At 41.5% G+C, this 139,943-nt stretch overlaps 1 protein-coding gene and 2 gene segments (V, D, J or C); all 3 read left to right on the top strand.

Moving 5' to 3' along the window:
• LOC132323272 (T cell receptor beta constant 2-like) overlaps positions 1 to 4,561 on the top strand; it is a 5,834-nt gene extending 1,273 nt beyond the window's left edge. The window contains 4 exon segments of the C gene segment in view: positions 618 to 953; positions 1,315 to 1,332; positions 2,459 to 2,565; positions 4,126 to 4,561. Of these exon segments, the coding sequence occupies positions 618 to 953; positions 1,315 to 1,332; positions 2,459 to 2,565; positions 4,126 to 4,152 (488 nt within the window).
• Positions 4,562 to 9,443: 4,882 nt separating this feature from the next.
• LOC132323267 (T cell receptor beta chain MC.7.G5-like) lies at positions 9,444 to 17,406 on the top strand. The segment is given in 5 exon segments: positions 9,444 to 9,504; positions 13,468 to 13,803; positions 14,165 to 14,182; positions 15,309 to 15,415; positions 16,970 to 17,406. Coding segments are annotated over 5 exon segments (525 nt in total).
• Positions 17,407 to 46,513: 29,107 nt separating this feature from the next.
• EPHB6 (EPH receptor B6) lies at positions 46,514 to 113,190 on the top strand. Of its 4 annotated transcripts, none has more exons than XM_059838294.1 (17): positions 46,514 to 46,688; positions 65,160 to 65,378; positions 75,738 to 75,802; positions 78,365 to 79,061; positions 91,504 to 91,659; positions 92,661 to 92,999; positions 101,521 to 101,645; positions 102,669 to 102,831; positions 103,598 to 103,712; positions 106,471 to 106,526; positions 106,642 to 106,761; positions 107,160 to 107,407; positions 108,318 to 108,533; positions 109,568 to 109,717; positions 109,866 to 110,059; positions 111,274 to 111,447; positions 112,469 to 113,190. In XM_059838294.1, exons 2-17 carry the CDS (start codon positions 65,285 to 65,287, stop codon positions 112,575 to 112,577), a joined length of 3,021 nt encoding a protein of 1,006 aa, XP_059694277.1. In that variant the 5' UTR covers positions 46,514 to 46,688; positions 65,160 to 65,284; the 3' UTR covers positions 112,578 to 113,190. The 4 variants fall into 4 exon arrangements, with proteins under 4 accessions (XP_059694277.1, XP_059694279.1, XP_059694275.1 ...); XM_059838292.1 differs by lacking the exon at positions 46,514 to 46,688 and adding an exon at positions 46,835 to 47,171; XM_059838295.1 differs by lacking the exon at positions 46,514 to 46,688 and adding an exon at positions 46,838 to 47,171 and having other exon boundaries at positions 111,292 to 111,447.
• The last annotated feature ends 26,753 nt before the right edge of the window (positions 113,191 to 139,943 follow it).

Genomic DNA, 139,943 nt, shown 5'->3' with positions numbered 1-139,943 from the left:
GCTTGGTTAAGACCCAAGGCAAATCCCATCCCTGGCAGATTCATGTTACCTGCTTTGATTCACTTCAGACATTGAGAAGGATAAGCTCCTTCCTTGTTTCCTTCCTTCCTTCCCGGTCATCTCACACATGGGGGGCAAAGTAGGGCATCCCATGACAGTGTAATTCTGAACACTGCAATGACCACCATGTCTTAACTCCCTCTCCAAGAATGCAACCCAGTTTGCTGAAGATGTTTGTGCCTTAGAAGAGACGCCCTTAAATATTAATACACTATTACAAATACCGCCCTTACATACAGCAAAACTGGGGACTTTCCTGCCCATCTGTTTGATCAGTTTCTTTGCAGCTTTGTCTTCTTCTGACAGAGGCAATAGAAGAAATTCATGTGCTTGTGCATTTCTGTGGCCAGACCCTTTATGTTTCTGTGTGATGAGTGAAAAGAAATCCTTCCCCGTTTCCAGGAGTGTCATATCCAATAGACAGTAATTGCCCAATAGACAGCAGTTAAAAGGGCAGGTATTTCAAGAGTAACATGGCACAAACTCAGGACCATTTCCAGGGGCTTCTGATTGGAACAAGGGAGGCAGGCTCTGGACCATGTTGCTTTGTGTTTCAGGGAAGAATGATGAAATCATCCCTCCAGCTGTGGCCATCTTTTCCCCATCAAAGCAGGAGATCCAGCAGAAGAGCAAGGCCACGCTGGTGTGCCTGGCCTCTGGTTTCTACCCTGACCACCTGACTCTGGTGTGGAGGGTGAATGGTGTGAAAAGGACCGAAGGGGTGGGCACAGACGAGTCCTCCACCCAGAATGGGAGCACCTACTCCCTGACCAGCCGACTGAGGATGCCAGCCTGGGAGTGGTTCAACCCTCTGAATCGCTTCGAGTGTGTTGCCAGTTTTTTTCAGAATGGAACAACAGCATCAATTAACAAATTTATCCATGGTGATGCTGGTGAGTAAGAAACATCTCTTACCATGCTGTAGAAGAGAGAAAGCAGAAATCAAAAGAGCAAGTGCTATGCTATGAACCACATCTATATACACCTTCCATACAAGGGTGTTTCTTCTGGCAGAAATACATACCTCAATATCTAGGTATTAGCATAGGTCTCTTCCCACTGCTGGGCCTTTGTCCCTGCGTTACCATTCTACATCTAGAGTTTCTTCAGGCTTTCCAATGAGAAATCTCTGTAGTAGAGTAAACTGCACAGTATCATAAAACACCACGCTGTTTTATAAAGTGACACTTCTAAAATCTGTATTCTGTTTGCTCTGAAGACAAATGTGACTTTCAGCTCATTTTTGTCTTTCAGGTTGTGCACTCACAGAAGGTACGTGCGGCTTCTCACGTAAAGGGAATTTTGCCTCTTCTCTCAGGCGATTATCAGTGTGCATTTTAATGCCACTTTTACTGACATTAAGTACAACGTGTGGGAGATATCTGCTGTAGGAATAGCTTCTACTTTCTCCTGTAAGTTATTTGTATGTGATCTTAAGCAAACAAAAACAAAAGCAAAAGAAGAAAACTTTTTTGGAGGGCTGTTGATGCATATTGTATGTAGCTCAACTTTGGGGCTTAGCTTTCCCTTATGATTCCATTTTGAAAATAGAAGAAATCATGATACCTTCCTGTAGACTGTAATTTACTCTTTATCATCTCCTCCAGTCCTAGAAACTGACTTCCATTGGGAATGTTCTAGCTCAGGAAGGAAAGAAAGGATCCATGCTTATCCGAGTGGTTCTAACACCAATATTCAGCATATGATATTCAGAATATTTCTCAATATCAAACTCAAATAAATTCCCATGACAAGTCACATTCCGCTCCACACTGCTGTCCTGTGCGGAGGATTTCCATATTGCAAATTACATTTCTTTTTCCTTTTTGTATGTTTGCACAGTCTTGTTTTTCCAGAACTTCTTCAAGGCTTCAGGAATCTGAAGGCTGAACCAAGTCAGATCTTGTATCTCAATTCCAGGGCAACCCCGTAAGAGGGAAAAATATTCAAGAATAAAACTTCTAGAAGCCATGGTATTCTGGGCTTTGTAAAACTTTCCTGATACATCAGCAGCACTCATAAGGCCTCTGATGATAAGGAGACATAATAAAACATTGGTATCTTTTGATTCAGCCTATTTTGCATTCCTGACGGGGAACTGAGATGAACAGCCCAGTTCATCAGTAGGTGTGGAACTCAGTACTTTCCCAGCATAAAGCCAATCTCTGTCTTTCCTCGACTTGCTTTCTCTTTAGGTTCTTTGAGTCCCAGTGTTCTGTCCCTTCCTTGGTTCTCTGGTCTCAACTGAGCCACTCGTTTGGCTCTAGTGCCTTTATGTTACTTAGCTAAAGATTTCAAAGGTTCTCACTTGATGGAAGCTCCATTAGAGCCACCATCTTGTAATGATGATGATGATGAAAACTGAATGCACAAATACAAATGGGTGTTTGACTTGCAGAGTCGTACTTGCGGTATGGAAATTCCCTGAAGCTCACTTACCTCATCCTCTGTGGCAAAGCCTTGGTCTATGCAGTTTTGGTGAGTGGTCTGGTGTGGACAGCCAAGGTAAGTCAGAGTGGCCCTGGAAGGCTGGCCTTTTACTCACTAGTCAAGGATCAGTGGAGGCAGGCTAAACCTCTTCTCAGAGGTGTGGCTGTTCCGCAGGTGCTCTGCCAGGCTTTGTGCAGTTCAGCTTGAAAAATCACAAAGGATGGGTTTCCTCTTTCTGTGTTCCAGAACGTAAATAAAACCAATGCTATCTAGCAGAGAAATTCCTTCTCACAATCCTGGTAAAACACATGAAAACAATGAGAATTAGAGACAAGTTGCCTAGAAAGTAAATAAGGGAAATAGCAGATATATCATGCAGTTGTTTAACAATTGTAAAGGGGCTTACATCTGCAGGGAAAATATTAAGCAGGTTTTTGAGGTGAGGCAGGAGATAAATCTGGTCAAATATTTACAAAGATTTATAATGGAGAGTGGGATCAATCTGAACTAATGGGATAAATTAGACTAACTGCTAGGAAATGCTTTTTATGCTTTTTTTCCTGTGGCGGGAACATCCACGTAATGAGGGCAGCAGAAGTCTCAGCACCTGAGTCTGTAAAAGCAGAACAGGGAGATGTATTTGAAAAGTGACCTGGTAGAGTTGGGGACAAGGATGAGGACAATCTCACCTGTATTTTTGGTCCTTTTGCAAGGATATACTGGAAGGGGTAGATTTGTCCATTTCTGGATCATAGACAAAGAATCACAGAATGGTTTAAGTTAGGAAGAACATTTAGAGATTACCTAGTTTCATCCCACCCTGAAATGGGCAGGGATATCCTTCATTAGACCAGCTCGCTCAAAGCCGCCTGCAGCCAGGCCTCAAACTCTTCCTGGGCTGGGACATGCACGGCTTCTCTGGGAAACCTGTTCCACTGTCCCAGCACCCTCACCAGAACCAGTGTCTTCCTTTAATCTGAAGCTACCCTGTCTCAGTTTAAAACCAGGGCTCTTCATCCTGTCACTGCCGGCCTTGGTAAACATCTCTGTTTTCCATAAACGTCCCCCACTGCTGTACATGGGAAGGCCTCTCCGGAGGCTTCTCTTCTCCCCTCTCCAGAGGGGTTGTTCTCTCAGCCTGTCTGCCCACCCTGAGCCCCTGTGGCTGGTTTGTGTGGGCCTCCTCGGGACCTGCTCCGGCATGGCCATGAGTTTCCTGGGTTTCCTGGGCTTGGGTCTCCGGAGCTGGACACAGAAGTGCAGGTGGGACTGGGGGGTTCACATGGGCCCGCTCTCAGAGTCTCCTGTCCAGCTCCCTGTGGTTGGCATCCCTTCCCTCAAACACACCATGGCCGCACAGCTTCGTGCCATCTGTGGGCTTGCTGAGGGTGCACTTGATCCCAGTGACACAGACACACTGATGAAATTTGAAACAATGCTTTTGGCCCCAGTACAGACCCTTGAGGGAAACTGTTCATGACTGACTGCCACTTGGACATCCAAGCATGGATGGTAACTCTTTGGGCAAGGTCATCCAGCCAATTCCTGCATTTGTTTCTGTTGTTTGGTGGTTGTAGTTGCTATCTATACTCTTTTATTGTTCTTCTAATTTTATCCCATTTTGTTTTCAATTAGACTGGTGTCAAGTTATCTAGAGAATAAATGAAGAGCCCTTGTCATCACATCAGCAGGAACATGACAAGTTCGCTACCGTTCCACAGCAAAAATCTATGCTTCTATGAAATTCTGAAAATAATTTTTTTGTCATTATCTGTTGCCACTCTGATCTGCACTATTTTGTAATCTCTGCTGAGCTTTCCCTGTATTTCCATATCATATTTAATGTATCATATTTCATTGTAAGACATCTTTAAACGTAGCACCTTCTCAATCCACATAGGCTGAGAACTCATCTCCTTGATTTAGGAATAAAGGTTTTGCTTATTTTCCTTTGAAAAGCATGAGTAGTTGTATTTAAATTTGGTCTTCTGTAGTGATAATGTCCTACCACACAACTTTCAATGATGAATAGAGCCATGAGGAACTCTCATTAAAGATCATTCACTGACAATCCCTGTAGTAATAACTTATCTGTTATGGGAACAGCAGCGACTCATCCACTACTTCCACTGTGTACCAAGAAGCGGAGCAGGGCTGCAGGCTGTGGAGGCTTGCCCTTGCTAGGGGCTGATTTTGAGCCAGAACAGCTGCATACTTCCAAGGTGGTAGAGAAGGAAACAGCACTCCAGCCAGATGAGAAGTGACATCCTCTTGGGAGAGGCATGAGAGCTGCCTTTTCTCTCACTCAGTTCTCTTGGGGGATTATCTTGGTGAAGACACCAGATGCACTGTGGCAGTGAAGAAAAATTTGGTGAATAGATGAAGAGTCACCTAACATTTAATCCATTTGTTTCAAAGGGATCTGATGTCATACTTGAGAGGAATCTGTCATACCTCTATTCATGTCATTAAAGAAAAAAGCTGCATCTTAGTGCTAGGGGACAGATGGGTATAATGCTTTTAAATGCAGTCGCTACTCCTGCTCTGTGTTTGTCACTCTTTTAATCTCCTCAGATCACTTCAGAAGAGGAGAAAATATCTTACTGAACCAAGAGATTTTTTTGGTGTTCTGTTTATATGGAGAACAGAAATTACTTTAGTAGTCTCATGGCTGATTCAAACAAAACAGAGAACTGTTTCCTGAAAAATACATTTACAAAAGTGCTTCAAGGGGTCTTTCATTCACAAGATGTGGACTATGTGGTCTAGGAATAGGTGTCCCCTTCCTCTTAGGAGAAGAAAGAAAAGGAACAGTTCTCAGCCAATGGGAATTGTGAGAAGGTTGTACAATGGGGCACATTTCCGGGGGCATAACAAAGATAAACAAACAGACACATCTTTTGATTCTGATGATGGGCTCTTCTCCCAAGGTGCCCCATTATTCGTGCTCTGTGAAGTTAGAATAGACTGGAGCACAGCAGAATGGAGTATTGAAAAATAATTCCAGCTCAGCCTGAAACACATGAAGATGAATATAATTTATTAGGACATTTGGTGAAAATGGCTGCATTTTTCAGGGCTGTCAGAAGAACCCCAGATCAATCTTGTCCTCACACACAGAGACTTTCAGAGTGGTCATGGCCGAACTTGGTCAAAATGAACAGAGGATAAACTTGGGCATAGGAATTTTGGAGCAGACAAGCTGTGATGGTAAGGCGGGACATAATTAAGCAATTCTATTTAAGTAAATAATTTGGCAAATGACAGAGACTTTGCTTTAGACTCTGGAATAAGAAGTATTTTCCCCCACTGAATTCATCTCTCTCAGTCGCTGAAATTGAGACCAAGGTCAGCAATCCAATCCTGTTCTTTTCCAAGCTTGCTAAAAGCCATGTAATTCTCATTTCCACACACTCCTGCTATTTTACAGGGGATTGTGCAAAGAGAGCACTTTAAAAGAGAGACACACACACATCTGGGTTCATAAAATATCTCCTTTGTCTTATTTTACTTTTAAATTGAAGTATGTTTAAAGGAAAGCTTTTGTCCATCAAGAGTCTTTTTTATAGAGGGTGTTTTTGAGGGGCTGATGCTTAGGTCCAAGGAGAGAAGCACAATTCTGCTCTGCACCCATTTGTTGTCACTCCTTCTAGCCACACAGGTGATCACTTTGGACAAAGTGATGTCTTCAGGGTGATATTTATGTAGGTCCACTTCTCTACAATTAGACTGTATCTCTTAGATTTTTGAAGAGAACCAGCTTGTGAGAATAAAGTGGAGGATTTTAGGCAAAAAGAAGGAGAGTATGCCAGGTGCACTTGACAATGCATGAAGTATGATAAACTTGTGTTGAACTTTTACAGAAAGAGCAAAAAGGAAAATTAGGAAGAGGAAGAAGACAAGGAAATAAAGACTAAGAAAAGCAAACCAAGGATGAAAAAAAAAGACACAACTCAGAGATTAGGAAAAAAGAATACAATTGAGAGATAGGGAAGAGAATCTAAGCTGTAGTGGATGAGAAGCAAAGGGAACCAGAGTGTGTTTCTGTAAAACTGTGTTTGTGGTGACCTTTTCTGTGCTCCATAAAGTATAAACCTAAAGGCTTAGTAAATGTGGAGAGTCTCTCTGGGGATCTTTCATCCACTTTGCATCTCATTATTTCCCCATACCTCAAGTAAAACCATTGGTAGTTCAGTGGAAGCACACACAGGACTCAAAGAAGAATGGTGCCATACACTTTATGTATAAATGTTTCCTGCACAGATGTAGGAAAAACACAGTCTAATGTAGAGGAGTGGTAGTGTAAATTTGGATGCAGAAGAACTGGGATACCTGAAAAGAATAGGAAAAAAAAAAGTTATTTTCCTAGCAGAATGACTTTGTTTTGAGGGATTTTGTTCTGTGCTTTGTTGTCTATTTTTCATATAAAGAAAGATTCAAGCAAAGCTCTTAAAGAGCAATATGAAAAACAGGTTTAGGTTCAGTTGCTAACTATGTGTTGAAACTTTGTGAGACAAGTCTGCCCCTCTTACATACAAGGGAGGGAGATAAATGTAGCCTGTTACCTCTCCCCATCAGTTCCTGTCCCTTCAGACAGTCTGCAAAATGAAGGCTTGCTCTTACTCCTAGATGAAGCCTTCTCATAGGCAGAGTCACAAGCCCTGGGAGGATGCTCTCCATCAACACCAAGCTGCAGAGACAAACACCAGCCCATAATAAGAAAATTACTTGCATTGAAATAAAAAATTGCAAACTGTGAGCTTGAAGTTTTTGTCATCCTGGGGCAAGAGAGAGAGTAGAAAGGAAAGCAGCATGAACACTGGTATGACACTACCAAGTGAAAAATTACTGCATTTAAAGCCAACCAATAAAAGAATAAAAAGTGTTACCTTATTGAGTATAAGAACAAAATCTTGAGATTATAAATTGAGCATAATGGGCACACTGGAAGGTAATTGGGCTATCACATAGGAACAGTGTGGTATTGTTCACGAGGGTCCCAGGATGAGGGAAGAGACAAGAAAGTTGACTCCATGTATTAGAAAGCTTGATTTATTATTTTATGATAGATAATATATTAAAACTATACTAAAAGAATAGAAGAAGGGATTTCATCAGAAGGCTAAGCTAAGAATAGAAAAAGAATGAATAACAAAGGCTTGTCTCTGACCGAGACAGTCTGCACAGGTGATCTGTGATTGGCCCATAATTAAAAACAAACAGATGAGACCAATCACAGATTCCCCCGGTTGCATTCCACAGCAGCAGATAAGAATTGGTTACAGTTTGTTCCTGAGGCCTCTCAGCTTCTCAGGAGGGAAAAATCCTAAGAAAAGTCTTTTTCATAAAACATATTGACAGAGCAGCAATGGCAAAGGAAGGATGTGGTTTGGGGTTGTGTCATGGTTTAGCCCCAGCCAGGATCAAGCCCCATGCAGCTGCTTGCTCACTCCCCAGCAGCAGGACTGGGGAGAGAATTGGAAAAGCACAAGTGAAAAACTCATGGCTTGAGATAAAGACAGTTTAAGAGGTGATGCAAAAACTGTGCACATGAGCAAATGACAACAAGGAATTCATTCCCCACTTCCCATGGGCCGGCAGGTGTTCAGCCATTCCCAGGAAGGCTGGGCCCCATCACACTTAACAGTGCTTGGGAAGACAAACACCATCTCTTCCAATATCTCTCTCTTCCTTCTTCTTCCCCCTACTTGCCCCTTTCACATGCTGAACATGATACCATGGGATATGGAATATCCCTTGGATCATTTGGGATCAGCTCTCCCTGCCGTCCCTCCTCCCAAGTTCCCATGCACCATCAGCCTCCTTGCCGGCCTGGTGGTATGAGAAGCAGAAAAGCCCTTGAATGCTGTGTAAGCACTGCTCAGGAATAACAAACACATTTCTCTCATGTTAACAATGTTTGCAGAACAAGCCCAAAGCACATCTCCACTGTACCCTCTTTCAAGAAAAATACTTTCAACCACAGTCCAGCAGTACCACAGTCCAAAGCAGCACAGGTAATCATGACTCTCCTTCCATGACTGCGTGACAAAAAGAGGGGGTGAAGTCATTGGTGGGATTGTTTTTGTACCAGGTTATATCATTGTGGCAAACAGCAGGGGAGCCACGATGATACATTCCCCCAGGAAGCCTTTACAAAAACCCCATGGGTGCATGAGCCCTGTGGCAGAGCATGTGCAGGCAGCTGCATAGAATCCTGCAGCAGAGCAGACGGGTTCTGCCTTGGTTTCTCTTCACAGACCTTCTATGCTGGGACTTACTTTCCTCATCTGAGAACTGAGCCTGCCATCTGTGGCAAGCAAGCTAGGAAATTCTGAGATATCAAAATTAATTTTCACCAAACCAAACTGTGACTGCAGATGCACCTAAAGCCTATCAACCATGCAAAGCTGGAATTACTATTGTTTCCAGATTCACCAATGTTTGCAATAGATTGCAAAATGGTTTCTTCTTAAAATTCTACAAGTGTTAGAGAAAGAATTGTGACATGTAGCAGTTATCTCTCAGAGGCACTACATAAAAGGCACTGGGCTTTTCTCTCCTAAATAATCCTCCAATATCTGCTGACCGCCTCATCCCTCTGAGAACAAAGGTTGCCTGTAATCCCTATTCCCGCTGTCTCACTGCAGTTCTTCCTAATGGCTACAAAGGGTTTGTCTGCGACCAGTCTACAGATTCTTCTGGGCTCTCCTTGTGTGGATCATTTTAACCTGTCAGAAAACTGAACGGGATCCTGAAAGACTATTCCAGACAGCTGGCCTGCCATGGAATGGAAAACCATGGGATTTGTTTTAGTTCCCTGCCAAAGGCAAGCCACCTCAAATAAAGAATGAGTCATGTTTGGGATTCCAAAAAGAGTCATGATTTGTAAAGCTTGTGCTTATAGTAAGGCAGCTGCAGTACATGCCTTCTCTTAGCTTATGATAGCTCACTTTGTCACTGTGAGCAGTGCTGAAATGCATTTTGGCAGTGGCACAAAACTTACAGTAATTGGTAAGAAATTTTTCTTTCCTCTTTTAAATCACTTCAAATGCCATGTCTTCTCTTTAGAGAGCATCATCATTAACCTCCCTATCATTACTAAACTGCTGTATGCTAGTAACCCTGTCTACTTCAGCTGGGTCCTCTAAGTCGGGACACACCTTTCATTTTGGAGAATGCAATGAATGTGTTTTCAATAAAGAAAAAGCTATCCCTAGAAAGAATGAAGATGAGGCATGGGATAAAAAATGTGCGTATGATGTAATAAAAGTTGTCCTAGTGAATCCCCAGATACAAATAATACCCCAAAAGTATAGCGACTCTCTTTAACGCTGGTTCTGCAGGGACTAGAGATGATTAAGGACAAGTCAACTGAAAACTGTCTATCTGTCAGGAAAGAGAACTGACTTGGTGTTACACTTTGAAGGGGCCCAGAAAATAAATTCAAGATTATGCAAGATTAAATTACCTTTGATCTTCCCAGGGTAAATTAAAGAATGTGTTGTGTCTGATGACCGGGAAGAACACATGTGCTAGCATTTTTTAAGTTATAAAAAAGAAGGCACTTATATATACCTAACTACATATTAAGCAATACTATAATCTCTCTGCAGCTTTTTAAGTCCTTGTTGTTACAGAAAGTAGCTCTCCACAGCACAGCCAGTTTCTTTGCACTGAACAGGATCACCAAGATGGTGATAGAACGATCACAAAGGACAATGGTCTTACTATTTCAGAATAGGTGCTAAACAGCCACTGAAAATCACAGGAAAATAATACATGGTTCAATTCAAAGAGAAAGAGATCTTAGGGAATGTCAATATATAAGAAATATTTTCTAATATTCTAATATGACACCTAGATAAATAGATAAATATCATCCAAAGAAATGGTGGAACCTCCAACTGCTGATTGAGCCTGAAGCAAAAGGGCTCTGAACTGGGCATTTCTGATATTGAGCTGTTTAGACACAGATTTGGTGGTTTTCCTTACAGACCTGTTTTCTTGGAGATCTGAGAGAAATGTACTCCGTATTTCTTCTTTTGCTGGTACCACATGAGGGGAGGGTTAGTCCACAGGCTTGGCTCAGAGATCTGGGAGTAGAGGAGAGGTTTTTCTGCAGCTGAAAAATGGTGTGAATAATAATAGACTGCACTATGGCAGTGGGACAAAACTTACGGTCATAGGTAAGTAAGTCTGATCTCTGTGATCCATGTGATACGGGTTTAGGGGAAAAGAACATTCTTAATTAAAAGCTTACTAATGATAATTTTTCATACAGCCATGAGAACAGGATTAATGCTTTTTTGGTTGCTTATTAAAATGAGACGTGCCAATAAAGGCACAAATGCTGAGGCCCTTGTGTCTGCAGCCTTTGTATTTAATTTCTGGGAACTTCATGTAGGGAAAAGGGAATAAATAATTTTTTTTTTCACGTGTCTTTCAAGGAAATGTTATAGAGGTTGGGAATGAAAAATGCTTCTCTGGTCTGCAGGCTTTTGCAGTTTATCTGTGTAATGATCCAAAGCAGCAGCATTTTGGACGTAGAGTCTGGATTCCCTTGTGTGCTGAACCATGGAGGGAAGGAGTAATCTTGCTGGCACTTTCCTTGCCTCTCCACAGATGGTTTGCAGTCTCTCTAAAGTTGCTTTGGGATGCTGGCTTCTCACAACATCTACATCTCAGCAAGGACTGTATTATTTTTCCCTCATCATACTTTTTATCCTCTGTTCTTTTTCTTTTTCTCCATTTTCTTTGCCTGTTTTCTCCCATCCCAGCAAAGGATTTAACATCACCTATATCAGGGCATGTTGGAATCACAGGGCAAAGTAACTTTTTCCATCGGCTCCTTCCCCATCTGATAGCAAACTGTAGAAATCCTCACTGGTGCCTGCTCCTTTAAACAGTACCATTTTAAGGAGCTATGTGGCTGGCAGGAAGAGCATTATGACACTGGGGGTTACAGCCTGACTTTGTACAGCTGTGCAAACCAGCAGCTTCACTTCGGAGTCGGCACTGTGCTCAGAGTCATAGGTAAGGAGCTGTTGTTAACCCAAGTGCTCAGGGTGGAGGACACTGGAAAATTGCCCTTGTGTTCATGAAATGTAGCCTATGGACAGATGATTTTAAAATGAGAGTAGGAGTGAAAGATAACAAGAAATTAGGAAACTGACCTTGCGATGATGGGAATGGAGGAACTAAGATGCTTCTTCTCTCAGGTGGGTGAAGTCTGTGTGACAGGGAATAAGTTTTATGCATGGAAGTGATCGAGCTTTCGCTCACTGTCAACCATGAGCAGAAAGGAAGACCAGAACACAAGGGGCTGCTGATCAGACTTTTTGTTCCAGTTCTTGCTTTTGCCAATCCCTTTATTCCATTTCAGGCATGCTAAATTTCTGATTTTCTTTGTCTTTCCAGTAGTTTCAGTAGTTTTATGATTCTTTCATTCTGTTTCTCTTTTTCACCTACCTTCCGCTTTTTAGTTGTTCCTTTCTTTCGTTAGTCAATTAAATTTCTCCTTTTTATTTTGTTCTCCTATCGGTTTCCATCACTTCACTCATTAGCCGATAAGGCAATGAGCTGAAGAATTTGTCAGAGATACTTCTAGGATAGGAAAAAAATCATAACGCCAAATGCTGTACAGGAGAAGTAGAAGCGAACAACCTCTCTTCATACCTGCTAAAAGGAAAGTAGAGCAGTGCTAAACTCTCCAGGGGGTTAGCTCTGTTAAATATCCAGGTTGTCTAAAGTCTGTACAAGCTCATGCAGGAGCAGCCCAGGGACCTTTGCAGAGCAAACACTGGTGGACACAATTAAGACATCATTTGAGCGCAAACACGAGGGCTTAGGCGACAAGATCTCTGCAAGATATTAATTTCTGCTCATTCTGCTACCTCTCTTCCACTGCAAAGGAGAGAGTGATCAGGAAGAACATCCACAATTCATAGTGCCTTCATACAAAAAACCCAGCCCAGAGTAATAATTTTCTCTTTGGCTCCACAGTTTTCCCTACATTCCTTTTTCCAGCAGCACTCTACAGACCTCATGGGTTTCTCCTACTAGATGAGTCCAAAAGGCATTTTGATATAGTATATGGAAGCCCCCCTGTCTTTTAGGATCTCTGCTTGGCTTCTGAGTAACTTCTTATGTCTGCCTTGTACATCCTTTTGACTGAAGTTTGTTCTCATTAATCTTACAAGTAGGTATCAAACACTTTAGGAAAGTGAACTTTTGATTTGCAAGTGTATGGGATCTTGCATCACTCTGGGAAGGCGTGTAGCCTAGGATCAGAGCTTCTCATACCTACAATAACCTACAAATTACATTACATAAAGTCATGTTTCATGTTCTTAAAAATGGCTTGGTTAAGACCCAAGGCAAAACCCATCCCTGTCAGATTCATGTTACCTGCTTTGATTCACTTCAGACATTGAGAAGGATAAGCTCCTTCCTTGTTTCCTTCCTTCCTTCCCGGTCATCTCACACATAGGGGGCAAAGTAGGGCATCCCATGACAGTGTAATTCTGAACACTGCAATGACCACCATGTCTTAACTCCCTCTCCAAGAATGCAACCCAGTTTGCTGAAGATGTTTGTGCCTTAGAAGAGACACCCTTAACTATTAATACAATATTACAAATACAGCCCATACATACAGCAAAACTGGGGACTTTCCTGCCCATCTGTTTGCTCAGTTTCTTTGCAGCTTTGTCTTCTTCTGACAGAGGCAATAGAAGAAATTCATGTGCTTGTGCATTTCTGTGGCCAGACCCTTTATGTTTCTGTGTGATGAGTGAAAAGAAATCCTTCCCCTTTCCAGGAGTGTCATATCCAATAGACAATAATTGCCCAATAGACAGCAGTTAAAAGCGCAGGTATTTCAGGAGTAACATGGCACAAACTCAGGACCATTTCCAGGGGCTTCTGATTGGAACAAGGGAGGCAGGCTCTGGACCATGTTGCTTTGTGTTTCAGGGAAGAATGATGAAATCATCCCTCCAGCTGTGGCCATCTTTTCCCCATCAAAGCAGGAGATCCAGCAGAAGAGCAAGGCCACGCTGGTGTGCCTGGCCTCTGGTTTCTACCCTGACCACCTGACTCTGGTGTGGAGGGTGAATGGTGTGAAAAGGACCGAAGGGGTGGGCACAGACGAGTCCTCCACCCAGAATGGGAGCACCTACTCCCTGACCAGCCGACTGAGGATGCCAGCCTGGGAGTGGTTCAACCCTCTGAATCGCTTCGAGTGTGTTGCCAGTTTTTTTCAGAATGGAACAACAGCATCAATTAACAAATTTATCCATGGTGATGCTGGTGAGTAAGAAACATCTCTTACCATGCTGTAGAAGAGAGAAAGCAGAAATCAAAAGAGCAAGTGCTATGCTATGAACCACATCTATATACACCTTCCATACAAGGGTGTTTCTTCTGGCAGAAATACATACCTCAATATCTAGGTATTAGCATAGGTCTCTTCCCACTGCTGGGCCTTTGTCCCTGCGTTACCATTCTACATCTAGAGTTTCTTCAGGCTTTCCAATGAGAAATCTCTGTAGTAGAGTAAACTGCACAGTATCATAAAACACCACGCTGTTTTATAAAGTGACACTTCTAAAATCTGTATTCTGTTTGCTCTGAAGACAAATGTGACTTTCAGCTCATTTTTGTCTTTCAGGTTGTGCACTCACAGAAGGTACGTGCGGCTTCTCACGTAAAGGGAATTTTGCCTCTTCTCTCAGGCGATTATCAGTGTGCATTTTAATGCCACTTTTACTGACATTAAGTACAACGTGTGGGAGATATCTGCTGTAGGAATAGCTTCTACTTTCTCCTGTAAGTTATTTGTATGTGCTCTTAAACAAACAAAAACAAAAGCAAAAGAAGAAAACTTTTTTGGAGGGCTGTTGATGCATATTGTATGTAGCTCAACTTTGGGGCTTAGCTTTCCCTTATGATTCCATTTTGAAAATAGAAGAAATCATGATACCTTCCTGTAGACTGTAATTTACTCTTTATCATCTCCTCCAGTCCTAGAAACTGACTTCCATTGGGAATGTTCTAGCTCAGGAAGGAAAGAAAGGATCCATGCTTATCCGAGTGGTTCTAACACCAATATTCAGCATATGATATTCAGAATATTTCTCAATATCAAACTCAAATAAATTCCCATGACAAGTCACATTCCGCTCCACACTGCTGTCCTGTGCGGAGGATTTCCATATTGCAAATTACATTTCTTTTTCCTTTTTGTATGTTTGCACAGTCTTGTTTTTCCAGAACTTCTTCAAGGCTTCAGGAATCTGAAGGCTGAACCAAGTCAGATCTTGTATCTCAATTCCAGGGCAACCCCGTAAGAGGGAAAAATATTCAAGAATAAAACTTCTAGAAGCCATGGTATTCTGGGCTTTGTAAAACTTTCCTGATACATCAGCAGCACTCATAAGGCCTCTGACGATAAGGAGACAAAATAAAACATTGGTATCTTTTGATTCAGCCTATTTTGCATTCCTAACGGGGAACTGAGATGAACAGCCCAGTTCATCAGTAGGTGTGGAACTCAGTACTTTCCCAGCATAAAGCCAATCTCTGTCTTTCCTTGACTTGCTTTCTCTTTTGGTTCTTTGAGTCCCAGTGTTCTCTCCCTTCCTTGGTTCTCTGGTCTCAACTGAGCCACTCGTTTGGCTCTAGTGCCTTTATGTTACTTAGCTAAAGATTTCAAAGGTTCTCATTTGATGGAAGCTCCATTAGAGCCACCATCTTGTAATGATGATGATGATGAAAACTGAATGCACAAATACAAATGGGTGTTTGACTTGCAGAGTCGTACTTGCGGTATGGAAATTCCCTGAAACTCACTTACCTCATCCTCTGTGGCAAAGCCTTGGTCTATGCAGTTTTGGTGAGTGGTCTGGTGTGGACAGCCAAGGTAAGTCAGAGTGGCCCTGGAAGGCTGGCCTTTTACTCACTAGTCAAGGATCAGTGGAGGCAGGCTAAACCTCTTCTCAGAAGTGTGGCAGTTCAGCAGGTGCTCTGCCAGGCTTTGTGCAGTTCAGCTTGAAAAATCACAAAGGATGGGTTTCCTCTTTCGGTGTTCCAGACCTTAAATAAAACCAATGCTATCTAGCAGAGAAATTCCTTCTCACAATCCTGGTAAAACACATGAAAACAATGAGAATTAGGGACAAGTTGCCTAGAAAGTAAATGAGGGAAATAGCAGATATATCATGCAGTTGTTTAACAATTGTAAAGGGGCTTACACCTGCAGGGAAAATATTAAGCAGGTTTCTGAGGTGATGCAGGAGATTAATCTGGTCAAATATTTACAAAGATTTATAATGGAGAGTGGGATCAATCTGAACAAATGGGATAAATTAGACTAACTGCTAGGAAATGCGTTTTATCAGTAGGTTTTTCCTGTGGCGGGAACATCCACGTAATGAGGGCAGCAGAAGTCTCAGCACTTGAGTCTATAAAAGCAGAACAGGGAGATGTATTTGAAAAGTGACCTGGTAGAGTTGGGGACAAGGATGAGGACAATCTCACCTGTATTTTTAGTCCTTTTGCAAGGATATACTGAAGGGGTTAGATTTGTCCATTTCTGGATCATAGTCAAAGAATCACAGAATGGTTTAGCTTAGGAAGAACATTTAGAGATTGTCTATTTCCATCCCACCCTGAAATGGGCAGGGATATCCTTCATTAGACCAGCTCGCTCAAAGCCGCCTGCAGCCAGGTCTCAAACTCTTCCTGGGCTGGGACATGCGCGGCTTCTCCGGGAAACCTGTTCCACTGTCCCAGCACCCTCACCAGAACCAGTGTCTTCCTTTAATCTGAAGCTACCCTGTCTCAGTTTAAAACCAGGGCTCTTCATCCTGTCACTGCAGGCCTTGGTAAACATCTCTGTTTTCCATAAACGTCCCCCACTGCTGTACATGGGAAGGCCTCTCCGGAGGCTTCTCTTCTCCCCTCTCCAGAGGGGTTGTTCTCTCAGCCTGTCTGCCCACCCTGAGCCCCTGTGGCTGGTTTGTGTGGGCCTCCTCGGGACCTGCTCCGGCATGGCCATGAGTTTCCTGGGCTGGGGTCTCCGGAGCTGGACACAGAAGTGCAGGTGGGACTGGGGGGTTCACATGGGCCCGCTCTCAGAGTCTCCTGTCAAGCTCCCTGTGGTTGGCATCCCTTCCCTCAAACACACCATGGCCACACAGCTTTGTGCCATCCGTGGGCTTGCTGAGGGTGCACTTGATCCCAGTGACACAGACACACTGATGAAATTTGAAACAATTCTTTTGGCCCCAGTACAGACCCTTGAGGGAAACTGTTCATGACTGACTGCCACTTGAACATCCAAGCATGGATGGTAACTCTTTGGGCAAGGTCATCCAGCCAATTCCTGCATTTGTTTCTGTTGTTTGGTGGTTGTAGTTGCTGTCTATGCTATTTTATTGTTCTTCTAATTTTATTCCATTTTGTTTTCAATTAGACTGGTGTCAAGTTATCTAGAGAATAAATGAAGAGCCCTTGTCATCACATCAGCAGGAACATGACAAGTTCGCTACATTTCCACTGCAAAAAATCTGTTCTTCCACAAACTTCTGAATATAATTTTTTTGTCATTATCTGTTGCCACTCTGATCTGCACTATTTTGTAATCTCTGCTGAGCTTTCCCTGTATTTCCATATCATATTTAATGTATCATATTTCATTGTAAGACATCTTTAAACGTAGCACCTTCTCAATCCACATAGGCTGAGAACTCATCTCCTTGATTTAGGAATAAAGGTTTTGCTTATTTTCCTTTGAAAAGCATGAGTAGTTGTATTTAAATTTGGTCTTCTGTAGTGATAATGTCCTACCACACAACTTTCAATGATGAATAGAGCCATGAGGAACTCTCATTAAAGATCATTCACTGACAATCCCTGTAGTAATAACTTATCTGTTATGGGAACAGCAGCGACTCATCCACTACTTCCACTGTGTACCAAGAAGCGGAGCAGGGCTGCAGGCTTTGGAGGCTTGCCCTTGCTAGGGGCTGATTTTGAGCCAGAACAGCTGCATACTTCCAAGGTGGTAGAGAAGGAAACAGCACTCCAGCCAGATGAGAAGTGACATCCTCTTGGGAGAGGCATGAGAGCTGCCTTTTCTCTCACTCAGTTCTCTTGGGGGATTATCTTGTTGAAGACACCAGATGCACTGTGGCAGTGAAGAAAAATTTGGTGAATAGATGAAGAGTCACCTAACATTTAATCCATTTGTTTCAAAGGGATCTGATGTCATACTTGAGAGGAATCTGTCATACCTCTATTCATGTCATTAAAGAAAAAAGCTGCATCTTAGTGCTAGGGGACAGATGGGTATAATGCTTTTAAATGCAGTCGCTACTCCTGCTCTGTGTTTGTCACTCTTTTAATCTCCTCAGATCACTTCAGAAGAGGAGAAAATATCTTACTGAACCAAGAGATTTTTGGTGTTCTGTTTATATGGAGAACAGAAATTACTTTAGTAGTCTCATGGCTGATTCAAACAAAACAGAGAACTGTTTCCTGAAAAATACATTTACAAAAGTGCTTCAAGGGGTCTTACATTCACAAGATGTGGACTACGTGGTCTAGGAATAGGTGTTCCCTTCCTCTTAGGAGAAGAAAGAAAAGGAACAGTTCTCAGCCAATGGGAATTGTGAGAAGGTTGTACAATGGGGCACATTTCCGGGGGCATAACAAAGATAAACAAACAGACACATCTTTTAATTCTGATGATGGGCTCTTCTCCCAAGGTGCCCCATTATTCGTGCTCTGTGAATTTAGAATAGACTGGAGCACAGCAGAATGGAGTATTGAAAAATAATTCCAGCTCAGCCTGAAACACATGAAGATGAATATAATTTATTAGGACATTTGGTGAAAATGGCTGCATTTTTCAGGGCTGTCAGGAAAAAACCCCAGAATAATTTTGTCCTCACACACAGAGACTTTCAGAGTGGTCATGGCCGAACTTGGTCAAAATGAACAGAGGATAAACTTGGGCATAGGAATTTTGGAGCAGACAAGCTGTGATGGTAAGGCGGGACATAATTAAGCAATTCTATTTAAGTAAATAATTCAGAAAATGACAGAGACTTTGCTTTAGACTCTGGAATAAGAAGAATGTTCCCCACTGAATTCATCTCTCTCAGTCGCTGAAATTGAGACCAAGGTCAGCAATCCAATCCTGTTCTTTTCCAAGCTTGCTAAAAGCCATGTAATTCTCATTCCCACACACTCCTGCTATTTTACAGGGGATTGTGCAAAGAGAGCACTTTAAAAGAGAGACACACACATATCTGGGTTCATAAAATATCTCCTTTGTATTTTTTTTCTTTTTAATTGAAGTATGTTTAAAGGAAAGCTTTTGTCCTCCAAGAGTCTTTTTTATAGAGGGTGTTTGTGATGGGGCTGATGCTTAGGTCCAAGGAGAGAAGCAGAATTCTGCTCTGCACCCATTTGTTGTCACTCCTTCTAGCCATACAGGAGACCACTTTGGACAAAGTGATGTCTTCAGGGTAACATTTATGTAAGTCCACTTCTTTACAATTGCACTGTGTCTTTTACAATTTTCAAGAGAATCAGCTAGTGAGAATTAAAGGGGTGGTTTTAGGCAAAAAGAAGGAGAGAATGCCAGGTGCAATAGATGTAGCATGATAAACTTGCCATGAACATTTAAAGGAAGGAATAAAAAGGATAATTAGGAATAGTAAGGAAATAAAGAGTTGGAAAAGCGAAGCAAGAATGTAAATAAATAAATACAAAACTCAGAGACAGGGTATAAGTATACAATTGAGAGATAGAGAAGAGAATCTGTGCTGTAGTGGATGAGAAACAAATGGAACCAGAACGTGTTTCTGTAAAACTGTGCTTGTGGTGACCTTTTCTGTGCTCCATAAACTATAAACGTAAGGGCTTAGTAAATGTGGAGAGTCTTTCTGGGGATCTTTCATCCACTTTGCATCTCATTGTTTTCTCACACCACAAGTTAAACCATTGGTAGTTCACAGTGGAAGCTCACGCAGGACTAAAGGAGGAATAGAGTCATACATTTTATGTATAAATGTTTCTTGCATAGGTGTATGAATAATGCAGTCTAAGGCAGAGAAGCACTTGTGAAGCTTTGAAAGCAGAAGACCTGAGAATGTACTAGCCAGGAAGAAGTAGGAGGTTTAGAGCAGAGGTCCTAAAGGGAGTTTCTGTCTAACAGTCAACAATCAATAGAGTCAACAGCAGAGGAAACCATCTCTGAACACCTCATCAGAAAATGGTACCTCAGAATGAGAGCAGGTGATGTGCCAAAATGCGCTGGAAAATCTCTCTTTAAGGGAACAGCAGTTAAATTTTACCAAAACAGGATGCGGTTTGACATTTACTCAGAAAACCATTTTGATAACATATCAGCCTCTCTTACCACAACAACACCCCAGCTCCTCAGGACAATACACAGGATGTGGCTTTCTGTTCACCATTTTACAGCTGGGCCGAAAAAGTGACACATAAACGATCTCATGAATGCGGTTGGGTTTTTTGCCTCAAGTTATCACAAAATCTTCTTGTTACTCAAGTCAGCAGATGGGTCCTGCATGTGCAGCTGCTCTTTCTGTTGAGCAACATACAAAAAAAAAAAAAGATTTGTGGTTTTGGGGAAGTTGCTGACCTGCTTTTACAAATTAAAAAAAAGCTCTAATGCTTTTCCTAGGCATCTCAAATCACCAAATCAAGATAATAAAAATCATACACTTCTAGAAAAATTGATGGGAGGGGACTTCTGGATGTGTCTCAACACAAATTCCTGTTCAAAACAGGGCTAACTCCAATGCTTCAACTCACGTTGCTCAGAGCTTTGTGCAGATGATTTCTGAATATCTTCAAGGACAGAGATTTGACAAAATCTCCAAGAAACATTTTCCATTGTGGAAGCATCACCAAGAGAAAGTACTTTTTAATATATCTAATCAGAGTTTATCTTGCTGCAGCTTGTTCCCTCTTGATTCCACTGTAGCTCTCTAAGACTACAACTCTAGTTAGGCATTTGGAGTCATGCAATTACTAATCTTTTAGTCTTCTCTCCCTGATGAACAAAATCAATTCCCTCAACCTCTCTTATGTTTCTGCCCCAATCCCTTGATCATCTTAGTGACTGACCCTCTGCTGCACTCTACAGTTTTTGATATCTCTGTTGTAGTGGGGCTGGAGCAGGGCAGGAATGTGTGTGGACTAGAGAGGTGGTATTCCAGAGATAGTCTCAAGGGTGTTTCAACATGTTAATTGCACCCTTACTAATGCAACCAAAAATGCAACTAGCCTTCATTGCTGAAAGGGCATGCTGCCTATTCATGTTTAATTACTGTTCTGCAAAGTGGTTCTCCTATCCAGTCAGCTGATATTTAAAGGATTCACATAAAAGTTCTTTTGCCTCTTCTCCAGGAATGTGCCTGTAGTCCAATAATTCCCATCCCAATGAAGAAACACTGCACAATAATCACAAATTGAAAATTTTCTTTGAAGATCAGTATGGTTATCCTGCATGCATGGCAATAGTCCTTTGCCCTACAACATTTACAATATAATCTGACATAGTTCAGACTGGGATAAGAATAATATCACAGTGTGGATGCTATGTCTAATTATGGAATCTTCCCATTCTACATCCTTTATTTAACCTTTTCCAAAACTGGAAACACATTACTACTACTACTATTATTATTATTATTATCATTATCATTATTTATTTATTTATTTATTTCAGAACTAGCAAATTATGCAGGTGACTTTTATACATCACAAGAACCCTGCCTAGTGCTTTTTTTGGTTTCGAATAATTTAAGACAATTTGTTACATTATCACCATGAAAGGCTTACACCAAAGAGCATCTCAGGCTATGACTAATCCCACTGCATCAATTACACTATCTGGGAGAATGGTGGTGATGGAAAGACACTGGTAAGTCTTTTTGTGTGGCACAAAAGAGTCTTCATGTCAAACCAGAAATATCCTGTCAGGGAGAGGTTATGCAGTATATAAATTTACATTTGCATCCTGTGTTTTCATCCCTCTCTTTTTTTTTTTGTCTTCAAAATATGGATGCTCTCTGAAGCAGTGTTCGTATTCATAGCTCACATTCAGAAAGATCTATAAGGCCTTGAGAAACATCACAAAGTTGCCTTGGATAAAAAAATGCCCTCAGAACGCAGCCACAGAGAGAAGGAATCAACCAGATTAATACTGAATATTGCTGCTTATTCAGTTGTGAGAGAGAGATATAAAGAGATAGATGTCACACACACAGCAGTATGGGATTCACTATGCAGCCAGAAGTAAACTCCATAGTCAGAACAATTTCTGAACAAAGGAAAATCTACACGTTATTTTTTCTTGAATGTGAATTCATTCCAAGTTGGAATATTTTGACTACCTGCCTTCCCACTTTATACCCTCCATATACATACAGCTTTTCAGGATTTTTTTTATGTACTTGCAAGCCATAGTAATGACTCCTCTTTTGTAATTTTAATCCAGTCTGTTGCATATTAGTTCTATATAGATTCTATTCCTTCATCATCTTTTGTTCAGACTCCTTTTCATCACCACTGAAAATAGTAATTCTACAGTTTTTGTGTGATTAGGGTAACCTTTCCAAGCACAGTGAAAAACATTGTGGTTCAAGAAGGAATGAGAGTGCACATAGAAGTCACTATCTCTAAAGTATTTCAGATTTGTGTATGTCAGGCAACTGTTCTGTGTCAGGTATGAAAATGTCTTAGTGGACAATAACTTGTGGCTCTATCAATTACAATTTACGTTTCTTTTATTTTACGGCTGCATTTGGTTAACCATCTTTATTGATTGTTCTGATAAGGTAGAGGATAAATAGCTGATCAGGAAAGAGGGGTTCAGCAATTAGCCTGCACTTCAAATACCTATTTTGCCTCAGTCTTATTTCTACCTACTCTTGTTCCACCTTCTCAGTAACATCTGGTTTGTGAGTAGATGATTGCCCTACACCCCCTTTTCCTGTGCTGGGAGTGCCTCCCTTCAGATGGAAGGTGCTGAAAGGGGAGAGGTTTATGTAAAGAGGGCAAGTGACTTTGAAGTGTTGTGTCCAAACTACTGGCACAGAAATAGATGGCTGAGTGGTTCAACTTCACAGACAAAATATCCAAATAGAATTCTGCAAGGTTTGGCCGGTTAGCTTGGAATCCAGCTGAAATTTCACCCTCTTGCTTTAGAGTTAAACTATAGGAATAATAAATCAATTGCATTGCCTTCCCTGGCTGCTGCAGATACCAGTACATAGAATTGTGATTATCATTTTGACTGCATTTCAGGGTAGCATTCTCATCTTCTCTCACCACAAGACTTGGGGTTTGGGTGATTTCAGCTCCTGTAAAACAGAACAAAATGAAAACACAGTAAAACAAGTAAGCCACATTCTCCCAGCAGCAAAGCAGATATTATGGCTCCACTGATTCCTTACTTGTTCCAAAGAAGTACATTGCCACACACAGAGCCGTCCACATCCTCACTTCTGCCTCAGGAGTCAGTGAACCTACCCCATATGACTTATATAGATCCGTTTCACCTGCTTCCCCTAAACCAATAGCAGATATCTCTGTAACAGCTACATCTGTGCTGAAAAACAAGCTCCTTCCTGCAAAATTTCAAGAAAACAATTTATTTGAAATGCATGTGTTGAAAACACACAGAAAATTTCAAACTGACTCATCTGGAAGCTTTTCATACTCTACCAATGACAATTATGGTTTTATTTACCCTTGCATGGTTTTTTACCTTTTGATATTTTGTTTCCAAAATAAACCAGAAAATGTGAAAATGTTTAGCGCAACCAGATAATGTAGTGTCTCTTTGTATTCGTAACTGATGGATCTTTTCTTTCAGGAAAAATACAATATCCAGACCTTAATTTTTTTTCTTTCTCCACCTGTTAGAACAAGCATGCATGATATTATTTTGGGGAGAGCTTTATATGGGAGCCTGTTGCAGCCTTAGCACAAAGCAAAAATGAAGGAAAACTGGGTTATTCCTGAAGAAAAATATATCACATTTTTTCTTGGCCAGCAGTAGCTGTACTAATTATATTTTATATATATATATATATATATATATATATATATATATATATATATATATATATATATATATATATATATATCTTGCAGGATCCAGAGTGATGTGATACCACTGATTCTGACACAAACATTTAACCTGTATTAAGAAGATTGATTGCTGTCCCACCATGGTATTTTGGAAGCACAATGGGAGCCATCACACTGTTCATAATTTGCCATTTATAGCTTTGAAGTGTATATATTACAGCCCCAGAGGCCAGTGTTCACATCAAGCAAGAAAAGATCTGTGCTACTGAAAATATTCTTTCTTATTTGAGAATTTTCTTTTCTTAAGTGAAAGGGTACCATCTGGTGGAGTGAGGGGGTGTTTACAGTGATCCTTAGAGGATTATTTTTCACAGATCTTTATTTTTGCATTTGCAGATATTCATGGAAAAGGGACTGGAACTAATGTACCAGAGATATATATGTCTTTTATTAAACTGGAGACTGTGAAATGCTGCGTTGAAAGCGTTGACTCACAAGTACACCGGTTCTTTAGCTGGACAAGAAAAATATCAGAGGTGATAGTGAGAATGAGATTTCAAAAACATAATGCAGATGAGGAGGGGAACTAGTGTGTGTCACAGCTGATGAAGTTCCTAACTAGATATGCTGTAAAAACTGTCCTAAGATCCAGGTAAACGAGCTGGGAAGAGAAACCTCTTTTCACTCAGATCAGTTTTCCTCTGGGTTTTACATGGCACAGCAGGCAGAGGAGGTCTACAGCAATGTTACAGGTAAAACCTTTCAGAGCAGTATCTAGATTCAAATCCCATGTTGCTGTTTCGAGACAAGATCTGAATCCTGACAAACCAGTTCTCTAGTGCACTGTGCTGTTAAGGTATCACAAAGGGATTAATGACTAAGTTTTTGCTACTGTATAAAAAATACAAATTTATAGCTTAGATTTCAGACTCTGTGTTTCATCATAAATGTTTAAGTATTTATTTAATAAATATTTAAGTATTATTTAAGTATGTATTCACTTAATACAAAGTGAAAGAATTTCAAGAGGAAAATATGACTCACAACATCCTGCTGCACACCAGTGGTTCAGTGTAAGTGGTTAAGTGTGGGCAGTTGGAGAGAGCAACCTCATCACCTAATCCTGCCAGTGAGTTTGTTGAGTTGGTCTTCCCAATGAAGTTGTAGAAATAAAGGCATCAAAATATCTTACTGGGGCCCTCTGAGCACAACATGGCTGATAACCTATTCACCTAATCATCAGCTCAGTGCTGTGACAGGCTTACTTTCTTCTTAATGGGAATAAACACGCGTAACATGGGCTTCACTCTCAACAAATGTCATTATTAACCTTTTAGCCATGGTTTTTTAAATTTTTGTGTGACACTGAAATTACAAGATATGGAAAAAGTTATTAGTAGCAACATTAGTAGAACTGATCCAGTAAATAGTAATACATCTTTCAGGAAAAAAATTACATTGTTCATTAAAATAATAAATAATTTTAGAAGTATTTTAAATACTGCGCTTCTCTTTTTTTTGGTTGGTTTTTTTTTTTTTGGGGGGGGTAGGAAAAAAATAATTTGTTCGAATGCCGTGACTATTATCCTGTCAAGAAAAAAGACAAGATGAAATGTAGAAAACAGCCAATTTTTTTTTTCAATTTGTCAAATTTATTTAAAAATTAGTTAAATTAGTTACATTTGTCACCTTCCTGTCATGAGTATCGGGAACATTTTACATGAGACAATACTCACTCCTGTCCGTAAGCCAGCTGTTTCAGACTTGTGTTGTGACACTATTTTTATTTGAGAAAGATATGATAAAGGTATTCAGAATAATTTGCATGTTCCATAACCTCTTCTGTGGTCAGTTCAATTTCACACAGCACTTTTGGTGAGGATGAGTTACACAGAGAAGGATTTCAGTGTGGGTTTCAGTGTGAATTTCATAACATCCAGAGATGTAAAAATATTTATCTCATAAATCACAGCTCTCTTTGCTCTCTTCATTTTCAGAAATTTAAATGCTACTATTATTCAGGGCTGAATGATAGGTTACCTTTCAGGAGAACCCAAACTTCTCGATAATTTCTCTGTTTCAGAATCCTGTGTGTTGCTCAGTGAGGGCCATGGAAGTTTCAGCACAGCACAAGACTGCTGTCATTCAGTTAAGCCACTGGCAATGTAGGTTTGGTGCTATAGCCCTCCTACTCAAGCCTAGAATTTCAATCCTTTTTTTAGGATGGCTTCTTTGTTTTTTTTTTTAATTTGAACCAGTTCTAAATTCTTATTGTAAATACAATGGAATTAAGGAATGGACTGTTTTTCACAGGAACATCCATTGGTGAGGGTGAGAGAAGGGAAAGAAACTGGACTACTGACAGAAACTTAGTCTCTTCAGCTACTCACAGTCAGAGTAAAGGAGATTATTTTGTTGTTGTTGCAGGATCTGCACGTGCTTGGTCATACTGAAGGCTCCTGCCACTGTAATGCACCCCAGTGTTTTGGGGTCTTCTGTTTTACTGATAAAGTGTTTTTATACTCAGTCTAAACTTCCACTTGTTTTGCTGCCTGCACTAAAACATGCTGTCTCAACTCCTTGAAGTGGTTGTTGGAAGCAGTAAATGCAAGATTGTCTCTGTGCCCCTCCTGGTGGAGAATCAGAGAATCCACCTGAAAAAGAAGGAAAGAGGGAAGGAGTAAAACAAACAAAACAAACTAACAAAACCAGAGAAAGGAGAAAGTCTTCTCATGCACAGCAGCTCCTTTCTGTTCATGTATTTAGTGAATGTCATGATAAAAAGAAGAAGCAATGGCCACCCAGGTATCTTTCTTTCCTTAAACACTGATCTCAGATAATTTTCCTTCAGGCAGGTGAAAGAATACAGACCAGTTGAATCTCATACCATTTCAGACTTTTTATCTTCCACTGCCATTTGTCTTAACCTTAAGCTTATCCCTAATTTGCTCCAGAATTCGCATACAGCACTCTTGCAGATTACTTCCATTCTCCCCTCTTCCCATGTTCTTGCTTTTCTTCTCCTCAATTAAAACTCATCATTTCTAAACAAGTTTTCTATGCCTGTGCCCTTTTGCATCATGGCCTGCCAAACCTCACAGCTGTGATCCGACTGTGCTTTTGTTAGTCTCCAGATAACAAAGCAGCCTTTTAAAATTTCCATTACTAGACCTTCAAATGACTACTTTTGGTCATCTTACAAGAAACTCTCAGGCTTCCCCCACCCACTCATCTGGCCTACACAGCCTCATCGCGCAAATTCTGCCTTCTGTTCTTTCAATCACACAGAGTGAGAGGAATTATATTGAAAGCCTTCCTCTGTTTGGCAATCAACACCAGGATAAAGCACATTCCCACGTTCATCCAGGTTTAGTCTTTCATATCACACTACTCAGAAGCCATGAATATCCTGTCCTGCAGGACTGATGGCTCCTTGGGCAGCTGATCACAACTCATATTATTCTGCCTCCTATTTTAGCTGCTGGTATCAAGCATGTTGCAGCCCTACTGATCTTTTGCTTCTCACTAATAAACCAGCTGATGAGTGCTTTAGAAAGGAGAGCCAGTGGGAAAACAGGCAGCATTAGGAGTTGAATGGTGAAAGAGAAAGTTTGGCATAAAGCTAAGTCCTCTTGTCTCTTGACAATGCAACTACTTTGGTGGGAAGGAAGACAGAACTGGAAATAGCAGACAGGTGACCAACAGGTGTATTCCCTTAGCCAGAAGAGAGATAGGTGGAGGCAGAAATAGAGAGAATATAAAGCCAAGGAAAGGATGTTTAGTCTACTTGCAATGCTCTGGACCGAGATGCAGCAATTACAGCTGCTTGTCCTTCACCTAAGCAATGCCTAACAATCAAGGTATTGATTTTGTGTATATTTGCTGTCAATGCAGTCAATAAAATACTTTGCAGAGGAAGCAAAAGCTATAGACCTCTAAATTCTCATGTAAGTAAAGAAGCATGCTTTACAGCACAGCTGCAAATAAAACCAAAAGGATGCTGGCTGCCACACATTCTTGAGTAGAAGATACTGCTCATTAACTATTCAACAGTTTACTGAAAAACCAAGGAAAGAAGACAAGTCAGCAAAACCTTAAAACCAGCCTGAAATTGTATTTTATCACATGGTGATAAAAGTATTTAATTGCAGAGTTTTCTCTGACACATCTGTACAAAATCTCACATATAACAACCAAATAAAATTAATTTCTTTGCTGCCAACCTTATCCATATGATAAAAAAATAAAACCAAAACATTTGATTTTGCAAACAACATAAAAATAACATATAGCCAGGCAGTGAATAAAAGTGAGAGTCTCATACTGCAGGACCAAGAAACACAGCTTGTGTTTTATGATACTAGCAGGACGGTATAGGAGAAGGAAGAAATCCTTCTGGCTGATGATACTACAACACAGAGGTATAACCCTACAATATTTAATGTAGCTTTAATTAATGGTTTAACTATATGTTTGGTAATAGGATGTGATTGAGAAAGAGTACTACTATTTCTATATCTGTCACAACAATCCATTTCTTCACTGTTCAGATTATTCCAAAAATATTATTACATACTGGATTAAATTACCTAGAAGCTGATTCTGTGAACAGTTAAACATGGAGAGGAAGGGGGGGCTGAATCTTAATGACATTAATTACTTTTTATGTAGTTTGAGGAGCATGATCTATCAGGCCACTTTCACTGTGCAACAGTGTACACAAACCCTGTTATATTTCATAACTCTTATTACATCCTGAGAAAATAACTCATGCAGTTAGTTTTACTTGCTTGAACACACTTCTTCTCAGGGAAAGAAGATGAGAATCATAAATAATAGTTAAGTCCACAAGCACCTTTATTTGTGGTGATATTTGATGTTGTGTTGGTAATCAAAGTACAAAGAAAAAAATCTCACAATGTGCTCTGGTTGGATCTATCCTTATCTCAACCCTTCATGCCCCACTTTGGCAAAAAAGGACTGTCTTGGGAGATAAAACAGCACATGGCCACTCACCCCCCTCCTTTCTCCCCCCACACCTTCCCCGGTGGAATGGGGAGGAGAATCAAAACATGTACGTTGAGATAGAAGTTTAATAATTAAAAATGAAGTCAAATATAATTTTAAAAAGTATTAATAATAATGAAACAAAGAGTGATGCACTCAGTATTGCTATGCAATTGCTCACCACCCTCTCACCAACTCCAGAGTACCTGTGGTTCCATGAACTCCCCACAGTTTAAATACTGGGCATGATGTTCTGTGGTGTGGAATACCACTCTGCTCAGTTTGGGTCCATTGTCCCAGCTATGCTCCCACCCAGCTTCTTTTGTGTACTTCCTCACTGGCAGAGCATGAGGCATGGAAAAAGAAAGAAGTCTTTGACTCAGGATAAAGCAAAAAACCAAAACATTAGTGTATAACCAACATAATTCTCTTTCCAAATCAAAGGACACAACTTGGAGGGGAAGATATCAGGGACATGGCAGGGATACTTAAAAAAAAAAAAAAATCTTGGTTATAGTGAAAGCCACCAAAAGGCATGGCATGTCATCAAGTGCAAGGACATGCACCAAAGCTTGCCCAATTCATCCCCATTGAAGGCCGAAAAAGAAAAGAAGGACTTACCAACACTCTGAAATGGAGATACCACCTAGGGAAATGAAATCGAAGGAAGAAAAAAAATTGGGAAATTTAGTGACTATAAGAAAATGGACGGGGATTACATCAGGTGCAGTGCAAAGGACCAAAAGAGGCCAAAACATACTTCAGAGATATTGCAAAAGCAGGGAAAAAAACAAGGAGGAAGACACCACTTGGAGGGGAAGTTATGAGAGACACGACAAAGAAACATAAAAAAAAACACAACAAAAAACTTGAAAAATCTTGGTCGTAGTGAAAGCCATCAAAAGGCATGGCTTGCTGCCAAGTGCAGGGACATGCACCAAAGCTTGTCCAAATTGATCCCCATTGAAGGCCGAAACAAAAAAGAAGGGCTTACCAACACTCTGGAAAGGAGATACCATCTAGGGAAATGAAATTGAAGGAAGAAAAAAAAAAATTGGGAAATTTAGTGACTATAAGAAAATGGACAGGGATTACACCAGGAGCAGTGCAAAGTACCAAAAAAGGCCAAAACATACTTCACAGATGTTAAAAAAGCAGGGAAAAAAACAAGGAGGAGGAAAAAACTTGGAGGGGAAGATATCAGGGACATGACAAAGAAACTTTAAAAAAAAAAAATATTCTTGGGTATAGTGAAATCCATCAAAAGGCATGGCATGCCACCAAGTGCAGGAACATGTACCAAAGCTTGCCCAAATGATCCTCATTGAAATCGCAAGATTTCGTTTCCCTTCCCCAAAGGATATGAAATTTCCTTTGGGGAAGGGAAATGGGATGCTGCCAAACAGAAGGGAAAGGAGATATGATCAAATGAAATGCAATTGAAAAAAAACGAGAAAAACAGAAAATCTGGAGATTTAGTGGCTACGAGAAAGTGGTCTGGGAGGAGATGAGATGCAGAGCAAAGGACAAAAAGAGGCCAAAACTAACCTCATGGATGTTGCAAAAGAAGGGGAAAAAAACAAGGAGGAAGACACAACTTGGAGGGAAAGATATCAGGGACATGGCATGGATACTCAAAAACAAAAACAAAACAAAAACAAACTTGGTTATGGTGCAAGCCATCAAAAGGCATGGCATGCCATCAAGTGCAGGGACATGCACCAAAGCTTGCCCAATTGATCCTCATTGAAATCACAAGATTTCGTTTCCCTTCCCCGAAAGGAAATTTCGTTTCCTTTGGGGAAGGGAAACGGGATCCTGCCAATGCAGCATTGTAACAGCTAGGAAGGAAATTAACTCTACCCAGCTGAAACTGGGACAATAAAGTACAAATAAACTTTATTATTGCATTTGACATCTTGAGTATCTAGACTTTTTCATAGAAAAAGATAAAGGATTTTCAATAAGCATTGATAAACTTCTATAGCTGTTGTGTTGCATTTTAGTTAAATGGTATGCTCTGTCTCACCCTTCAAAAATATATGAGCTTCTCCATTGCTTTAACACTATTGACTTTACCAAATATACTTGAATCCACTGAAAAACCCTTATTACATTTTCTTTACAAGCTTTTGAAACTGTTTAGTGAAGCTGAAAAAGAGTTTGGGGAGCAATGGGATTATATGAATAAACTTATGTTGATGTACATGCAAAATGCGGTAACACAATTTTCCCTCAAACTGTGATAAACAGTTGGCATCAAATATATGTCAATAAATTAGTATAAGCAGACAAATAAGAATAAAAAAGACTAGAAATCAATTGATCTCTTATTTCTGCAGTTGATGATGATTTAAGAAGAACTAGGTTGAATTTCTAATAGCAGTAGGGCTAAAGGGTATTTTCCTATTCATATTATTCACTATAGTTAAACTTGTATTAAGATACTCTTTAAAAAAAGCAGAAGACAAAGTTTATCTTTGTTAAAAACTGGTATAATTTTCAGGAAAATCCACAAACACCAGCGGTTTCTGCCCAAAAAGGAGACAGAGGAATCCTTCAGCTTTATTTGAATTAAGGGGAAGAGTCCACTGGGGCACACACTGCAGGGTTTTCTCTCTCGAGGTTTCAGAGGATTCAGCCTCCTTTGATCCCAAACTCCCGGCCACACGTTTCCCACTTCCTTTCCCCATTGCTGAGGTACTGGGAAGATACAGCCTACCACATACTGCCCCCTTGAACCTGCTGTTTTACCCCAAAGCTCAGAAGTTCAGGCTTGTGCAGCCCCTTGTCTGTTTCAAGAGCCAAGGTGTCAGGGCTCTGCAGCAAACCTGCTGCCCTAAGTCAGAACAGACATTAAGACCCATTTCAAAGACATTAACACCCATACCTTCACCCATCCAACTCTTTGTAAAGACATCCCTTTTCCTCTCATAAAGCAGCCCAGGGAAGATGTTATTTATAACCTTGTTTTTTCTACTTGAAAATTTTCAACATTTTTCTGTCCCTAAAACAAGTTCTTATGCATCATTTAGCCTTTAGTTTTTCTCAACCTGTGGGAAAATATAAAGCATCTCTAGAAAAGACTGCAGATCGAACAGCATTAGGACATACTCAATGTTGTCAGGTGCTGTCAAATTAAATGTCTGGCCATGGTCCATTGGGATAATTCAAATTTACAGGATAAAATACCTGTGATCTAAATTTTATTTCATAAGGTCATAAAGAAATCCAGCAAGTCTGACAAACAGGGGCTCGACACCCTTTTGCCTAGACTAGTCTATCACAGGAATTCATTTATTCAGCATTCAAATCATATGGTTTCAAATCTTAGAACCCAAAATTGGTAATTCATGCCCTTACAAGGAAAAAAAAAGATTAATTAGTTATTTATCGGATAGTGAGAATGCTTATCCTTCCTCTTCCATCAAGCTTTGGCCATCCCCTGGGAACCACCGGCAAGCACGGAAGTCCCAGCAAACCAGCGGCTGTTATGTCTGCTCCGAAAGCACCCTGAGTAAGCTGATGGCTTTATATCTTCCGTCCTGAAGGTTTGCTCTAAATCATTTCCATAAATTAGCAGATTGTGCAGAAAGTGGCAGACGGAGAGGATGGCTGCAGGTGCCAGCGATCTGCAGGTGACTATGGCTGCATAATGGCCCTTTGCCCCTTTCTGGTCACCTGTCCTGCCTGCTGGCACTCTCTCTTTGACCCAGTGTCTGCCCCCAGCATTCGTCAGGCCTCAGCACGAGCCGTGCCAGCCATCTCCTGAGCAGGATTTTAGGGAACAGGCACAATGCCGAAACGAGATTTAAGAACAACCTGTTCCCTATTCATTAACAAAAATCTCATGCAGGTGAGATTTTGAATGAGTCAAAAGAAATTGTCCCTCCCACACATAATTAAACTGATTGTGAGCTGGCTGATCCTATTTCCCCTTCCCCTAGGGCATAAACACACTTGAGGGCTCACCTTTCCATGGATTTCTCACTGATGAGCATTCCTTAGACTGAGGTGGATGAACCACATTCCATACATCCCGAAAATGCAGATTTTAAGAACAGTCTCAAGGAGAAGGCAGTTTTATATTTTCCAGTGTATCTTATTTTTATATGTAAAATAGCAATGAAAAAACATCCAAAACTTATCAGAGATTTTGGAAAAAATCAGTAAAAAGCCTTTTGATTAACTCGGAATTTTCTTTGAAACTTGGGAGTAATTGTACTTGTGATCTGAAACAAAACCTCTGAAAAGACTTTACTAATGAAAAGTTCCTTTTTCATTCGGCTTCCAGGCTAACAAAAGGTAAACAGCCCGTATTTATCAGGAAGCAGCCCGGGGCACCTCCCTTGAGAGAGAGTGGGAAGTGCCAGCTGAAACCAGCCCAGCTCTGCTCAGCCCATCAAGAGCTCCGTGCAAGAGCAGTGTTTTCATGTGTTTTCAGCATGAGGCTCCAGTCACCAGAAGCACACCTCTGGTGTCACTGCTGATGAAACTCCGTGTGCTCCCTGGCAGCTGCCCGCTCTGCCGAGCAGCCGTGACACGTTCCTGCAGGATGCTCGCACGGTCCCAGCGGCACACAGCGAAAGCTTCAGAGGAGCAGTGCCACTGCGGCTTCCCAAAAAGCTGCACTGATCATCCCTGGAGCTGAAAAACTAAACAGGGAGGCTACCAAAAGGTCTGAGAGCACTCACCTGAAAGAAGGAGATAAAAAAGAGGAGACATACCTCTTGGTCCTGACAGCTCCAGTCAGGAGCTTACAATGTGTCCCTACATTCAGCAGCTGTAAAGAGAAACAATAACAACAACCATGTCCTGCAACTGCACCGATGTCAGCAAGAGATATCAGGCACTTGGAAACTAGATGTTCTATCTGTTGCCTGGATTTTATTTTTCCCTACAAAACCTCCCTTTCCCCAGTTTACATTAATTCATTTGTCTGTATTTTTTATTTGGTTATGCTGTGGGCTTTCCCTTTATTCCCAGTTCTCCCTCTTTAATTATTTTTTCAATTTCCTGAAAAATCTGAAGTTAATACTTTTCCTATGGTGCTTTATTCAACATTCCACTTCCACAGAATCATTTTACCAGAAAATTACTGAAAAACTGGTTATGAAACTGGTCCTATTTTCCTGGAGTATTCCTATTATGAGTTATGTTCCATCTTTGAAAAAAGAGATAAATGCAACTTAAACATGAATTTTTCACATTAATTTCTGTTCTTCTACATTTTTTCACAATAATTTCTGTTCTTTACAATTTTTCACATTAATTTATTTTCTTTGAGTGTAGGATTCCGAACCCTGAACCAACTGCATGAACCTCTTTGCATGTGGCAACTTCCTCTCCTCTTAAACGATTGGCTCAAAACATTTATTGATTTAGTCTTGCTCATGCAGTAGCTCAGTCCAGGAAAATGAAGAATTTCAGCAGTTCATTAAAAAGCACTTCATAATGAAGGGAATGACAGAAAGTCAGTAGGTAGAAATACCCGACTGCCTGATTAGACTCATCACAGACTCATTGTAAGGCAGATTGACACAGGCTGTGTTTTAGGATAAATGTGAATGGAAAAGAAAAAGGGACTTGTAGAAAGCAAAAGACAGGTAATTTGGGATTAAGGTCTGTCCCTAGGACACTGAGAGAGAAGCAAGACGTTAGGCTAGTTTATTTATGGAGAAAAAAGCAAACCCACTTTACTGTGGACAAAACAGCTTTACTTTCTTTACAGGACACAGTTTAAGAACTGACCCTCAAATACAGTCGTGCATTTATCTGAAGTCACAGAATTTTCTTGAAGCTATTTTTTTCTCTGAGCTGGAGGATTCTTAGTCAAGGATTCAAACTTGCAGTTACAGATAGAAATCTTTCAACCACATCCTTGTTCATCTTGTTGAATGTGAAGCCAGAAAGCACCTCACTGCAAGCAGCCTTCATTACCTGCTTTAGGAGAGGTGTCCTCTTCCTCACCTGCATTTTGTGCCCAGACAAGCTACATGCTTTGTCTTCTCTGAGCAGACACATAATCAGCTGTAATGAAACAACTGTACCACACATTTTGCATGCACACTATTTATTTATTTATTTATTCATTTATTCATTTATTCATTTATTATTTATTTGGATGACCTGTCCAATCTTGCTGTGAAGCACAGTAGCAAGTTCCCCATTTTTTCTTTTTTCCCCCCTTGCAACTCTTTATTATTCACTTGGTTATACTTTGTCAAAACTGTTAACTCTTTTTTTTATGCAGCAAGTGAGCTGCAGTACAGGTGAGATCTAACTACATATGGGTCCTCACAAGCCTGACTCTAATTGATAGACCTTGCAGAAGTAGTTCCATGACACTTTTCATAAAACCTACAGATTTCTTTAGGATGACATTTCCCTGCTCTTACCTGTACAGGGACTGATTTATTGTCTCAGTAATGCTAATGGGATCTGAGAAAAATGTCTGTATTTTAGCAATGTAACATAGCCACTTGTGCCAGTGGCAAAAACCGTCAGCTGGCCTTTCCTGAGTGACACTCTGCCTTTAAAATGCTCTGGTCACTAAGTAGGAGAGAAAGCCTTTAAATGAGCAGAAGACTGCCAACATAAGAACAGGCAATTTGTAAATATGGTCCATAAAAGGTCTCTGGAGCTTTCTTCTAACAAAAAGAAATGCACCAGTGGTCTGCAGGTCCTGCCTTGCATGCTAACAAATGCAAGGCAGGACCTGCAGACCAATGGTGCATTTCACCCATCTTACCAACAACACCAGCAGGGGAAGACCTGCTCTCAACACAGCTTAGACAAGGGATGTGTGCTGACATATCAGTTTAAATACCACTTTTGGGGCAAGGGACAGAAACTGCATTGTTGGAGAGTGCAGGTGAGCTTGTCTAGAACAATTAACGCTTATTGGTGCACTCAGGACCCTGACTGTCTTGGCTGAAGGAGTACAGCTTCAACAAGCATCACTGTGGAAATCACAGACTTTGAAAAAAAATATTTACTTAAACCAGATGTAGCATCACACTGTGTCAGTAGGATAATGATGACTTTAAACAGCGAGCACCCATTGCTTCAAGGTACTTTCTGCAGCAGAGAAAGCCCATCAGGATAGTAGTTAATGATTAGTGATCAGTCACAGTCACTTAGAATTCCTGAGTATCCCTGAAATGCTAGAGTTTGGGTAGGTAGTTTCAAATTGCTTTCCGCACCGAGTTCACTACCCTGAACTGTGCAGTGCTAGTGATGACCCAAAATAGGAGAGGCCTAGTACTGTCCCAGGTTTTGTGGTTTTTTATGTCATGGGATTTCTAGCATTTGAATACTCGATGCTTTCACGCGCCCGGTTCTGGGAAGCGCCAGGGACGAGCCGCAGCCCCGCGGGGCGGAGCTGGGTGCAGTACCAGCTCTGGCCGCCGGGCGGCGCTGTTGAGCCGCGGAACCGGCCCCAGCGCGCAGCCCGGGGAGGGCGCCCCGAAATGGCCCCCGCGGGCGTCCGTACGCCCACAGCCGCCGGAGCGCCGTGCGCGCCTGGAAGGGCCTGACGAGTGCCAGGCCCTCCACACAGTATCTTCACCCTGCGTTCAGACTTCAGCGGGAGGAAGAATTTATTACTTGTTCTCCACTCTACTGACTCTAGCTCAAAGTTATCCTCCCTATTCCATGGTTTTCTTCAATTCTTTTTTGTACCTTTTTCACAAATGGTAGTCCGCTCTGTTCACAGCCTGGACTCTAATACATCCTGACTGGGGGATGAGAGGCTGGAAAGCCCTGTGGAAAGGGGGTTTGGGTTGATGGCAAGAGGAGCTTGAGTCAGCAGTGCCCTGGCAGCCAAAAGGGATAACGGGGCCCAGGGGTGTTTCGGGCACGGCATCACAGCCAGGCAAGGGAGGGGATTGTCCTGCTCGGCTCTGCATTGATGTGACCGCACCTCAAGTTCTGTGCGCAGTTTTGGGCACCACAATGTAGCAGGAACATCAGGTTATTAGAGTGTGTCCAGAGAAAGGTGATCAAGATGAAAGATCTCCAGAGACAGAGGTCACTTGGTTTGTTCAGCCTAAAGAAAGCTGAGGTGTGATCTACAGCTTCCTCATGGGGTAAATAGAGTAGGAAGTGCTTGTCGGAATTCAGGAGATCCCTCTGGCTGTCCTGGACTGCCAAGACCCCTGCCAGGGGGCTCAGAGACCCTGGCACAGAGCCCAAGACGCCTTTGTGATTTTGATATGACCCATGGAGCAAATTTCCAGCCTTATATGAAGATCTACAAGGCACGACAGTTCTAAGAAGAATGACAGTGAATTTATTATGGGGTGTAAAATAGATTTTTGGGGTTTTTAGAATAGGGGTTCAGGAGGCAAGATGAGGAATCTGGGTGTGTCCAGCCTTTCTCCTTCTTCTTCTTGGCCTCCATCTTCTGCTGTGATGTTGGCACTTTTAGATTGGTTTAGAGTAGAAGCTCACTGTCTAACATAGGTGATAGGTGTTGGAAAGTAATTGTAAATATTGTACATGTAGTTTTCAGTATAAAAAGATAACACCCCCCGGGGGCGGCCAGAGTGCCTCTGACTGTCTTGCTGAGAGGACCTTGGCTGGACAGGAGAAAGAATTTTATAGATAAGAAACAATAAACAACCTTGAGACCAAGAAATTAAGAGTTCTGACTCCTTCTTCAATGGCCGGGCTGGGAAAAGAGACTTTCCAATGTCTCTTGGGGTCACTCTGACCAGCTAGAGTCCCAAGAGGTGCTGATCTTCTCTCTCTGGTGACCAAAGATAGACACAAGGAAATCTAGAATCACTAAGTTTGAAAAAGACCTTTAAGATCATCAAATCCAACTGCAAACCAAACATGCCAAGTCTAAGACATGTCCCTAATTGCCACATTTGCACATCTTTTAAATGCCTCCAGGGATGGTGACTCACCCACTTTCCTGGACAGCCTGTTCCAGTGTTTGATAAACCTTTTGGTGAACAAGTCTTCCTTATTTTCCGATCTAAACATGCCCTGGCACAACTTGAGATTGTTTCCTCTTGTCCTGTTGCTTGCTACATGGAAAAATAGATTCACCCCCACCTGGCTACACCCTCCTTTCAGGCAGATGTGGGGCGTGTTAAGGTCCCCCTGAGCCTCCTTTTCTCCAGGCCAAACAAGCCCGGCTGCCTCAGCAGCTCCTCACAGGACTTGTGCTCCAGACCCTTCACCAGCACCGTTACCCTTCTCTGGACTCACTCCAGCCCCTCAATGTTTCTCTTGTAGTGAGGGGCCCAGCACTGAACACAGGATTCCAGGTGTGGCCTCACCAGTGCCCAGGAGATAGGGGATGATCAGTGCCCCGGCCCTGCTGGCCACAGTATTGATCATACAGGCCAGGTGCCATTGGCCTTCTTGGCCACCTGGGCACACTGCCCGTTCCTGTTGAGCCACACCCACAGGTCCTTTTACCCTGGGCCACATTCCTTTCACTTTGATCCAAGCCTGTAACTCTGCATTTTGTGACCCAAGTTCAGGACTCTGCACTCAACCTTATTGAACCTCACACAATTGGCCTCAGGCCATGGATCTAGCCTGCCCAGATCCCTCTGCAGAGCCTTCCTGTCCTTCTGCAGGTCAACACTCCCACCCAGCCTATCTCCTGTAAACTGACCAAGGATGCCTTTGATCCCTTTGTTCAGATCATCAGTAAAGATATTAAACAGGACTGGCTGCAGTACTGAGCTCTGGGGAACCCCACTGGTGACCAGCTGCCAATTGGACACAACTCCTTTCACCACCACTTCCTGGCCCAGCCATCCAGCCAGTTTTTAACCCAGTGAAAAGTACACTTGTCCAAGTGATAAGCAGCCAGTTTATGCCACAAAATTGTTGTGGGAAATGGTGTCAAAGGCTTTATTGAAGTCCAGGAAGAAGAAAACATCCACAGCCTTTCCCTCATCCACTAAGCACCCTGTTATGGAAGGAGATCAGGTTGGTCAAGCAGGACCTGCCTTTCCTAAACCCATGCTGGCTGGGCTTGTAGCCCTGGCTGCCCTGCACATGCTGTGTGATGGCACAGAAGATGAGCTGTTCCATGACCTTCCCAGGTACTGAGATCAGCCTGATAGGTCTGTAGCTCCCTGGATCTTCCCTCTGGCCCTTCTTTTGGATGGGCGTCACATTTGTCAACATCCAGTCACCTGAGCCCTCCCTGGTGATCCAGGTCCCTCAGGTGGATTCCATCTGGATACAATGCCCAGTGTGTGTCTGCAGCAGATCACTGAGCATTTCCATTGGATTATGGGGAGTGCATTCTGCTCCCTGTCTTCCATCTCAGAGAGCTGGGTACCTGAAGAACAACTGGTCTTGCTAATAAGGACCGAGGCAAGGAAGGTCTATTATGTACCTTTTCCTCATCCTTTGTCACCACGTTCGCCCCTGCAGCATCCAGTAAAGGATGGAGATTCTCCTTAGCCCTCCATTTGTTGCTGATGTATTTATAAAGACATTTTTGTCTTTTCATTCCACTGAAACTATATGAAGCTGTGTTAGGGGGAAGTTTACATTGGATATTAGGAAGAATTCCTTCACTGGGAGCACTCTAGTTCACTGGAACATGCTCCCCAGGGAAGCGGTCTCGGCCCCAAGCTTATTGGAGTTCAAGGAGCACTTAAGTCATATGGTTTAGATTTAGGCAGTCCTGTGAGGAGCAGGGGGTTGGACTCAGTGATCCTTATGGGTGCCTTCCAACTCAAGATATCCTGTGATTCTATAATTCTTTGATTCTATAATTCTATGATTCAGGGTGATAAGCAAGAGAGCTGTTGTGACAATCACAACAATAGATTACTCCCAACTTCATGAAGTTAAGCAGTTGTTCATTGCTTTTGTTACCTTCAAGGTGCTTACTCATCTTCTGCAGCTGTGCTGCCTAATGCATAGGGGGTTTACTGTTCGCATGTTACCCTGTGGCTAAACCTGTGTGACTTCACACCTGCACACCCTCAGTGTTTTCCAGATTTACTCAACAAGGGCATTTCTACAATTTCTAGAGGCATTTTCATGTTTAGCTTTATTTTCTTGCATAGTTTCTTAGCGATTTTCTTTCTTTCTTTTTTGCAGCTTTATTTTTGGTGGGAAGAGAACACTTTCATACACAGACCGCAACAGCAAGGGGTACTGAAAACACATCCCTGTTATGGGATACTCAGTTTCAAAGGCCTTATACTCTGGGGATTGGCATATGGCCACTTAAAACAAACATCAACTCTCTTGACTGTCCCTCCCCAACCTGCCCACCCTTTGCCTTCCCATCCATCTTCTAGCTGTAGCATTTTATTCAATTCCATAAAGTCTCCTACATGTACACCAAAACTGTGCATTTAATTTTTGATGAATTAGTTTTCTGACAGATCAGGTCCTTGATCCAGATCACTGCACAAATCTTTGCTGAGAGCACTGGGAAGGTGATGAGGAAAGGGCAGAGAAAAAAAGAGTGTAAGCTTATCTGTCTCTGTAGAGGTTAATATTCTTGTGGGGTTGAAATATCTGTGGGACCACAGCCTTAGAAGTAAATTCCCATTTTGCACTACAGTGCTTTTCAGCTGTTTACTAGAAATACATTGCCACCTCTGCGTTCCTGAATACGCCAGTCTGTCCATGGGAGATTGAATGAGAAATTAATTTTTCTGTTGAGATGTTTCCATGTCTTACAAATAATTAAGCATTGCTTGGGGATGAAACTGGCTCAGACTGAGACCCAGGAGCTGCCAGGATACGGACCAGTTCTGTTCATGAAACATTTTTTCTGCCAGGAGATGTATCCAGCCATTCATTCCCTTCTCCGAAAAACTCCTGAAATAATTACATTGAGTGGAGCTTCATGCTAAACAAAATTGTTTTAACACTTCCCACGTTCTTTTTCTCTCTGAAAGAAAATAAATAATTTTATTCCCAACTAAATTTGTAGTTCTCCTTTCCTACTCATTTTTCAGCCAAGAGCTAAATGAGAAAGGCAGTCGTTTATGTAACCCCTTGCTGCAAGTTTGGGCAGGCTCACAGACCTTTAGTGATGGGTCTGGACATAGGGTGGCACCAGTCACTCTCTCTGGCAGCCAAAAAGAAAACTCCTGTGGGTACCTTACGTTCTCTCAGAGAAGCTCAGCTCCATTCCTTTCAGCCTCCTGAGGCTGTGAAGCATTCACCTCTCTGCCTTTCAATGTCAGTAACTTAAAGCCCTTATTTTTCTACTGGGCTTCCAAGAATAAGTTGTATGTTAGGTGATCTTTTTAGCAGGGTGATTTTGCTTAAATCCCAGGGTACTTAGGAAGTGCAACTTCCCTTTCCATTTACGTAACTGTTGGTCCATTTTTTCCACTAGAGCATAAGCATGCAACTGAAAACAGAGCTTTTTGGAATCTTCTGCAGCTTTCTGGAGTCATTCTTCAGATGAGCAACAGTCACCCAAATCTAGCACAGATCTCCTTAAAGTATGGAACATTTCCAAACACTCTTATGGAAGCAACAGAACAATAGGATAATTGCAGTTTACTTGAGCTGCTCTTCCTTCCAAGTCAAACAGACAATACTGAAAAAAATACAGTGATACTTTGTCCTTGCTATTCCAAGAGGAGTTTGTAGTTTCTGGTTTTCACAAGGAGAAATTAGAAAATTCTTGCTTGGTCAAGAACTGTGGTTACAGCACACATCCAAAGAAAGTGAGTGAGGCTTGGATCGACACAGATCAGCAGATAGACAGGGCTGGTCTCAGATGCATTATAGAATACAGAGGAGATTGTAAAACGTACAAGTTCACAACTTCAATCCCTTTGTAAAATATATACCTATACATTCATAATGTCTAGGGAATTCATAGGACTTTAATAGCAATATATACAGAATAAATATACATCTCTCTAACTGCACATTTCTGTTCCTCAGCCATGGCTGCAGAGCTCATGAATTTTACTTTTTTTCCCTTTGGCAGCTTCAGAAACCCTGTAGTGTCTCATGTTCCAGTAAGCAAAAAATTAATTTACAAGGTCTGGGCATTCAGGTAAAACCTAGTAGCAGTATTGAACTTACACAGCTGGATTGCAGGTCTGCACAGAATTGACTAAATAGTGTCCAGTCCCAGCAAGGAACAAGGCTTAGTGTAAAACCAGTCATGGATTCCCAGAGAGCCACTTCTCTTTTTAAAGTTCCCCAAATCCTGGTCCACAGCAAAAAGGACTGTTTTTCCCTCTGGCTGTTGGCATGATGAACGCTGGCACTCGGTCTGTGTGATGATGAGTGTGTTAGAACACTCAGGTTGCATAGGTAGGATGCTGGAAAATGGATAGATAAACTCACATTTAGACTTTAGCTCTGGTGAACTGGCACAAGTCTAGCTGTTTCTTTCCTTTTGAGACTCTCATGAAAATTTGCAACTGGCCCATGCCAACTGAGGAGAGAGGTTAGGATGCAAAGCATAGAATTACAATGGGCAAATGTTAATTCACGTGCATGAGGTGTCCCAGCCAAATTGGGGCAACCTGAATGTGGTTTTACACACAATTCTTATACCCTTCAAATATTCAGGTAATACATGATTTGACTAATCACTTACACCCACACTACTGATTATTAATAACAGTAAATCTCTGCAAAGCACTTGCATTTTTGCAGAATTCTTACTGCTTATCTGTTGATCCAGACATCCCTGGATTCAGTCTTGCTATAATTACTTGCTCTGATGCCAGAAGATGCTGGCAAGATGTGGCCTAAGATGCTGCTCTTATCTTGGTTGTCCAAGTCCATATTTCCAGGACTAGGTTACCCTTTCATTTCTTATACTTAAGCAGGAACAATACTAATTTCAGTAAAACTTCACAACTTTGTGACAATGCAGTGTACAATGTGAAATAATATATGTTAACAAAATGAATACACTGTTACACTATAAAGATTGGTTGATATAATATTATATTGATAAGTCAAGGAAGATAATTTTCATAACAACTGACAGACATACTTAATGAAAATAATAATTAAAAATACAGGTGGGTGAATAGTCAGCTAATGTAGATTGTGGTTTTTCTCCTCTCTGGCATTTATTTCCAGTAAAGCTCATAAGCAAAGCCCTAAGCAGAAATGAGTGATGGCAAAGAAGGAACAAAGCAGAGAATAAGCCTAGTCTGTAAGCAGAAGAACACTGCTTGTTTCAAGGGAGAACTGAGACTCAGAAGCCTTCTTGCTGATAAAAAAATCTCATTATTTGTGATAAAGATTAAAAAAAAATGAAAAAGCATGATTGTATACGGGTGGTTGCCAAGAGCCAGTGTGGAGACTGTAAAAGTGCAGGGTCTGGTCTTTCACATTCCATGTTGAGCTGCCCCTCAGTCCTTTGCACTTCTGTGCTTCCCCAAATTATCTTCAGTTATCTCTAATGAATTTTCTGTAAGCTTCTCCTCTTTCTCTGCCAGGCTTTCTTAGGGGGAAAATACCTTTGTACTTCACCAAACACAGCAACAAACAAAACAACAAGGCTTTGGATATAGGGTATCCAGAAGGATATTATACAGTCTTAGTTTACTGATCTGTATGATTATTTTTCAGAAATCTGTGAAGGAAAATGTGCTATTTCAGACAGTTGCAGTGATAAATTTGCCCTTGAAAAAAATATTCTTGAAGATTTTATCCACTAAATAGTTCTGCTTCAAAACTGCTTGTCAAACATGTTCTCTCATGTATAAATAGTACCCTTCTTATTCTTTGCTCTGCCTGCTATTCTATTTGCTGTTCCCAGCTCCTCCCTTTCTTCTTCACATCCCTTTCTTTCCTTGTCTGTCTTTTATAGTTGCTCTGTGTGTATCTTGCTTTCTCTACCTCTGTCTCCCACCTCTCTTACTCTTACCCTCCTTCTCCTCTCCTTTTTCTTTGAAACTCTATTCCCCTTGTCTTAGCCTCACCCCTCCCTTTTATCCTCCTCAGCTATTCTCTCATGGGTGGTTTTCTTCTCTTTGGTTTGTGTGGTCTGCCCTGCACATTCCAATTCTTTTCTCTTCAAGACCTAACACGTTTCACACAGTGAGGAGAGTATTTGATAAATGAATTATGCTTTGCTGCTCTGACCATTGTTTTAATAACTGCAGCTTTAAATATTATGAGATCTATTTGAAACTCACTATGGTGTGGAATTGTGTCTATAAAATGAATGTCTGTCTGTGTAATTTGGAGTACATGATTGCCTTTATCATTGTCTCCAAACTTTCTTGGTCAGGTATCCCACTTGGTAAAAGGCTTTAGCATACACCTCCATTATACATACGTGTACTTACTTATAAATTATGTACTACTGAAGTTCTATTACTTTCCTCCTGCACACCAGTGGGTTGCCTTGCATACCCCTTTGGGGTGCATGCAGCTCTCTTTGGAGATCACAGCTCTCTATCATGCAAGCCACACTGCTGCATGAGATATGCTGGTTTTGTCACAATTAAGATTCTCCTGCGAATCCGATCCTTGCGTGGTAGTTGGGATTGAGAGCTTTTTCTTTCTTCTCTGTTTCTGTCATGTCTGCTGTGGTTGTTTATATATTGAGAGGGCTGAGGTTTCTCTGGTAGGGTGCATTAATTTGCCTAGCAGAGGGAAGATTTCAGAAACTGGAATTTTTTTTTAAACATACAAATTCTGCAGCATTGCAAAATGCTGCAGCACTGGAGAAAAACCATTTAAATGCTGACGTAAAAATTAATCCCTCATAAAAGACTGACTGTCAGCCATCCTTTCACCAGGTGAAGTTTTAAAGAGGGTTTGGATGTTGCATGTGCACGCGTGCACAGGAACTTTTCTCAGACTTCCCCATTCAGTGTAGCAGTTCGCTCATGCTTGGCTTTCATTCCAAAAGAAGGAGGAGGAGGAGGTTTTGGGGGGAATATTCCGTTACCATAAAGGGGAGGAAATGTTTCTGCAGCTATTGAACAAAGCAGCTAGTTAACCTCTTTCCCGACCCCGGTGCAATGGTACAGTCCCACTGCTCCTTTCTAGGGGCCAGATGCTCCTCATCGTAGTAAAACGAGGAAGAAAGAAAAACATATGTGCAAAAATTTACTACCCAGCTAGTAAGGACCAGATTCCAGGAGGAGCTGAATACCTGCAATTTCTCCTGAAGTGAATTTCTTTTAGAATCGGATGGGGGGAGGGAGAGGGAGGGAAGTTGGAAGGAAAGAGGTCTGTTGTAATTGGTGTCTAGAAACCCCCACAGAGAGGATTAAGAAAGAAACTATGCTGTCTGGGAAGAAGTAGGTATTTGTGTTACTCTGCATATATACAGAACTGCTAGAAAAGGCTGTGCTCGGTGGAAACCAGCCCTAGCTTTTTGAACACTGAGATGTGTCACTGTCTGCTGATGGTACTTCTTTTAATCAGAACTTTACTGAATGTGCTTTTTCCTTTTGTATGTGAACCAGTGTCTTACGTGGAAGGGAATCGCGGTCACGTTCTATTGCGTGTGTTGTGAAGCTCATACTTCAAACCAAAGGGAGTTACTTTGGGAACAGAAGCCCAAAATTCTGCTCTGTGTTATCACAGAAACATTTATGCATTGTAAGGCACTGAGTTTTGATATCTTTTCCGTCCAGTCCTAATGCACAGTGCACCCTCCCTCATTTTCTGCCACTCAGCTGTGTAACTCACTGAATAGTAGGAACGAGCAGAGGGTATTGCTGTGTGCCTCATCCACTGGCATTTCTCTGTATGCAGCCGAGTGACATTTGCAGAATGAGTAGGTAGACTCTTGTTCTTGCACTAGCAGGAAACAGGAGACATTCAGAAAGATTCTTCAATAAAGATACTCTCAGTCCTTTGTTTCCACATTGGAAGGTGAGGTTCTCTTTTGGAAGAACTGAGAAACCCTCTTTGATTCACCCACATGATTGAGGTTTGTCAGTACCTAGAATCAAGGAAGCGCCTTGCCTCTGTGACATTTCACAGAATCATAGCATGGGTCAGGTTGGAAGGGATCACAGGAAGGTTCATCAGCTTCAACCTCCCTGTTCAAATAGGATCATCCCAGAGCACATGGCACAGGATTGTGTCCAGATGGTTCTGGAATATCTCCAGTGAGGGCGACTCCATAACCTCTCTGGGAAATCTGTCCCAGTGCTCAGTCACTTGCACAGTGAAGAAGTTCTTCCTCATACTCAGCTGGAACTTCCTGTGCATCAGTTTCTGCCCACTGCCCCGTGTACTAGTGGTTGGAACCACTGAGAAGAGTCTGGATCCACCCTCCACACCCTCCTTGCATGTGTTTATAGACATTGACGAGCCCCCTCTCAGACATCTCTTCTAAAGGCTGAACAGGCCCAGCTCCCTTAGCCGTTCCACACAAGAGAGATGCTCCAGTCTCCAAATCATCCTCATTTCCCTCAGCTGGACAGGCTCCAGGAGCTCCATGTCTCTCTTTAATGAGGAGCCCAGAACTGGACACTGCACTCCAGAGGAGCCTCTTCAGGGCTGAGTAGAGAGGAGGCATTGGAGGTGGAGCACAAGTAAGCACAGATGCAAGAACTTGAGGATGGGTTATACAGACCAACAGGAGATGGCACACAGTAACAGGGATTTCAACAATGTTAAGAGAGACTGACCAAGGATCAGACTTGTGCAGCCACACCGTCCTTCCTGACAGAACCTGGCAAGGGTAGGGGCTAGGGCAGGGGCTCGGCCAGATGTTGGGACAGGCGCAGCTGCGGCCACGCTCGGGATCCCCGAAGAGCAGGCGGTGAGGGAAGACCCTTTTGGAAAATCCCCCTCTGAAGAGGGGGGGATTTTCCAAGAGGGGGGAAGAGGCTGGCTGCGGGAAGCGGGAGGGGTTCGGCAGCACAGCCTGGGATCGCGGAGGGAAGCCGGTGCCGCCCAGCGACCCGCCCAGCGGAGCGGCTCGGAGGGGAGGCAGCCGGCGGCCGGGGGAGCCGGCGGGGCGCGCAGCACACAGGATGGCGATGGCCGCGGAAGTGACAGGAGTGGCTGCAGCCGCCTCGGAGTGCGGGATCTCGCAGCGCCCCCACCCCCATTTGCCGTCGCTGGGCTTCTGCGAAGGAAAGCAGGTCGGGGGGGCGGAGAGAGAATGGAGGAGGGGCACGGCGAGGAAGGGAGGGAGGGAGGGGGGGAGAGAAAGCGAGAGAGAGAGAGGAGCCCGGAGAAAGGGACCAGGCAGATCCTGGGAAGCGAGAGAAAGAGAGGCTCCTGCAGGAGGGGGAACCTGGGCGGGGAGAGGACATTCCCAGTGAAGGGCCTGGAGGGGAGCGCAAAGATCGGGACTGCCCACAAGCATCCGACTTGTTGAAAGACGTCGAGCGAGGCCAGAGGCTGTGCCCGGGGCCGGGGGACAAAGCGGCGTTGGGCGCGGAGCGAGAGGGAGCTGGCGCTGGCCCGCCGGGATGGTGCAACTCGTGCGGTGAAAATGGTCTTTGTCCAACTTTTCTGATGCCGGGAGGCCGGGCGGCACGGCTCTAGCGGGAAGGGCTCCTGCGAACACTGCTCGAGTAATGCTGGGAAGTGGAGGGGGTGTTGCTGGAGTCCTGCACAAGGTACCGTGGCGGGCGGGCGAGGACGGGCATTGTGAGACCGGCCGGAGCGCTCGGAGCGAGCGGGACGTGGTGGCGGGTACCCGCGGGTCTCTGCCATCCGGGGGAGGGGGCACAGAACAAACGAGGACTACTTCGAAAGGGGTTAAAACTCCTCAGGCGATGTTCTTTTTTTCTCCTTTCGCGGTGTGTGCTGCTCAAAGGCGGCGTTACCGGGACCCTCCCCCGAGCGCACGTCTGCTGTCAGGTGCCGGCCGTGGGCACGGGGAGGACAGATGTGGGGAATCGGGTCACGGCCTCTCCGCTCACGGAGACTGCCATCGCCCCCAGAGCCCTTCCACACGGCCGCGGTGCTTCCCCTCTCTCTAGCCCCCTGGAGAGCCTTAGGGAAATGCTGCCTTTGAAGTCTCTGTGGCTTGATGGATGCTGGTGTGGGTTCCCGATCCTCGTGGAACGACACAAGGGAGGCTGTGTGGCCTTGTCTGTGGGTAGGGTTGCTCAGCTCTCGTGGGGGACAGATGGCTGTATGAGTGCTTGTGGCAGAGAAAAGCCGTGTTAGGCTATTTTTCAAGGAGATGATGCAAGTTACTACTACTCAAGCTAAATAAATCTGTGAATGTGGGAGGGGCTGTTGTGATGGGTAATTTTAATTTTGCCTTTTGTGGGATCCACTGAGATGATTTCACTTACTCTGAAGTTTCTCTTGCTATTACCACACTCATTTGGCTGGGAAGGAGAGTGAGTATCACCTGCCTTTCCTACAAGTTCCAGAAATCAGAGAGTGAAGATGGGGAAGCAAATCTCCCGAGTGGCATCCTTCACTAGCAGTGACACCCATGCAGATTCATGATGAAGTAGAGTGAGAGGGCAAATGGAAACAACGAAGTCAAGGAGAATTAGCTGCCACCAGACACGTCTGTTACAGAGGCAAATCTGTAGCCTCAGTTGCAATGAAGGAGGAGGCTTCCTTTTTCATTGTTTTATAGGTTCTAATCCAAAACATGGAACTGGGTGTGGGTGCACCTCATGTTTAGTCACAGCTGGTCCACCTGCCCTAAGCCATTAATACAGGATTTATTGGTTACTTTTAGGTATTTCTTCATTCCCAGTTTGAAATACTTCCAATGCTGATGTTCCTTTGGTAGAAGGAAAGGAAAAGATAGTCCACAATCTAATAATCCTTCTCACCCCATCTCATTGCAGAAAAAAATACTGTTTTTCTCTAGAAGTTCATTCCCTAAATTCAACACCTTGCACTACTTCAGTTTACTTTACTAATGCATTGGCAAGCTCCCGATTACTGCACTTAATTGCATCCTTTCCTTTACTGCCTTTTGCATGTATGCTCTCTTAGCCAAGTGATGCATGTGCAGTTTTAAATTCCTTGACTTGTGTGCCCTTCTAGCCACTAAACATTTTTTTTTGTCTTCTGAGTTCTCTCCTATTTGACATTCTTGCGCTGAGCTGCTCAGAATTATTTGCATGGCCATGCGTTTTGATTTTTGGAAAAAGCATCACTTTGGGACACTGGATATTGTATGAAGGAGGATTGTATCTCTTTCTAATTTAATCACTGAAACCCCACAGAAAGTCATGTTTTCTTGCATTGTTCTGAAGTTCTCAGCTCTTCCAAGCTGTTATCTGTAGCATGAACAGCTTAGGTTGTGGAGACTTTTTGGAGGGGGTTGGGGAGGAGATGTCTACTTCTTTTTTCTTTTGCCCAAGGCTGCTACTGTCTTTGCCTCCTGTATTTTGCTTGGAGGCTGACCAATGGCACAGTGTAAATCCTTTTTGGGGGGAAGGCAGCTGGTGGCTCCAAGGAGACAGCTGCTTATTCTCCAGCATGCTCCCATAGGCTGCCAGCAGATGTGTCTGACAAGGGAGCTGATCCCTTAGCCCATTGAGAATTGTCTCCCTTATGCCTGTAGGGATTCATGTGTGGATCCCTCTTTGTGTCCAGGTGCAGATGGCTTCCCCTTCTCCCCTCTGATATTGCATGTGCCATATGCAGAGAATCATGTAAGAGATGAGTGTATTTCTACCCCCCCCCCCCCCCCCTTATCTCATGTGCCTCCAATTAAGACAGTTTTGGTTTTTGGCCAGCTTTCCTTCCCTGAATTGTCAGAAGATTTATGCATGCTTTTCCTCTGGTTCAGGAATGCTCCTGTCTCCAGATCTGCTCTCCCTAAAACCTTAGTTTCCTTGTATTTCACTGTCCATCAGCAGTCCCTGTGCAGAGGGTTAACCTGAAGTCCCTACAGATTAGTACAGGGTGCTTTTGGAGCACACTTAAGGTTGCACAATATATTTTTAATTCTGTGGCCATATTGCATATGTTTACTACACACATAAACAATAGAAGGTGGAAGAAGTACAAATTGGTGGTCAAGCTAGAGCTTTATAATGTTATTTAGTCACCAAACAAGAGGGCAGTATCCTCTGAAAAGAGTGCTGTCATTAAGAAGTATTTATTAAGAATATTCCAGATTGTCTGGTTTTGGTCATAAACATGTGATGATTTTTTTCAAAAAGCTCAATGACTTATTTCTGTGAAAAGCTGACTAAAGGTTTAGGGGGAAACTGATGAGCCCCTATAATGCTGTCATTATTTAATCTTGTTTGCTGTTGTTGTTTTTTTTTTTTTTTTCCTTAAACCTGATTTAATATTATATTACAGTTATATCTTGCTGTTGATTTTGATTTTGTTAGCAAGTTTTGTATCATCTTACAGAAATACAGGTAAGGTATTTCTTCCAGCTACTGACTGCACACATTCAGCAGTTTTCCAACTCATTATGACCTTATTATACTTTAGCTACTACCTGATAAATCTTGGGGTGGATATCACTCTTCTCTCCATGTTTGCTCTTTGGCAACCATGAAGTGTCATGGGCTTCAGGGGTGTACACAAGTGTAACACAGGTGTATTTTGTAAATAATTGTGTAGATGTTGTACAACAGCAAACTAGCAATTTTTCTCCAGTGCTGCTAGGTAAACAGACCCCCAAAAGGATAAAAGCTCCTTAATTGCTCGTGTCAGCCACAGCAGTCAAACATGGGAGCAGCAAGTCTGAGTAAGAAAAAGCCATTTCATGTTGTCACTCTTCTCACACTTGATTTATACAAGGAGTTTTAAACTTAACAAAGAACTACACTAGTACTTCCTTCTCAGAGGCACTCTTGTTGTGCTTTCAAGAAATACTTCTCTGCCACCAGAAACAGAATTTTATCGGAAGTGTACTGTTAATAGATGTTGTGTTTTTAAAAATACAGTTAAAATGTATGTACTTTTTGGAGATCCTAGCACCTTATTTTATGCTGAAGTCGCTGTCTTGCCTCTTAAAAAGTCACCATGGAGCAAGCTGATGCTTCTGTCACAGAGGTCCTACTTGAAGATTGTTCTTGAGACCACTTCTGAGAAAAGCTCTTCTAGTCACTGGTTTCAATTTTCCATGCCTCCAGAGCCCCCTGTGCATTCTGCTACTCAGGCCTGCTTGTCAAGAAGATTTTTGTTCAGACGCTTCACACGCACACCCCCACGCCCGTGTGCACGCGCGTGTGCGCATGCCCCTGTGTGCACACAGCTGCCGGCAAGGAGCAGGAAAAAGGGCTGTCCTGGCAGCAGAGAAGATGCTGGGTACTGTAAGAACACAGCCTCTCCAGCCTGAAAACTGCAGTCTTACATGTGAAGGCTGAATCCTTAAGCTCTTGATTCACCTTAGGATGGAAATTCTCGCCAGCCCAGACCTGCACATTGAAACATACATGACTTCATTTTCAGACAGGCTTTTTTTTTTTTTTTTTACCCCTGTCTCCTTAAGCTTGCCAAGTAAATGATTCCTCTGCTGATTCTGCAGTTTCCAAGTACAGTTTTTTGCTCTGTGCCATGTCTCTGGAAAATATCCAATGTGTCTAAATCATGTAATTAAACCCTAGAAGCTAAAGACTGAGAACTACTGACTCTTTGTAAGATATTTCTGTTTTAGCATACTGATGTTTCTCCAAGTTACTGTAAAGCTTTCAAAGCTCCCTAAATGACCTGATCTCTCTCCCACTTACTGCAAAACACTCACATGATATGAATCTGTTTGGCCCAGCTGACCACTTCAGAGGCAGTGTGTAGGATACAGACGCCTGTGTGGAAGCCTTTAGCATCAGGCTTACCACAGGTTCTCTCAGATCCTGGGGATGTCTGCAAATGGAAGCATGGTTCCTTGGCAGAACTCTCTTATCGTCTTAACTATTCTCAAAGAAGAGAGTGGGATGTCACAAGAGGGACAATATTACAGATCCTTCTGGGGAGGTCTTGAATAATTTCAATTTGGAAATTCAAACTAGGCTGTTTATAGGACTATTTGAATTTCCAAATGTTAGGTTTCACTCACAGCTAGGATCAATTTCCTTCCAGTACGCAGAATCTGGAATGCTTTCTGCACCAGGAAGATGTTTGAAATTACTCCTTTTTGGGTTTGAGCCAGGAAGAAGCTGCTGGAAGCGCAGCTGGATTGGGATGCATGCCTGCAGTTGTCTCCCAGATGGTCCCTTCCCTTCCTAATGTCAGTAGGCTTTCAGCTGGTGCCAGCAGCAATGGGGATGCGAATATGTACTGACATTTTCACTTCTCAGCGAGTTTGCTAATTCCATTTGGTGCATGTGTTGTCCATAAAGGGGCTACCATATCAGCAGTTAGCACTGCCATCACTATGGTATCAGGAATGGAATAGTGCTGTTGAGGAATGTTTGTTTCATTGCTAGTGCAGAGAGTATCTTAGTGATCTTCTCCTCTTCCAGTATCTAACCATGTTAGAAGTACATAAAAATGTTCTCATGTGATGTGAGAACAAATTCTGGCGACTTGAGTGTAAATCACTAGTCTTTTAAAATCTAGGGGATAGGTAGAGGCTTTGACAGAGGGAATTTTCTTCATTTGCACGTGCCTTGTTCTGCTGGGACATGTATGTGGAGTCAGATGCTGAAGAGTAATTAGTCTTCATTTTGAGCCTTACTGTAGCTACCCTTTTGCTTGGGGCCCCAGGCTGAGCACCAGAAAGACATTTGGTGAAATAATGTAATGGGAATGATGCATGACTTGTGCTCCTTGTTTCAGTCTGAAGTCCTCTTAACTCAGACTGCAAGAGTGGTGTTGATGGTTGTGTGTTTCTCATGGATGATTTTACCGCTCTCAAATTAGAAGTGGCTCTGGATGGTCTCAGAGAACTGCAGGTTCTTGGAAGAGCTAAGGACATCTTCAGGCAGAAGATGGAGGGCCAGAAAAGGCCAGGATGAAGAGGGGTGAAGCACCTGTCCTGAAGACAAGCTGAGAGAGCTGGGATTGTTCAGACTGGGGAAGACTCTGGAGTGACATTATTGTGGCCTTCCAGTACCTAAAGGGGATATAAGAGAACTGGAGAGGGACTTTTGGCAAGGACCTGTAAGCAATACAATATGTGGGAGACTTCAGACTTGAAGGGTTGGTGTAGAGGAAGGAATTCTTTACTCAGAGAGTAGTGAGGCACTGGAACAGGTTGCCTGGCGAAGCTGTGGATGCCCCATCCCTGGAAGTGTTGAAGGCCAGGCTGGATGGGGCTTGGAGCAACCTGGTCTTGTGGAAGGTGTCCCAGCCCGTGGCAGGGAGACAGAATTTAATGGTCTTTAAGGTGCCCTCCAACCCGAACCATTCTGTGATTCTGTGAAATCAAACTAGTGACTAGATCCCTTTTTCCTGAAGAATAGCTTCTTTTGATTATTGTTTAATGGGTTACCCCCCAAAAAGTGAGAGTGTGAAGAAGTCTGCAAATCTGTCTTTGGAAACAGAGTAAAAACAAAAATGTTAAATTCTTTAAAAGAACTAAGCTAAAACAGAGCTTACTCTGTTTGATAAATTAACACCTATTGGACAGTCCTGATTGAAAGGATCAGAATAGAGTCCATTGAATTGTACATTTCCTGCTTCTCTTGGCTGATAGTCTGTACCAGGCCACTGTACCAGGCTAGTGTTGAAAAGAGTTGCGTATATGGAAATCAGAGTGGAAAGGGGAACTTGCCCTAAATCCCTAGAAAGTTCTTTTAAAATTAGTTTTTAGATGATTTTTTTAAAGGCTTAGCCTTCCCCTCTTCCACCCAGATCATAGCATATCAGTCTGGCATTTTCTACTTTTTTTCTTTTGTGCCTCTGAACCCTTGGTGTTGAAATTAGACGGTCCCTGACTTTATGGCACTAATGCAAATGCACAGAGACTATTTGTGTTTGACTGCGTGAACTTCTGTGCCACAGCACTGATGAGCTGGGAGCTCAGTGAAGAGCAACAGAAGTGATTAGGTGACTACAGGGAATTTTTAAAACGCTGTTAAAAAGCACTAGCTTACTGATGAGTGAAAAGGGTTTGCTCTGGAGTAGCTAGAGTACCTAAAAGACTATTGATAGGATTTTAGGCAATGTGCTGGCCAAAGGAAAAGGGCTGGCTCAAATTGCCCAAAGTAGTTTGGGTTCAGTATTAAGGTGTGGTTTCTTCCAGCAAAGGCCCACATAGGTGGTAGAAAGTCATGGAAGCCTTATTGCTAATGACATTTAAAAATATGCCTAGGGAAGCTTAAAGAAATACATTGACAAAAATCCTGCAGTTGACATAGGACTGTAGGCCAGATGTTGTCTAAATAAAGGTGCCCATCCCCCTTATTTCATTTCTATTATTATAGTCTTACCAACAGCTGGGGGAGGCACTACCTTCCTGACAGAAAAGGTACCTTGGATCTGCTCTGTTAGGACCAAGACTGGTTGATATCCAAGGAGAGGAAGTGGTGTATTGTACTCACTCCATTTTAAATGTTATCCTTTGGTTTTGAGGTTGGATGTGGATGTAACAAGAGCAGTGAGCCCCAGCATCCACACTGAAATATAAATAAGCCTTTGAGACACTGAGGAGGCAGGATGAACTCTGAGAATTATGTGTTGTTGCTTTCATCTCTGGCACGAAAAATAATACAAACATGCATTAGAAAGAGATGCTGTGAGCCTGAAATATCTTTCTACCGTAACCTGCTTGGCCTTCCCTTTTCCTCTTAAGACTATTTCTGTTCTGCTGAAGTATTAGTGGCACATAATGTTCCCATTTCCTGAGGTGGAAACATCGAACTGGAAATGCAGGATGGAGGAGGAGGGAAGGACCTGAGAACAAAATTGGCTGCTCTTCAGGCTCTGCCAGTGGCAAGTTCAAATTTTTGGTGGAGCTCTCTAACCCACTTTTGCTACACATGGGCTCTTTCTGATGCTTCACTGAACTCAGGTAATTGTTTCAAGCAGTCATTGCCATTCAGATCACCTCTTCTTTGCAGCCTTCATCTGACTTCTTTTCTTCAAGCTACCGTTTCTACTACAATTCCCTCTTGATTGTCTCATAGATGAGATCCAGTTTTGGGCAACCTGATTCCCAAAATCAAAGTGAAAACCTGGTTGAAGCCTTGAATTAGCAGGAATCATTAGTGTTGTTCTCTAAATAAACATCTAGATGTTGACAAAAGTTAAAAGGAATTGAGTGTGAAAGACCAAGTGAGATGTTTCTGAAGTCCAGCAGAATTTCTGTAATGTCTGTTCTTGTTGCTCAGTTCAGTCATTTTAACAGTGAGACCGAGGCACTAAGAGGAAAGACAACTGAATCTGAATGAATATTATGGATTTCAAGACTGGAACTGAAGATGGCAAAACTGGAGAAACTATCTATTTTCTTGCCTATGTTTGAAGTCTCATAGTTCTTTTCTCTGTGTTCTTGAGAGATTGCTGCCAAGGTAGCTCCCTAATTGCCTGTTACTGCACAGTGAATTAACATCTCCTGCAAAAAATGGCTGTAGACTGTAGTAAGTGTTGGTGTGCACTTCTCAGAGTTTGACCAGTGCAGTGCACGGTTGTTTTGTGATGTTTTAATACCTAACATGAATGTGAGACTCAACCTAATGGTAGAACAGACAGAATTCCCATCTTGGCAAACAGCGGTCATAAAAGAATGAAGGCTGTGTTGCAGAGCTCTTCTCTGAGCCATTTTCTCTCTCCCTCATAGCTTCCTAGTTTTGTGCATATATTTCCACATCAAACGCTCTAATTTACGTGCTGGAGCTAAAGCTTGTATATTGTACAGCCTGTTGGTGCAGTCAGCAAAACATAAGGGAATCAGCTTGACTGAATATAATTTTTTATTCTCACTACCATTTGAGGAATATGTTATGTTACAGCCCTCTGTTGGGGCAACCTTATGAACTCAAAAACTGGTATTTGTAATTCTGTGGGGTTATAACTAGATGGGAGCTACCTGGTAATCATCTGTATGGAGTGAAGGCAGGAGAGTAGGTTTGGACAGCAAGATCAAAGCAGTGAAAAAGTCAGTAAAGTGATCGTGCTTCAGTGCTTTTCTGCCTTGAAAGAAGCATTCTTGCTTCTCTTAACAGGAATAAAAACAGTGATGATAAATAGTGCTAGTAATTAAATAGTTTTAAAAGTAGCCTCTATCTGCAAATGCGTGAAGCCAACAATTTGTGAACCAAGCTCTATGACAGCCCAAGGCTGTGAAACTGATTAAAATGGAAAAAAGTAGTTTTAATTAACCCTTAAATTATGAAGCACATTCTCTGAAAACCCAAGCTGCCTCATTGAAGCCAGACAGGAGGTTAATAAAAAGAGCTGCACTTAAATTAAGATGCTTTAATATTATTAGTCCTTTCTGTAATCTGTTTTGAAATGACAGTTTCTCCCATGGAATGAAAGGCAATTTCAAAATGATGGGAATTCCCATAGAAGAGGAACATTATCTTTTAACCAGCTGTCAGTACTGCTACTATATCCCAATAGACAACATAACCTTGGATTCTGTGAATACGAATAACATGCATTTTCTGCTTATGCTAAATATTTCTCACTGTAAAACCCTCGTGAAGTCAGAAGCAAAATTAGAGATGAAGACAGTAAGCATTTTTTTGCAAAAAATGAAGTTCTTTACTGCAGCTGAAGAAAATATTAATCCTTACTAAAGGATTTTGCCAACTGGTCCACAATGAACAGTTTAAGAAAAGTATTTTCAGCTTGTTCTTTTTTTTTCCTTCCATTGTATCTTTTGAGTGTTTGTGCATGGATCTTGGTTCATGTATTTCTAGCCATGCCATGTAAGGCTATATTCTTAAGTTACAACGGGAAAAAGCATTAGTATAAAACATCTCTTTTCTTAGACGTATTAATATCTTAGTGTTGCAAGCCACTCTCACTTTCACTCCTGCTCAACCCTTCAGGCCCTTGATTTCTTTTCCAGTGTCCTGAGAATGCCTTTAAGGCTGTTGTGTTGCTCTGTGTTTGGGTTGTCTGTGCAGATTTGCAGTTGCATTTGCAGACTTGGTCACCAAATGTCAAGGCTATTTTTCTGATTTGTGGCATTGCTTGTCTGGCCATTGCAAACACTATGCTTGGCTTCTTTACCACTTTCCACCCATCAGCAAACAGAACTTGGTATACAATAACTTTAATTTCACTTGAAAAAAAAAGCATGATCAGCATTGCTGGGTAGATGAGAAGATGATTTTAGGGACATTCTCTTTACGTCACTGTCGTGGTTTAACCCCAGCTGGCAGCTGAGCAGCACGCAGCTGCTTGCTTAGCCCCTACCCTCCCACCCCTCCCTTCCCAGTGGGATGGGAAGGAGGATTGAAAAAAGGTGAAAGACATGGGTTGAGAGAACAAGAATTAGAACAGTCTGATAATTGAAGTACATAAAAACAATAATGATGATGATGATGATGATGGAAAGGAAAGGAAAGGAAAGGAAAGGGGGAGAGAGGCATAAACCCCAAAAAACATAAATGACTCATGGTACAGTCGCTCACCGCATTGATGGATGCCCAGCACATCCCTGACCTGTGATCAACAGATCCTGGCCACCTCTCCTCTGTTTATGTACTGAGCATGACGTTCCATAGTGTGGAATATCTCTTCAGCCTGTTGGGGTCAGCTGTTCCTGGCCATGCTCCCTCCCAGTTTCTTGTCCATTTCCCCACTGGCAGAGCATGGGAAATTGAAAAGTTCTTGATTTAGAGTAAGCTTTACTTAGAAACAACTAAAACATCTGTGTTATTAAGAGTATTCTCAATCCAAAACACAGCTCCGTGCCAGCTCCTAAGAAGAAATTTAACTCTATCCCAGCCAAAACCAGGACAGCAAAACATTATTTGTTTAATAGCTATTTGCGAAAATATGTTATTTCCCTTCCCTTTTTAAATGCTGAAATAGGATGCATATATTTTCTTATTTTCAGACATCTTCTATTATAAAATTTCAGTGAATTTTGGGGTGTTTGTTTAAAATTAAGTTGTATCAGAGAAGGAAATGTTAATTTTCAAAGAAATTTTAGTCCCACAGATTACTTTCACCTAGAAGTTGATAATGTGATCTTCAGGGACACTTGAGTCTAGTATTCTAAGCTTAAAATTCTGTACTTAGAATTTTGGAAATGCAACATTTTACACAGCGCTTAACAAAGGTTTGCAGCTGTGCCCTAGAGTTTGTGAGTTGCATATTTTTTTCCTCGCTGAAGCCTTATGTCTTCCTTTTGTACAGATGAAAGTATAATTGTTGAAGTTAAATTATACTTGGAAGTTGATAACATCATGTGTATTTCTGCATAGATAAAAGTGCAGGGATCTGTGCACAGTTGTACTGAGATACGTAACCTGAGAAATTAGAGTAAAGTCAATAACAGGACAGTGAAACCATACCCAGTGGGTACAGTTGTCATCTTCTCTTTCCATCAAAGAAGATAAATGTGATGGACAGCTGTTAATTCATTTCTCCCTGTTTGCGCAGTCTCCTTTATTTACAGTATGAAAATTCAAAGGGAGTAATTTCTGTATCACTTCAATTCCTGTTATATTTTAGAAGAGTTTCCTGTTATATTTGGAGAAGAGGCAAGTAATGGATAACATAAATAACAATTAATTTCTTCACGTTTTTCATTCTATAATGCTGCTAATATTCTGGAGCTGAGATTTTGCTTCCCAGTGTTAATGTTAGAAACTTGACTATAATTGCTAGTGTTTCTTTGAAAACTACACAAATCACTATAAAAATTGTCAGTGATGTCAAATCTTGTGAGGTGGGAAGAAATTGTTTTCAGGAACTTAATTGTGTTTAATATGTATGTAATTCAAGTACATAATAGATGAAAGAATATGTATCTTTAATTAGAATATTTTTTAAAATTGCTGTAGTTTCAAGACATCAGTGTCCATCTTTGTTAGGCATAGCAAAAAATGATGTGGAGGCATTGAGAAAGGCTTCAGAAACACAGGACAGCTGTGAATGAATTTTACTTAGGAAGAAAGACTAGATTTACAAGCTAAGCTCTAAAGCTACTCTAGCCAAGTATGTGTCATGGCAGAGAAGAGAGATTTAAGGGAAAGCACTGTAGTTATCTGAAGAGATGCTAACTTGCCCTCCTGTGTGGTTTGGGAGATCGCAGAGAGGTTCAGAATCTCCCCAGATACCTGTGGGCTGCTCCCAGGGAGCCATCGGGAGGGAGCTGTTCTGCTGTCCGTAGCTCCCTTTTTAATTAGTGCAGATCTTAGTTACCCTGGTGAACATGATTCAGCTCAGTCCACTGACTGTAGAGGTCATGTGAGTGATTATGCTTCTAAGTTGGGCACCCTATTAGAGCCTCAAGGGTTTAATAAAAATTCATGAAAATAAGCATCTCTTTCTTCCCTTTAAGAGCTATGGAAGTTCTTAATTTGGATCCCACTAGGAAATGTATAATCAGAGCATGGAAGATCAGCTTCACAACGCCTGGTGTTTCCATGGTAAACAAGGAAATAAATGCCTTTCTTTGGAGAACATTCAGAATCAGCTTTTGGAGTGTCATTGTATACTTAAGGGATCCCAAGAGACACAAACACAACTCTATCTAGATAATCTGTAGGAAGCAAATGATCAAGCCAGCTATGAAGTGTGCTCTTGAGGAAGTATTCCTTTAAACTTAGTTATACATTTCATCTAGACCCTTTCTCCCAAAATTAAATGAATCAACTGAACAGAGTGTAAAAAATCCACAAGGGTTTTTTGATAAATCCTACTCTCATCTCGGATATTTTCAAAGTAGTTTGGAGTCATTAAAATAATCTCAATTAGTAACAGAGGATAAAAGGATATATAGCAGCTATCGAAATGATCTGTTTATTTAATCAGTCATTTTTCTGTGGTGCTTTCTGTGTCCCAGTGGTAGAATTTTTGAAGAAAACACATTAACTTCATTATATTAAAACCCTGAGCAATAAATTATGTGTTGCTCCCCCTTCACTTCCTGTTTGGGGCGTAGAAAGATTTCTATGAATAGCAGTTATTGTAATTATTGTCTAAGAAAGAAGGTAGGCAATATTATGTCATGCTCAGAGTGCTGGACAGGCACTGAGTGACAGCTTTTCACAACAGCATTGTGAATTTTATCCCAGTGAGATGCGTGACCGCTGCTGCAAGGGCATCCCAGTGGCAAAGGAGCAATTATAGTAGGACAGAACCGGGGCAACAAAGGAGGGGGGGAGGCCTTTTGCCTGACATGTAACACTATCATGATTCCCTATTTATCATGAATGAGAGGTATTAATTCCACTTTTTGTACTCTGACTAAATGCGATGAATCAGTGTGCAGCACAAATTAATTGGAATAGTAGTTTATTGACTCTCCCAGATGTTGTGCTCATTTATCTTTTTAATGGTTCTTGCTGAGAGATAATATTAAGCTGATATGAGTCACAGTGCAAAATGTGCAGAAGGAGGAAAGACTGTGTTTGCAAAGGTACAGCATTTTCTCTACCCTGGAGAACTCTTGAGGTGCATTTATTTTGCATCTAGATCCTTTGTGTGAGGAAGAAGTATGACAAATAAAGGGAAAATTTGTGGAATCAAGTGTGTAGCAGAGGGAAGTTAGACCCATGATATGATTTCTGCTGTGAAATAGGCCTAGAGGAGTCAGTTAACAATGATTGAGGAAGAAGCATTGTTCCAGTGGGAGGAAACAAGATGATTTGGAAAAGTTCTTGGAACAGATAAGAAGAATTGAAAGCGTAAAAAATTTGGCACTGTTACGATTTCAGCTTCTATTAGTAGAACAATATAAAATACGTAAAAATACTTTGTTGCACGAGGATAGACATCTTTCCAAATCTGTTAGAAGTTCAAAACAGGGATTGGATGAATTTCTAAAGAGATACTAAAGTGAATCAGTTGGGAGATATTCTCTAGTAATCTTTGTTTTATATTTGTGGATACCGGAGGAAGAGGAGGGAAGTGGGTCACATAGAGGTCAGGCTTGCCAGCCATCTGCACACAGCACCTCTTCCTGGCACTGGAGACACAGAGAAAACTTGGCTTAGGTGGCCATTCTTCTGCTTTTGCATTTTCTTATGTGTTGAAATGTAGAACTCAAAGAAACAGCTATATTCAGGCCCTCATCTTTTCTCCAGAAAGCTTGTGCGGTGCCTGAACAATCCTAGCTCTTTTCTTAATCTGAAATACATGCCTGAATTCCTCCTGTGGAAGCCAGACAGATGCATGGTTCTGATGAGTGGTTAATGCTATTCAATGTAAAGTTCTGCAGGTGGTATCTGTCAGAGGGAAATAGGGTCACTGTACTTTGCTTTCTGATCTGTGACTACTTATTGTCTGTGTAGTAAGCTAGAACGTGATTCAGTGAAGGTCTGTCCAAAGTTTTCTGGTTGGAGTCAAAAGGTTGAGAAAAGGGGGGCTTTTGTTCAAAGCTTAGGTCCAGAAGAACCTGTGGCCAGCACTGAATTAACACAGTTTATCTAGCTGTCACTGGTTTTGATCAGTCTCAGAGTGCTGTGCAAACCCTAGAAGAATAAAAAAGCAGTCCATTCTAAGGAGACCCCGCTTAGGTTTGTCCCATGCATGACGACCTCCATCAAGACTCCAGACATATACCATTGGGATGCTCTCAAATAAGGGACTGAGCAAACCTGCTTCCTTTCAAAAAAATCCCACATGCACTGATGGAAGGGAATTCTTGATTAATGCTGACCTGTTTAGCAGCACTGGTTCCCTATGGCTCTTCAGGTGTCATCACTGACAATGCTTGAACTTTGAGGGAATCCTTTATTTGCATAAAGAAGCTGCTGCAAAGCTACTGGCTGCATGAAATGCTTTGCCACAGCTTGGGTACAGAATGGACAGACAGCAGCCCTCTTTGTGACGGAAATCTCACAAGCACAGAACTGTACTACTGTCAGTTGTTGTAGCACATGTGGGAGCACTATCACCATCTCTTCTGTAGCACTGAGCCTCATTTGCCTAGAGATAGTACTGAAGTGTTCCCACTTCAAGATTGAGTTCAGAAAAAGTGAGAAATTACAGCACCGGCCCTGTCTGGTGAGAATAAACAGGACTAAAACAGTGCCAGTCAAGCCAGGCATGCTGTTTCACATTCAGGGCTTTCCAGCTGAAATGGCTTGTGTTTTCAGTCTTGGGTAGAAGAAGCTTTGAGATGCTTGGCAGGAGCTGACTCTCTTCTGTTGAGATAGAAAGCAAAAGAGAGCAAAGGAGATTGTGAGTATGTATAAGGAAGAAAAAAATCCCCAGTAAAAAAAAAAATTAAAATTTCCCAGTTCAATGCTGCTACAGAAGCCCAAAAAAGTTGAGGAATCTCCATCCGTAGTGATGTTCAAAACTCATCTTGACAAGCTTCCTAAGGAGCTCCACTGCCTTGCTGGTTGTTCAGCTAAGAAACCAGGATTCTTGAAAATACTGGTGGTGATTGTATTTATCTCTTTAACCGGGATCTCAAACATAAATTTTGGTAATCTAGGTACCACAGTGATGGTGCCAAAATAAACAGCCATGATAGCTTTGGTGAGTAATGTTAGGAGACAACCCAGAAGCTTCTTTCTTCCATCTCTTGGAGCTTAGATTTGCAGTAAAAATCAGTGATCTTTTCTGACTGCTTGGGATCTTCATAGTTTTATAGGGTTGGATCATTAAAAGACATTTTGATCCTCAGGAGCTGTCACTTCTCAGATGGTTTAAAAATTTCAGGACTTCCAAGGATATGGAGATCATTCCACTAGCTAAGAAAATATATGCCTAAAAATAGGTTGTCATAAGAGGATTGACAGCTGGTACATGAGTGGCAAGTTCATGTACTTGGAGGAGAGGGAGGAAGAGAAGGGGTATTTAAGGAAGTTTATTGAAGGATCCTGTGCACAGAAGATGTATTGCTTTGCAGTTGGATTTGGAGGAGTGTGGGGAATAGTGGATTCCATAGCACAGAGAAGTAATCTTGCTGAAAGCAGTTTTGGAATAAGTAACTGGCTGAGGTGGCCATGGAAAGGTGCTTGTGTGGACAAGAGAAGAGGGTGGTTTGAAAGTTGGGGTGGTTTGAGGTTTCTGTTTACGTAGTTTGGTGTAGGGTAGAAGTAGTAGGAGAACTAAAGAATGAAAGATGAGCGTCTTTGGGTGTAGTCAGATTCTGTACACATCGGGTGCTAGGGGGAAGGGCAGGGCAGTGGTTAGCAATTTAGGGGCTTGGTACTCTTTAATTCACAGAGGCTAGTGCTTCCCTCCTACTCTCCCTTAAATGCTTCCATAATGTTCTCTCTATCCTTCATTGTGGAGTAAGCATTTTTCATTGAGGTGTGGAAGAGGCAGAATAAAAATTTTAAAAAAACCTAAACCTAAAAAAAAACCTAAAAAAAAAAAAAAATTACCTTTTTTATCTGCTAAATCACAACCAGCTTTTTTATTTAGCCACAGTTTATTTTAAGGAAAATAATTGCAGGTCCAATCCAGACAAAGGCTGCATGATTCCTCTTGAAGAGCAATGTAACTTTGGTGGGATACAGGGGAAACGAGGATAAGACAGATAGGTGTTGTAAGAGAGATGTGCAGGTGAGGAGGGCAGCAGAAGAAAGTTGGTTTCCTTGGAGCCAGAAATTGTTTTGTGTTTGGTTTTGTGTACGAGGGATTTTTTAGTTATATCTGTTTTGTGGTAATTTCAATGCTTTGGTGTGAGATCCAGCAGCCAAAGTGTGTTTGGGTTCTGTTTTCAGCTCTGTGACTCCGACGCTATGTGACATTAGAATATCTGAATTGCGAGCTGTTTTCAAGCCTTCTGCAGATAAATGAGGTCCCTTGACTGAGATGAAAGTATTCTTCAGTTTGTTTGACCTCTGTTTCTGCATTTGCTTGCCTTCATTATGAATGCTTAAAAGTCCCATCTCTAAGGATTTCATTGGTCTAATAAAAAACTTACAGGTATTACAATATTATAGATTGACTGCCAGTACAAATGGTATTTATGTCTCCACGTAGAGGTGTCTTGCAGGCTTGATTTTGGTGTGCCCAGTCTTAGCTTTGGTGGCTCAGGCAGCAGTCTTTACTCCTTTTCTAGGAGACTGCTGTTGTGTGCTTGAGTAGTTGGTTCTGTAAAGAAAGACTTCCTGACTTTTCACCCTGAAATTTTCTCCTTTTTGCTGTTGCATCCAGTGGTGTTTTTATTCTGTGATGTGTTGTATACGTGCTTCATAAAGTAATAAGCAGTACCTGTATCCATCCTCACATTTAATCTCAATTTTTTCTCAGTTATATTTAATGATTTTATTTTTCGCTGTCCTCAGAAGTCATGAATCAAAATTTTTGCCTCTTAGTAAAATTCCTTTAGTTTCCTTACATTTTAGTGATGCCCAGAGTGCCTTTGGTTCATCTGTCTTGGGTGCTCTAGGTTCTCACTGGGAGCAGCAGAAGAGGGAACTGTTCCATCCTGCCCAAATTTTTCTCCCTCTCCAGTAAAGCAAATCTAATTGTGCTCCACTGCCTTTTCCCATACTCCCTAGGCTGCTTTTTCCTCTGCTATGCCCAACTTGCTCAAATCCCCTACTGCAAGCTTTTCAGATAATGGCACTGAGGTTGCCCCTTTTAATTACAACTCTTCCCCCCTCCTCCCCTCTTTCAGCCAAGTTATTGAGCCATTTCTGTATATTGCCTGAGACATTTTTCTTTCTCCTTAGCTACGCTTCACTGTCTCACTGAAGACATCGGAGCATTTTCAATGCTCTGCTCAAAGAGCACCTGAAGAAAAAAAACATACTGGCTTTTTGCAAGCAACCTACATATTACTGTGATATTTTTCTGGTGGGCTGAGAATTGGACAGATGGAGCTAGAATTACCTTTCTTAGCAAAATTGTTATGCTGTATTGATCTAATGCAGTGCTGGATTAGGCTACATGCTGCTCCCTTACTGTAAGATAAGCTTACATATCAGGTTCTTAATGGTGGTGGTAGAGTTTTATTTGGATTTTTTTCCACTTAAGATAATAAACTTGGAATTGTGTGCTTTTTCTGGCTGTAATGCAGGCTCCCTATTTGACCTTAAATATCACAGCGTTTACTTCCTCACGGACAACATATCAGTGGGAAAAATACTGTCCAACTTAGTAGTGTTGTGCAGTCATATGCTTAAAGGGACAAATGCCTGCATCTGAAATGCAGTACAAGTGTGTCAGCTGTGCAGATTTGTGTTGGCAAAAACTCTCCTGTCATGGCTACTGCCCTGCAGAGTCGTTAAAAGGCAAAGTGTAAACTACAAGAGGCAGAATTTGAAAAGCATACAGGGGAAATGGAATGGACACCTTCCAAGAAATGTTGCCAAAGATGCAGAAAGAATCGGGACTTCAGTAATAGTACAGCCTATCCCGTGGTAGAGATTAATGTTGATTTGGGAGCCACACCGTCCCTGATGCCATGAAAGTCTCAAAGTCTGTGTGTAGTGGCAGTGCAAAAAACACCTGTGACTGACTGAAGTCTTGGGGGATGGGTATGTGGAAAATATTGGGTCTGTGCTACTCCCTTTTACCCACATCTTGGAAGTAGTAAATGATGGAATGGGTGTATAAAATCTGTCAGTTTTTTGTTAGAGTGACCTGATTTCTGTTTCTACCTTCTGTTTTTTCTTAAACAGTATTTCTCTGCAAAGACCTCTGTGCTTTAATTTGGGAAGATACTGAAACACTCCTAGAAATCTCAGACCATTTCAAGGGAGTGGCGTGTGCTTGTTGAAGATGGTGGTATTTACAGAGAATCTTCATGGATTCTAATGCTGGCATCAGTGCAAGAAGAGTGGCGGGAATGGGTTGGCTCTGGATGGTCTTCTTCTTTCATCTAGTCACCTCATTAGAAGGTAAGAGCAGATGTTTCACATCAACTTTAAAGAGTTTTCTGTAGAGGTTAAAAAAAAGAAAAGTGTTCTCTCCAGTATGCTTATATCCTAGTCCAGATGAGCACTGAGCACGTGTCTTTCTGTTTGATGGTTGATCACTATCTCTTGGGATTTAAAAAGTTATTAGTATTGTTTCTGGTGGGAGAGGCAAACCCTCTTATGAAGGATCATTAATGAACATTACTACTAACTATATCAGAAGTGACTGCCTCAAAGAAAAGATTTTTTTATCTCCAGGAATAAGCTCCTTGTTTATACTTTGAGTGTATTTGATTCTTGTGTTTCTCTTCTTGCACCATGTTTGCTTTGTGAAACAGTTTCTGGACATTTATACTGTTCGAGAAGACAGCACCCAGTGGGCTGAAATCAAGAGTTTTTGTCTCACCTCTGAAAAACTTGCCTCAAATAATAGATAGGGAGAGAATGTTTTGCATCAACAAAAGAGGCAGTTCACATTCAGCCAGCAGAGAGGAGGTAGAAAGCACTGGAGGCAGGGTAGGGAAGAGATAGGCAGGAGAAAAGAGGTGCCAAGAAAAGGGTAGAAGAAAGAATAGATGATAGAAGGGAGGGCGATGGGAGCAGGAGATAAGATGAGAGCCGTGGAAGAGAGTTGGGGAAGGGCAGAGGTACTGTAAACAGTCCCCTTGTTTGTTCCAAGAATATCCTTGCAGCTACATGTGCTCAGTGAACTGTACTGCTTCGTGATGAATGTTCATCTCCTGCATTTCTGAAAGCCGCTGAAAGAGGAGAGGAGGGAGAGATGAAATCAAAGGGAAGCAAGGAAAGACCTAGAGAAAAGGAAAGGAGAATAGTGTGAGATCTAGTAAAAAGAGAAAGCTTGTTAAAGCATCCCTTCTCTTAATAGGAGGGGGATACAGTGTGTGTGGGAAGTTCAGAGGCTAAATAATTAATGTAAGATTATAATACAAATTCTTAAATCTCTGAAATTCAGTGAATTACTGATTTTAAAATTGTGTTAAAAATTACTGTGTAATTCCTTATGTAACTGGTAGAGAAACTGAGGTAGAAATTCTCTCTCCAAATATGAAGTAACTGGGTGATGCCTGTACAAACGAACATTTTTTAAATTCAGTGCTCAGCCCTGAAAGTTTGTAAAGATAAAAAGAGTTTTGAAAGTACTGTGTGATACAGCTTCACAGATCACATAGTTGACCTGCCTGGATTGAAATAGGACAGTAAAATTCTGCCTGTGGAGAGGAAACAGTAGAGGTGTCCATGAGCCGAACTTCAGCTCTCAATTCAGGGTCAGGGGAGTCAGCATCTTCATTGTGACTGTACTGCATGGTCCTAAGCTTGCACTTTAAAGCTGATTTGCATCTCAGAGGTAAGTATTTTTGTTGTGGTCAAAAGTCAAATAAAAATTATATGGTAGGGAAGGAAAGTCTGATGATAACTATGTAGAAAGCTTTGCTTTAGTGCAGAGTTGTCCATAAGGAAGAAAAAGGCCCATGGCTTGTTTGTTGACTCATTATTATATATAGCAGAAACTTGAAATTCAGGTTCCAGATTTAAGTCAAAAAATAAAGGGAATATCCAGTGTGGTCTTTAGTTTTTGCAGAGCTTCTTAGAAGTTTTAGATGGTGTTTAAAATACATTTCACCTCCAACTAAAGAGAATTGACTGAGTGGGAAAATGAATCAATCAATTCTTCCTAGTGTTTCTCGGACATTTGAGTTAAAGTCTGGATGTAAATCGCATTTTGTCTCAAACTAAATGTTGTTCAAACTTTGAAATTTTCTAAACCTTATTGTTAATCATTAAGAAAAGAGGGAGAAGCTGTAAAGAGGAGAAGTAGTCAAAAGATTCAGATTATCTTCATATGCATTATGAAGAGAGCAAATACTTTGTAGGCAGAATGCCTCTCAGATAGAAAGAAGGCAGCAAGCTTTTACAGGACCTAGTGGGACTTTTAACACCCTCATGACTCAGAAGTAAAGAAGTTCTTGTAAGCAACTGAAATTATTTTGTTGGTATTGGTTTTAATGCATAAAAAGGAGACATTAGGCTGAATTTATTTAATACAGCTCTAGTATTTGGACACACTGATTTCACCAGGAATGAGCATGTCTGTGCAAAGTTTTCCAGACATGATTTTTACACCAAAAAAAAACCTGAGTGGAAACTTGAGGGAAGACTGCTTTGCAAACAGAAACATTTATATATGGGGGTTTTTTTTAGCTTTATAAAAGGAAACACAATTGCACAGAAGTATTCATTAAGATCACATTTCTCAGTGTTTATGGGTCTGAAAGAGTTTTTGAGGATTTGGTTTTGAAAGCATTACTTTTGAGGTACATACTGGGTAAAGTAATGGTTTTTTCCTTTTTCTCGAAGGTACATAAAGAAATACAGTCATTTTATTTCTTTAAAAATCTATACATGTATGTAATTACAGTTTATCACTGAATATTTAAGTTAACATTTTAAGTTAACCTTTCTGATTTTAAAAGTTTATGAAGCGTAGAATTTAAGAATGCATGATAGGCTGCAGTCAAGACAGGTGAGAGCAAGTGATAACTTGTTAATGAAATAGCTCTTGCTAGGGCACTGAGATCAATTTTATGTGGAATATTGGTTTTGCTTTGATGGAGTTATAAATGTCTACAGCTGTAAACACAAGCAGAGTTCATTTTGTAGAACTCATTAAATATGTTCCAAAGAAATGATGTGTTCTGTGTGTGATTGCATTTATTTTGCAGCAAGCTCTCAAGCCTGCAGAATAGCTGGACAATCTTTCTAAGTATCTTTCAGAAATTCAAGACATAGGGAGAATAATTCTTCTGCTTTTGTAAAACCTCTTTGCGTTAAAAGTATCTCTTTGGCAAAAGGGAATATGGAAGAAAAAAGGTAGTGAGGTCAGACATTCTTGTTTCATTTTTCCCCTGTTTTTTTTACTAACTGGTTGTGTTCTTGGGCTGTTGAAAATAATATATTGATTGTTCAAATTGGCTTGTCTTTGAAGTGGAGGAAAATATACCTTCCTCAGAGGGAATCTTCAGAGTGAAAAATACCACTGTCTTTTGGTTTATTATATGCAGTTCAGTATATACAAAGAAAGGTTTAAATTAGTGTCATTTTACTTCAGGGGGGGAAAAATGTGAAATTAACTTTTTAGTTTGATTGCTTGTGATTCACACGAGTTATTAAAATCCTGGCAAACATTTTCTTCACAGTTCTTTCCTGGTGCCCTCCTGCATGCCAAAATCTTTGCTACATGCTTGGAAAGCCCAGGGCAGAGGAATATCCTGTTGTAGGCATGCAGAATGTGAGTGAAACCAGGCTGGATGTGTAACCTGTTTGTAAAGGGGGAACAGACAGGGGTTTATCCTTTTGGTCAGTCTCAGCAGCTCCATTTGATTCATTTTCTTCCATAATAGATTCCTGTGTAGTTCCTGTGCTAGGGACATCCCTGTTCCCAGGTTTGTCCTGTGCCCTGTGTAGAATCTGTTCCCAATCTGCTGCTTGGAGGCCAGTAGGACAGGAGAGACTATTCATGCTGCAACTAACACTGTTTATATTCAAAGCTAATTAAAGCTTCAAAGAAAAGGAATGGCGTTCTTGTAATGCAGGGTCTCTGGGACTTTCAGTGTATGCCTTGGTAAAACTCTGGAAGTCATAAGCTCACTTCTTAATGTCTGTGAAGAAAAGCAAGCAGGATTATGTAGGTAAGCATTAAAAGTCATGCTGTGCTGTATCAATAGTAGCTGGTTTGATGGCAGTGGCAGTTAGACCCAAGTTCTAGACTTAATAGTGGGTGTTTGAGGAGTGAACTTCTTAAGCTGTGGAAGAGTAGATATTATATTGTATCTCTAGGAAAGTTGTAGATGGTAATTTAACTGGATTTCATATGCAAAGTTGGACCTTTTTTTATTTTAATTTCTTGATGTCTGCATTTTCTGACATCAGTAGTAGTGCAACGTGCTAATCCCAGCAGTTTCTTTAGAGCTTTAACAAAAGAAAGGGGCCGGGGAAGAGAAAAATACACAATCATTCATAAAGCTTAAAAACTGTGTTACCTTGCAAAAAGCTGTGTACTTCTATATCCTGCACCATTTGGCTGTCATTTCTCTCTTTCACAGATGGTACATAACTCCTGGTTGGAGTGTGAGAATTCCTCCTTGCAGATGACAACTTTGATATTCTGATAGTGTCAGCATTTTGCTCTGACATTGCAAGCAGTTAAATTACATTATACTTCATGGAACTTACTAAACACATATCCCATTGATTCCAAATAGCTTTTCTAAAATTAATTGCATTTGAGAAGTAGGTTTGCAAAAGTAATACAGGATCATTCATTGCAGGATTGACATTAAAACTTTATACAAGAAAAAAATTCTAACTCATTTGTCTCATATAGATTGGCTCTATTTATACTCTTATATTAGGAGGCATATTCTGTAATTCTGTAGCTTGTTTTTTCGTATTAAGTCATTGCTAATCTTTAAGGCATTTTCTTTTAAAAAAGAACATCAACCTTTGTGTTGGATGGTTATGAACAAGTAGGATTTTTTTGGCTGTTTTTGTTTGGTTTTTTACTTGTTTCATCAACTCATTTTTTAAGAAAGAAGTCCTTACTGCAGTTGCATATGCCATTAGCTATTGATATATTATTTACTTCACCACAACTACTGTTTAGTTTTGGAAGACATTCTAGTGTATTTAAGGCTTCCCAGATGTTTCACTGTATTTTGTCTCCAGATGGTAGACCCCATGAATAAATATATTTTGTTTATATAAGTGATAAAAGGTTCCTGATAAAAGGGTCCTCTCCCCATGCTCAAAGGAGCACAGAGGAACAGTGAAAGGCAGGGGAACCCTGGTAACCCAACAGAGAAATAAGTGCCCTGACCCAGCTTCTCCCAGAGCTATCACGGGAGTGTGATCAGTCCGTGGGGTGGGATTGAACCCATTAAGTTAAATCAATGGAAGTGCTCTCTGGAAAGCCTTTCAGATTGAAGGAGATTATTGCCAACAGGACATGGTATTTATTATGGGATGTAGGGGAGATAATCTGCAAAGTTTATTGCGGGTTGTTGAGGGGAGTAACTGTAGGTGTGGAAAGGGAGGATTAAGTGTGAGAAAGTAGAGAGATAAGGAGCCAGTCACATACACCAGCTGCAGGTCAGTATGGCTGTCAGGCATCTGATCACCACAGTCCATCCTGTCTTCTTACTAAATTCCATTTTTCACCAGTTTACCTGGGTGAGGGGGCTTTGTTTTGTGTATGTGTGTGTATGCACATTTTTTTAAGTTATGTACCAACAACTGGAATTGAACCACAGGTCAGAGTGGCCCATGAGTCAGCGCTACCAGCAGCTGAAGATGATGGAATGGATGAAAATCAAGTGCTAGGAACTCAAGGTGGACCACAGGTCATAGGATCTGTGCATCTGTGATGCAAGCAGCTGGAGTGAGTGAGCTTGTATTAGTGAGTCTGTGATCTCTATAGCAAGCCAGATTTGTTTGATGGTGGAGTTAGTGGGTTGGGAAGGCAGGGAAAGAGCAGAGTCTGGAGCAGGAATGAGACACCAGTTTAAATGTGAGACAAATGAAGGGTTTTATCTAGTGAGGGGAGAACTATGAGGAGGTCCAGGTCAGGTATTGTGGTCACCATAAATTCCAGGGGTTCTTTGAGAGTACTGTCTATGTATTGTGTATCTCAGTGCACCTGGACCCAAGATGGTCCCAGAGCAACTCCTGGGTAGGCCAAGTGTCAAAGACCACTTCAAGGAGTGATCCACAGAATAGTAACCCAGGAGAGCAAGCACCCAGGGCTAGCTGCTGGGTAGGGTGCACCCTTAAATCCAGTTGGCAGAGGATCCATACTGTGCCTCTGTGTGTGTGTGAAGGGGTGTATCAGTGAGTGAGCCTGTCTGACTGCTCACACCAGGATGGGGCTTCAGGTGAGCTTCAGGTGCCAGCAGATGGAGAGACCACAGATCCAGGGGTCAGGAGGCTAAATATTTAAGGACAGTTATTGCAGAGATCTGCATTTTATACAAATGCAAATATATTTCCCAGTAGCAGACCTCAATCCTGACCAACCAGAAAGGAGAGCAGGATGAGGCTGTTGGTGGTGCTGTTTCTGTTTGCATGACTGGTGAGTGCTTCTGTCTGTGTTGATCTTTGTGGCTGGCCATTCATAGATGTGCAGTGTCTGCCTGTGTTTGTGTGTGTGCCTGTTGGGAATACCCACCTAAGCCTGCTATTGGTTGTGCCTGGGGCCACAGAGCGGCAGCAGCCTGCCTTGTGTGAGGCTACTGGATTTGACAGCTCCTAACACTACTTTTGCACAAGCCCAGGGAATGCTTTCTCTTCCCAGCCTTCTTAGAGAACATTCACACTCTTCTTAATATTTCAAGGAATGATCATGGAATAAGCTCAGAAATGTTTCAGTTCTTTTCAAATCGGTTAAGCAAGCAAGTTTTGCTGCTTGAGGCATTCAGCTCCATAGCAAAGCAAACTCTCTGAATGTTACCTTTTACCATAGTGCCCTTTGCCTTCCGTCGGTGTACATTTGGAGATATTCAGAATTCAAGTGGACAAGGTTTGGAGCAGCCTATTGTAATTTAGCCTGGCCTTGAGCGGGGTGTTGGTTAAGATGACCTCTGTACCTCCCTTCCAGCTTGTTTCATTCTGTGATTCTACAGTTTGAGAAGCAGATTCTCATCACGTAAGTAAAGGGATTCTTTTACTTTCTTCTCAGGATCAGCTCTTGTCTGTGGCTGTGGTTTGCAAGGCTTTGGTTGTATAATTCCCTCTTGCACCACTGCACTGTTAAGACACCAGGGGCAAATGTTCTTCAATCCAGAAAGCTGTTAGGCCATCTCTGCCTCCATGAAGGTTGTCTAAGGGTCAGTCATCCTTGGGTGAATTGTCATCCTCTTGCATCAGGGGATCATTTTGTCTGTAACACAGTGCTTAATAGTCTTGCTTGAAAGTACAGGCAGACCAAAATGTGAAAATTATTAATGTGCCTATTCTGAACAGCCTGATCTGTAATAGCTTCCAGCCTTCACCTAGTTTTTCTGGATGTTGACATTATAGCATAACGAAGCCCAAGAGATTTGTTTGTGATGTAAATATAGAATAGTACTAGCAGAAGTATTTGGGATTTTTATTTCACCCTTTCTGGCTGGCAAGAACTGAGTATACTCAAATGAGAGTTTAGAATTTGCAGAGTGTAATGAACCCATTTGACTTTTCTCAAAAATGTGATTTTTTTCTGTTTTTTTTAGTTTAGGGAAGAGACATATAGGAGAATCTCTCATCAGTTGTTTTTATCTTCCTTGAAGTAAAATAATAGTTGTAATATGAAATTGGAATATCATTCTTCAAAACTGAGATTAAACCAGGAGTGGAAAAAGAATTGTAGAACTGTAATAATTTCATGTGTTTCAAAGCATGTAGGTTGCTCAGATACCTTGTCTATTCCTCATTTTTAATGCAGAGTGAAATACTGCTGCAATGATACCCTGAGATACCTCAATCAGTGTTGCCCCTAGCAGCATCATGAGCTGGACTGAGACTGAGTCTAACCTGATGTTGCAAGACCCTTGATTTTGAGGAATGTTGAAAGGGTATAAGCCATTTTTCTTCCAAGGTGATAAATTCAGCTGAACAGATCATTTCTGTCGGCCCTGAAGAGCAGCAGAATACTGGTCTGGCCCAGCCCAGTGAGGATGTGAAGTGCTACATCAGTCAGCAGTGCTAATAAAGTGTCAGAGTGAAGGCTTATACCTGTACACATGTAGTCATTAATACTGTTAAATTATCAGCACAGCCATGGATTTGTTTGGCCCATTCCAAGTAATCTTATCACAAACAGTGCCTACACATGGGCCAGGGGTTAGGATGGACTGAGGACCATTTCTGGGAGGTGGTTTGGATGCAGCTGTGCACTTCTGTGGGGTTGGAATTTTTAGCCATGGGAACATGAACATGAGCCTGTTGTCCTCAGAGCTAGAGAGCAGTTTAACAGCTTGTTAGATTTATGAGTGTGCATGCAGCTAGTGTGACTGGGGATGTGATTCCAGGCATGCAGCCAGTAGGAAAGGGAGGAAGAACAAAAATAGTGAGGGACTTTTGGTCATAGGTTGTGAAATGAGATTTATGCACACAAAATTCTTGTGTACTTTTCTTATTTTTCTAGTGGTTTCTGAAAATTTCTTGTGTACTTTTCTTATTTTTCTAGTGGTTTCTGACTAAAGTATTCACTGTGAAAGGGACAGTTCTGTCTGCTTCAGGCTGCCTATTTCTGTTTGCTTGTAAAACACTCATGTGCTTGGTAAATACTACCTTGCTCACTGGTGAGAAGTTGTCTGGAGAATATGCTTGACACGGCAGAGCACGGGCTACTGAGCAAGACTTTTCTGTTTCCTTTCTTCTCCATTCCTTTCTCAATTTCTGTATGGCTTTCCATGCCCTGGTTAACTTTTCTCTGTTTTATTTTCTTCTAGAGTTTCCATGGGGTAGAAGCATTGTACTTTGGTAAATGGGAGACTGACTCAGATCTGATTAGGAAAAAAGTTCTTTCTGTGTTGAAAAATGCCCTTGTGTATTATTTCAGCATATCAAGGCTATGTCTGGGATCCCAGTGGCAAAGTAATGACATGACACTGTGCAATCCCTGTGCCAGACTGTGCAATTGAGAAGGTAATGGGCATGGGGGAATGCCAAGTTCCTCTGCTGCTGGGACAGCCTAGGGAAGACTGTGCCTCAGGGAGGCATAGGCCTTTTGCAGATGTTCTGCTGCTCAGAGGGGCTGTCTGAGCTGAGCTATCCTTGAGAACTGAGCAGCTCAGCATTTCCTGAGGTCTGTTACATAATTTTAGTGGGGTTGCACTTCAGCTGTAACGAGTAGTTCTTTCCAGTTTTGGCAAGCCAGCCCTGGTATTTTGCACTGCTTTTGAATCAAGGAGCTGCATCCTCAGGGAGGTCTAAAAGGTATTAAATGTCCTGTAGGAATATAGGGAATATAGTTCAGGGACATCAGTGAAGTCTGTATAAACTTGCTCACTTGATCATGTCTGCTGTAGGATGAGTCTTTCCTTTCCTGTGATTAATGTGGAGTGAATCCCCAGGTGTATTGGTAGGGGTAGTGACATAAGCAATTCATAACTGAAATAAAAACCATTTAGGATCTCTCTCCTGCATAAAACATGGAACAATCATATTACTAAACCTTTGCAAGGTTTAATAATGGATTGTGAACCTTATTTGTAAGTAAGCTGGCTGTTAGGTTTTGGGTTGGACTTTTTAATCTGGTTTTTGCAGGTTTTTTTTTTTTAAGCAATAAGATAGAAATATAAAAATCAAAATAAGCAAATAAAGCTTCCCAGAATTTAAGAAAAGCCAATTGATTTATACAGTATATATCAACACATGTAAATACCTATTCAACTTAGTTATTTTCTTATTCTGTGTCCTAAATATGCAAAGTGAAGAGAGCGTGCTTGCATACCACAGTGCTCTCAGACCCTGACATTCTCTTTTGGAGAATACTATGTTTATAGTTTGTACTGTCAAAATCTCTTTTGTGTTTCTTTGTAGCCAAGCAGAGCATAACTGTCCAAGAGCAGTCAAGGCTGGTATCTGATCTGTCTCCAGTGGTAGATTCATTAACAATGGAAATGCAGACTAGTTGTGGGAACAAACTAGGCCTGTGAAGTTCTGCATGTACCCTACTCTTGAGCAGTGTAATAATGCAACAGATTATCTAATACTGGGATTCCTACACAGGCCTGCAATGTAATTCCCAGCTCCAGAACAAAATTAATCCATTACAGGATCAGCTGGGTCAGAAACTCCCAAAGAAGTTTGGTTCCAGAACTGGGAACAAACATGCTTTGGCCTTGTGTCCACACTTACATGTGCAGATGAAATGGGCAGCCATAGTCCTAGTGAGACTGGCATGCATTCATGTAGCTCATCTTGTGTCCCACCTTTTCCTTTCCAAAAAGAGTGGCCTCACCTGAGCTGCTTGTTTTGATAACTCTGCACTATGCTGTCAGTGTGCTGATACTTTGCCTGGGAAAGTCTGGTGAGAATATTGCCAAGCAACTTGAGAATCATGAGTTAGCATGATTATGTGCCCAGTGCCTCTGCCTTTGTCTTGGCCTTTCATAATTTATTAGTATGGACATAACCTGTCATATTTAGTCTCAAAACATGAATGTTTATTTTTGGTGTATGGAAGTCCTCTACAAACTGTCTTGAGAGAAACAGATAAGATTTTAGTCTGACTTGGAATAGCACAAAATACTTTTTTTATTTAATTTTTTTAAATACAAACAGAAATACTTCTGGATACAACGCAAGAGACCTCAGAGATTGGCTGGACTGCACACCCTTCTGATGGGGTAAGCATTTCCCTTGTCCCTCTTCTTGACTCTGTGCCTGCTGGGAAGACATGCATGCATCTGATGAAGAAAGGGAAACTGTGAAACTTGGTTTATAGATTTTGTACCTATGAAGAATTTGAACAGTGTGTTTTGCAAAGCCAGATTGTTAGGAGAGAAGGGTGCTGAGTGGGATGCTATTGCCATGTCCTTACCCTATTCCTTCACCTCTGCTCCAGAGATACTAAAGAGTTCTCCAGGCACCCCTCCATACATGAATGGAATGGAATGGAACGGAACAGAACGGAACAGAACAGAACAGAACAGAACAGAACAGAATAGAATAGAATAGAATAGAATAGAATAGAATAGAATAGAATAGAATAGAACAGAATATTTCAGTTGGAAGGTACCTACAACAGTCACCTAGTCCAGCTGCCCAGCCACTTAAGGGCTGACCAAAAGTTGAAGCATGTTATAAAGGGCACTGTCAAATGTCTCTTACACACTGACAGGTTTGGGGTATTGATCACCTCTCTAGGAAGCCTGTTCCAGTGTCTGACCACCCTCTAAGTAAAGAAATGTTTCCTGATGTCAATTCTGAGCTTCCTCTGAAACAGATTTGAACCATTCCCATGCATCCTATCATGGGTAGGAGAAGGGATCAGCACTTTCCTCTCCAATTCCCCTCTTCAGGGAGCTGCAGGGCAAGGGGTCACCCCTCAGCCTCTCTTTTCTCCAAACTGGACAAACCCAGAGCCCTCAGCCACTCCTCCCAGGACACACCTTCCAGCCCATTCTCCAGCTTTGTCTCCCCTTCTGCCCACATTTAGAGACTTTCCCACTCCTCTGGAGTGGTGGTGCCCAGAGCTGCTCCCAGCACTCCTGGTGAGGCTGCAGCAGCACTGAGCACAGCGGGTGATCCCCCTGTGCCCGGCTGTGCTCTGTGGTTGATGCCCCCAGGACACGGCTCCTGCCCTCTGGGCTGCCCGGGCACGCCCTGCTGGCTCTCACTGAGCTGCTGCTGCTGCCCCCAGCACCCCAGGGCCGCCCTGCAGGGCACTCTGCAGACACTCCTGTCACAGGTTGTGCCTGCAGTTACTCCATCCCAGGTGCAGGATCTGGCACTTGTTCTTGTTAAGCTTTGTGCCATGAATGATTGCCCAATGCTCCCGTGGTGTACAAACATTTCAGTTGCGCTCCTGAGCTCTCCATGCTCCCAGGAGCAGCATGCGTGATCCCAGCTGGCACTGCTGTCCTAAGTCTATGCCATGCCAGCCCTTGGTTTACCTTCAGCTCTCCTGGTGGTATGCCCTTCATTCATCAATTATAGATTAAATCTCTCAATCAGTTCCTCCGGTTTATGAACAAAGATACATTTCTTCCATCAGGACGGTGGATCCTGTCATGTCCCAACACACCCTATGTCTCAGAGATTCTTCAGTGGTTACAAACCCAAGCATTTTGGCAGAGGCACCAGTCCTGAAGTCAGTATTGATGTCTTGGCATCATTTGTTTTCTTTCAAATGTGCCTTACTGCTGCTGAAAAGATTGAAAAAAACACTACCTCTGCTCCTGATTTTTTTAACATTTCATCCAGGGCCCTGAAAACTCTCTTGTCAACTTCACACTTTTTGTTGGGACATTATTTGTACCCATGTGAAAAAGCAGGTGTGGATAGTAGTCTGAAGGCTGTACTAAGCTCTTCCATCATTTGGTGACATTGCTAAACTGGGGCCCAGGGAGACAGCACTTGCCTGAAAAGATGTTCTGATCAGTAAAAGGGTGCTTCTGTTTCACACAGGAGGGAGTCACTAATGACCATCACTTCTGTTGTTTCTTCTTGGCAGATGGTCTTAATGCAGATCTTATTGTGAGAAGTTGGTTGGTCAGACCTTCATGAAAATGCTTGAGCAGGTTCCTTCTCTTCTGTCTCACTGTGCATGTCCTCTGTCATACCCAGGGCCTTGTAACTATTCTGTAAAGCTTGTTAAGAGGGCAAGGAGGGTTTTGTTTTACAGCTTTATACAGGAACCTGCTTCCACCCCTCCTTATCCCTGCCTTGTGGCTTTCTGCAGCCAAAAACTAGATCTGGACCTGCCCCTGCAGTGGCCATGCTGAGTGGTTTAAATGCATAGGCGATGGCAGAACACAGCTCTCACTGTGGTAAAGCTAGGTAGAAGGGACTTCTGCTTTAATGTGTTCTCCAGAGAACGGTGTCTTTTGCTCTGTCTCGTTTGTTTGTGTCATTTGTTTTGTCTCTGGAGATAAGAGATAGGAAAATAGGAAGGAAGAAAGTGTGACTCTCGCATTTTAAGATTCTTGATGTCGTGTGACCAAGTTTGCATGATTTATGTTTTCTGTCACAACAATTCTTACTTCAGAGCTTTGACTGCTCTTCTTTACAGGGTTGTGCTCTGTCTAGAAGGCTCTGCTGCACATACCATCAACAAGTTCAAATCTTGTCATAGACATGTCAGGGAGAGGGGGAAGACAATGACCTGTCCTGTATTCTTGGTGCAGTCGAATACTGAATCTGTATTTTTATCACTGTTTCTTTTTTCTCCTCTGTATCCATTGTAGTGGGATGAGGTAAGTGTCCTGGATGACAAGAAGCGCCTGATCCGAACCTTTCAAGTGTGCAACGTGGCTGAACCGGGTCAGAATAACTGGCTGCGCACTCACTTCATCGAGCGGCGCGGGGCTCACCGCGTCCACGTCCGCCTCCGCTTCTCCGTGAGGGACTGTGCCAGCATGCGCACCGTGGCCTCCTCCTGCAAGGAGACTTTCACCCTCTACTACCACCAGTCAGAGGCTGACATTGCCTCTCAGGACATGCCAGAGTGGCGTGAGGGCCCCTGGACCAAAGTGGATACTATTGCAGCTGATGAAAGCTTTTCCCAGGTGGACAGCACTGGGAAGGTGGTCAAGATGAATGTTAAAGTACGTAGCTTTGGGCCACTCACCAAGCATGGCTTCTACCTGGCCTTCCAAGATTCAGGAGCCTGCATGTCCTTGGTGGCAGTCCAAGTCTTTTTCTACAAGTGCCCAGCTGTGGTGAAAGGGTTTGCCTCCTTTCCTGAAACGTTTGCTGGCGGGGAGAGGACCTCACTGGTGGAGTCCCCGGGGACGTGCGTGCCCAACGCTGAGGAGACGAGCACGACGGGGTCCTCGAGTGTTCGGCTGCACTGCAACGGAGAAGGGGAGTGGATGGTGGCCATTGGACGATGTACCTGCAAGGCTGGCTACCAGCCTGTGGATGATGAACGAGCCTGCCAAGGTGAGAGAACTTTTTTCCCTCTTCCCCTTAGGCAGCCCTTTTTCAGTGGTTCTCTGTGTTAGCAATATTTGGCCCTAGCCAAAATTTCACAGAGCTGGGAGAGTAAATAATTTCTCACAGAGATTGCCTTGTAGCAGCCTCTTTTCACACGTTTAGCTCCTCAGACTGGAGTTGGAGTGACCACTTGTCATGGCTTAGGAATGGTGTTCTCCAGTTTGGTATTGCCACTGAAACCACGCTGCCACTGGCTCCCCCTCCAGTTGGAAGCACAAAAGGCAAAGATCATCAGTTACGATAAGAGCAGTTTACTGGAAACAGCAATGAGATAATAAAATGAACAGTAATAACAACAAAAGGTATAAGACGGATGATTTACATGGGAACTGACAATAAACAAATACTGATCTGATTGGTTCTTTCCAACACAGAAAGGTTTTCTCCCAACGGAAAGGAATGCCCTTTTCCTTGGAGTGTGAGTGCCTTCCCCCCACCCCTGTCAATGATAAGAGGCGGTGTAGAGTAACATCTGGTCCTGGTTCCACCCCCACAGCCATGCCCACTCTCAGCTAATGCAAGAGATTGTCCTTGTCCTGGCCAAAACCAGGACACAACTGCTTGCTGCTAAGAATATGGTTGGAAGCTCCACTCAGGCCTTAGTTACAGCTGCCACCAGAGACAGCCTCTGAGGGTACTTGTACAGAACTCGCAGGAGCTGTCACTAGCCAGATCTGCCATAATTCCACTGCTTTACCAAGAGGCAGCAGCATTAGAAGGAAGATGCCACATGGAGGAGAGCTGAGCCCAGAGCTAATACACTCTCTGTCCTAGCTATTTTGGGCCCTTTTGCTAGTGTATAGTAATAAAAAAAAAAAAAAAAAAAAAAAAAGGAAAAGGGCAGCAGCCTGGTCATGGAAGAGGGAAAATGTGGCTCTGTGAGCCTGTCCTGACTAGAAAAAGCAGTTATAATGGTATCATCATTACCAATAATGTATTGTCTGCCCCAGGGCCAATGGTATTTCTGTGATATGTTTGTAGGAAGAAGTAAAGTACATTATGTGTCACCCAGAAGTGGTATTGGGCTAAATTCTGGCCAAGGCTGAGCACCCAGTCTAATGTCATGACTGTGCTCCTATCTTAAGGTTAGGACAGTCCATTAGAGGAAACTGCTTATGTTGGTTGTATAATTTGTGTATGATGTTCTTCTGGTGCTTCCTTTGTTTTAATACACATCTACTCAAAATCTCTCAGCAGTCTAAAATGTTGGCTGCAGACAAAATTTAAAAGTTAGATGTATTCAAACAAGAGTTCAACTTGGACATGGAACATACAAATACTCTAGTTAACCCCAGAGTGCAAATGCAACGAATAATTAATGTTGTCAATATTTCCTTAAATTCCTGCTTCATGAAGTGATTTGGGTCATGCAAATTAGCTTTATTAAAATACAGGTCATTGTACTGGAGACTTAAAAAGCAATTAAAATTGGTAAGTGCTTTTCATTTGTTTAAACTTTGAGAATAATTAAAATGTGTGTGCCTTTTTATCCTGTTCATTCTGAGAGAAATGTAACTACATTCCTTTAGTGCTGCTTCAGAGACAGTAAGCTCTGACATAGAGCAGCTCTCTGTGGCACTAAATTTGTTGTCTGCATCAGTAGCATGACTAGTTCACAGTCTAAATAAACTGCCAGTCAATATTTTAGTTTCAGATAGTAGTCTTAAGCAGTCAAAAAAAAAAAAAAAAAAAAGAAATTTGGCTTCCCAAATAAAACCAAGGATTTTTAAAAAAAATGTCTTCCGTTTTCCATAGTATTCAGTGAAAGCTGATACTTCCTTGCAGCCTTATTGTCACAGAAGTTGGAGACAGATGAAAATGGTTAATATTGTAAGGAATACCTGGAATAATGACAGTCTATCAAGCTACAAAAGTCAGTTCCTGTAATTTACTTCCTGAGATTCCATGAGCAGCCTAGAGCAGCCAATGACAACCAAATATGAATCATAATGTTAAAGGGTATTCTTTCCTCATCATGTTTCTTGTAAACTCCTCTGGCTTGGTCATCCCTCCCAGTCTCTTCTCCTGCTAACAACGTGTTGCTGTCCTGTCTGAATGAAGCCACATTCAGCTCGTGTCCCCTTGCTTGGTGCTCCTCTGGGTGGAGTCCTCTCCAGCCCATCTCCTCTGTGCTTGTGTTCTCCTTTCCTAAGAGCAGATGTCCACCCTGATACAGAGCAGCCACAGTGTTCTAGATGAAACACAGAACAAAAGCAATAGCTCAAGGGCAGATTTCTACTGATGATAATGCAGAGAGGTGTTCTTAATAAGTCTGAAGAATCAACCAAGGATAAGAAGGAGAAGCAAGTTTCCTTACACTTTGGTAGAAGAGTGTGTGGGCATTGCCTTCCCCCTCACCATATGCAAGCCTGTGGAGTCCTTCCTGGACCAGCTGTTATCTCTTTATTTAGAACAACAAATCTGCCAAGAGCCATTCTGAGCAGATAGATAGAAAACCCTTCCTTTCCCCCTGCCCCCTATCATGATTTAAGGTACTTTTTTCCTTATTTTTATAAGACTGCCTGCTCTGTGTTACTATATGGCAGATTTCTGCAGCTAAATAGAAGAGTGAAACAGCAACCTTTAGCAAGCCCTTTGGGTGATGCGGGGTGCAATCTGTGTGGGATTCACGTCTCACTTTATCTGATTAGACTTGTCATGCTGAACAGTCAAAAAAAGAGAATGGCAGTTTGCAGAGGAAAAAAAGAAGGTTGGGACCTTAGTTCCTTTTCTTTCTGCAGATATCTGCACACAGATTGTCTTGCCATGCAAAATCATATAGGATTTAGATTACCAGGTGCTTTTGAAAATAATATTTAGAATTTATGACTGGGACATTTTAAAAAGTATTTTTTGAATGACAATGTAGACAAAAAAGAGAAGAGGAATGACCACCTGATAAAGTGCTAAGCTGACTTCCAAATAAAGAAGGACAGAGCTCTGGACAGAGCTGAGCTGATTAGCCATGTGTGTGGCGCCTCTGTACAAACATACTTAACCAGAGGCAGAAAACACTAGCCAGAAAGAGGAGGAAAGAACAAGTTTGGAGTGAAAAGCTTTAAGCTGAGCTTGGGAGAGGGAGGAGGAAAGGTGTTGGTTTAATGTTTGTTTTTGTTTTCTCATTACCCAAATCTATGCTAATCAGCAATAAATTAAATTTCCCCAAGCCAAGTCTGTCTTGCCTGCGATAGTAATTGGTAAACAAGCTCCCTGTCTTTATAACTTCTTTACCTCTGCCCACGAGCTTTCTCATCCAATTTTCTCCCTATATCTTGCTGAGGAGGGAGAGTAAGAGGGTGGGCATTTGGGTGTTTGCCAAGGTTAGCCTTCCTCCTGGCTGCTTCTCTCTTCTTTCTCTGGATGTTTGTTTCTAAGAGTATTTAGCAAGCAAAAGGTCTGCCTGTCATCTGTAGTTGATGTAGGGATTCCATAAAATTGCCCATGTCCTTTGGTATATGCAGTCCCTTCTGATTGCAGAAGGAATCACATCTGTATTACTGATAACTACAGGAGCAAGCAGCTGTGCACGGAGCTGTTGGAGGTCTCGTTTGGGAAGAATATTGCATGATTATTTTTGTGTTACTAAAAACCGCCCTTTCTCATCATCTTGGATAAACCTTTTTCAGTGTGTGAGGCTAAAAGAATGTTAAGATTTGTGTTAAAATGAAAGATTTGATAGTCTGCTAAAAATATGTGCATTCTCGTAGCAAAGGGAAAAAAGAGCACAATAAGCTCTTCTTAAATTTTAATCATTTAAAGGATGCTTCATTTAAAACCACAGGATAATTTACGTTGCAGGGACTTGTGAAAGTCATCTGCTCCAACCCCACGCTCAAAGCAGGACCAAATTGGGTTAGGTCACTCAAGGCCTGTTCTACTCTAGTTTTAGTTATTACTGAGGATGAAGATTACACAATGTCCCTGGGCAACTGTTCCAATATTTGACAACACCCATGTTGAAACTACTTTTTCCTACGTAGAAGAAGATTTTAGTAAGCTGTAGTAAGAGGTTATTACAGCTTGTGTCTGTTATCTCATGTTCTGCCACCTCGTGCCTACACCTTCTTCATATCCTCCCATTAGGTGGCTGATGACAGCCATAAGCTCCTGCCCCACAGCCTGCTCTGCTTCAAACTCAGTGTCTTAGTGTCTGCTTGTAAGAGCTTTAATTTCAAGGTAAACTCACAGCTGACAGTAATGTTTGGTGCCTTGATCTAGATTACCCTTTTCAATATTTTTTTCTTCCATACTGCTCCCATTGTCAGCCTCTTGAGCCTCCTCCTACTTGCACATACATTTTGGTCCTTTTCAAGTAGTTTACTTCTTTTCCTGTATCAAGTGCTTGCTGTCTGCTCATATTCTGTCCTACCCTGCCCAGTTCTTTCCTCTCGTGTTTTTGCCTTTTTTCTCCTCACACAACCCATTCCCTGGCAGTTCTCCCACGTATAATTAGGCAGTAATTGCTTCAGCTCCACCTCTTTTACCTAAAAAATCCCTTACTCAACTGATCTCCTATCAACAGTTAAGCAGGAAAGCGTTCTTAGTCACTTCATTTATTTTATCTCAGTTGATTTGATGCTCCTCTTTAAGACTCAAAAGACACACTTTTCTCTCCTTTTGTTTCTTTCATCTCCAGTCTCTCTTCCCCACCCAAACAGTTGTAGTAACTGTGAAACTCTAGATCAACCCAAGGCCCTACTGCATCACTGTGCCTGGCTTCTATGGCAGGCTGATTCCACCTTATTCAGAGCAAGATGCAAGATGCACAGTAGCAGTCACTGTGGAATAGCCTGGCCCAGTAGGAATTTACTACCACCATAAGCAAGCCATAGAAATATTTATGGGAAGGGGAAGGGGGAAGAAGTCTTTTATCTAAAAGACGCAATTCTTATTTTCTAGTGTGTTTTCTGCATGCTAATTATGCTATCTTTCTAGCATTTTGAGAAATGCAGTGTCTAAATGTCTGCATCATGATTCTACAATATTATTGGTTGCTAACTCCTTTCCATCATCCTGCCCTCTAAGTGCCAAACTCCATCCCTTTACCTAGAGTCATTCTCATTTGAGGCCCTCTGTAGCTCTGCACATCCAATTTTCCCTAGGCCTCAAAATCATCTATGTCCATTCATCCTTCCCAGGTTGACTCCAGTTCCAGCTTTGACACTGTTCATTTTCAGTACTCTCACCTCTAGTATTGATTCTTGCTGCCCCACAGTACACCTGGGAGCAGAGCTCCTACACAAGAAACCGATCACTTGTCTCAGTCAAGAAGAGAGCAACTTTATGCTCTTCTGAATGTCTTCTTGTGTCTCACTTCAGTTCCAAGTCGTATCTGCATAGAGAAAGTGTGTGTCACCTGTATCACATTCCCTAAAGTCACTGCTGGGTGTACCTAAAGCTCTGGTGAAGTTCCCAGTTTCCTTTCTTGGTCCTTCTCCTCTTGCTGCATTTTGCGTCGTTCTCCAGATATTTCCTCTCTGCCCTTACTGTCCAGGTGAGCTTTTTAATGCCTCTTTCTCTACCTCTTTGGTCCTTGGTCTGTCCTCTCTTCATTTTTGTTTTCTTTACCCCTCTCCCTACTGCCACTCCATGATTCCAGCACTTTTCTGTGCTGGTTTTGCTATTTGTTATTGCTAGAATTCTGTCAGAAGCTGCTCCTCTGGCCTCCTGGGTGGAACTTGTCTCCAGTGAGCAGTCAGGCAAACACAGGCAACACAGGGGCGAGTGTTGTAGGGGGAGCTGAGGAAAACTGGGTCAGTGTCTGAGATGAGCTGTGCCCAGCTGAGCTGTTGTGGCGTTCTGACACTGTGCCAAGATATGAAAAATGACTGAGACAAGCTGAGGGAAAAGCGCTTGCGCACTCCAGACTCTGCCTTCCCCTCTCATAGTAGGCTTGACTTGATGGGAAGTGGCAGCTTGCTCTGCCCCCCGAGGTCCTAGCTCCACAACCCTCTGTCCCTGCATCCGATACTGTGCATCAATCAGAGCTAGAAGTGTGTTTTCTTGGAAAGTCCTGGTGCTGGGGGATGGTAAGTTGCTCTGTCGCCAGTGACGAGGTCTGTGGCTTAGCTGGTGTTCCTGTTTTGTGTGAAGTTGTTCTGCAGGAACACAACGGAGGTGTTTCAGGAGAAGCCGCTCTTGTTCAGGCTTTCTCTGGGATGGTCCTGAAGTGGTATTGTTCACTAAAGGAAAACATCCCAGCCCTGGTGGCAGTGGGCCCGCTGCAGTCTGAACGTGTGTTATGACTGTCTCCAGTGAGCACAGTCATCTGCAGAGGCTGCAGGACCACGGCAAGGGGACCTGATGCCGTGATCTGCAGTAGGAAGGGAATGCAAGGTAAAATCATTCCGAAACAAATGAGAGATGGATTCTGTCTGTGTGTATGAAGACAGCCCTAGGCTCACTTTAAGTGCTTGAATAAGAGGAAGTGGCTTTTGCCTATTTAGATTGCCAGGGAATTTTTTTCTGTTTCCTCCTGACTTGACTTTCGATATGCTATTTATAGTGACTGGACTGAGGCAATGCCAGGAAAAGCTCCTTGTCCTGGGAACAATTATTATTGCTATCTGTGGGCTAAAGTCCTGAGTGCTGTGGGCAGCCTATCTTAGACAATTTTGGAAAGGGATAAAGGTTCTTTTGAATGTAAGCAACTCTCTGACTGGATGCAGAGGCAGGGTTCAGCTGGAAGCAGAAAGTTTGTGATAGTTGCAGTGCCTGCCTTTGGAAGCCATTCTTTAGCTTCTTGTAGCTTGAGGCCAGTTAGTGTCTACTTCATTCAGTCCAGCCATTTTGGCCAAAATTACAGATGTAAAATATAAGCAACAACAAAATTTAGGCCACAGTATTATTTTTCCAACAGTATTTTATTAGGAAGGTGAGAGAGATGTGAATCATGTTTAATCACTGTAAATCTGCTTTGCTTGCAGTATGCTATGTGATTTCATTTTGCTGTTTTTCTTCTGGAAATAGAAATACCCAGGGGCAGAATGAGAGTTTCAAAGCATGATTGTTTCACTATATCTGCCATCCCTCCTGGAAATAACAACGTGAGATTATAGGTTTATGTAGTAATTATTTTTTTCACTAGACAATAAAAAATAATCACTTTGGAGAGATCTTCCCTCCTAAGTTGCTCAGTATTCCACTCCATAATTCTTCGGGTGCAATTTCTGTAATGTGAGTGGAACCGGGCAAGTGAATCCCTCCCTTATTGCTTTTCTTTACACTTTTCTGTCTTGTTTAAAGTCTTTTCTCAGGCCCCTCCCTCAGAGGGAACCTGGCAATCCTATTCTCATTTCACTTCTGAACACCTGAAATGAGATGTAGTCCAGTGTCAAGAACTTTCCATTCATTGTTCCCTGTCCACCCACCCACAATCATGTATGTGATGAATGATCTGGCAGTGAGGCAACCAAGGCCACAGGGCTCTATCCACACATTTTAATTGGCTTATGTTTAAGGGAAAACACAGAATAGCTGAACTTGGAAGAGCTCTCTGGAGTACACCTTAACCCCCTCCCTGCTCAAGCAGGGTCATCTCTAGCAAGTAGCCCAGCAGTAGGTCCAGACTATTTTTTAATTTCTCTAAGGAAGGAGACTCTACAACCCCTCTGGGTAACCTGCTTCAGTGCTCGGTCACCCTCATGGCAAAACACTGCTTCCTTGTGTTCAGAGGGAACCTGCTGTGTTTCAGTTTGTGCTCTTCACCTCTGGGCCTGTCCCTGAGAAACTGAAAAGAGCCCATCTCTGTCCTCTTCACTTCCTCCCTTCAACTATTTGTGCTTATTCATGAGATTGCTGGAAGCCTTGTCCTCTCCAGGCTGAGCAGTCCCATCTCTATCAGCCTCTCCTCCTGTGGGAAATACTCCATCCCTTTCATCATCCTTATTTCCCTCTGCTGGATTCTCTCCAATGCAGAGTTAATGTCTCTAGTGTACTGGGGAGCCCAAAACTCAGCACAGTTTAGTGTTGAGCCTAAAACTCAACACAGTTTAGTGTTGAGTCTCCAAGTCTACCCTCACCAAAGCTGAGTAGAAGCCAAAGATCATCATCCCTGCCTCAGAATTCCCTGAAGTGTCCAGGACCTAGAGTTCCTAAAGGCTGGTCTTGCTAGTTAAGACTGATGTGAAGAACTTGTCCTGTGTCACCCAGAAGTCAACCCATATTTTCTCCAGCCTTCCTTGAGCCACTTCTGTTCTGAGAAAAACCCTTCTCACTTTTGACATCCTGTGCCAGATGTGATTCCAGGTAGACTTTGGCTTTCCTAGCCATGTGTCTACGTGTTTGGACAATGCTTATATGTTCCTCTCAGGCTACCTGTCCATGCTTCTGTCTCCATATACTTCCTTTCCATTCTAGGAGCTCTGTTCAGACATGCAGGCCTGTTGGCATTTTTTGCTTGGATTTGTGCTTGTTGGGATGGAGTGCTTTTGCACCTGGAAGAGCTAATCCTTGCACATGAACTAGTTTCTTTGAGTCACTCTTCCCTGCAGGGTTTTATCCCACGGGACTCCTCTAGAATGCCCAAGTGGTCACATCTGCTTGTCCTGGAGTTCAGTGTTGTGAGCTTGCTTTTTACTCTGGTCACTGCACTCTGGATCTTGAACTCCACCATGTCATGGTCCCTGTAGCTAAGGCTGCCTTCAGCCATCACATCACCAGTGAGCCCTTCCTTGTTTGTAAGCATCACGTCCAGGGGGGCACCTCTCCTCATTGCCTCCTCCATTGCTTGCGTCAGGAAGTAGTTCCCAATCCTTTCCAGGAACTTCCTGGAACCCTTACACCCTGCTGTGTTTCTCCTCCAGTACAGTAGGCTGGTTGTAGTCCTCCTTGAAGATCAGTGCCTCTGAATGGGAGGCTAATTCCAGCTGTCAGCTCTGAGCTCCATCCAGTTTTTCACAGGTAAACATTGAATGCCAGCTGGTGTAGCCAAGACATCAGTCTCTTCTGGTCTAGCACACAGAACATGTGAGCATATTACTGAAATTTGTTTCGTTGGTGGAACAGCTGCAGTGAAGTTTTGTTTCTTAGTTTACTCAGCTCTAGTGGAGTGCTTATTAATGAGCCTATGGGGCTGCTTCTGCTTAAGTAAAATAAAGGACAAGGGAATATTTGGCCTGGAGATGTTGGAAGGAAGAGATGTAAATGGCAACTGTATCAAAATTGCTTCATAAACAGCCCAGGTTCCTTCTTAAATGTGGTTAAGCTTTTTGTTTGTTTGTTTTCATTTTTTTTTTCCGTTTTTTGGGTTTTTTTGTTCGGTCTACTGCTCATATTTGAAGTTTTTTCTCAGAAGCCTGCTACTTTAGTAGGTGGAAATATTCTTCTTGTTTAAACCTGTAATTGACTGTAAAGTCACGTGTTCTCATGCTGTCATTACTCTTGAACCTAAATAAACAGTTCTTCATTGAGTGACTCTTACAGTTCAGGGATTGCACTCAAAAACAGATGCAGCCTCAGTGAGTAAGAGATCTCTCAGGTAGCAAGGAATCAGCTCAGTGTCACAAGACAAAAGGCATTGGACCTTGGGCAGTGCTTGGAAAGACAGCAATAACCTACTTTTGCATATGGTTCAGACATGTGATGCCAAGCACAGTGCATGGATGGTGAAATTAGATTTTGTGAGGCAGTTAAGAACAGGTGTAAGTATTTGACCACTGGTGTTTGTTACACATACCTGTTCCAGAGTGTTGTTCCTATAGCAGTGTACTGCATCAGTGATACAAGCAGATAATATTGTTATCCATTAGCTGACACCATGTCCCTGTCCAGAGGCTTGTGTTCTTGCTCTGTGCGTTGGTTGGTTGGTTTTTACAAGCAGCTTTTGAATGTTTATGGTCACTTGGAATGACTGCCCATAACATGGATGAAATCTTGCATGGCCTTTAAGCAGTAGAGGTGCTCTAAGTCACACAGACTGCTTTTCTTTACTGAGGTGGTGCTGCACCATTTTGTTCCATTGCATAAAACCTACAGCACTGCACTTGTGCTTACTGCCTTTGGCTAGTTCATCAACAGTGTGCCATCTCTGCAGACCTCATCCCTGCATCCCCAGACTCAACAGCAAGTTGCCAGCAGACTATCAAGAACTGTGTAAAAATAAATGGTTTTTTATTTTAACACAACATGTTTATTTTAAAATTAATTTTATTTACTAAACACCATACAAATTCTTCATTCACAGCTTCGCTAGCTTTCCATATGATTTTCAGTTGGGCTTAGGGTGAATTTACCTGAAATCTTTTTTGCACTGTCCTTGTAGGGTAAATAGGGTTTTGTACTTCAGGGGTGAAGTCTGTACCCTCTAAAGATTTCCCTTTAGCATCACATACATGGCAGACATTACCATTACCTGTTCATTTTCATTATTGTGACTAGCAGCAAGGTGTCCTACTTGATGTCAGGCTGTAATACTGAATGAAAGAAATTAACCAGCCTACAGGGTCTGCGTTGACAAGTGGAATGAATGTGTCATTAGTTCTAAGCCTCAACAAAAGCTCAAGAAGGAGTTTGATGCAAGAAAAAACAGATGAGATAAAATTACTTTTTAAGAAACTAAAGCCATTCACATAAAGTTCAGCATTCTCAAACTTGAAATAAAGAAAAAGCGAGCCCTGAAATTTTGGTTGAATGACTTTGCAGTGTGTTGGATGAGAACTTCCCATTCATACTACTCATAGTTTCAGTACAAATGCATTTGCCAAGAAGTGTGAGTATTATATTCTACATCTGTTGCTGTTAAGAGAGCCTAAAATTGAGTGAAAGGTGTACAGTTTATGAAGTGGATAAAATCTTACATACTCTTTCTTGTCCATACAAACATATGCATGTATCTCTCTGTATGGGAGTAATTTGATTTTCTGCTGGATAAAGGCCTGAAGGCAAAGGCAGTTGCACTTTTCTTAACCATCATCCATCACCCATCACATGAAAAATTACAGTCTCTTCTTCCCCTTTCCTTTCCAAATGGCGATGTATCACACACTGAATGTTGTCATTTTTTTAAATGTCAGTTTTTTGAGTTGTCATTTTTTGAGTGCTGGAAAGAAACAGTGTTCCCCTATCTTATAGCTGTCATTCAGAGTTATTGAAGTACCCTTTATGGTCTGGCCTGTTCCAGGACTTACCACTCTTATCTGTGTACATGTGGAGGTTGCTCTGTGCATCCAAGAAGAATTTTGACTGAGGATGAAGTAATAAAAGAGGCATAAACCTGATGGGACTTCACAGATGTTATTGGCTGTTATTTCTGGACTGCGCCTGTAGCTGCAAAGGGGATTGAACACATATGCTTCTGATTTCATATAAGATCTCTATACAATATTCTTCTCTTGCTTTGCCTTTTTTAGGTAATTTTTTGCTGTCCTCAGTCCACTGGAATATTCTGCTTATGGTAACCAGTAGAATAATTCTGCTCTTGAGGGTGCCCCTTAAGTCTTTTTACATCAGATGCTTATCTGGAGTCTACCTGAAAGTTTCCCATTCCTTGTAAATGCTCTTTATTGTGAAATCAATGAACCAAATGTCAGCTGCAAATGAACTATCACCTGAGTTTGTTAGTCCGTAAAATCTAAAAGAGCTGCATCTATTTATATAGAAAATCAGCTTTAGAAACGTACATAAAAGCAGTTAAAGCTGTATCCTAGCACTTCTATATAAGCACCCCCTATTAGGCATCTTTGCCAAACCTAGAATGTGCCATACTCCCATATTGTTAATAAATTATTTTTTCATTTTTCATTTTCTTTCCCTGTAGGATGAATTTCCATCTTTGTTTCAGCTTGTTGCATATACATGTTCTTATGCATTTGCAGATTAAATTTGACTAATTAACATACTTTTATCCATTACTGGGAAGTTTTCAGACCTACAGGAAAAAAATAGGACTGCCAGTCTTAGTGTCTGCTCTTAGTTTTAATGCAAAATCAGCAATGGTAGTGTATATTACTTTAAGCAATGAAACTGTTGTAGGCAGCATAAAAAATCCAATTTTGTGGCTGTGTTGGGTGGGGAGAAGGAGGTGTGGGTAACTGTTTGATATTTCAAGACAAATCGCTTGGCTGGGCTCCTTGGCTTCTCCAATTTAAAAGCTCTTTGAGTGAATAATGAGAAGACAATTATTTGAGGTGGCCAAAGCTGTCCCAGGACTGGTTCTCTTTCATCTGCTAGTGAATCAATTTAAGCACTTACGTATAGAATAAAATAAACTGTTTTGAAATGGCAACTTGGACAAAATATGCTCCATAAAGAACCAAAACCAGCAGTAGCTATATGCAATAACTTCTCCCAGCAGCAGCAACACAGGTTAAGTGTAAATAAGATTACAGTGTTTCTGAAATCTGAATTAATGATTTTCCTGCTTTTTCCTCTTTTATTTTCCTCCTTTTAGCCTGTGCCCCTGGTTTCTTTAAAGTATCTGTGGGAGATGACCCCTGCCATCTGTGCCCTGCCCACAGCCACGCTCCGCAGCCGGGTTCCCGGGAATGTGTGTGCCAGAACCGGTACTACCGATCTGCCTCGGACAATTCTGATGCTCCCTGCACTGGTAAGTGTTTGGATGAAGTGTTTGAAAGCAAGAAGGGAAATTAATGAGAGAGAATGTGCCCAAATGATTGAGGAGAGTTGCAATTCGCCTCTTCTCAAGACCTTTGAAATAACTCAAAACATCTCTTTGCTCCTGCACCTGACTACAGAGTGATGGTGAGAATGATGATTCTTGGGTTTCATTACAGCCTTCAGAGGAAAATGGTCTGTAAATAATGTTTCCCTTACCCCTGCCTGTTATTGAGCTCAGCCTCTCTGTCCCTCCCCTTCCTTTTTTGCTTTGTGTCTGTGCCCAGATTTAGCGGTGCAGTTCTGCTGCCTACTTCTACCTTTCTGAACTTTTCACTTCTTAGCTGCAGTGTCTTGTCCCATTCCCATCCCCATGCCTTCCTCTCCCGCTCTGCATTTTCCTCCTTCTCTTCACTGTCTCTGTGCCATCAAGGGAAGGGCTGGATGCACAGAGTGGGCAGTTTTTCAGCTGTCAGAGTTTACCTCTGATGCCATTGAGGAATGTGGCTGGCACCAGGAATAATTGCAGGCAAAACTGGTGTTTAGTTCCTGAAACAAATGCAACAGGTTAACTGAAGTCTGAGAAAGTTCAGAGATACTAGGTGCCAAAGGAGAGAATTACAGGTCTCAGTAGAGATAAATCTATACTAGGCTTGGGTAAAGTTTAAAATTTCAAGGGATTGGCACTTCCCTAAACAGTGGCTTTTCTTTTTTGGGAAATTAAAAAGTCACACCCTTGAAACAAAGACTCTTCTTTGTAATTTTGTTTGTCTAAAATGTGCTAATACAGTTGTTCCTTTGTTAATGTGAGTGCTTGATGTAGCAAAGAGTATGTTTTTCTTAGCCTTGCTCAAAGAAAGAACTGATGACGAGTAAGAATGAGAAGAAGAAGCAACTTGTTCTTCTATTCTTTTCTCTTTGCTTTGCCTCCTGCCTTCCCTCACCTCTCTCCCATTCTTTCCTGGGATTTTGATCCTTCATTCTGCTGTCTAGGCATCCCCTCTGCTCCTCGTGACCTCAGCTACGAAATCGTAGGCTCCAACGTGCTGCTGACCTGGCGCCTGCCGAAGGACCTGGGCGGCCGCAAGGATGTTTTCTTCAACGTGATCTGCAAGGTGTGCCCGGCGGGCTCGGCGGGGCCGTGCGTGCGCTGCGGGGACAGCGTGCAGTTCGAGCCGCGCCAGGTGGGGCTGACCGAGAGCCGCGTGCAGGTCTCCAACCTCCTGGCCCGTGTGCACTACACCTTCGAGATCCAGGCCGTCAACTTGGTCACCGAGCTGAGTTCAGAAGCGCCCCACTTTGCCACCATCAATGTCAGCACCAGCCAGTCAGGTGAGGAGACCCCTGCATCCGGGTCCCGAAGCTTCTGCTTCTCTCTCATTTGATTTGCTTTTAGCTTTTGAATCCTGGAGTTTTGTCTCTGTACCTGTGTCGTGTGCCTTTTTTTATCTTGCCCTGCTAGTTCCATAGTTTCACGTTTGCCCTTCTCATTCCTGTCTTACCTAAACAGGCTTTCCATTCTTGCTTCTTGGCAGAAAAACTCAAGTTTAGCAGCTGATGTGATTGTTGGGGAAGAAGCTGCCCTGGAGAAGATTCCAGTGGGAGATGTAGTGCTGTGGGTCAGACAAAGCACATTGTTTCATTGTGCAAGAGAGGGGACACTACTAGCGCTTGATGAGGATTTTGTGAGCATCAGTTTTCCAGAGAAGCTATTCATTTTCTCTGTCCTTTACTCTTCTCCATTTCATCGTCTTATTTTCCTCTTAATAAGAAACAATTTTTTTTTTTTTTTGCTCTTTACATGGTAGAAATATTAAAATGTGTTGTGCAGTTATATTCAAAGATGTCGTGATCCTTGTAACTAGAAACTAAACCGTGGGGATGACTAAACTAACATACTAATGGGTTGTGTGGGCAGTCAGAGGAGTTCTGTTTCCTGTAAATATAATTTACAAGGACTGGAGCTGGAGAGAGACGCATACATCCATGCATAGAGTTCTGCTAAATGTCAGCCTTAAGAGACTGGGCATATGTTGTTCTTCACAAGCATGTATAAGCTAATACGGAGAGGAATTATACACAGCTTGTTTAAGAGGATATAATAAGGAATAATGTGATGAAGAGGAGAAAGAGGGGGAACATTTTGAACTGAGTGACAGAAAATGTCTGCAAACATTTAGAGTTGTGTAAATGTTAAACTGAAACAAATCCCGTATGAGATTCCAGAGTGTAGTGTGGAAAGCCCTGCAAAACAAGGTTTTGGTAAAGCTCCAGGGAAGTGCTGTGAAACCAGATGTGGCATTATGGGCTTGGTTAAATCGCATCTTGTCATTTCTCTTTCTATTATATGGAAAGAAAGGGAATATATATATACCCCCCAAATAATTTCCTGCTGTTAATAGATGCCAGGGGGTTGATCTCTTTGTTCCCTTTGAAATGTTACCTGACAGGCATCAAGTAGCAAAGCACCTCTAGGATCCCTGGTCCCCCTTAAGAGGCTGGCTGCAAGTGGGTGATCAGTTTTTGTTTACAGTAAAATGTGGCTGGGTAATTTGTATGGTAATTCCAGGCAGGTCCTTTAGCTTCTCCTGGAGAAAGGTGGGTGTTCTATTAACATCCTACAGTGTTCTCTTTCTTCATGTTTCTCATCTCAACCTTCTTTATCTATATCAGAGATAACTTAATTGAGCAGCTGCTTCCTCCTCCTTCCCGGAATCACCCCGTCTACCTTCTTCTTCTGTTTCTGTTTGAATTTTCTGACCACTCCTCTTCCAGGTGTCTCATAGTGTCTCTGGGTGTCTTGGGTATGTTGGGTACTCCTCTCTAAGGTGCCTCTCTTGTGCAGTAAAGCTGTTTGAGGGTAGAACAATTTCCTTAAACATCAGTGTGTAGTGAGTGGCTTCTTTTTGTGCTTGGTCGCAGTTTTTTCTTTCCTTGCTTTTCCTTGGGATTGTTAGGAGCGAGCTTGAGATGAGCTGCCCTTGATTTGTACTGACAGCTCATACTAACAAGGCCCTGCTTCCTTCATCACGTGACCTGTCTCATCCATACCCCCTCCTTTTGATCCCTTCAGCAGCTTTTCACTTTAGTATTGCTTTTTGATGTTGTATTATTGTAACAATTATTACTATTTATGTTATTATTATTATTATTACACAAGCAGAGATAGAACTTGCTGAGACAAAAAGGGTACAGGAAAACATGAAGGGTACAAAAAAAAAAAAAAGCAGCAAAAAGAAAAAGGTACAGGATAAAGGGCCATGGCAAAAATTTTCTCTCCACTGAATTAAAGATGACCCAGAAAAAGACCCTCCAGTCCTGGCAGTTTCTGAAGATTCTGCTTACTCATACATCACTCTGAGTTCTCTCTCTTCTTGAAAATTGCTGGTCCAAAAAATACTCCTGCCCCTTTGTTAGAGGTATCTTAGGCAATGTTCTGTGTGGAAACAGTCCTACTTTTTCTTCTTCCCATGGTACCTATTCCCTCTCCAACTTTGTCTCCAATACACTGTTCCTCTGAGAGTTTGTGTACCCCTCACGGTCTTCTGGCCCTTCTTCAGAGGATGGTAGGATCCTTTGGTTACAGAATGACATTTTTCTGTACCAGACTGATTATGATGTTCCTACTCTTCAGTGACCATGTGCCTGAAATCAGAATTAGAAGGGCTGTCACTGAAAAACCTCCTTTGCTGTAAGACTTAACCTGAAACATGAGACCTGTTTGGATAGCAGTAATGAAACCTGTTTGGATAGTAATAGTGTGAAATGCAAATATGATATGCTAATCACCGGAAGAACTGTGCAGAGATGACACAAGAGAAGGGAATTGCTTTCAGCTCAGGTTTGAAGTGCTGAGGGTGAATACCTAAATAAATGTCAGGAAGTATAGAGAGATGTTGGAAGGCTGTTCCAGATAGCAGGAACCACATGATGAAAGGCAATTATGTAATTCTAATGAAGTTATACTTTTTCACAGGTGTGAACCTGACACACAAAAATGCAAAGAACTTAAACTCCTACCATATTATCACAAAAAATAAAACTAATTTTTTATTCATTATTTTAACATTTTCGAGTGTACTTATCAGGGTAAACAAATATCTCTTCTCATGTCTAGGGACAGAAGTCAGGTTTTTATTTAAAGGACTGTGAAAAAATTTATTCTGTGCAGAGCTGTAACTACCTGTAGGTACCACTTTTTCCCTGCAAATTGCACTGAAGCATGTAGTAATGTCTGTTGCCAGAGAAATGCTACTGAACTTATTTGTTCAGGCAGTTCTTACATTCCTAGAAAGAAGAGGAAAAAAGAAAGGCAGCAGAGATTTAAATGTTGGAATAAATCAATGCAGACTTTTAAAAGCAAGTGTATTGGTGTTTTTAGCTGAGTCCAGACATTCTGAGAGCTAGCAGAGATATAAAGGTGAATATAAAGGTTATTTGACCAGGTTGCCTTGTGCCTGTGAAAATATATGTAGCAGCCTTCTGCATCAGTGGAAGTAAGAGCAGTGGGACGTGGCAATACCAAAAATCTGTAGCGCTGCAGAAATGAGTGCTAGACAGTCTGAAGGCTTGTGTAAGAGGATGAATGGGGACAAGGACACTTTTGGGTAGTGCCAGGAAGTTTAAGAGGACCTGACAGAAGATTTTTGTATGAAATGGTGTGAGAAGGGGAAAGGAATTAAATGCCAAGTATGATTATGAGATTGTGAAGGGAAATGATGAATTACTTGAAGATGTTTGCTTTTCCAAAGAGACCCAAAAGAGTAAAGTAGACTCAGTTGGCAAAATCAGGGACAAAGGCGAGGCATTTTCTAGTTCAAAACAAGAAAGAAATAAGAAGAGAGTTGTTAAAAGCTGCATGCTGTTGTGTTTTGCCAGGCTAAAGCCAGCAGGTACAGCAAGTGGAGTGTGAGTGTTCATTGTCCTCTGAATGAAATACATTGTTTTTCAAAGTCCTTAGCTGTTTGCTTATTTATGATCTAATTGGCAACCCTGAGCACTCACCAAAGTTCCCAAAGAATTCAACTTTTTTGTTTTCTGTTCAGATAGGAACAACAAAAATACTCTTTTAAGTTTTAATTTTTCCCTTAGTGACATTAATGACATTTGTCAATTTAGCCATCTTTAATAGATTTGCCCAGCTATGACTGGGAATTAAGAATGGTTTCTATGGTCACTCCACAAAAAGGAACTATTCCAGTTTCTCTCTTTACTATGCCCAATCTCTGCAGCATCAGCAGAGAACAAAAGTGCTTGTTTTCAAAATTCAAGTTTCACTTCCTGTTCAAATGAAGTCAGAAATCTTTTGAGCAAGTGTAAGTATAAAATACAAAGTAAAACATGGCACCTTGTGTCATAAAGGCTATTTTCCTTTTTGTTAAGCATGAATGGAATGCATATACAAAAACTAATAATAAGAGAGGGAAGGGAAGTTAAAATAACTGACTAATTTGCCCTTTTAAAGCACTCTTCATCCATAGGGAGCCAAAGTACAAGGTTAGGACAGAAGACAATCCAAGATGCTTTTAAAGGATTTTGGGTATTTAGAGAAAGGACCAGAACTAAATTGAAATGTGTGGAAAAATGTAGGACATTTTCAAAAAAAGGATAAGATAATAAACACATCAAGAAGGGAATTTCCACGCTGCATTCAGACTGATCTTCCTAGAAGATGATGTTTGGGAAGCTAGAACAAAGCTATGAACAAAGCTAGGGTCTTCATGTCATCTGCTTGGAGTATGAGGAGAATGGGATGCCTGTAGAGGTAACAAAAGTGAAATATCCATGACAGACTGTAGAGGCATGTTAGTGAGCATTAGAGGCCTAGCTGAGGTTGATCAAACCGTATAACTTCAGAAGATTGTGGGGCAAGATGGAAGGGGAAGAAAACACATAAATAACCAGATATACCACACGGTCTTGGCAGGATTTAGTGTGAATGCCGGTGGAGCGATGACCCACGAGCCAGGTGTCTGTCTGAACTCCTCTTGTACTCCCTGGGTATCTAGTCAGTACTGCTAAATGAGGGTGTCTCCTCAGAATCAGAAAATGGCTAAGCTTGGAAGATACCTCTGGAGGACATATTCTCCAACCTGTCTGCTCATCAGGGTCACCTCAAGCAAATTGCCCCTGACCACACCCAGAGCACCTTTGAATATTGCCGAGGTTGGAAACTCAACAACACCTCTGGTTGAAGGTGAGGCTTAGCTGCCTACATATCCCTGTATCCTCTTTCCTTCCCTTATTGAGGAAAGGAGTGACATTTGTTTTCCACTAGTCCTCAGGCACCTCTCACAATCACAAAGGTGATTCTAAGATTATCAAGAGTGCCCTCAAAATGAGATCAGCCCAAAGGATGCATCCCATCAGGGTCCATGGGATGGAGTAGTTTGCCTAAATATTCAGTCACTCAATCTGGCAAGAGGACTTCCTGGCTGCAGACTTCCCCGAGCTCTGCACAACCTGGTGTTCCTAAAGGCAAGACTTGCTGGTAAAGACTGATCACCAGGACCCCTGCACTGTCCCCAGGACCCTGCACCACCCAGCAGCTGGCCCACATTTTCCCTCTTTCTTCAACCAGCTCTGTACTTAGAGAAACTCTTCTTGCTTTTGACTTACAGAGCCAGATGTAAGGTGGGCTCTGGCTTTCCTAGCCATGTGTCTACGTGTTTGGACAGTGCCTCCATGTTCCTCTAAGGCTACCTGTCTGTGCTTCCACCCTCCGTGTACTTCCTTTTTGTGTCTGAGTTTAGGTAGGAGCTCCTTGTTCAGACATGCAGGCCTGTTGGCATTTTTTGCCTGGATTTGTGCTTGTTGGGATGGAGTGCTTTTACACCTGGAAGAAATAATCCTTGCACATTAACTAGCTTTTTTGAGCCACTCTTCCCTCCAGGGCGTTATCCCACGGGACTCCTTCAGGCAGAACCACAAAGGGCTCTCCCAAATTATCTTCATGGAGTGCATTATGGGCTGAATGTCACATGCCAGAAATGCTCATGGTCTGTTGAGAATGGCCCTTGGCTGTGCTCCGCAGAAGTGGGGATTGCCATGTATTGTTACATGAGTCTGCACTCCCTTCACATTCCTTACTTACCTAGTCTGTTGATTGAGATAGATTTTTTGTCTTGCAGGCACGTGTCTGCTGCCAGGAAAAAATTTGTCCTGCAACCGACAACCCACAAAATATAGAATCTGGGAGTTGTTCTTACCTGGTGTTTGGACTTCTTTACAGCTTTAACTGGGTTTATGTGGGCAAGAATTTACCATACATTTGCTGTTATTTAAATTGCATACAATGAAAACTGCTTTTTCAGCCTTAATTGAAGATCTATCTCATAGCATGTGTTTTGCTCTCAGTGAATAGAATAGAATAGAATAGAATAGAATAGAATAGAATAGAATAGAATAGAATAGAATAGAATAGAATAGTTGGAAATGAACCTACAATGATCATCTAGTCCAGCTGCCCAGATTAGATTGAATCAGCCACTGCGATTTCAGCTGCCGTTAGACAGGGACCTAACATGTCTATGTTTATAAACCTCATGTAAAAAGAAAAGAATAAAACTGACAAATCAATATAGACCTGGGCACATTTGTATATACAAAAGAAAGTTTTGAAAGCAAAGTTCTATTACAGACATTTTTAAAAGTTGGCATGGATAAAAGGGATAATACTCACCTAGCACTTCTGTAGCAGCAGAGGTATGGAACTTTGAATGTCTATAGACATAAAATCTTGAACTTTATATTTCTCAATGTATTAACACTAAGAGAATAACCTTATAATACACCTCTGACAGGAAATATGTACTTACTCCACCAACAATTATGTTTGCCTTGCACATCACCTTAGTATTGGTATTCATACCATGTTAGTATGAAATTTTCAAAAGAGAAATCTTGATATCTCTTTTAATTCAAGTGATGGAAGAGCTCCCTGGCCAGTGTTTCATAATTTTTTAGGTCCACACATGTATCAAAATCTAAACTATGTCTCAGAGAGGCAGATTAAAGACAATCTGCCTTGCAGTGATTCATAGCTGGTTTTATTTTTGAGAGTTTTTTAATGGCTTTTGCTCTAAGTAGTGTCTGCTTATTAGGTGCAAATCACTAGAATTGCTGTTTTTAATACAACAGACTGCAGTATCCTGATTGCCCCCCCCCCCCCCCCCCCACCATCTGATTACCCTAAGTGATGGACATATCTGGATAATAGGAACTTTCTAGAATGCTGTGGCACATTGGCACATGGTCAAGAGATACACTTGAGTGATATTTTTTTTTTTTATTTCTTTGTTGATTAATTCTTCCAGGTAGGGGAAAAACTGGGGATCGGGAAGGAATGAGAAGCAGGAGAAGAATAACTGTTAGAGCTGGGGAGGAGAGGAATTGTGGGGAGATTTAACTCTGATCATTCTGTAAAATCTTAGAAGGAAGTGGACTGGTCCCTGGCAATGTAGCTCTGCATTTAGATTTGCACCTCTTCTGTGTGTTTGTTTAGTGTCTCAGTGGAAGAGAGTTAAACTTTTTGGAACATTAAATGTAGCAGAATCTGTCTTGGTCAAATGTTAGCTGACCAGTTACCTCCTGACATTTTAATACAGTGTTATTCATTTGCATCTTAAAAGCTACATATGGTCCTGGTTAATTGTTGCTCTCTTCCATTCTTGTCACAGCATTCTCATTGGCAGCTGAAGTAATTGTGTAATCTTGTTTGAAGGAGATGGTAAAAAATGAAAGGAGTAACGAGGAGAGAAAGTATTTTATTGCTTAGACTTTCATTTTGTTTCATTTACATTTTTAAATTAGTTCCCACTTGCCTGAGTTGTTTGAAGGCCATCTGAAATATGTTTTTCAGAATAATTTTATCTTGTTATTAAAACAATCCTTTTATCTTTTTTACGATTAATGAGGGAAGAAAATGCTATTCTGCAGGTTTTGATCATTTGCCAAATGTCTCTGCTTCATTCTTCACATCAAGGAAGTTTATGTCTATTTTCTAAAACCAGTGGGGTTTGGTGGCAGCTTTTCATTGGCATGCTTTTTCTGGAAAATTTAAATGTTGCTGAAAATGTTGCATCCATTAGGAAAATGAGGATACCCTAGCTGCTTACCTGTAGGTTTCTTGGCAACATGACATTTTCTTTGCAGAGCGAAAGCAAAACTTGAGAAGAGCTTTGTGGAAAGACAGCTGGATCCTCTTAAAATTGTCCTGAAATTTTTGCTTGGAAATCTCTTCCCAAGATGCATCTCGCTTTTGCAGAACCTGGAGAGTATGCATGTGTGTGCAGATGGGTTCATGAGTGTTTTTGGTAGAAGTGGATTTCCATTCTTTAGAATGTTTCATATACAAGACCTCCATTACTCTGGTAGCCTATACTTGTTTTTTTTTTCCCCCAGGAAAATGATTACAGTCTGGGGGAGGAGCAGAGGGGAAGTAATGTGCTCTGCTTTTGTTTTGACCGCTGTCGTATTCTTTGTCCAAGCGTAATCTTAAGACAAGGCAGTGGCACGGAGCACCCTCTCATCTTGCACATAAAAATTGCACATTTGAAGATCAGAATTGTATTCCAGCTATAATATAGATAATTTCTTAATTCCTGTGCATAATCAGTTGGATGTGGATTTCTTCATTTTCTTTCAGTCTGAGTTGTCAATGACTGTATCCCCCAGTGGAGTAGTATGGTGCCTGGATTTTTTCTGGTGATTTTACGAAGTACTTCATAATGCAAATTAAGGAAAATTAAAGGAAGAGCTGGCCTAACTTATTAACTCGTCCTAAGGAATGTTCAATTAGAGTTCATTCTTAAGCTTATCCTTTGCAATCTCTCCTTTTTGTCTTTTATTCCAGTCCCCTCTGCTGTGCCTATGATGCATCAGGTGAGTCGTACGACCACCAGCATCACACTGTCGTGGCCTCAGCCAGACCAGCCCAATGGGGTCATCCTGGATTACCAGCTACGCTACTTCGACAAGGTGAGCAAAAAGGGATACTGAGCACTTTCTGTCTGGGTGATGCACCCTGCATCAGAATGAGCAAGGTGGGAGAAACTGCTTCAGTTACGAGGAAGGAACAAACTTCAGCAATACCAGAAGTTTGTGCTATACATGTCATCTGGCATCAGTCCATCTGCATTTCCCAACTTGGAAACATCTACGGACAAGACAGATTCTAAGAAAAGAGAAGACACTTGTTAAAGCTTAAAAGCTGCAGCTAGCAATAAGTTTAGTATCAGCTGACACAGGTAACAGTGGAGGGAGCTGAAGTTTCTAAATATGTTTACTGGAATTGGATTCACTGCAAGTCTGTCATTCATTTATGAGGAGAAGTCTCGTGTCCCCATTTATGCCTGGACAGACATCTCTAAGAAATTTTATGAGAAGAAATGCCCTCTTTCATTTGCTAAGTGGCAAATACCTCTTTGTGTGCTGGAATTACAGAGTGGCAAATACAAATTTGTCCTCCGTTCACATGTCTTGTGACTCCTAATTCATCTGACTTGAGGGGAAAGAGATATGTGGGGCTGTCCAGACAAACTCCCATTCCTTATTACTGATCTTTCACAGAAATACTTCTGCAGGATTTTGCAGGGCTACTATTTTTTAGTGGCAAAAAGGACTGCTATTTGTGATAACGTGTATAGCAGCTTCCTGGATACAGCTTTACATGTGTTCTTGCTCTGAATTCTCCTAGGAGAGTAAAAGAGTTTGAAGTTTATAGAAAGAGAATCACAGGACAAAGTTTTGTCTTTGATTTTTGTTTAGATTGAGAGTCTTTAGCAGAGCTTTGTGGGAAGCCCAGGCCTGAGGGAATGAAAAGCAGCAGTGAGGAATGAGTAGTGTGAGAGGAAGTAAGGTCTGGAATAGCAGCTGTTGTTGGGAGGCTCTGTAAAGGTTCAAAGAATATTGGGTTGACATGGAAACTGTCATGCAGTGACGAGGAGAGTGAGCAGTGTAGGCAGAAGTTTCACATTCCTTTTTGGTCATTGACATTCACAGGCAGAAGATGAGGATAATTCATTGACCTTAACTAGTGAGACCAACATGGCCACGATATCAAGTCTGAGCCCAGGCAAGATCTATGCCTTCCAAGTGCGTGCTAGGACAGCAGTCGGCTACGGCCCTTACAGTGGCAAGATGTATTTCCAGACTTTAACAGGAGGTAAGTGCTGCCTTTTTGTGCCATTTCAGGTCTGCACATGATCACCTTCCACTGTGTCCCTGAATGTATTGGCTTGTCCCCTGGAGGACTGCTACCAGACACTCCTACTCAACTTGTATTTCTGTTTATAATAATTTGGATGTGTAGATTTGTTCACTCAGAGAAGCTTCATGTTGTCAGAGGGTATTGTTCATGCTACTTCCATACTCCCCAGCCCTGCTCCTTGTTGCCTCTGTGCCTCTGACTAGCAGGTGCAGTCTGCCAGTAAAAATCTCTTTAGGGAGATGTAGCAGTACATAGCACTATATACTGCTGTAGTTTGGCCCCCAGCTGTCATGGGACAGCTTACAGCTGAAAACTCTGAATGTCTAAAAGACATGTGGGACACAGGACACAACGGTAGATGGGACACAGGCATACATGCAGAAGCTTGCCTTCCAGCAATATCCCCATCTTTTTGGTATGGATCAAAGGTATTGGCAAGCTACAATTATAGGGGACAGTGGGATACAGTCCAGGTGTAGAACTAACTTGTGCTTAAGTGGCTTGTCAGCTGTCAGTAGACCAGGGGAAGAGAGAGAAGGTGGATTCGGAGGGAGCACTGGCTTTTCAGATGTAGGAAAGAAGGCACTGGAGAAGCACAGTGACTGGGGAGCTAAGGGCTGGTAGGGCTGGAATCATGGGAGAGATCTTGGTGAGCAGAAGGGAAACTCTGTACAGTTCCTGTCCTCTGCATCCGTGTGTGTGTGTGTGTCTTCCTTGGCAGGGGAGCGCTCGGAGATGGTGCAGGACCGACTGCCGCTGATCGTGGGCTCAGCGCTCGGGGGTCTGGCCTTCTTGGTAATTGCTGCCATTGCCATCCTTGCCATCATCTTCAAGAGGTGAATTCCTTGACCTGCTCATGTGCACTTCAGACAGTGGAACTTCCTTACCCCCGCAACATAACCCCGTCCCAAGGGAAACAGCCTGATCTGCATTTATCCAGATGTCCTTGAGATGCCATTCTCTAATTAAGGAAAGATCCTGCCCCATTACTCCTATTTGAGGAGCCTCTCCTTTGGTAAACCACTCATGTACTTAGCTGATATTTGGCTAGTTAGCAATATGAACACAAGGAAAGCATTTCAAAGCTGGTACTCAAAAAGTATTTAAATGCATCGCTGTGAAAGAGGGACTGTAAATTGCATTTTAGGCAAGCAAGTGGAGATTGAAACAATGTAGTGGAGAAGGACTGGTGGAATAAGTATGCATATCCAGTTATTTAGAAGGTGATAAATACCCTTTCACCAAGGACCAAAAGACAAGGGCTTATTTGCTGAAGAATAAACTCAATACAACCCCAATAGTTCCATGGAACACTAGCTCATAAAATACAGGTTAAAGAAAGCAAATACCACTTTCCATTTTGAAAAGAATAAAGGGCATATAAAAGATTTTAGAGATAATCTGTTACAGGAAAAAAAAAAGAAAAAGGACAGAAATTTTAAAGAGAAAAAAGTAAGGGTTGCTATTTTTATAGAGGTACAAAAGTAAACAATGGGGGTTTTGTTATTTGAAGAAAAGAAACAGTCATTACCCGCTCCTTGAATTTACTGAGGTTTGAACTTAATCCCCTAGATTGTCAGTAATGGATTTCTGTGTCTTCGCTCTACTGTGCCTCTGCACAAGAGGGACTTTTTAGCTTTTTCTGCTGGCCTAAAAAAAAATGTATAAACTACTTAACTTTAGAAAGTGACATCTAGTTTTAATGATTTCTTTTTTGTTCTCTTTCCTTTTCTACATTTGTTTTCTCCTCTTTTGTATATCCTCTTTTAATATTTTTCTTTCTGGAAAGAAAAGAATTATCACATATTGTTATATTTTCAATGTTGCCTCCTTTTGTTGCTTTGAACTGTTAAAAATACAATTTCTTGTTACAGCTGGAAATGTGATATTATGTGCACAACTCAATAAAGTATATATTTTTCTAAAAAAAAAAAAACCAAACCCAGAATAAGTTAATATTACCAAAGCTGTGTTGGGGAAAGACATTAATGGCTTCTGTAAATATACATGTGAGAAAATATAATTAAAAATACATTCATTTATACTTAAAGAATTATATGCAGTTAATAGACAGCTTTTCAGAAAAAGTGGAGATACCAAATTTCTGTTTTAAATTTGTCATTGATAAGAAGAGTAAGTTTGAAGTTGCAGAAAATGAAGAACACCAGATGAAATGAGTAGTTCCTTAAAAGGTTAAACATATGTAGAGTCAAATGCTATGACTTTAACTTGTTTTTATATATTGTTGGTACACATTTTTCCGGCAGTATGCACTGTGAAACATCTATTTTAGCTAATTGTTTTGTTGTCTTTTTATATGGAAAGCAAATAATTTGCTAGCTAACGTATAAAAAACACTACTGTAGACCTGGCTTTCAGGTTCAACAACAGAGTTAGAGCTCTTAGGTATAGGCCCCCAGCAAAGCTGATTTCTTTGCACAAGAGAAAAAATTTTGAAGTTAAAACTGTCTGTGGATTTTAAAGCAGAATTTAAAGAGATAAGTCTTGACAAGTAAGAATAATACAGTTAGCTGTTAGAATGTCAGAATTACTTGTTTTCATAAAGAAAAGTAACATAATGTTTCATGATACTTTGCCTTCAAATGCTAATTGAATCAGCAGCTAAAAGGTCTCATGCTGAAACAGCAAAACATGAGTTGACACAAATCCATGCAGACAGCAGGGATACTGCAGGATACTGTAGGGTTTGGTTTACAGTCTGGTCTAATTAATAGGATGATTGGAAACTAGCATGAAATACACTTAAAAAAAAAAAATAACACTGCTTGGAACAAAGGAAGTAGCTTGAAAATGGCAGATAGATTTAGTGCAAACAAAGAATAGAATGAAACTTTTAAAATAATTAAATTGTGTGGGGAAAAAAGGATTGAATCATACACATTCAGAAGGAAAATGAAATCTGAGAAATGCCTGTGCTGAGAAGGATCTGTGCTTACTGGAAATTTGATGCATCTATGCAATAAACCTTACAATAATAAAGACCATACCTGTTTTGACCTGCACATGCAAAAGTCACATCAAGGAACAGATTTCCATCTGCTTGGGTCTGTGTGGTTTGTTTGGGTACCCTACTTATGAATGGAATGGCCGAAGTAAATGCTGTTAAACAAAGCCAGGAGGAAAAATAATTGGGGGAGATCTATACATATTAAGCATTAGAGTAAATGGCTCTTAGAATGTTTTTGAAGAACTTAAAAGGCATCACAGAAGAAGGCATACATTGTAATTGAGAAGTATAATTTGTTGTAATTAAATTAAATTAAAATGCAAATTTAGCCTGAATAGCAATAAAACTTCCAAGGCAGTAAAGTTAAACTGTAATATTTTTTTTCAGGATAGTGTTGAAAGCCCTATCATTTGTCTTTTCTAATGTGGGGGTGCCAACAGTGGTGTAAAAACCACCACATAGAAAACAAGCATGCACTGGTTACCGGGAGGTGGGCAGGATCTTAGCATCCATCTTCTACCCCTAATTTCAAGGATTCTCTGAGCCTTGCACTGAGAAGCCTACCCCAGCATCTGATGAGAGACTCATGTGTGTGTTTTGACTTTCCTTTCCTTTGTGTCCTGCAGTAAAAGGAGAGAGACCCCATACACAGACCGCCTGCAGCAGTATATCGGTGCACGAGGTAAGTGTGTTTGAGCAACAGATGGCAAGGGCCTGTCTCTTTTCAGGACTCATTAACACCTGTGTGTCTCAGGGTTTGATCCTGGTGATGTTTTGGGCTCTTTCCCCCACTGCAGGACTCGGCGTGAAGTACTACATTGATCCTTCAACCTATGAAGATCCCAATGAAGCCATTCGAGAATTTGCCAAGGAGATTGATGTGTCCCTCATTAAGATTGAGGAGGTCATTGGATCAGGTAGTGTGAGAATCTGCAGAGTATTTAAAGTGCCTTCTTGTTCATCTTGATACCTGGCACACTACTGGCCTGAAGTGGACCCATACATCCATGGTACATTAAGTGTCCCAGGACATCTAAACCTTCATTTTTACCAAAATTCATTTTGACCCTCTAACCCTTAGATGCTGGCTCTAAGCCAAATTTAAAACACCCTTTGAAGACTCAAAACTCCTCATTTGAACCCCAAATATGTAGTAGTATCCAACCTTCACCAAAAATTTTGCCTTAATCTAAACAGTCCCATAACCTCATTTGTATGCATTGCCCGAAGTCGTCCACAGTGGAATGCTTTAGTACATCTGAAAATCCTTTGCTGTGTTTCCTTACTGGAGGTGTGTTTCTTCCCTCCCTGACAGGAGAGTTTGGAGAGGTGTGCTTTGGGCGCCTGAAACACCCAGGGAAGCGTGAATACATGGTGGCTATTAAGACCTTGAAGTCAGGTTACACAGAGGAGCAGCGGCGGGAGTTCCTGAGCGAGGCCAGCATCATGGGGCAATTTGAGCATCCCAATGTCATCCACCTGGAGGGGGTGGTCACCAAGAGCCGACCAGTCATGATTGTCACAGAGTTCATGGAGAATGGATCACTGGATTCCTTCCTCAGGGTACCACAGAGTCTCCCACAGCCATTAACCTCTTCATCTCGCTGTGTGCCAGTCTCAGACCTGATAATTTTGCCTGTCTTTCTTCACTCCTGTGTCCCTAAGTCCTCAGTTGCCTTCTTCAGGTGCAATAGATATTATAGCAAATAGCCATAGTAAGTGGTTTCAGGACAACATGGTGAAAATACTCCAAGGGCTCAACAACCATATAAAATTTCAGTATTTTAGACTTCTTCAACTCAGTAATTAATGTAAACAGTATCAAATCTTTGTACACACCCTTTCAGTTGCTTATGTGCATCTTCCAAATTTTTCCTTTCTGGTTTTAACATTGTAATGAAGTAATGAAACTTGCAGTTATTTTTGTATTTCGAGTTTTCTAGTAATGAAACACAAATATATATAAGCATAGATACAAGTATATAAGTATATATACAAGTATAGCTGCTTCACTTCTCCTTTTTTACTGATTCCTGTGCTCATTCAGCACATGAAAGCTGAATGAGCACAGGTACAAATGCTTTGGCAGGTACAATTTGAGGAGCACATTGAGTAGAGCTGCATAGAAGCCATTGCAAAGATCTTAGTACGAGCAGATTTGTCTGTGCACATTCATTTAGCCATCTTAGCAGTTAGGGAGGTTAGATGTAGGATCCTGAAGGGGGATGTTGCCCGAAGAGGAGGCTTGCCTTCAGGAAAAGTTCACCAATGTCTGATTTTATTTGAGGTTCATTGCTTTAAGCCCACCCTCCTTTGTTATTTGTTGTCCTTTAAAGTTCAGATTTGGGCTGAAATTAAGATGTGTGTTCTCTAATTTCATAAATCCACATTGTTACCTTGCTCTTTGTTAGTCTCTCCTGTTGGCTTCATGTTCTGTGGCCATGAGAGCCTGTGTTTGCCTTGTCCCTTGCAGCAGAAGGAAGGGCAGTTCAGTGTGCTGCAGCTGGTGGGAATGCTGCGGGGGATTGCAGCCGGCATGCGCTACCTGTCAGACATGAACTACGTGCATCGTGACCTGGCAGCACGAAACATCTTGGTCAACAGCAACCTGGTGTGCAAGGTGTCAGACTTTGGGTTGTCCCGCTTCCTGGAGGATGATGCTTCCAACCCCACCTACACTGGGGGTCTGGTGAGTCACTGCTGTCGTGGGAGTTGTGTAGTGCTGACAGAATTTCTCCTGTGTTCCACCTTGGTTTGGTGTACCCTCTTTATTCCGTCTTAAGACCATAGAGAAGCAGGGAGAAGAGCCTTCTGTCTTATGGGCTATTTGTTCCAAAGCAGTAAAAATGAAAAATAACTGAGTATCTGAGCCCCTCTGCCATGTGAAGTCTCAGTGCTGTTCTTTGTGGCATGATGGTGAACAGGTCAAACCTCACAGCCTGATGTAGCTATTATCTTCCCCCTTTCATTAGCTTTTTATAGGAAGGATAAAGGACTGAAGGAGAGATTACAATCCTGTACTACCACTCTTTGAAGAAAGAGTTGGGTTTTTTCCTACAGAAAAGATAAATGACCTAAGTGTATTTATGGGCTTAGAACCAACCATCAAATGAGCTTATTGCCTATGAAGCTGTGACACCTGTCACACATTCTACAAAAGGGGTGGGAGTATAACAGGTGGATTGAAAAAGAAGGAGATGAAGAATTCAGTCACTGAAACGTGGAACAATTTTTAGATCTGTGCCTTTTGAAGAACCAGCAACTGAATGGTATTTCATCTTACAGGTCATACCTGCAGTTAGAGAGGTCAAGATGGAAAGGGAAATGAGTTAATGCTAGCTGCTCAGTGGATCTGTCCCTATGTGCTGCTTTTTGGCATTATTTAAATGGCTTTAGATTTCCAAATGATTGTGACTCGGGAGGATCTTGCTATGTGCCACTTTCAAATGCTGCAAAGTAAAGCTGTGAAGGTGTAAAATCATGGGATTTGTAGCAAGGAGGCATGATTCTCTCTTTGCATTTATACTTGTCAGCAAAACAAGGTGGAAACCTTGAACATAGTACGAATTTAAACCAGCAGTGTTTCCAAGACAGAATCAATGGGACTGTCACTCTGTGCTCCAGGCTATGTTGTGCTGCTAACATCTGATTGTTTCAGTGATGTTGTTTCCACAAGCAGTCCTTATCTCACTACATTCTGGGTGCTTTCTGTCTGCTTGCCAGGGCTGCAAAATCCCCATCCGCTGGACTGCCCCTGAAGCCATCCAGTACCGCAAGTTCACCTCCTCCAGTGATGTCTGGAGCTATGGCATTGTCATGTGGGAGGTGATGTCCTACGGTGAGAGGCCTTACTGGGACATGTCCAATCAGGATGTAAGTTTTGGAAGTGGTGAGGTTGTACTTCTGCCTCTCTGTCCTGTATCAATTCAAGCAGAAGAAAGCCACACACACCGAGTGATTGAAGCTCTTTTGTCTTTTATTTCCCCAGTTGCTATAAAACTTCGTTCTTACTTTCCTGCAGGTAATTAATGCCATTGACCAGGACTATCGCTTGCCACCACCCCCAGACTGCCCAACTGTTTTGCACCTGCTGATGCTTGACTGCTGGCAGAAGGAGAGGGTCCAGAGACCCAAATTTGAACAAATAGTCAGTGCCCTGGATAAAATGATTCGCAAGCCATCAGCCCTCAAAGCCATTGGCACTGGGACCAGCAGGTAAGATGGGGATTTAATGCAAAATAACAGGACTTGTCACTCAGTAGGCATCATGAGGAAAGGGAAGCCAGAAATCAGGCTTTATAGTTTTTTTCCTAAACCTGTCATTTGAGAATGGGAGCAAACAGGAATTGGAAAAAAAGAGAGGAAGCAGGTTGGAAGAACTGTATATCCTGATTCAGTTAACGGGGAGCTCTGAGTGCTGAATGTGACAGGAGATAAATCTCGATGAGTTGCACTGAGGATGAATGACTGAGGGATAATAGGGGATGAAGGGAGGGACACATCTAGGTGCAGCAGCATGAGATATTCTGTGATCACACCATATTGTGTGACCGCAAGAGATGATGAGGAAAAAGAAGACCTTTGCTTATGGAGGGAAGGAAGTCTCTACATGGGAATAATTAGAACTGCAGCTTACATCCCATATTTTCCCAACTGCATTTTGCAGTCTGATGGAACAAGAGGCAGGAGGTCAGCAAAGAAGAAGTCTCTGGAGGGATAAACGGTGCCAAGGTTAGTTGGCTGCTGGGCTGATGATGAAATTACATCCTGCTGGCCTGGAGGGGTTTTCCCTGTGGTTATAAATCCTGTATCAGTGGAATGTCCTCCACAGCTGGGGGAGAGGAAAAGTATCTAGTGATGCCCAGTTTACTAAAAGCAGCACATAAAGAGTGTTAAAACTCTGGGGCAGGTTCAGATGACGAGGAAAAGAGCAAATACCATATATAAACAGTCATCTCTTCAGGCTTTTAGTGCAAGCCTTTATCTGGAGCTGAAATAACACAGTCGTTGTGTCATAGGTCACTATCTGACCAAAAGAGAACATTTAGGAGAGGGAGACCTAGTCACAAAGGTTAAAAGGTGTATAAGGTCTCTTTCAGAAACCTCCTCACTGCAGTTCATTGCCCAGCTAATAGGTCTAGACCAAGAAAGTGTGGAAGGATCTTGGGCAGCAAGAAGAGAATGTGTCTGAGAGAATACAGGCAATGGAAAAGGAGAATCAATTTCTTGGGTTGGGTGATTGTTTTCAGGCAGAGAAAGGGACACTGGAAGTCTAAAAACAGCACATCAAGGTGGGACTTCGGGAGCCAGGGCATGGAGAACCAATGTCATTGTTCTTCATTCTGTCCTCTTCGGAGACTGCATTCTCTCCCTCTCGTAATTCTTACTTGACTAGTGTGCTCAGCTGATGCTGATAACTTGGGTTTTAGAACCTGCCTCTTTTGCAGACCATCTCAGCCTCTCCTGAGCAACTGTCCTCCAGATTTCCCTTCCCTTAGCAATGCCCACGAGTGGTTGGATGCTATCAAGATGGGTCGCTACAAGGAGAATTTTGACCAGGCTGGTCTGGCTACATTTGATGTCATATCACGCATGACTCTCGAGTAAGTAACAGAGCAGAGAGCCACAGATACCACCAGTTTCTGAGTTTTCCATGCAGAAAGTGAAAGCAGTCTGAGAAATTTGCTATATGGAAAATACATACACATGGAAAAGGAGAGGAAAGCCAAAGCAAAGTAGCTACTGTTCCTTGCATATTACTAGGGCCTCTGGACAGCATCCATGCTGTGATACACTTGTAATCTGTGTCTATAAGCAGCAGTTCTGATCCAGTGTGCATCAGAAAATGTATTGTCAGAGTTGCACAGAGCCTGTTATATCCGAGTGCTCGTGACAGCTAGCACTGATAATAACCACCACTTTTAAGCAGATGTGTAGAACCAGCCACACCATATACTGCATTGAAGTGTTATGTAAAAGACAGGATCCAGGAAAACAAACATTCTTGGAATCACAGCAAGGTTTGGGTTGGAAGGGACTTTTAAAGAGCATCTAGTCCAACACCCCTGCCATAAGCAGGACACATTTAACTAGATGATGTTGCTCACAGCGCTTGAATGTTTACAGGGATGGGACATCCACAACTTCTCCTGGCAACCTGTTTCTGTGTCCCACCACCCTTCCTTATTTCTAGTAGTCTAAACCTACTCTCTTTCTGTTTCAAACCTCTGCCCCTTGTCCTGTCACTACAAGCCCTGGTAAAAAGTCATTCTCCATCTTTCTCGTAAGCCCCCTTTATATATTGAGAAAGTTCTTTCTGGAGCCTTCTCTTCTGGCTGAACAACTCCAACTCTTTTTTTTTTTTTCTGTAGATCAGCCCTCTGATCCTTTTCATGGCCCAGTTTCACTGCTTCTTTTTGTTCCTACCAGGTTCTGCCAACACCCCCTCCACCCACACACATTTGTCAAGCAAAAGCAGAAGCCTTGTCAGCTGTTTCTCAGACACAGATAGGCACACGCACACATATCCATACACGTTTATCTGCATCTACAGCAAAATGGACTGAGACTGTTCAGAACAAGCAGCTCATTTTAACAACTTCTGTGTCCTCTGTTCCTTTGCAGAGATATCCAGCGTATTGGAATCACCCTTGTTGGTCACCAGAAGAAGATTCTAAACAGCATCCAGCTCATGCGAGTCCATTTGAATCAACTTGAGCCAGTTGAAGTGTGATGTTTACATCATCCTCATTCCACTAGTCTCAAACTCTGGAAAGGTCCTGGGGGAATTCAGAGGGATTTTCAATGTAAGAAAAAGATGTCAGTATGCTACTTGAAGACTTAATGCACCCAGAGAGTGCACACTACGTGTCCTGTTCCATGAACAAAAACCAAGCCTTGCCGTGATTTGAAAGCAGAACTGAATGACTGGTGACAATTACATGTGGCTGATGTCACACATTGGGAATGGGTTTGGGGAGGGAAGGTTGTAATAACACGGGGTGGAGATGGAATAATGGCTTGGACAGATCACAAGCACCTGTTGCCTATTGTCTGCCAACAAAAGGTATCTGACAACTTTACAAAGTCATCAGCAGGCTTTATTTATGGCTGAGAGCCCAGCAAAGCTGCAAAGACATAATAAAGGCAACAAAAAATTAGCTTTTTTTTTCAGAAGAATGCCATCGTGGTGTGAAAGATTATTCCTCAGATGGAGATGAGCATCAGGCTATCACTTGGTGTGCCAGCTCAGTTTGGAACTGAAGTTCCAGCTAGTGCACAGCATGTGGTAAGCAAAAACAGATGTCACCTGGTACTCAGGTTCAGAGTAAAGAATCGAAATTCAATGCTATTTCGTGTGCAGTTCTTGGGTCTGCTCCATGATGGGAATTGCTAATCTTTTGTGCTGACGTGAGGAACAGTCCATCTCTATTTATGGGACTGCAACAGAATAAACAACGATCCCTTGAATCCATCCTGCAAGACCTGCAAGTGAAGGGGGAACCAAATAGGTTCTGGTTCTCACAAGCCTGCTCTTGTGAGGAAAGGTGTAACCTGTGATACATGGAAATCCTGAGTACCCAGATCTTGGGTTTTGTTTTCTTCTGAACCCCATACAATGAAAAGCAGAATGAAAAAAATCAGAAACCCTTTGCTGCTGAAAAATACTTCCTCTTTTTCTCACCCTAGCCTTTAATCACAGTTTGAATATTTTTTTTGAAGAAAATGCAGACATGCAATAATCAGCTTCAGAAAGACAGTTGGAATGGGTGAGGCGAAACTCTTTCACAAGGTTTTGTCAAGAGTGATCCGGGAATAGTACCAGTCCCATAAGTCACTTCAGTCCTTAAAAAAGGGCTAACAGTGTTCTTGGATTCAACAGTGTTGATCCCAAGGCGCATGAGAATGACCAGAATGGCAGAGCTTATGTATCCCTTCAGGCAGACTAGTACCTGTTTATGGGAAACTCTGCTTCAAGAAGGAGCAGAGCTTTGGGGCTCTATCTATCTATCTATCTATCTATCTATCTATCTATCTATCTGTCTGTCTATCTATCTATCTATCTATCTATCTATCCCTATGAAGTTGAACTTGAGAGGAAAAACTCATAAACTACACACTTGTCTACCTCATCAACACATAGGAAGGGAAATGGAAATGGCCCAGGTAAACAAGACCCCAGTTATGATACCCTCTAGAGAGTGTGTCTAGAGAGGAGATAACCCCAAATGTTGTGATGTGTGCTCATCTGAGGACTAGACATGAACCTCATGTATTTCTCTAGCTGTCAAGAATATCACAACTTCTTCACGTACTACTCCTGTACAGATTTAAAGATTCTCCCAGTCAACCCAACAATTGAAGACCAAGAAGTCATATTTAATAGTGATTGAAGAGTCCAGTAATATGATGGGTGGTGCTCCAGAATAGTTGCACTGGAATAGCCAGTGCAGCTCAGACTCTTTGTTGCAATATTAGAGTAATATTGTTTTGAATTTTTTAGCTGAAGAGGGAGAACAGCAGCACATTTTCAAGACATAAAAAAGTCAATACAAAAACAAGAAAAGGAAACATGAATAAAACATTCATGGCAGTACAAAGAGAGTGTGAAGATTAAAAAAAAAAAACCAAATCACATCCGACTAGAGTCCAACCTAGAAAATCTCAGTCTGTGCTTTTTAAGGGGTTTCTGGAAACTTGTAATACTCACACATCCAGTCACATGTATGCTGACTGACTGTCAGCTCCACCCACGGCATCTGAGACAGAACAAGTGTTGTCCTCTTCAGAAAGCATATTGAGCACAAGATGTTGAGGGGAATCTGTGGTCTCTAGCACCTTCCATATATATATTCACCAGAGGACAACAGTGCATGTATGCATCTTCATATAAGAGTGTATTCTAGAAGTTCTGTGTGCCATTTGGGGAAACTAGGCAGCCTTTCTTTTCCATGCCTTGAGTGGTCAGGATTAGTGGAGAGATTAGCAATCTAGATAGAATTTTATGGCCTCTTTTCAGCCTAGTAGAAACTTTCATGCAGAAGAAACATTTTCTTGCTCTCTTCATGCAATAGGAAATTAAATGAGAGCCTTGCCTGAATTCTGTTGTGTTAACAATGAGATTTAAAACTGCACAAGGAGCAGGCATTGCATTTGATTGCAAATGAATAACTTTTTTCTGTAAGAAGTGTCTCCATTCTCTTTATTCCCAGTGTGTTCCCAGTTTTCAGGCAGTTATTCTCTTACACAGTTTGGGATGCAAAGGTTCTTAAATTGCAGTGCAGCTTGCGTCGTTTGTCATCATGTCACTCCCTAACTGTGCAAGCATGGAGGAAGGGCAGTCATGGCAAAAGCATTAGAAGTACCATGATCTTACTTTTCTCTGTCATCTGAAACCAGAAATTCTATATTCTGTTTCCACAGTCATTTGGGATGTCCTGCAGTATATGAGCAACCCTAATAGGTAAGCATGGACATGAGGGAAGGCAGTGGGCTCACCTAGGCACCTGGTATCTGCCCTTCACCAGAAGAGTGAGAAACAGTGCTGAAAATGTCTTACAGAGCTCTGCCAAAGAAGCAAAGGGAGAAGTTACTGCCCACCTTCTCTCCATATGATTTCTACAACAGGCAGTGCACAACAGTAATGAATAAACTAAATGCACAGGGGTCAGTGGACAGACCTTCTTAAGATTGTTAGGCATTTCTAAGAAAGCTCGGAAGAGTCATGCCTATAGCTAGAGAGAATATATTTCAAAGATTAATGTCTTTTGTGCTTGAACACCAACTTTTCACTGTCTGGAAACAGGAAGAAACTTCACCTTAAGGCAAGCTGTTTTGTAATTATTCTTGATGAGGTTCCTTGAACCTGTCTTTTTGGTGTCTGTTGCTGGACAGCCTCCCAGACAGATAATTGGATCTGCACCAGGATGTCAGTTAATGTTCTGTGCTGCCAGAGAGCACGTCGGGCAAGCACGTTCCCACCTATGCTGCTTTGGCAGCCAAGTGAAATTCTCAGCCAGGAGCTACATGCCTGTGCACTCCTGCCTCACTAAGCCATGGCATGTTTCTGCCAGAAGCAGGCCCTGCTCACCAGAGTGTTCAAAGACAAGCACGTAAGCTAAGATTTGTTTCTTCCATGCCTGAAATGATTTTAAGGAAAGGCTCAATGAGAGTATAACTTACAGAGTGATTTCTGTGCTTTGCACCCAAGAGCTTCAATGCATGTGTGGGTGAAATGGCTGAAGTCCCTGGTTTCTTGTTTGCTTGTTTGGTTTTTTATAATTGAAGGGTGTAATCTTGGTCCATGGTGAACAACACTGTACTAGGGCTAATTGAGGGAGCACAAGTTGCTCAGTGGAGAGAAATGCTGAAAGAGTCTGTTTAGCACAAATATATTCAGCACCTAGGGCTATCTAGAAAGAAAGAAAAGCTGCTGTAGCTAGTCCCAGACAATTCATATGTTATGAAGCTGAATGAAACCTGTGGGTGTGGTGGGAAACGATGAACACCACCAAGGAACTTGGCTTTGCTAAACAAACAAGGGTAGAGCTGTCCCTACCACTGGATCTTCCTTGGTCATGATTCCAGCCAACACGTCTACCTGAGGGCAATTCCAAGTGAAGGTAACCAGCTTGAATCCATCCTGCTTTTGGCACATTTTCTCACAGTTGGCTACACAATTCTTCTTCATGAAGAATTCATGTCTTCCATGTGAAGTTCATGTCTTCTACACCTAGAGATGCAGCTACGCATTAGATTTGGGTTCAGGACAAAAGTGATAAATTCTCTTCCTGAAACCAGGTAATGCAAGAGGGGCAATGCAATCAGCTGATCACATGTGTTGATTTAGCAACTGTTCATGAGTAACAGGCATCTGGAGGATTGCAGATGACACATAAATTTGAATCTCTGGATATCATTAAAAGACAGCATGGAAAAGGAAACCTCATTGCTCTACCTAAAAGCTAGTCTAATCCTTCACTCTTTAAACCTGTATGGAAAAAATGGCACCTCTCTCAGAATTTACATTTTGTTGTGGCATTCAAGGTCGCTGTGTTCTTTGTGTAAAGCTGTTCCACTTCAGTGTTGTTGAAAGGGCTGTGCTGAGCTGATGAAAAGCCACTGTGTCTTCTAGACTTTGTGGAGCAGTACCTAGGACCTGTTCAAAGAGGAATCACTCCCCCTGGTGTGCTTAAATGCAGAGCTGAAGTGTCCCGGTGTGCTGTAGTACAGAACTGCCCTCAAAAAGCCTTGGAGCTTAGCTATTTCATTTCCTGGGTGATGAGAAAACTCTCTTCCTGAAATATTCTCAGCTCAAACATGCACATTCATGAAAACATTCTGAGATTTCCTTCTGGTTTCTGCCATGACCTCTTTTCCTCAAACAAACAGAGTAACGTGGTCTTTTACTCAAGTGCTGCAAGAGGAAGTCACAAGTATGAGTGCAATGGGTTGACATCTATGCCCCAAATACTTAATTGTTTGGCCTGTTACTTATGTTTCTTATACAAGACCAAGAGTGCCTAGCTGACAGTGATAAAGCTGTTTGTTTCTGAAAACTTATTCCTTTAAATTCAGACCATGCTAAGTAAGGTTGGATTTTTTCCAGTTTACAGTGACACTAGAAACTACACAGGCTGCTGGCTACAACTGGAATTTGAGTTACATCTCATTGCATTTTGGATTCTTTAGCCAAACCCACTACTGCCTAGGCATTTGGAGAGCTGGAGCAGATTGATCATTTATAAGCATTTCTGTTGCTGAGATCAGACTCTTACCCTCTTTGAAATCTACTAACTCTGCAAGTGAACAGGAGATTAAAAATAAGAAAATCAGATTTAGTCAGAGAAGTTGAGCTGGACAGATATGAATGACAAGGCACTATCTGAAATAAGCTATTTAAAAATAGATCTATTCATGTTGTTCTGTTAGAAAAGACAGTAATTATAATGTGCCTCACTGTCTCTACTATTAAGGTAGAAGAGGAAATGATCTTTACCTTCCAGGATAGTACACTCCGCCTCTTAACCCACTGTTGAGTTTAACTTACATTTGACTGAAGAATTTTTGCCAGAAAGGTATCTAATCCTGGTTAATTCAGGACTAGTGAATCTACAAGATACCTTGGACTGTTTTTTCCCATGGCTGTGATAATTTTTAATTGCAGTTTGCCTGTCACTTTTTGTTTACTAGCCAATTTGGATAAAGAGCTGTTTGTAAAATGATACTTCTGCAATTTCCACCATCACTGGGTCGCATACTTGCTTCTTTATATTCTAAAAAAAGGAAATATTTACATGTGTCCCTGTCACACATCTTGTTTGGTCCTCCCATCCTTGTTATGGTTCTCTTCTTCTCATCTTCTGCCTTCCTTTCTAAGAAGAGAATATCAAGAACAGACAGAACCAGTCTCACTAATGCTCTACATGGACAGGAAACAGCCTCTCACACTGACTGCTCGCTGCCTGTTCACTCACAGATCACAGTAAGCCTTTCACAATTGAGTTCTTTGACTCAATCAGGGCACTCTGATCCTTCTGACGTAAATGTTTTTTTAGGAAACCCGTTCTATGTAGACAGAAAGTGCACTCTTTTTATTTTTTTCCCCAGCTGTCAAGCACTACCCTTAGAGGAGAGTTTTCAAAGAAATGGATCTTCGTGTTGGCATTTTACAATGCTAAGCAACTTTTAATCAGTATTTCAATCTAACAGACCATAAAATGATCCATAAGTCAAGTCTGGACTACGTCAGATCAATTGTATGGGAACCTTGCTATCCAAATCTCAAAGTAAGTATTCACTTACTTTGAACTCTCTGAATTAAGGAAAATGTATCAGTGTCTGCCACTTCCTCCCTAGACACAGTTTTCCCTTGCTTGTTCAGCACCTCTTCAGAAGAATCCAGCATCTAGCTGCTCCGGGGTTGTAAGTCCTTCTTAAATACAATAAGGAATGAACCTGTGACTCCAATTTGGTGAATCTCCAAGGGCAGAGGAGTTACAAATCCTGGGCCATATTGCTATAGCATTTTTTAATTACAACCAGGAATTTACAGTTATAAAATGTCTAAAAATGAAAGTGATCCAGAACTTTTGAATCCCTAATGGCCCTATCAAAGACAGGCCTTGCCACCTCACCTGCCAAATGCTAGCTCATGACTGCTGGTTTGTATCCTATCAATTTTTTCCATTTCTGCTTTGAGAGAATACCTGTCAGATAGGTCCCCCACAACGTACAGCCAGGGCAAAGCTGGATGAGATAATCTCTAAGTCACATATGTGGGATCCTATGGGTAAGCATAACAGCAGTACCCTAGGTCTAAAGTAACTCAGTCAAGAAATTCTTAAACTACATCCTCTCTGAAACTGAAATAGATTAGCTGGAGCAACTATGGATCACAGGCTCAGGCATTCAGGTGTTGAAATCTTTTAGTGGATCTGGATGGCCACGCTGTAAAATTCTCCTGTCATTTGTTATGAGACTGACTGTGCTGTTGGATTGCACAGGGCTGTGATGTGTGTGTTTCATCATAGCAACTTGATGGTTGTCCATACATCACTTGGGATTTGTGGTGCCATTCACAGAGGAATGGAGCCTGTGAATTACCAAGTCTTTTAAGTTGATGACAGACATAAAAAATAACATGCACCCCTTCCAGTCCTCTCTTCAAATGGATCCATTGAAGTCAAGATCCCACAATACTGAACTACTCTTAAGTTCTTAAGCAATTGTATCCACGATGTCCTAGTCATCGATCTCCCCCGCTTTTTCATTTTTTGGCATACCAAGTCGGGTCAAGGATCCATTCCTGGATCTCTTCTGTCTTGTTTAATTGTCTGCTTAGATGGTGGCATAGGTAAAAAAAGAAGTATAGGTTTATCCCTAGTCCATTAATGTAAACTGGAGAACTAATTTCATTTTCTTCAAGTTTGTAGTGTACCAGTGCCTAAGACTGAATATTTTTCACCGTGAGGTTGAAAAATACCATTCAAATGATCCAGAGGGAGAGCTCTGTGTCAACAAATGTCTCCATTTACACACCATCACTTCATTTGAATTTCCCACAACAGCATTCCAGAATTATTTGCTGAAGGCAAAAAGAGTAAAGGAATCTGGGGGGAGCTTGCCTGAGAGACAGAGAAAATTATTTTTACAAGAATTAAGTCATAGCAGAGAGTTAAGACAGATCAAATGAAAGATTTATGTTCTTCAGAGGAGAAGATGAAGGGAATAAGAACTTACAGTCTGAGAAAATACATAAGACACAAACAAGCAAACCCTTGAAGAATTTTAAAGTAAGAAGCATCTTTGGGCTTAGAGCCTCAGAAGGACTGAAAATACAGCAAATCTAGATTTTCCAACATCTCTAGGCAACCTGCTCCTGTGCTTTGTCACCCTCCCAGTAAAATACATCTCCTGATGGAACATGCTGTCCTTCAGCTCATGCTGATTGCTTTTTTTTCCTGTCACTGGACACCACTGAAAGAGCCTGTCCAGATCTACCTTCTATAAACACTCCCTTCAGACTTCTGTACATGTTGGACAGTCCCAGGTCTCCCTGCCTCACCTCATAGGAAAAAAACTCCACTCCCTAAATTGTCTTAGTGGCCTTTTGTTGGACTCTGTGTGGCAGCTACATGTCTCTCTTAATTTGGAAGCCCAGATCTGGATGCAGGACTCCAGGTGGTGGCTCGCCAGAGCTGAGCAGAGGGGAATGATCACCTCTCTTGATCTGGTGGAAGCATTCTGTTTAACTCAGCCCAGGATTAGCTTTCTTGCTGTCAAGGATACATTGCTTGGCTCATGTTCAACCTGTGGACCATCAGTGTCCCCAGACTCTTTCTGCAAAGCCATACAGCCAGAGGCATGATTTATAACAGGGGTTTTTTTCAGCATTTCATTTTAGTGCAGGAATTAAAAGAAAAATGTCTCCTTGATTTTGTGGGATGGAGAGAAAGATCTATTCATATAATGAAATACAAGTGGAAGCATAACAAAATAATTATTTACAAACATTAGAAAGGGCAAACAAAAGGGGGAAGGAATTGTTTATATTAATCACAACTTCTGTTTATCATCTCCTGTTGATGAGCTCTTACTCATGGTCTCTATTAGCAGGGCAGTACAGAACCTGAGTGGATGCTCCTACTTAGCATTCATCATGTAAGAGAAGTTCATCCTGCACAGTGCAAGGCTTACGTCCCACTTCAGTCTTATTTTATAGTGTGAGTGGGATGTAAAGGAGTTCATCAGCCTCATAATGGCTCTATTTACACAGATTTTTTTTCCCTCATAAAAGTAGTTCACTTAAAATGCCTTTACTTCAATGAAATGTCACTATATTTACAGTGAAGTAATCAAGAGCAAGATTAGACCACCATCTGTAGCAGATTTGATTTGAAAAATGTCTAACTCTCTGAAAAGTTGTTTTTATTAAGCATCTACATGGAGAGATAAGTGACCCTCTTTTGGAACTTTTCATACTTTCTCAATTGGAATTTAGACAATGGACCAGTAACAGTTTTAAATCAGAATACTGAAAAATCAATGGGATGGAAAGATCTACGATGTTAGTTTCAGTAGAAGAAGATTTTGATGTTCCCAGGGATGAAATGGGAGCAGAAATGTAATATACACATAGTACAGTCATATATAAGCACAAAGTACACATGTTTCTGTACACACCACAGGTATATACATATATACACCACACATGTATTTGGCTTAAAAATTAATGGAAATGTCAGTATAAAAGTAATGGTACATTTCTTATTTCCTTACACTCACAGATTGTGGCATTGACAGTTACTAAATACAGTGGCCAGCTGGTTGACTGTCATAAAGAAAATACTGGCCTTTATTGCATTATTCCAGGTTGTATCAAATGACAATTCAGCCCAGTAGTATCTTAAGGAGAAAACTCAGCATTATAGGAAGAAGCAATACAACAAGCAAGCTACAGATTTTGGAGAAATGAAGACAGAAATGCAATATGGAAATAAAAAAAATTGGTTTGGATTTGCTTTCTTTTCCACCTGCCCTGCAGAGATTTTTCTGCTCTTCAGGGTTAATTCAAATTAACAGTATAATGAAAAGATTATTCTCTCCTGCAACAAGGCACTATCCTGATCTTCCCTCTCTGCTTTGCCAAATCCTGGCAGCAGAGGTGTTCCAGCATTTCAAACAGAATTTTTTTATCCTAGACAGATGTTTTGTGTCAAGAGAGAGACTTACAGAGTGTTATCATATTAATAATAATTCTTTATCTACTCTAATTAAAAGTGAGCAGGAATTTGCTCACTGCTAAATGCCTAACACTTGATATCCCCAGTTCCATACTATCACAAATATTTCCTGATACTCAGCACATACTTTTGCTTATCAAATTTCAACCTCTTTTTTGTTGTATTTTTGAGGCCTTTTTGAATATCTGCTGTCTGTGACTGTTGCATGCTTTTTTGAAGCATATGATTAGGTGAGAAGAGATGATGTGGCGTGCTGTGATGTGACATGACACCGAGACTGTAGGAGAGAATGGAAGAAGGAAATGCATCCACATGAGGAACAAATTGGAAAGACAGCTTTGGAAAGAAAATCATAAGTCTGTGCACACTGAAGCAATGCTTTTCAATTTCAGAAGGGTAGATAAGAGATTATATGAATATTTCATATATACATATGTTCAGACATCTAAATTTTAAATTAATAATATCACTTTCTCAAAGCCATCTGTATTAATTGAAGGGGCAAACCATGAAGCCATGTCTGATGTCAAATGTTACCTTACAATGCATCTGGACCCACAGAACAACAGTTCCATTTGAATACATTATTAACAATGAGGATGCATTTGCACAATCTGCCCTTTTGGGTTCTTTAGATATTTTTTTTATGATGACTTTGGTTTAGAATCCCTTTCAGACATCAGAACTTCATACTGCGTATTTCTATTCACAGTTGAGGTTGCAGAATATTTTCGTAGTGGCATATGAAGAGCTGATGGCTTTGGGCACAGTATGAGAGAGAAAGCATGGTATGAAGTTTCATATTAGTTGTATTAGTGTTGTAATGGGCGACCCTGAAGTCATTAACAGCTCTTGTCAGTACCATTGTCTTACAGGATTAAAGTTTGCTGCTTCTTTTCGCTGTATCAGGCTGCCTGCAGGCTCAGACAGGCATTTCCCCCCAGGACACAGTTCCATTAGGGTACAGGGACAAAAAACTGCTTCCTTTTTTAAGACCAAACTTCTGCAGAAAAGTTCACTGACAAGATTTGTCTTCCTTGGCAATTCTGAAGTTATGGCTTGTGGAAGAGACACAGACATGCTACTGATTTGACAGGTTGATAGAGGAGGAAAAGGTGGACAGTTGCAGAGACACCCGTGTCACAAATAAAGAAAACACAGCAGTTTAACCCACAGGTGAATACCAAAGTAGATGAGATTGTAATAGTTGTGGCTGAAAATTTATTTAGTGGCCTGAGGATTCTTGACATCATCTCCCTTTTCCATTATCACCTTCACCAAACTGATGGTTTCTTTCACCACAGCACTGTGAAGAGCAGTCTCTCCTGCAGCACACGATTTCCTTATTGTCTCTCACACCATATCAAATGTGCCAGAAACACTTCAACAGCTAGAAATCCACAGCACAGCCACAGGTATTTCATTAGTGGAAAACTGAGAGATAATAGGAAACTACAGGATTTTCAAGATTTCCAAGGCAATGAGTGATGAATATCCATGGAACTAGGGAGATGAAGCATAAGATTTCTTTCAAGTCTCAGGAAATTGTCAGTTCAAGGCTCATCTCATTTTCATGTTAGGAGTGACTTTCCAGAAGACAGTCTGGGTTTTGTCCTGTGAGAAGGACCATAAGATCTAATCTAGTTTCTCATCTGTGCAGGATTCAATTTGTTTGGACCCAAAGGCAGATATTAGATCTGTGAAATGAATTGCCACTCAGAGTGAACAAATTCACTGTCAGCATTTCTCATTTAAGTGTTTTAGCGCTTTGTTTATTCCACTTCTGTTCCCAGTCATAATTTTATACTCTCTAAACACTTAAGTGTGAGTATCTCAAGCACTTGGAAATGCTACTTCACCAGATTTCAGTGAAGTAGCTTTGGTTTATGGCTCTGAAATAATTAATGATCTTTTACAGATGGAGAAGCTGTGGCACAGAGAACTGAAGATCTTTGTTCATAGATAGGAAACTGACCATAACTATGTTTCACACATAAATCACTATTGCCTACCTTTTTTTAGACTTTTTCTGAAATAGGTGGATGCAATTCTCACACAATGCAGAGTGGCTATGAAAAGCGACAGGGTTGCATTTTAAAAAGTGACCCTGCAAAAACTCACAGTGTGAAGGTAGTGTTCATCCTGAAATTTAGGCAAAACCACAAATAAATACTACTGCTCCTGAGGGCTACATGATTTTACAAGAACTTCAGATGCATTCTCCTCTCATGAGTTGTGTTTGTTCAGGGAGGAGGCTCCTCCCCACGACTGTTTACATTGCTCTCTCTGGCAGGTCTGTGTAGCAACATCTGTGAGAATGAGCTTCAGATAGGAAAAGCATCATCTGGATCCACACTGCTTCTGTCAGCACTGAAACATGTCTGCAGAGGTGATCACAATGTGATCTTTCTCCATTATCTATCCGGACAAATCAAATAGGAAAAAGAAATGGAAAAAAAAAGCTGAGAATGGGATACATTCCAAGGACAAAATTAATTTACAGCTTTTTAGGTCATCATAAATACACAGTTTAGGGAGATGGGTGTTTTAGACTGTGTAGGTACACAATTCACCTCTTGGAGTTACAGCAAAGTATTCAGAGGTATCAAGAAACTGAGTCATGGGTAAGTAAAATGATACATCCTCGAGCAGGTAATTTTCACTAGTTCTTTGGGATCCTGAGTGAATCTCTTACATGGTTCTGAACAATTACTGCGCCATGTTTGATCATTTGGATGTCCTGATACTGTCCTTTCATCTATTTATACCTCCTTACAGCTCAGATGTCACTGTTTCATTGACAGGTTCTGGGGCTGTGTCTGTCACAGCAGCACCCACCCTGTCCCACAAGGCAGTCACAGGCAGGGCTGCCTCCCCCACTGCACCTAGGGACATTTTAATAAATTAACCATCCCAGAGCTGAGTCCCCACTGTTCAGCCATTTCCTCTTCACGCTGGCAAGTTTATTTTCTGCTACAGCTACAGTCTGGTACCCACTGCCCAAACATGCAGGCCCCAGTAGTTTCCTCCTAAAAAAATGTTGCAGCCTAGACCAGCACAAGAAGGAGTGTTACCCATCTCAGGATTACAACAGATTTTACAGGCAAGAAGTTTCTGAATAGCTCGTTATCCTCCAAGGCCTGGAGCATGGGAGATTCTCAAAGCCTGGAACAATAAAAATTGCCCATTCATAGTCCTAAAATAAATACATTTGTTACAGGAAATGAGTTTTGCTGCATCAGCAAACCAGACTTGGTTAGAGGTTTTTGTTCTCAAGGTAGTGGACCTGTTGAGAACTCTCCAGACACACATGTAAATGATCCACCTTTTATAGATCAGACATTTTGCATAACCAGAAGATCTATTATTCAGCTTTTACATGACTAGGGAGCTGATGAAGATGTCACAAAGGAAACATAATTCTGACTCAGGTGGTAATTCAGCATTCCAGGGTTATTGTACGTTTATTGTACTTGACTAGACTTTGTACAAGGTGTCAAATTACCTTCCAATCTTACACGGCCAGGCCTCAGCATTTTCCAGCACATGGCATCTGAGATCCATGCAGAAATTGCACATATTCCTGACATTGTTTCTGGATTTCTGTTCCCATTTCAAGTCCATCAACCAATTTCAAGTAGACTGGATCACTGATTCTTGCCATAGTACAAAATCCAGTAACCAAATCCTTTCTTTCTGGCAGATGGCAATACACAACCAGAACACAAAGCTGTCTCTTTGATTCTCATCCTTCAGCTCTAACCAGGAAATTCGGATGAAAAAGAATCCTAATTAAAGATTTAAACCTTTCATCTTGGTCCATCCCAGCATGGGAGCTTCAGCTCAGTACAATACATAATGACCCCTCTGGAAAGGTTGAAAATAAAGATGTCATTGTTAAGAGAAGTAAATAATTTTTAAGTAACATAAAGGTTGGCTGCATGCCCATTGTAATTATCTCTGATACTGAGAGCCACAGGGGTTCAGCCTGTAAAGTCCCAGCCAGCTTAATCTGCCAAATTAAAAGAATCAAAACAACAAAAAGAAAAAAAAAAAAAGAAGCTTCTTCTTCATCTCTTTATTATATTAAATAAAATAAGGTGATATGCTATGAAAATGTACTAACAACATGCAGCATCATGCTTTTCATAAGGAGGGAATGAAAACCCTTCTGCCTGCTTTTAATGAGGTGGGCTGTGCTTAAGAAAATGAGAAGTCAAGCCTGCAGTTACGGACAAACATGCTGAAAGGGCAAGACTGGGGTCACAGCAGATCTTGCCAACAAGGTGTCACACCACAGATACACGGGGCTGGAGAGCAAAATTAGGAAAAGAGCTGTGTCTCTCTGACCTGCATCTCCAAAATGTGATACAGAAACCAAAGAAAAAAGAGCTGAAAAGGATGAAGAGACAGGAGAATACCTGAGTATGGAGTCAGCACTTGTTCAGCATTCACTGGCTCTGCACAGCACGAGGTAGTGCTGTCAGCTACTCATCTTTACCAGCACTGCAATTCCTGATTTATTAAAAAGATAGATAAGATAAATGGTTGTCATAGTTCCTCATGGTTCAGTGGGTAATATAAACATCTGCAACCACAGCCCAGGACCTCTCTTTGGCTGCCTTTCTGCTCAAGGGAACAGAGGCATCATGCACTTGTGTTTGGATGTTAGTCCCAAAGAAACATTGAAATATAGGATATAGGGCTCATCATTTACCCTAAACCTATTGTGGAAAGTAGGTCCTGATCCTCCATTAGTTTCTCACAAAAAGATGAGAGAAACCCTTCTATCAAGTCTTGTAAGTTCCCTTCATGTGTTTCTGCATGGTTTCTGAGCACTTCATGGAAAAGGGGGCTGTTCTGAAGTCTTTACAGCTTCTCTCTATGCCTGCAGACTGTGATAGCCTCAGTGTTAGGAACAGGCCAAAATGTAGACAGCAGCAATGTAGATGTCCCTCAGTTTAGTAGGTTCCTCAGGAAAATTGATCAGGTCTTCCTGTCACTTGTTACTCCTGGAGAGAGTCAAGAATTAAACCAGATTTAGTCTGAATTATTTGTAAAATAAGTTAAAAAACACTCTGGGATCTGATTACAAAATAATTAAGATTTTGGACATGAAGTTTCAGGAAATTTAAAATACAGAGTAAAGTCAAGCTCAAGATAATATTTTTTCCCAGAAGAAAATATACATGATAGTCTGGAATAACATTTCATTGTGATCTACGTTGGGTAGTCAAAAAATCACATTTTTTGCCACTGCTGAAGTCTAAATCTTTTAGGTTACAAATGTTTGGGCTCCTTGAAAGGACTATTTTACAGTTTTACAGAACAGTGTTTGTGCTGAAGGATGTTTTATAACTCCACCTGTATCTTCTGTGTTTGCCTAATTATTTTGTTTAGTTCCCTGCGGTTTTTTGAGCCACTCTAATCAATTTTACTGCATTACCTTTCTGGATAAGATCACTGTCTGTATAATTCTACCTTTGCCTTAAAATTGCTTGCATTGTGCCTAACACGTCCTCTGTCTTTATTCTCAGCAGGATGTTCATTATGTTAAAATGCCTACAGTGAATTTTTAAATTCTACTATTAAAATTTTGTGAAGACACAGTAAATGCAATACCCCTTAATTAAAACTTTACTCAAACTTCTGTAAAGTATATTCTATGTTATTTGGAGTGATTTTTAATGTAGGTGCTCATCACCTGATTGGATATGTGTATCCACCACATAAGACTGGATTGTTGTACAGATCTCATGAACTTCTGTAACAGGGCTGTGGAAGAGGGTGTGTTTTGTTGTACTACTTTTAAAGTATTCAGGAATCAAGAAACTACATTCTTTTGTTACAGATTTTTTTTTTTCCCCAGGTAGCTAAAGTCGAATTTTGAGAATGGTTAAAGCACAATGATTTTATTAAGGAAACATTAAATATATTTTGATTAAAATTATATTGAAGAGTATCAAAATACTGTTTGACTGGTAGTTCCATGCTCTGAAATGTTCTTGCTAGTCTGTAATGAAGTTCCTCAACAAAGGGAGAGAAAAAGGAGAAGCTCCCTGCCTTTTTGTCCTTCTTGCCTTTCAATAGAGGAATTAATCTCTGCTCATGCCTCACTAGACCTATTCTTCCCAGACCTGTTTGATTGTGTTACTCACTGATTATTCATATTAAGATGACTCAAGCAGTGAGATTCTGTCACTTTTCTTGGAAGTTCATGCAATTATGAAATCTTTTAATTGTTTAATTATTAATCCTTAAAGCGATCCTTAAAGCCTGATGGTGGGTCACTGATTATCATTTCAGTTTGACTGTCATTTAGCCTTTCCAGATTTTGAGGCTGTCATTCTGTTTATGTTTGTTTAAATACTGTAACAGTCTCATAGTATTTAACCAAGAAGAGAACTTCACTGGCTTTCATTGGAGTAAGCAGAGCATTTGCTCCCTTTGGTAGCTGCCTTGTGATATCCAGCTAGGATTGGCTTGGCTGATAGTTGAGGTAACAACAGTTCTGACAGGTGTGTTAGTGGCCTAGAAAAGATAAACATGTAATTTTGTCCAGGACACAGAGCTGAGCAACATGGATTTTTTAAGGAGAACAGCAGGAGCAGTATATTGACCAGTTTATTTTTGCAGCGCTTTAGTTTGGAGAGGCTCCTCTCCTCTCCTCTCCTCTCCTCTCCTCTCCTCTCCTCTCCTCTCCTCTCCTCTCCTCTCCTCTCCTCTCCTCTCCTCTCCTCTCCTCTCCTCTCCTCTCCTCTCCTCTCCTCTCCTCTCCTCTCCTCTCCTCTCCTCTCCTCTCCTCTCCTCTCCTCTCCTCTCCTCTCCTCTCCTCTCCTCTCCTCTCCTCTCCTCTCCTCTCCTCTCCTCTCCTCTCCTCTCCTCTCCTCTCCTCTCCTCTCCTCTCCTCTCCTCTCCTCTCCTCTCCTCTCCTCTCCTCTCCTCTCCTCTCCTCTCCATTTAGTGACACTGTCCTTGAGAACGCAAGCCCAGCATTGAAACGGCAGTAGATCAGATGGCATATATGATTTATGATTTTGAAAGTGAATGTGATGGATTTGGTCTGAGACAGAAACAACAGTTTATTTTCTTTTTCTAACACTAGATAACAATTTGCTGAGCTGAGAGATGCCTTGCCCGACCCAGCACAAAAAGGCTTACTTTAAATGACTCCCTCAAATGCTTAAATAAACTTGAATCTCTCTCTTGCTGGTCACTCTTGGACCCAGGCAGGCCCTGGTGAGGATGCAGCCATTCTGCTGCAGTGAGAGTAAATGAACACAAGGCTGCAGCAGAGACTGGAGTGGAGAACAGGGAGGGCTTGAAGAAATTAATCTCCACCTGAACTTGACATATGAAGACTTGCTCAGCTTATCTCTGTTTGGAGAAGGCGTGTATTTGCCAACTCCAGTTAAATACAAGCCATTTGAACTAGGTTTTAGTTCAAGTGGCTACAAACATCAGCCTTCCCTCCCCTTAAACTCTATTCTTTGGCTAAACCATTGGCACCTGGGGCTATATCAGACCCCATGTATAAAAAGTGCACAGGCTTTTTGAGGGCAGATTTACAACATTGGAATGCAGCTGCTACCTCTAAATGTCAGGGAGTTTGTCCATAAAACTCTACACCTGGTTCTCATTCCCTGGCTTGACTGCACCCTGGCTCAGACAATGAGTCTCTCTTGGTTCATTTGAAAATGCTGTATCAGCCAACAGAGCTCTTGTAATATAAATAATTGATTTTTTTTAAAAAAGGTAGCATTTTTTGTCTGCCCAATTTAATTACATTTTCTTCAACTGTGTCACATTTCTGGCCCCTGAGCCCCTCAATTCCAACTCCTGTGTGCTGCTCAGAGTGAAGCCATTTGCACAGAAGGAGGGCAGGTAGTTATAGTACAAGATTTGCCCAAAAGATCTTTTAGAAGAAAAGAATATCTTGCTGTACATAATGATTTGCATTCTGACACACTGAAGACCCTTAAAGAGAGTTTTCAGTGAGGTTTCTCTCTCCCCACAAAAATCCTGCCGTCTTTGAATAAAACATATTACATTCTTTTGTAACTAAAAAAAAAAAAAAAATCACCTACATAAATGAGCAGATGATTTGGGCTTGTTCTCAAGATTCCAAAGTCACAATAGAACTTTCCAGGCAGCAGCAGAAAGGGATGATAATGGTGATTCAATCGGATCATGATAAGCATCAGCTCCTGCATAATTTCTCTCCACTGACTCACAATAGGGTGAGTGGGTTTAGCAGACATGCACCCCTTGTAAATAGCAAAATGTTTTCTATATGGGTGATCTCTATTGCTCTGTGGCTAAGTACTCCATCAGAATTAATAGGAGTTCAGCTTTTCTGAAAACCAGAGCAGCGAAATGTGAAGATAATCATTGCTGAAAATGCTTAGTCAAACAGAAATTTATTTAATCTCTACTCGGACATAGAAAAGTTCTGATATCTGTGTCCTACACACCTGCTGAAATGACATTTTCCCTTGAAGCAGTTCTGGTTCAGAAGCCATAACAGCAAAACATAAACTGGTTTTTATTTTCTTAACCCAAGATGACTCCGTGTTAGCAAATATAAAGCTGTGATTTTTTATGAGACACTTTCTTTAATAATTTTATGGCAATTTATTCTGAATAACAACAATTAGAAAATTTCCAGCAATTCTGACATTAGAACTACTCTCCTCAAATCAGATGTCTGAGACCCCCTTAAGAGAGTTTACATTTATCTAATCAGAGCTGTGTTTCTAATGCAGAGTTAAGTTGGATTCTACACAAAAAGAAGCTCATCTAGGCCAGTCCCTCAAAGATTAGTTACACTGATTTGTGCCAGAATTCTGCTTCCCTTATTAAAGACACTGAATATATACTTATTTCCAATCAGCTGTGATCTGGGTGATTGCAGGCTTTTGTATTTCCTTAGTGAGAGTGTGGACCTGTCCAACATGCCAAAGGCCAGGAATGAAGGAGTTTAGCAATTTTTTTAAGGGACTTGATGCATGAGCCCTCTTTCTTACACATCACAGAAGTATTTAAACCAATGCCAGAAAATTGACACCCACTGCATTCCACCTCTCAGTGGGGATACAAATGAAAAAATTTTCAAAATGCATCGTAGCTCTGAATACAGGCTGCATAGTCCCCGGTTCCACATCTCTGCTCTGTGTGTGCTGCACTTCCAAACAGCTCAGCTATTAAGCTGAGAGCAAATACAGCTGTTCTCTCTGAGTGGCTGAAAATGTTATCCTTCTTGGGGATTTTAAACCGATGTCACAACTGTGTCTTCCAGCTTATTTACCTGAGCAAGCTTTAAATGCTACCAAGGCAGCACAAGCATCACTACAGGTGCAAAAGGCTGCTCAAAAAGCTGAGTAAATCCCAGACACCTAACCTACCACAAACATTCCTACATAAAATCTTTCTCACTGTGAAAGATTCTCTCTTCACACTTTCTTGTTCTATTGTCTTCCTAATTTTTTTCTCTCTTCACGCTTTTTTGTTCTATTGTCTTCCTAATTTTTGATCTACAGCACTCAAGGCTGTAGTATTTAGTCCTTTGCTGAAAAAACCACTGAATCAGATTAACAGAACTGAATCAGAAAGACAGCACATCTACCTTGAAACATGGGAAGGAAAAGGTGAGATTTTCCCTTTGAAAATGCGAAAACAGTCTGAAGGATTTTAAAATACTGAGAAAAATAAGCTGATGGAGAAATCCTACAGCAACACAAAAGAATATTGGTCTGCCTTTAGACCGTTTCTCACTTACACCAGTGCTGTTACTCACAGAATTTCTATCAGAAAAGAGTGACTAGTAACCAGCTCAGTGCAGGGTCTATGGGCTCTTGCACAAAAGACACCAAAGGGCTCTGGCATTGGAGCCTTCTTTTGGCTTGTGCTCTACAGTTAGGGAACCCCTACCCCAGCCACAACCAAAATAGCATTGCTAGAAAAGGGAAGATCATCAAATATTATGTACCATAAATTAGAAATTTTATCTAAAATTAGCTTTCACTTTATCCTAACAGTTATTTCATACATGGGCCTTGCTCTAGTCAGTCCACTCTTCCATAAAATACAGGATGGCCTCTGTCACACAGAGCTGTGCCTAGAATCCTAAATTGTAACTTTCAAGGCAAGTACCTTTAATCTGTGAGGTAAAGAAGCGTGTAAGAGTTATGAGACAGCAGCCACTAATTGCCTTGACCCCAGTCACTAAAACTCAAGATTGGATTATAATATTAGCCAATATCCAGAAACAGGACAGAAGCCTGCAATAATGTGTATTTCAGCTGGTTGTGCACGGTGCAACCACTGCTAGCACAATAACCTATCTAAACAGAGACTGGAGATTCTTCACTAGATTTATTATCTTTTAAATATTTAGGTTATCACTATTTGATGCAATCTTATAAGAGGTAACTTCATATGCAATGATTAACCCAGCAAGGTGCACACAAGTATTTCAAAGATTCAGAGTATAAGCAAAACCCCTCCTGTGACTGACAATCTCTGGTCATAGCAGAGGTTAGGTATTAGGAAGAAACCTTTTACTCTGAGGGTGATGAGGCACTGGAAGAAGGTTGCCCAGAGAAGTTATCAATGTCTCAGCCCTGGCTGTGTTCAAAGCCAGGCTGGATGGGGCTTTGAGTAACCTGGTCTGGTGGAGATGGCCCTGCCAATGGCAGGGGAGGTTGGGACTAGATAACATTTATGGACCCTTCCAACCCCTAAAATTTCTATGATTCTATGAATTCTTCTCCATTTTATAAAACAGGGGAGGACACAGAATGCAATGGTAGCACAAAGAGCAAAACAATTTCAACTGCAACATGCAAGGCACAGTTTAATGAGGCACAGACATTTTTCCTACAGACTGATAGTTCTCCAGCTGACTAGCACAGCATTGACAGCCTCCTCAGAATACAGGGTGCTCTCCACCTCTGGCTTTAGCCAGCGTAGAAGGACGAGTACAAGGTCAAAGACAAAATGTGCTTTATCACCACTTTGGCAGAAGGTGATGCTTGTACAAGTAACAAGTTCTGAACTTGGTTATGTGTAGCTGTCCCTCGCTTTTTTCTCATTACCCTTCCTCTCCACCCTTGTTCCCATGTTTACAGAATTTGTGCTCCCTTCCCCTTTGAAATAAAGGGGATTATGAGAATTTAAGGCCAGAAACAGCCCTAAACTCACATAGGCTGACCTTATAAACATCTTAGATGCTTATAACTCTCCACATACCAGAGCTCTGGGTAAAGGTGTCTAGATGGAGCTTGTTTTCAAGAAAGTGATGAGGATTAAAAATTTACCATTTGTTGAGGAATTTTGTTCCCCAGTTAATCAATGCTGCTGTTACAGATAATATCACTCCTTTTGTTTAAAATTAACATTGGCTTAAGCTCCAAGCCACTGTTTCTTGTTACATCATTCTCAGGTACTTTACAGAGCTGTTGCCAGGCTGGTATTTTCTCCTTGTGAAGATACTTAAGACTTGTAACATGCCACTTCTCATTTTTATTTATTTTAATACTTGTATGGACTGTACTTTGTAAGCTTTTCAGTGTCAGGCATGTTTCCCCAATCATTGATTCATTGTTAGAGTTCCCGTCAACAAGTTTTTTTTACTTTTCTCATGCTTTAACAATTTACATTTTAATTAACATTTTACATCCTTTCTCTTGCATAATACTTTCAATATGCACACCAAGAGTTTCACACTGACTTTCATGTGTGGATTTCTTTGTTCTCTACTACCCCAAAATGGTTTTCAGTTCTGTACTCCCCCTCACACCCTGTCCATTGCTGTAGGTAGCTTTCTTCTTTGATAATCTTAGTTTATTTAGCCGTGTTATTAAAAACAGAAAAACAACCCACACAAGACTTACATCTCTAAGTATGGATCCAGATTGCCAAAAAACCCCCAGTGTCTTGCAAAACTCCTCTGTTTTAATCTTTATTCTGTTTATTGCAGTGCTGATGACAGAGTGAGCAGCAGTGATCTCCTCCTTGTCTCTTTTCATTAATCTTTCTGTTATCCAGTTTTACACTAAGCTCACAGTGAAACCTGAAAGAGAGCCCAGGAGCAAAAGAACCCGGTCTCATTTTCCATTCCCCCATCTTCCTAACAGAATGACTAAACAGTAACAGGAGCAATGCCCTGGTACTAAAAGGTTTATCCACAGATACTGTGTGCTGCCTTCTTACCTTACATCCTCCTACAAGCAAGCATGGGCCTAGAATTTTCTATTTTCCCATGTCACCTGCTCACCACTCTGCACTGTCTGAACCAGCATAGAAAGGGTTCTGTGTCCCTCTGGAATAAAACAATTAATTCTAAAAACCAGCAGTTAGTGTTTGCTCTCAATTTATAGCCCTGTGATCTGTGTGCATATGTGGCCAATTATTACTGGATTAATTCCTTCCACTTTAGGTAGGTCTCTATAGATTAAGCTGTATTTTAATTTTTTTTTTTCCCCCTTTATAGAGATTTTGAAACAGTTTCTGGAAAAGTTTAAACACACACAAACCCAGCGGCATTTGTTGGGCTTGAGCAATTTCAGTTATTCAGACACCCAAGGCAAATGGCAACCAATGGAACTGATGTGTCTGAAGTTTTGTTTGTTGATGCCTTTCAGGTAGCCAATACAAAAATATTTCCAAAGGCCTGTGGCAAAACTTATTTAGAAAAAGAAAGGGAGAAGGAAGGACAGAAGACAGGAAAGTGATCATTAGAATAGGCACTGCTTTGGTGCTATGTTTGTTATATAAATGTGACAAGGTAGAACACATATCCCTTCTAATCAGCATAACAGTATCTTCAGATGGGGAAGCTCATACAGAAAAGAACATACATGAAAAACAGTGTGGAAATAATGTGTTCTCTTTTCAAATGTCTTTCTGACAGTAATCTTGTGTCACGAGCAGAATGACACAAACAGCCACAGCCTCCAGTTTGCGTTGAGCCTTGTACATTCAGAAAAGAACTGGATTTCAGGTGTGCTGCAGGCACACCTGCTGTCCTCCTCATGGTCACCGCGCCAGTCACAGGGTTCAAGAGCAATTTCACTGCATCATGTGGCTCTTACCTCAGAGAACTTACTGGATACTTAAACATACCAGCAGCGCCACACTATCAGATATTTCTGCTGCTGGGGAATGTTCTGTGCGCCACTGAGATCACTGGTGACGCCACGACTGCTTGATAACCCAGTTCCCAAAACACCAGGGGGGTTTTAGCAGAGAATCCTTGGATGCATCCCAGCTGCTACTCAAATGGAATTTCTGTGAATACTTCTAAGAATTCACAGAATGGGTTGCTCACAGATGTCAGCTAGTTGCAGCCCTCCTGGAAGTTAAAGGCTTGCATATGGGTAATCACAACAAAACAAAAACAAAAGTAGGAAGACAGAAGTCTGTATTACAGAAAATGTTATATTTATCCTTCCTTTCAGAGAACAGAACTTTATAAAACTTGCAGAGTTCACAATATGAACAACAATAATACATAGATAAAATATGTATGTTTTTAAAGTTTAAATACATATCTGAAGTTTCCTATAAGTGAAATAAAGACCTCCATCAAAAATTGTTCTGTTGGTCTAGATGAATAAAGAGACCTCTTTATAGTTTTTGCAGTTGCAATGACATTTTCCATTTTCATAACAAAAAGGACTAGAAGTGTCTGTCTAACACTGCCACTGGTTGCAGTAGTAGGTGTTCTCTGGAAAGTGATCCTGCAAAGTCCGTACAGTTTCTAATCAGGAACAGCTCCAACATACACTGACTGATGTCGGTGTGTCTTACCCGAGATGCAGATGCCAGCAACCCTTTCAAGTCTCATTTCAGCACATCTGTTTCTGATCAAAACACATAATCTCTTCGTGTATTAATGTCTCCTGTTAGCCTTTCTGTTCATCACTCTCAATGTGCTGTGGAGACTCAGCTGGCATGAAATTAAACAAACCTGTCTACACCCTTTCTCCTCTTGCTGCTTTCCTTGCCTTGCTTCTCCATATCTACATGTAATTTAAGAAGAATACATTGATTAGAATTACTGTCTTAGTAAACTCTCATGTAGCAGCTATTCTATCCCAGGAAACCATGGAATTTTTCCACAGATATAAATAAATATTGAGTTTTGTTGGATTGCACAGTTTTGTAGGAAAAGGTAGCATTACATCACCAGGAGTCTTTCAGGAATAAGTGCCAGAGCATCCTGTAGTGGCTATTTTAGCCAAATTTGCTTCATGGACAGCCAGTTACTTCATCCTTTCCTCTCCTAAGGAACAAGTAACAAGGCAGATCATATCTGCTTGCCTTTTAACAGAATCAGAATTGCCAACAGGTTATATTCAGTGTATTATTGAAAATAATAAATCTGGGGCAATACTTTAGGGACAATCAAGTAAACCTTCAAAACACAGCCTTTGTTTCAAAATAAAAGCTAACAGTGAATAAATTATTTTTCAAGGTGTTAACTGTGAGTGCTCTTTTACCTTCTTCAGAACCATGTAGCACAGGTAACAGAAAAGATGGTATACAGGGTTAGAAAAGCCTACAGTCAGTCTAAGTTTAAAATCATTAAAATTATTGTACCTAATTTTAGAGCTCTTTGATTAAACCAATTTTAAGGAATAATTCCAAATATCCCTCTACTATAGTCATGAAGATTTAAATCTTGCAGAATGCCAAATAGTACTCATGGATCTTTTCTTACTAGATCAGAGTTCTCTTCCAAAAAAGAGACAGTACTAAACTTAACAGTTCAGTTTACAGGTCTGTTCAGCTGCTGAAATCATCTATCACAGGCTTTGGAAGTCTGGGGAATTCATTCCTGACTGGAAGCTGAAAGCTAGCCTACATTATTCCAATTTACAAGAATGAAGATACAGGAAATTAGAGAACTGTAACCCTAACCTCAGCACCTGGAAAATTATGGAGAAGATCATATTGGATGCTATTGAAAGGCATTTAGAGAGCAATGAAACGATGAAATAATCTGGCACAGTTAAAGGGAAAGTCCTGTCTAACCAATCTGATGTCTTTCTGCTGTAACATCAGCTGCCTAGTGGGTGAAGGAAAGACAGTCAGAGAAGGTTTTCTGGATTGTAGTAAGGCTTTCAGTGCTATTTCTCACAGCATCCTTCTGGACAGGCTTCCTAGAGAGGGGGTGAATGCCACAAGCCTGTCAGTTTGAGAAGCATTTGGACAATGCCCTCAGTAACTCACTTTAACCTTTGGTTAAGTTTGGACTTGATGATTGCCAATGGGACCTTCCAACAAGAATTACTCTATTCTAGTTTTAAAAGAAAATTAAACTGTGTTTCAAACATGAAAGAAACCTTTAAACTGTTTGTGTAGCCTCATGAGACGACAGAAGAGGAGGTGAATGCTGGCCAAAAGGTCACCTGTTCTTGGAGCCACTTGAACGGGCTAACTGAGGTCAATGAGTTTGGACAGTGTCACTGAGAGTAGGATTTACCTCATAAAAATGCAACGGCTGTGGGCTGTTTGTGTTACATAATAACTCTTTAGATAAACCTGTTAGAAAAAGTCACTCTTAAAAATACAGTCATTTATGGTAATGACTGCTTTCCTAATACCCTATTAGCAGCGCTGCATTCCTTGGCATGTTATCTATGTAATCATCTAGAAGAATGTCCCAGACAGTTCTACATGAAATTCCAGTTCCTGCTGGACAGTGGGGTGCTTTTTAGATATCTGAATAAACAACTTTGGTGAAACATGAGCTGATAGCATTTGGCCTTTCCCACACCAGGAATGCTGATATTGTTGACAAAAATATTATGCATGTTCTAATGATATATGCATAATCTAGTAGTACTTAGTAATTTGAACAGGAATAATCAAAATATATGTGATAATTTAAATGAATACAATCCTGGGGCAAATCAACCTAGTCCTATTTTAATGCATACAAGAATTGCAATATATTACTCCTTAAGATATACTCAAAGTTTTCAATTAACATAGACCTGCTGGGGGATATGAGATAACCAAAAGGGAAGCCGTACCCTACAGGTTATAAGGTTGAAAACAAGGAGAGGTAGTACAAGTTATCTAAGGCTATTCTCTACAATTAAATTTCAAGTTTACATGATGCTTTCCTTCCTTATTTTGTGAAACTAGGCTAAGGTGGCCTTGGCCATCCTGTGACACGAGGGCAGCTCACTCAGTGCCCTGTCAGAGAATGGCCAGTGACATGCACAGTGCAGAAAGACGACAGAGGCTTCTTCAGTGCCAACGTCAGGATCAGATGCACTCGTGGTTACAACTTACATACACACTCAAGAATATAAGGCAGTACAGTGTGCTTGCTGGGGAGTGGTGTCCTGTGCAGCAGCACATAACAGCACTGATGATGGGACAATCTGCAGGACATTTAACTGTCCCTTTCCTGGCAGGGCTTCACCTGGAGAATGCTGTTCAACAGGTCTCTTGCATCTCCCACTGCGTACAGGAGATTCACGCTGCTGGACATTGGTATGAACATAATCTACCTTCAAAAAAAAGAAAAACACCCTGAACAAAACAAAGTAAAAACCCAAGGTCTAGATTTCCTGCGTTTTAATTATTTCATAGCAGAAAAGTTCTAGAAGCAAATTGAATTCCTTATGTACAGCAAATTTTGTTTTTGTTGACAACTTCTCTGAGTTCTTCCACTATGTGAAGAACAGGATCATCCTCTTCTTTCTCATTTATTGTTTTAGAAAATCTTCCCTCTATGTACACACCCACTTTCTAATCTTCCTAAACCAAACAATTTAAACGCTGTCACATATCACATTTTCTTTATACTTTAAATAAGTTTTTGTATCCGTTCTTACATTTTCCTCATTTATTAAGATATGATGACCAAGGCTGAATGAATTTATTTATAGACTGGGAGAGGAGAAAATTTTCTGGAGAATGTTGGCTCTGTAACTGTTCACTTCTCTCATTCAGCTTGTGCCTGTTTCCAGCCCTAAGCATTACAATATTCCCACTGTTATTTTCATCCTTCTCTTAAATAGACCAAAATTTAAAAAATGAAGTTGCTAACAATGGAAGTATTCTGACATCCCACCCCTTTTCTCTTTTCAGACACATTCCATTAATTTCATTATTTGCTTTGAACAGTTCATTAATTCAGAGGCATTAATTGGTAATAGAGTAGGAGGGCTTAGAGGAAAGGTTTCCAGTTGCTAACCTTCTAGTTACTAATTACTGGCCCTCTGGACTTCAGTTCTCAAGCCAAGTTTTACTGCCTCCATGCTCATGAGCTCCTCGGGTGCAAGTCTTAATCATGATTAAGCCAGATACAATTACAGTATGCACACCCTAAGACTTAACAGAATAAATAACTGATCAAGCCAGTCCTGTGAGTCACCTGTTTGGCCACCCACAGGAAATAATCACCCACACTGCACTACTCAGTTTCCCCAAATACCTTGCAAGAACAGGGTCCACAGCAGGTACTATGTTAGGATTGTACGATTTTTTTATCCTGGCAATAGTTGGAGTTTTTTCCCCTCTGGTTGTATTCTGAGCACCCAGCAGCTCACCTTGATCATCCCCTCTCTCACCTAAGTGCTGTTGCAGAAACACAGATGCTGTGGCTCCTGTGCTATAGATCCTGAAAATTAGTCACAATGATAATTGTTATGTGTAGCAATAATAATTGCAATTAAGGATGAGATACTTCTCAGACAGCTAAAGCTCAAAGGAACAAGTTTAGTGCCCATTCACCCAGCAGACTGCAGCGCTAGTCCCTTTGCCAGCCTAATTTCAAACTTTTTGGCTATTCCCCACCACACAGGATGCCACTGCCAGAAAAGAAGGATGCC

The sequence above is a fragment of the Haemorhous mexicanus genome, chromosome 2 (assembly GCF_027477595.1).
Source record: "Haemorhous mexicanus isolate bHaeMex1 chromosome 2, bHaeMex1.pri, whole genome shotgun sequence".
Lineage (NCBI taxonomy): Eukaryota > Metazoa > Chordata > Aves > Passeriformes > Fringillidae > Haemorhous > Haemorhous mexicanus.
The sequence above is the reverse complement of the archived record's forward strand: the minus strand, read 5'-3'. Positions and strand labels throughout refer to the sequence as shown.

Coding starts and splice junctions, on each gene's coding strand:
- EPHB6 (XM_059838294.1), top strand. CDS start 65,285: ATGGATTCTAATGCTGGCATCAGTGCAAGAAGAGTGGCGGGAATGGGT. Junction 102,832..103,597: donor TTTCCAGACTTTAACAGGAG/GTAAGTGCTGCC, acceptor CTTCCTTGGCAG/GGGAGCGCTCGGAGATGGTG. Junction 107,408..108,317: donor CACTGGATTCCTTCCTCAGG/GTACCACAGAGT, acceptor TGTCCCTTGCAG/CAGAAGGAAGGGCAGTTCAG.